Below are 116621 nucleotides of genomic sequence, written 5' to 3'. Positions count from 1 at the left end.
CCATGTAGACTTTCCTATAAGGGAAGACAGTGTTTGCTACCTATTATAAGTTTCTACCCCTTTAATAGTCAAGAGTCTCATTACAAATGAGCAAATTAGTATTCTAGTTTACACATTGGCCTCTTGTGCATTGGATTGAGACAAACCTAGTCCCCTGAGTGTGATCAACCCTGGGCACCTTGACAAAATAAAGTTTCTGGACTTGCAAAACTGAAGAATGAGCCTTGGATAATGTGACTTAACAGGCAATGTCATCCTGAGGCCAGCCTGAGCAGCCCAGCTGGCCTCTCCCCATGACATTTCTAGCTCAGTTGTTTAGAATAGTGACTCTATTTAGATCAATTTCACTTCCTGCAATAAAAATATTTGAGATTATGATGGGGATCATTAGCAAAACGTTGTTGTAATCATAGTTAATGCAAAAGGACTGAGGAATTTATATTAGATCATAGTGAGTTAATAAAATGCACTGGTTGAAAATGTCTCCTAATTCTAGAGTCTAGCATGGAGAGTTACTAATAGTGTACAATTTGTGCCTGTTTGTGGGTGGTGGCCTAGTAACAGACTGTTCCATTTCAAGGCTAAAGCTAGTGAGTACTAAAATGCTTGTGCTGAAACAAAATGAAGCAAAGTAAACTCTGCTTTTTTTTTTTTTCTGTTTTGTTTGTATTACATTATACGTCACTGCTTCTTATGTTATACCAGGGCTTCACATTTCTGAGTGTCTCATTCTTTTTGTTCATAGATAGACTCATAGACTTTTCCCATGATTCTGAAGAGTTAGACATAATAATCAGTAAAAACAGATTTTTGCCAATATGACAAGCATTCTAGTAACGACTGATTATTCCTTTGTTTCTGTTCACCTACAAAAAGAACTGTGCACTAACTTGTTCAACAAAATGTCATTTGTTGCCATATTTTACCGAAGAAAAGGATTTTCTGGCTCTTTAGAATTTAATGGGTTCTTCTTATGATTTGTCAGTTTCTATGGTGGTAAACCAAAGTATATAAAAGAAAAGTCACAGTCTAAACATGACACATCCCTTCATTTTACCCGGTGGTAATTAATCCTTATTTTTATATTAAATCAATAAGGATACACTATGACTTAAAGGCAAAGAACCTTGGCAAGATTTTGAAGAAATCTGGGCTTGCACTGCACTATTTACGTTGCAGCCTGAATGAGATTTTAGGGATGGGAATAGTGGAGGCTTTTTTCAGGTATCTCTAACTTAGTGGAGAAGTTTGAAAAGCTCTGCTTGCCACTGAAATTAGTCCAGAAGGATCTTTGCTTGGCTGTCCGTACTTATCACATCACTGAGAAAGGTCTAAGTGTCTTTTAATGTAGATGGAGAGTGTCCTTGTCCTACCCGGGTCCTAGAACTGGAGGGAGCTGGTAACACAAGAACATGCTGAAGATGAACATTGAAAACACTCCTTCATTAGCAGAAACAGAATGGGCCTTGTCGGAGTTGTGACAGTTACTGACTGGGCAGGGGGTTTGGATCTGGCTAAATATAGCCAGGGGAAAGAAACTAGTAGTATAGCTGGAAAGATGGTAATGATTACACAAATGCATATGTTTTAATTTGAAGGTAAAAGAGGAGAGAATATCAATCAGAGATATTACTGAGGTCCCAGCTTAATATTTTAAATATTTAAGGAGCTCTAAAGAGGAATATCTGATTCTACTGAGAGCATAAAAAAAAAAAAAAAAAAGGAACATGAAGATCAGAATAAGTAAGAATGTGTCCAAGGGAATCTCAGGAGAGAGTAATCAGCAGGAAAAAAACAGAAAGTGAAAAAATGTCTGTAAGATAAGCGAAAATTGTTAAATGTTTCAGCTAGGTGATCTATTAGAATGCCAAAAGGACTATTCATGAGGGGTAGAACTGCCAACCTAATATATAATGGCATTAGCAGGGCTTTTCTCAAAAAAGGAAAAATCTCTAAGAAAATTTTAATTACTATTAACTGTAAAATCATTTTTAACTGCAGACAGGATTATAGAGTGAGAAGTGAAAAGTTATAAACAAGTTGAGAAAAATGAGGACCAAATGTATTGTGTGAGGGCAGATGAGGTCAGGGGAAATGATCTGTGATAGCTTCTGAATAAAAAAGGAGAACATTTCTAAGCATATTTGTAAAACGTGCCAGCTGGGATAGTACCCAATGGATGGCCATAGCAGAGATGCATGTAAACAACACAGCAAGCAAAGGGAGTGCAGGAGATGGGGAAGGCTTTTAGTACAGTTAAAACATGAGCCAAATTATAGCAATACTGAACAAAATCTATTTTTTAACATATTAGAGTTTGTTGAAAAGAAGATATACCAGCAAAGTATTATACCACTTAACTCTAACATACTGTATTTCTATATGATTACAAATGGAAAACTTCCAAAAAATTATGCATAACTACATAATACACAATCAATGGTGCTTGATAATAATATTTGTATTTATTTATATACATCCCTGGGGGTGGTATTTTATAATTTAAAAGAGGTTTTTTTTTTTGAGATGGAGTCTCGCTCTGTCACCCGGGCTGCAGTTCAGTGGCGTGACCTCGGCTCACTGCAACCTCCGCCTCCTGGGTTCAAGCAATTCTCCTGCCTCAGCCTCCCAAGTAGCTGGGACTACAGGCTCCCGCCACCATGCCCGGCTAATTTTTGTATTTTTGGTAGAGGCAGGGTTTCACCTTGTTGGCCAGGCTGGTCTTGAACTCCTGTTGATCCTCCCACCTCGGCTTCCCAAAGTGCTGGGATTATAGGCGTGAGCCACTGCGCCCAGCCTAAAAGAGTCTTATCGCTTTTCAAGAGCTAAATAACAGAGCAGGCATATTAAAGGCCAGATTACCAGATTTCTTTCGAGTTCAACCCTTTGAAAAATACTAGTAGAAACAGGGAGTTCTGATTCAAAGAAACATATGTTCTGCTATTTTTAAGTAATATTTTAACTGTAAAACCAAACAGTTGTTTTAAAAACATCACTGAGCACAATGATAGAGGTGGGTGGATAACAGAAATTCAAACAAAGAAACAAACATAGACATTTTCTGAAAGAGTTTAGGATAGCTGGATTTCACATGTACATAACATTCTAGATCAGGGCTTCCCTGGGCCACACATAAACTACACTAACACCAACGATAGCTGAACTTAAAAAAAAAAAAGATAGCAAAAAAATAAAAATCTCATAATGTTTTAAGAAAGTTCAAAAATTTGTGTTGGGCCACATTCAAAGCCATCCTGGGCCACATGCGGCCCTTAGGCCACAGGTTGGACAAGCTTACTCTAGATTCTCACTTGGACTTCTCCAAACACAACTGAGATTACAGCCTTGCAATTTAAAAGAAATCGACAATTTAGAAGAAGACTGTAGGCTCCTTCTCTGGGAAGAATGACCCAGGGAATAAAATGAGTAAAGTCAGCTTTGCTGAAGACTGACTAAATGGTTATTGGCTTTGGTGAATGACTTTGCTTAGTTACTCTCAGGAAGTACATGCAAACTCTTGTTGTTTTTTGTTTGTTTGTTTTTTTAAAAAGCTAATCTTGAATTTTATAAATTTTGTGTAAATTTGCACACTTTATCTCCCATTAGATTAGTTAAAACAATACAAATACATTTTTCACAGAGCTGATTTCTAGGCAAGTGAGTCTGCAGCTTATCTGTGTTGCTTTTCCCTATCTCTCCTTTACTTCCTGTCTCGCAGCCTCCCTTACCACAGTAGCCAGCCCCAGTGCTGTGTTCTGCATCCTGGCAGTCCCAGCTTCACTGTGCTGTCTCTAAGCTTGTCCTCCAGAGCACAGCCCAAAGCACCAGCCAGGAGTCTCTGAACTTTTTTGACCGAGCACCCCATCAGGAAAAAATGTGAGCACACTCCCAAGGGCTATAAATTACATGCATATGTTACTGAGAATACAATAAAACACAAACAGAAAATTTTTAATAGATGAGATAAAGATCAAATCAATCATAGTTTAATGTATTAATGGTGATACATTATTTGATAACGATACATACATTATGAAATTTTACTCTCAAAAGTTATTGTGAATAAAGCTTTACAGGGAGAAGGATAATTGAATATGTCTCATTTTAAAATCTTGGTTTATACTTTATGACACAGCAATACAGTTATCTGGTTTTATGATTAGTTTATTTAAAGGCTCTCTGAAAAGAACTTAAAAAGATATGTGGAATTTAATGAAGAGCTGCTTCATGATTCTCATTTTTCAGTCCCATTATGCAAAGGTTTTTGTTGATATTTGATGAATATATTTCCCGCTTGCAAAATGTTACTCATCTGTTTCTGAAACTAGTCAGAAGTGTAATACATTTTTACATGTTTAACACATAGTTTCAGAACTGACTGAAATTATATCTGGAAAATGTTTGGGGAGTTAGAAAATTCCATAAGATAGAAGAGTTTTTATAGGTTACATGCATTGTTTTCAATCACAAACATTACATAATGAAGGAGTTAGTTTCAAACACTGGGTAAGGGCACAGACCCGGGAGCCAATTGTCTGAATTGGAATCCCAGCTCCTCTACTCCCTACTTGGGTAGCTGGGATTACAGGCTCCCACCACCACGCCCGGCTAATTTTTGTATTTTTAGTAGAGATGGGGTTTCAACATGTTGGCCAGGCTGGTTTCGAACGCCTGACCACAGGAAATCCACAAGTTTCTTGCCTCTTTTTTCAGGTGGCCAAGTTTCTTAACCACTTTGTGCCTCATTTTCTCTCCAGTAAATTAGGATAATAATAGAACCTACTCCATAGGGTGGCTGTGAGAATTAAATGAGTCAAAATTTGCAAAGCACTTAATGTAATGCCTGGTACATGGTAAGTATACTTAAGTATATAAAGAATTATGGAGCTGGGCATGGTGGCATGCACCTGTAGTCCCAGCTACTTGGGAGGCTGAGGCGAGAGAATCAATTGAGTCTAGCCTAGTCAAAAAAGTGAGACCCCATGTCTTAAAAAAAAAAATTATGTTTAGAACCCTGGACATACACATGCCATGTGACCTAGCACACCCACAAATATATTATATTTTGAAGCAAAAGTGATCCTAGCAGCTTTGTTTATAATAGGCAAAAACCTGGGAATAGCCCACGAGTGTATCTACAATGGGATGGATAAATAAATGGTGGCATATATTTTCATTGGATGCTATTCAGCAATGAAAAGGAGAAAAACAAACCACAGCTACATCATCACCATTGAATCTTACAAATGATGACGAATAAAAGAATCAAGGCACAAATACCTACAGTGTGATCCCACTTAGAAAGAGTTCAGAAGGAAGCAAAACCAAAAGATCTGTTTAGGAATGCACATAGAGGTTGTAAAAATCTAATGAAAAATGAATAATCATTACAAAAGCCAGGCTCATTATTATCTCTGAGGGAAAGAGGAAGAGGGCTGTAGCTGAAGAGGGGTGCCATGTGTGCATACACACAAGCGCACGCCTTTGTGTGAGCCCTGAGAATGTTCTCATTTTTGACCTGAGAGATTTTAGGAATGTTTATTTTATAATTATTTATTAAATCATCTGTATAACTTTTCTGCACTTTTTTTATGTGTGTTGTATTGCACAACAAAAACTTTTTCAAGCTGCTATAAAATTCTTGTTTCCACAAAATTTACTACTTGTATAACCTCTTACAGTGCTGTGTATTCTGGCTCCAACTTCTTTGTTAGAATAAATTGCATAGGAGATAGGCTGTGAATGAATTTCATGTGGTTGCTCTCATTGTAATGTTAGCTTGGAATTCTTCTTTTTTTTTTTTTTTTTAAATGTTTAGTCAAAACAACTAATCCATCAGTGGTTACATGTAAAGAAGTTTTGCATAAAACACAGTTTTTATTTTTAAACAGTCAATTATTGTTTACAGTATTGTCAAAAGATGTAGAAGAGAAAATATGTCTTCTCTACTACAGCTTTTCTTTAGTGGATCACAAAAAAGTTATTTCAAAATGTATTTCATTTATTGGAACACAATGTAGTAAATACTACACTGAAACAGAATTTCTCAAATACCATAAAGTGGGACATATTAAAAACATCTGTGCTTTCAGTTTAACCTTATAGTAAACTTCCCACATTGTTTAACTTGTTCAAATACTTATGACTGGAATTTTAGCAAAACTTCATGTGAATATTCTCAAGGTATTTGCTAACAAAGGAATACAGTTGTTTTTTTCCATTTGCATTCTATGTATTATTTTAGATATTTTTATCTTGGCAAGAAGAAAACTATTTCCCCAAGAGTGTGTTGCTTTTTGACTTTCATTTTTAAGACAGCTCAGAAGAGACTTTGTAGCATTTATTCTTGGTGACTTTTCTTGGAAGTATCGACTTGTATATAGTACACTACTTAAACATGCTAGAAACTTTATTGAGTTCGCCTTCAATACTTTGGTGTTTAGTTTTTAAGTTGCTAGCTAATTGTAATCAGTTCAGAATATCATTGTCTATTAACTATAATATGCACTTAGGGTGAAATCAATGTTAGCAAGAATGGTTGTAAATTCATACTTAAAACAGTGTTCTTTATAATCCATTATTTTGGTCAACTTCTTGGCAAATCTGATTAGTCGTCGGTTTTTTACCTTGCAATGTGGCTCCCAAAGAGTATCAGAAACATCAGCTTGGCTGGGTGTTTTTGCTTGTTCTTGCATTTTTAACACTGTCTCCCTTGGTTCCTGCTGTAACAGTAGTTTACTTAAATATCATTCATAAGTCTCCTTAGAAACAGAAACTGCAACATGTGGCAATATATTGAAAGTGAACAAAGGAGGCATCCCTCCCGCTGCCCCTCACTGTGTATCCTATTGCTGCCATGCCCCCAACACTCCTTGTATCTGCCCACTTACTGGTCAACCTGGGGTACCAGCATCAATCCCAACATTAACTAGTAGTAAAGCTTAATTTCGTTCCCCCCCCCCCTTTTTTTTTTCAGTAAAAAATAATGTGTGTGATTAGAAGTTTATTCTGGAATTTCAGGGATCATCTTCTGTACCCCACCTTGAAGACTCTGGCTCTAGATAAGTGGTCTTAAAAATTGCGTTTGTTTTTAACCTTAGAAAACCCATCTTTTTAATGAAAATGAATACGAAACTTTAATATTTTTTTAAAAGACAGCAATAAGACTGCTCTGATTGGCTTTAAGATGCCGTGTCAGAGTTCAGATCTCACTGCTTACTCTTTTTCTGCCACCTCCTCAAGCTGATTTGAAGATTCTTCTATGGAAGCCTAGTTTTCCTTAAAACATAGTTGGAAAAAATCTTCTGCCAAGCCTAGATCTCTAGGCCTGCCCTCACCAATGCTTACTTCCTCTCCAGCTGTTAAGGAACCAACATGTTTTTCAAAAACTGGTATATGAATATTCACAATTTAGGGACTAGTAATAGCCCACTGAATTACTTTACATGTCCTCACTGTACTTTATGCTACATCTTATTTAGGGATAAAAACATCTAATAGAGTAAATATGAAATGGTGGCATTTCAGCCACTAAAATAGGAAAAAAATATTGTTTGGGTTGGAAGCCCTTCCTGTGTGTTCCCCAGTGACCTTGAGGTTGGAGGACATGTGATATCTGTTCTGTTAACACTGGTAAAATAAAATTTTTTAAATGTGCTAATGAGAGAAACTGCAAATACATAAACCAAATAAAAATTTAAAATACAAGGGAAAGAACTTTAAAAAAGTGGTCATAAGAAAATTATGAAAAGATCTTTAGGATATAAGGAAATGGACCATCTGTGATATTCTTTTAGCCAAGATAAATAACACTAACTGCTGTAATAATTGACCTCAAAATGTCTGGCTCAACTCACTGAAGATCTATTTATCACTCAAATCACAGTACAATGCATGCTGTGAGGAGGCTCTGCTGTAACTAGTCATTCAAGGACTGGTTCCACACTGCAGTGCTAATAGCTTCAAACACCTGGCTTCAAGGCTGACCTGACTTCATGTGGTTGAGACAGGAAGATAAAAGAGAATGGAGAGACACCCTTCTCTACTGCTCAGCAGGGATCATATTCCGTTGATGAGAACTAATCATGTGGCCCTACCTATATGCACAAAATTTGAGAAACGTCATTTAGCTATCTTGGAAGAGAAAACAGGTTTGGTGAGTATGTAGCCAGGCTTTGTACCAGATACTCAATTTGTAGCTTAAGTATCACCAGGTATGACTCCAGAAATCTCTTGGGAAGCCTCCACCACTCTTTTTTCTGCCTGCTTTAATATAGAAACCTTCATGCCAGCACTAACTTCATCTCTTGCTGTTCCTAAGACAAGCCATGATCTTCCATTTCTTTATACCTTTGCATGTGATGTCTGTCCAGTTCTTTGAAATACTCCTTCCCTTCTAACCTCCTCTTCCTCCAAATCTAACAAATTCTTAATCTATTAAGACCTAAGACAATGTTTACTTTCTTTATGAACTTCTGACACAGAAAGCACAGATCTCTTCCTAACATTCACTGAACTTATCTTTTACTTTGTACCTATCTCTTTTACTGACTGCCTAGGCCTGTGGCATGATCACTTAAGGAACTAGAATGTTTTCAAAAGGATTGAGTGTGCTAATATTCACAAACTAATTAATATGTCAGAGGCGTTTGAACCAGAACGACTCCATCTTGAGTAGAGGCTGGGTACACCAAGGCTGAAACCTACTGGGCTGCATTCCTAGGAGGTTAGGCATTCTTAGCCACAGGATGAGATAGAAGGTCAGCACAGGATACAGGTCACAAAGACCTTGCTGATAAAACAGAAGGCGGTAAAGAAGCCGGCCAAAACCCACCAAAACCAAGATGGTGGTGACAGTGACCTCTGGTCAGCCTCACTGCTCATTATATGCTAATTATAATGCACTAGCATGCTAAAAGACACTCCACCAGCACAGTGAGTCTACAAATGTCACGGCAACGTCAGGAAGTTACCCTATATGGTCTAAAAAGCAGAGGAACTCTCAGTTCTGGGAAATGCCCACCCTTTCCAGAAAAACTCATGAATAATCCACCCCTTGTTTAGCATATAATCAAGAAATAACTATAAGTATACTCAGTCGAGCAGCCCATGACACTGCTCTGCCTATGGAGTAGCCATTATTTGATTCCTTTACTTTCTTAAAGTATTATTATTTGATTACTTTACTTTCTTAATAAACTGGCTTTTCACTTTATGGACTTGCTCTGAATTCTTCGCTGGAATTCTTCCAAAACTCTCTTTTGGAGTCAGGATTGGGACCCCTTTCTGGTAACAAATTGCTTTAGCTTCTTAAGGTCAATGACCAAGTCTTATGTACCTTGGGATCTCCTATGCCTACCCAGCACAGGCTTGGCTCACCTATTCAGTAACTAAGGAAAAAATGAATACTTTCGCCCTTTCTGACACTTCCAAGTTGCCAGCAACTTTGGTGTCTATTTTTGTTTCATTTTTGTATTAATATTTTTATATTGTCATAAAATATAACAATAGTTACCATGTTAATCATGTTCTAGTGTTCAGTACACGCTCTAGTGTTTAGTTAACAATGTTCTAGCGTTCAGTTCTATAGTTCAGTATAGTACGAACTATATATGCACCTCATGCAACAGATCTCTATAACTTTTTCTTCCTGCAAACCTGAAACACTATACCTGTTGAACAACGCCCCCTTTTCCCCTCTCCCCAGCCCCTGGTAACCATGATTCTACTTTCTGTTTCTCAGAGTTTGACTACTTTAGATACTTCATATAAATGGAATCACTTTTTGTGATTTGCAACTGGCTGATTCCACTTGGCACAAGGTCCTCAAGGTTCATCCATGTTGTAGTTTATGAAGGAATTTTCTTCTTTTTTAAACGCTAATCGTCCATTACATGTGTATACCACATTTTCTTTATCCATTCATCCATTCTAGTGTCTTTGTTTTTGACTTATGGGTTTCCAGAAAAGACTGATGAGAAAATATATTTTCTATTAACCCAAGAGAAAAAGTGATCTTGCATGCTGGAATTTTAAAGGATGGTTTAGGTTCTAGAGACTCAAAGAGAAATCGTAGAAAATGCAAAGGGAAATTAGATTTTAAAAAAAAACAGTGACCACATAAAGAATGTCTCCCATTATATCCTCTCTGAGCACGAGAAACTATTAAACTACTTTCAACCGAGCAATAAGGGCCCATAATAAAAAGCTGTTGCCCTAGTTTTTTTACTGCCCTACTCAATACCCCCTCTTTCATACCCTCAAAATAGCTCAGCTGAGAAAAGAAACAGTCCAATTTTACAGAAGGGAAAAATAAACAGATAAAAGGATAAGCAAGAACTCTTTTCAACACAGAGTAAGGTACTGGTTAGAATTTTAATACTGTATGGAGGAGTCTAACCCCAGAGTAATCCCTGGCCCATTTTGGTGTTAGTAAGTGGATCCCAGTGTTCGTTTGTATCGAGGTAGTTTGAAGCACGTTAGGGATATTCATAGCCTTTACTTCAGTGCATTATTATGAAAGAATCTAAAGTATCTTTGCATTTACGTGATTATGTTTTCAGTTGGTCTGCGGAGCTATTATTAAATATGTGGCCATAACGTGTACAGAAAAATCTCCAAGTAAACTGGCATTTAACTTACCAACACGTTAAACCCCCATACATAACTTCCTTTAAAAACGATCACACTAAAAATCCCAGCATTTAAAATCCTGAAGTTTTCGGTAAAATACGCTAAATATAGCTTGAAATAGTAAATAATCCCCCCAAGGCGACATTAGCAAATTAATTGGTGTGTGAACAAAGAACTCTTTCTGCAGCAGCATGAATGTTGCCTTTATTTTTTCTCACAAGTATGATTTTAGAAAACAGCTGTAGCGCATGTTGACAAATGACAAAGCGGCAGACGTGGTAAAGCACTTTCGGTCAAGGCCAAGAGTGGGGGAAATCGGGTTGCTGGGGCGGCACTCGGGCTGGAATCCCTAGCTTCCCTAACCTCCTTTTTCCAGTCCGGAGTGAGCGGGGGCCCCATCGCCCCACCCCCCTTTCCTGGCTCTGGTTACGGCCTTGCGAGTTGAACAAACTTGCTGCAGGCGGATTGGCGGCTGGGAGCTCTCGGGCTGGGGCGTTGTATTTATTAATTTATATTCCGCGGCGCCCCGCGCGGGCGGCTCCTTTGTGTCCAGCCGCCGCCACCGGAGCTCCGGGGGCCTCCGCGGGGAGCGCGTCCCCCGCGTCCGCCCGACCCCCGGGGCTGGCACGTGCTGCGCCCGGTCCGCCGAGGGGGAGGAGGCCCCGATCTCCCCGACCCCCCTTCTCTGCTTAGAGGAGGAGGAGCAGCGGCAGCGGCAGCAGGAGGCGACAGCTGCCAGCCGAGGAGGCGCGGCAGAGAGGGGACTGCGGTCAGCTGCGTCCACTTGGGGCTGTGCGGCGGTCCCGCGCCCGGCGATGTTCCCGGGCACTCCCTGAGTAGCGGCAGCTTGTCCCCCGCCCGCTAGCCCGCCCTGGTCCCCGGCTCGCTCGCTGGCTGGCGCGGCCCCGGCCCCGCTCTGCGTCGGCCCCGCCGCGGTGGAGGCGCGCGAGGGGGACGCGGCCGGGGATGAGCGGATTGCGGGTGAACTCGCCGCCCGGGGGCCCCGCGAAGCCGTGAGCCGCTGCTTTTCTCCGAGTCGCCGCCCTGCCCTTGGATTTGAGATCATGTACGTACGCGCCGCCGTCCTGCCATTGTCTCTCTCCAGCGCGTGCCGTGCGCCCCAGGGACAGGGGCTGGTGCCCATCCTCGCCGCGCGCTGTCCCCCGCACTTCCTGTTCCGAGGAGAGACCCGCGCGCTGACCGTGCTTCCCTTCTCCCCTCGCCCCCTCTGTCCGTGCAGGTCCATCCACATCGTGGCGCTGGGGAACGAGGGGGACACATTCCACCAGGACAACCGGCCGTCGGGGCTCATCCGCACTTACCTGGGGAGAAGCCCTCTGGTCTCCGGGGACGAGAGCAGCTTGTTGCTGAACGCGGCCAGCACGGTCGCGCGTCCGGTGTTCACCGAGTATCAGGCCAGTGCGTTTGGGAATGTCAAGCTGGTGGTCCACGACTGTCCCGTCTGGGTAAGGAACAGCAGCTGCTCCGCGCTGAGGCTGAAGAAGCTTTTCTTTCCTTTTTTTCCCCCTCCCCCTTCTGCCCACTTCCGTGAGTGTGGAGTGTCCGCGTTACATGGGTCAAATTTTTAAACATTTTTGAGAAAATCTTTGGTCCTTTGTTTCACTGGGCAGGGAACAGCCCCGTCAGAGAACACTCTTAGGAAGATAGAAGGCCCCAGTGGGAATGTGGAGCACTTAACTGGTACACTTCACGACTGTGGGTTGACCCTTGGTAGGCAGCAGACAGTTGAATGTGCCAACTCCAAGGGACGGGGTCACTAAGTTTCATCAGCAAAAAGCAGTGTTTTTTATGCCTACCCTATGGGTGATAGTGTAATATTGGTGTTCTAAAAATACATCCCTCTCAAAGCTCAACACAGGCAAAAATACTTTTCACTGGGACAGTTCAGAAATAGTTCCTCTGGAAAGCGGAGGAAAAGACAGGGACTGGGAGTTAATTTTAAATGACTCATTTATAGCACTATTAATTGATCTCTGAAAACTTAATTTTAATAATGCAAATACTCTTTATGTGTTAGCCATTTGTCTTAGTGACTCATAAATCAGAAATAATATTACTAATGTTGTTTGGAAAACTTTTAAAAAATTAAAATTTGTAATAATTGAACAAAATAGTAGTGAAGTGGATAAATTATAGTCCGATTCTTGAGTGTTTGATTAAGGGAGAAAGGAACTTACTTTCTGACACATATAAATATTTTCAGCATACAATAACATTATGTTTGAATGTTTTCCTTTAATCTTATTTGAAAATCTTTGATTCTTTACTGATATTGGAGTTACGTATGTTTCAGCTAAATGTTACATTTAATAACAGAAGAAAGTTTAGTGCCTGAAAAAATACAAATTATCGTTGTGTAAGATTTCACATTTAAACAGCAATATTAAAAAAACTGAATTAGGACTATAGGAAAGTATCACGCCATTCTAAAAAATGTGTAGAATATACTTGGAAAAATTTCTTATGCAAAGTTCCACATAACAGAACGAAAAGATCACTCGCTCGTGTAAGTTTTCAGTTAAAAAAGAAAGTTATGTTAATTTGGTAAAATAAAAAACAGGCCTTTTCAATTAAGAGATACTATTAAACCCCCAGTTATGATAGTGATGATGCTGTTCATAAGAAGTATTGATGGAGAACTTACTGGCCAGAGTCTATGCAGGCAAATGAAACACTTCTTTTACTTGGGCTCTTTCGTTGTGAAAGATCTTACAGCCTAAAAACATAACGGTTCAACATGCAGTTGAATAAATGTTTAGCGAATCGAGTAAATGTAGGGAAAATAAAACTAGCTACATTAGGATGTTAGGATTGCTTTCCCTGTATTTAATTTGAGCTGTTAACACTTTCCTGTTTATACTGTTAATTTCGCAAACAGTAATGCTTGTGATCCCATACACTTTGTCTAGTAAAATGAAATCTTCCAAATGGAGAAAATAAGCCTCTATAGTACGGATTTTTGCCATATGCTGGTTGTTATGGTTTATCTTGCTAATAACTTTTTGTTTGGTTAGACTCTGGCCCTATTTAAGGCACCAAGTTTGTAACCAGGTACAATTTTCTAGGTTATAATGATCTTCAGATATGAGATTCCTTTTCTAGAGTTGCTCTTTATAAGGTGCTTTTCTTCACTTGGTGGTAAGTAAAGCCCATCAGAGATTCTAAAGCTGATTGCATTAATCAGCTGTTATTTGACGTATGTACGGAACCAGAATATTAAATATAGCAGAGCAGATAGAGCATAGCCTTTGATATCAAAAGGATCTGATTTCAGATTCCCACATTGCCATTTCAGGTCTGTGTGTCCTTGTTAAATCACTTACCTTCTCTCAGCCTTATTTTCCCTATCTATAAAATAATATGCCTCCTAGAGCTGTGCTGAGAAGTGAATGAGAAACTAGCACGTGTCAAGTTCTAAGTATAGAGGCTGGCATTTAGTAGATGCTCTATAAGTGGTAGCTAATATAAAAATAAAGTGTTATAACTTTAGTATAGTTATGTATCACTTATATTAATACTAAGCAAAAGTAAGATTTTCACAGGTCATTCAAGATTTATACAACTACAGTACCAGTACACTGGGGCAGCGATGTTCATACTTCATACATGCAGCCCCACAATCAAGTAAAATAAAATAGTTTCACTGTAGAAATTCAGATTTTTTTTTTTTAAAGATGAGTTCAATTCTCCAAATGTGGCTCCAAGCCTTGTGTTGCATAACCCCTTAGAGGAAATCCTGGAACTGATTTACAAGGGGTGGGAGCATTTGATTTTCTTCATAATTCTAGAAATCTTTGGAGTATTTTCTCTTTGGCATAGTTTGAGAAGAGATGTGTTGTTGTTGCCTTGAAGTTGAAATGAGGTAGCTGTGTTTCTCTTCCCTAGTTCTCTTCTATAGATCCTTAGCCTTACCCTGGATCCTTGCCTTATATACTTGGCACTTTTAAAACAAATGTGCTGCAGATTCATTAGACGTAGCACATTATTTAGTGTGTCTTTCTCTCTCTTTCCCATCCGTTTTTTTGGTGTGGTACATTATTACTTCATTTCACGTTTCTATATCTTTTACTGTTTATTAAAAATATTCCACAAAAAGCAGTGAGGTAGTTTAATAGATTTACAGTTTGCTTTGCAGGGTTTGAAGCTCTGATTTGGATTACAAATAAAGTATTTATAGTCTTCACATCCTCAATCCCACAGAGTTAAAGATGCCCAGACCCATTTTTCCATAACATTTTCCCTTAAAGGTCCTCCCCTTCCCCGGATACCTCTCCAGTAACTCTGGAATTTTGAACTATTTGGAATTCAAAAAGCGGCTACTTTTGATTTATTCTCTCAGAGTTAAATGGCTGCTTAATATTGGCCCCACTTTTGTTTAGTTTTTTATCTCATTTGTCTTGCTTGTTATACTTACGCACTCTGTTATACTTGTATACTTTGAACTTGAACGCTATAACAGATGCAGTTGGAACTGAATAGGCTGTGTGGTTTGGGATTTGGCAGTTTGAGAGTTCTGCTGGGAAGCTTTCCCATTTTTTTGCACTGTGTCCCACTTCCCTTCTGCCCCCTTGCACCCTCTACCAAGTTCAACCCTTTGCCTTTGTTGTTTATAGTCCATATTTTGCCTTTTTTTTTTTTTTGGTTCTCTTACCTCCCTTCAAAAATACTGTACACATCCCAGTTTTGATAGGGTATTCATGACAAAAAATTCTGCAGTTCTTGTTACTCTGAGTGTACTTGTGGGAAATGAGTGGCTGGGAGGGTATGGGGAACTGGGGGAGGCACTGATGAGAAGAAGCTCTCTCTTCCGAAGGGCATTGCTGTGTGATACTCCTCCAGAATGTGCCATCGTAGGATAAAAGCTCTGTCACATAGACCTTGGTTGGCTGATTCAAACACTGTTAACCCTGTTTTAGACTCATATTTCAAAGTTTGAACTTTCTTAGCTCAACAGCTTTTGGACCTGTTAGTCAGACCTAGCTATTTTCTTAATCTAGCTTTATTACATCCTAGAAATGTGTACCAAAGGCCACATAAAAAGACAAATGATTAATAGTTAACTAGAATGTGAGAAGAAAACTACTTGTACATTATTTGGTAGTGGAGTTAAGATACCTAAAGATATTTTCCTTACATCACTATTCATACAGAAACTGAAAAATTATATTTAAAGTATCAACCCAGGCCAGGCACAGTGGCTCATGCCTGTAATCCTCACACTTTGGGAGACCGAAGTGGGCAGACTGCCTGAGCTCAGAAGCTGGAGACCAACCTGAGCACTGTGGTTGAAACCCCATCTCTGCTAAAGTACAAAAAAATTAGCCGGAATGGTGGTACACACCTGTAGTCCCAGCTACTCGGGAGGCTGAGGCACAGGAATTGCTTGAACTTGGGAGGCGGAGGCTGCAGTGAGCCGAGATCGCACCACTGGACTCCATGCTGGGCGACAGAAAAAAAATCAAAACATTATATTTTTAAGGAGTAGTGTTTGTAATAAATTACTTACTGGCCCCAGTTCTAAATAAATATAAATGTTATTAGCTGTAGCACAAAAGTAAATATTTCAGAACTAGAAGAGTTTATCCTGAATTTTTAATTTATGTAGGCAAAATACGTGAATTGAAAATATATTCCTTACCATGTTAACACCTTGTAATACACAGTATCTCTTTTTTTAATAAAGGAATTTCTCTCTCACCCCACATTCGTACTCTTTATATACAGTACTGTCCAAAGGATGGATAAAGTTGAAAAGTATACATGAATTTTGAAAATATGAATAAAGTATATGGAACTTCACAGAATTTAAAATGTATTGCAGTTCAGAACACTGAAAATCCTGCAGTGTCTAACTGGGTCAGAGGAAAACCTTTGAAGCTTCGTTACTCATACTGTTGCTCTTCCATCTAATGCCATAATGTTACACTTTTGAATTTATGAGGTGATAAAAATATAGTGTAATTTTAAAACAAAGGGCTTATTTTTAAGTGCAAATAGTGAAAGAGGTTGCTTATTTTATCTGACTCTCAAGAATTCTCAGGTTCTCCTGTTTAACCATTACATAATTGTCCAGGCTACATGAGTAAGTAAACATTTTTAAAAAGAGAGTTGGCAGACTGCAACACTTTTAATTTTATGTAGTTACTTATTTTAAAATAATTTTTTATGAATTCCAAAAATTAATGTCATAAATTATTTCAGGATTGATTGGACGATAAGTAGACTAAAGATTGCTATTTGCATTTTGGTTTAGGACATATTTGACAGTGATTGGTACACTTCTCGAAATCTAATTGGGGGCGCTGACATCATTGTGATCAAATACAACGTTAATGACAAGTTTTCATTCCATGAAGTAAAGGATAATTATATTCCAGTGATAAAAAGAGCATTAAATTCAGTTCCAGTAATTATTGCTGCTGTTGGTACCAGACAAAATGGTAAGTATTTAATATTCTTTTTTGTAGTGAGCATGCAAATATTATATATACTTTAAATAGTGCTAAGTTTATTAATGGATAATAGGGTTTGTTTTTGAAAACCAAAATGACTTTGGTTCAATGCCAGCTGCTATCGCTTCATCATTTGATACGATAAAAAAACAACAAAGGAGAGGATCATGAACTTCTGCTGTGATTCCACTGGGTGCAAATCTGTCTTCTAAATGGCTCTTCTACAGTAGTGATGGAAGTCAGCAATTGTATTATTTTGACATATGAGAGGTATTAGGCTGATGCTGAGCCCTAGAAAACTCTTTTTGATGATCTGAAGGTCTACCCAATTGGGAAGGATAGATTGTTCACATGAAGATGTGGGCTTGGGAGCAGGATTTTTAGGTAGATAACAATGAGTGAGCTGGAAACACTGACAGTGCTGCCTAAAAGAAAGGATTGCTTATTCCATGGCTGATAGATTCATTGGGTTCGGGCTGCTTCAGCCATTGCTGCTGTGCATATTATTGTCAGATATCTTAGGGCCAACTCAGGATTCAGTTTGATTTGGTGGTATTTTACGGATCTTCTTAGTGGTATTTCCTAGTAAAGCTATTTTAAAATTTTTATTTTTACACATTATTCTAAAAACTTTTAAATTGAGGTATTGCGAAGTAAAGGACATATGGTTTACTGATCTTAGAGTGCAGCTAAATGCATTTTTACCTATGTATACAGCCGTGCAACCCACATACATCAAGGTATAGAACATTTGCAGCACTTGAGAAGGCTCCCTCATGCTCTTCCCAGTTAATAACACTCCTCCTCAGAGGTAACTGCTATTCTGACTTCTAACAACACAGATTAGTTTTACCTATTTCTGAACTTCATACAAATGAAATTATATGGTATGTAGTAGTGCCTTAGGTTAGGCTAATTTCAGTTAGCATAATACTTTTGAGATTTGTCCATGTTGTATTTATCTGTAGTTTGTTCTTTTTATTACTATATATTAGTCCATTGTATGAATATGCCATAATTTATTTATCCATTCTTCTTCTGAGGATGCTTAGGTCGTTACCCAGGAGCGGGATTGTTGGGTCAGAGGGCAGGTATATATATAGCATTAGTAGATACAAGTAAGGCAGGCATGACCTACCCGTGACCCCATATCCCCTCTACTTCCCTATCTTTCTTTTTATTTCTGGTCATGATTCATAAAAGAGTTATCTGCACTTCCTGAGTCCATTTCCTATTCATTCTTCAGTCCACTACAGTCTGACTTTGACTTTCACAAGTGCACCAAGTTTGTTCTCACTCAGGGTCTCCAGTTGCTGTGGTCTGAATTTGTTCCCCACAGTTCATGTGATGGGCACAGTGTTGGGCAGTGAGACTTTAGGAGATAATTAGGGCAAGAGGACTCTGCCCTCGTAAATGGATTGATGCTATTATCTTTAAAGTGGGTTAATTATCATGGGAGTGGGCTCCTGATAAAAGGATGAGTTTGGCCCCCTTCTGCCCTCTGTCTTGTGAGCTGTCTTGTACTTCTGCCTTCCACCATGGGACGATGCAGCAGGAAGGTCTCACCAGATGCTAGCACCTTGATATTGGACATCTCAGCCTCCAGAACTGTGAGAAATAAATTTCTTTTCTTTATAAATTACCCAGTCTGTGGTGTTCCATTATAGAAGCACAAAACGGACTAAGACACCACTTATGTCCTCGTTAGCCAAATTTAATACACTTTAATAACAATTATCTCTTATTGAAGAGATAAGAGATAATAATACTTATCTCTTATTGAAATTATTGAAACATACCTCTCCCTCCATTTAATAAAGCTACTGGTTCTTTTAACTATCTGTCTCCTTTGCCTTTCTCCCATCCTCCCACACACACACAGCAGAATTGTTTCCCAGGGTTCCGTCCTTTGACCTCACCTGTTCTTACTCTTCAGCCAAACCATTAACCTGCTAATCTGTTGTCCTGGCTTCTCCTATATAAACACCGATAACTGTTTAGTCTGTCTGTCTGGCTTTAGTCTTGCTCCTGGCACATATCACCATAGACATCATCTTCCTCTGGCCAAATTTTCCTGTCTTGGTGAATGATGCCAGTCCTATCCATTCACCCAAACAAGAATCATCCTAGACCCAGCCTGATTCCGCATATCCAGTTGATTAAGAAGCCCTTTTGCGTTTACATTTTAAATAAATCTCAAACTCATTACTTTCTCTTCATCTCCATTGGATTTCGCATTCTAGTCATTTAGTTATTTGTCATGGTGGCCTTCTTTTTGGTCTCTTTAAGGGATGGTTTCAGATTTTGTAGGGCCTCAAACTTACACAATTTGGGAGGTCCTTCATAAGGAAAAAAACCCACAAAATAACAGATACATATATGTACGAAAGTAAATATTTAGAATGACAAGTGAAAGCACAACAAATTACAACTAAAAAGTTGTCAAATACTACAGACATTTTTAAATGTATGTATATATTTTTGAGACAGGGTCTTGCTCTGTTGCCCAGGCTGGAGTGCAGTGGCATGATCATAGCTCACTGCAACCTGGACCTCCTGGGCTTGAACGATGCCCCCCACCTCAGCCTCCTGAGTAGCAAGGACTACAGGCACGTGCCACCACACCCAGCCAGTTTTTTTATAGAAACGAAATTCTGCCGTGTTGCTCAGGCTGGTCTCCATCTCCTAGACTCAAGCCATCTGCCCACCTCAGTCTCCCAAAGTGCTGGGGTTACAGGCGTGAGCCACCACACCTGGCAACAGATCTTTTTAACAGCCTGATACTTCTTCAACTTTTCTTATGTTTTTTGGGTGACCATAGTCTTTGGTCATCTCTTCATATGATAACCACGGATAGGTTATGGCTGTGTCCCCACACAAATCTCACGTTGAATTGTCATAATCCCCATGTGTCATGGGAGGGACCTGGTGGGAGGTGGTTGAATCATGGGAGCGGGTTTTTCCTGTGCTATTCTCATGATAGTGAGTAAGTCTCATGAGATCTGATGGTTTTATAAAAGGGCAGTTCTGGTCATGCTCTCTTGCCTGCTGCCATGTAAGATGTAACTTTGCTCCTCCTTCACCTTCCATCATGATCATGAGGCCTCCCCAGCCATGTGGAACTATGAGTCCATTAAACCTCCTTTTCTTTATAAATTACCCAGTCTCAGGTATGTCTTTGTTAGCAGCATGAGAACTGACTAATACAACCACTTTATGATATTTTCTATAGAGATGAGAATGATAATCAGTTTTTCTTTCAGCATATTTCTTCTCTTTCCACATCTTTCTGGTCCTGGGCACCAGAGTTTGTGTTGTATTCCTATTTCAGCTCAGGATTCTTGTCATGACAACAAGTAAGTGTGCACTGTGGGTGGCAGAAGCATTTCTGAAAGTCATACATGTATTAGGATAGTTATCAAACACTCAACTGTACATGGAAGTGACTATAAACCACAAATAGTTCATTAAGCCTAAGGTTAAATTCCCTTTAGCAGCATCCCCCAAATGCCCATAGTTACTCCAGAGCTGCCTGATACAAGATGAAGTGATTTGGAGTGGAAAGAGACAATAGTCTTGACTAAATATCTTAGTTTGCAAATTTTACAAAATAATATGACCATGTGAGGATATATTGCTCAGGTTCTTCCTGGGGCTTGGAAAGGATCCACAAGAAAAGAGTCTTGAAGCTTCAGCTTCATCAGCTTTATGGAAAATTGGCCTCTAGTGTGCTATTCCTGGTTTGTCTCTTTCTGAAATAAATTCTCTCAGAATAGTCATCCTAGAATACAAGTCAGATCATGGTGCTCAATGCTTTGAATTCTTTAAGAACTTTCTTTGCCTCTTATTTTGCAAAATTTCAAACCTAAGAAAGTTGACAAGAATAAGACATTGAACCCTAGATTTTATAAACACACACACACACACACACACTTTTTTTTGGCTGAACTATTTGAGAGTGAATTGTAAACATTATGAGATTTCTTTATTCCTAATTACTTTAGCATGTATCATCTAAGAACAAGGCCGTTATCTTATTAAGCCTAATACAATCATCAATCAAGAAATCTAACATACTATTACATTTTTACTATTATTTAAGATATAATCCGGCCAGGCGCAGTGGCTCACACCTGTAATCCCAGCACTTTGGGAGGCCGACGCGGGAGGATCACGAGGTCAGGAGATCGAGACCATCTTGGCTAACACGGTGAAACCCGGTCTCTACTAAAAGTATGAAAAATTAGCTGGGCGTGGTGGCAGGTGCCTGTAGTCCCAGCTGTTTGGGAAGCTGAAGCAGGAGAATGGCACGAACCCAGGAGGCGGAGGTTGCAGTGAGCCGAGATCGCACCACTGCACTCCAGCCTGGATGACAGAGCGAGACTCTGACCAAAAAAAAAAAAGAGATAGAATCCATATTTACATTTCCCCGGTTGTTTCCTTATAATGTGCTTTATAGCTGGGGTTTATCATTGTTGTTGTCTTTTAACCAATCCAGGATGCAATTAAATATTACACATTACATTTAGTTGTTATATCTCTCAATTCTCTTTTTTTTTCTTTCTGTTTTTTTTTTTTTTTTTTAGAAACAGGATCTTGCTGTGTTGCCTAGGCTGGTCTGGAACTCAGACTTAAGCAATCCTCCTGCCACAGGCTCCCAAGTAGCTAGGATTATAGGCATGCATTACCACATCTGCCTTCTAATCTCTTTTAATCTGGAGCAGTACGCCCAATGGTTTTTGGGGGGAGGGACCGTGTCTTTCATAATATTAACATTTTTAATGAACCCAGGCCCTTTAGTTTGTGTAATTCCTTCATTTATGATAAATGTGCTTGCAAAATAGTGATGTTTCTATCATTCTTCCTATACTTATTGGTTGATATTCTTCTGTAAATGGAGCTTTCCTTTTTCTCTGCTTCCAAATTTTTCTCTTAGAATTATTATGATTCATGGATTTCCATTTTAAATTCAGTATTTTGTAATCTGTTCTGATTATTCTTTTGGATGCTCACATTGCTCCATATTTGCTTGCAGGGAGTCATTTCAAGCTACCTCTAATCAGTTTTTAGCCCCTTCCTTATTTTCTGGCACAAGATATTCCAGGCTCAGACTTTGCCTATCCCAGTCCTAGAATCAGCCATTTCTTCAGGGAACTCTGGTTCCTTCTAGGGGGCAATGATATTTAGAAACCAAGGTCTGGGCTCTAGGATGCTCATGACTTTAGGTGTCTTTACTTCTGCACCCTTTAATTGGCTAGAGCCAGGGATTATACTTTTTATTTAAATTATGGGCACTGATGCCCTTATTTCAGTGTGGTATTTGTATCTCATTTCAATAACTTTTTCTTGTAAAATCTTTACCTGAAATACAAGATCCTTCATGAGGTAGCCTCTGACTGTTTCTATAATCTTGCAGGGCACAATCCCCTGTCTTATGTATCAGTCACACTGAACTACTTGAAAAACTTAATGTCTTTCTTTAGGTCTAGGAAAGTCTTAACTGTGTGACTTCAGATATCACCATCCATCCATTTTCTCTATTCTCTTCTTTTGGGACTTTTGTTAGACTGATGTTGAAACTTCTGGATCTCTTCTCTGATTATTTTATCTTTCTTTTATATTTCTTATTGCTTTATTTCTTTGTGTTGCATTATGGGAGAGTTCCTTGGCCTTTTCTTCTGGTTCACACATTAGTTCTGCCGGGTCTGTTCTGCTATTCTGCCTTATTAAATTTTTTATTTCAAAAGCTTTTCATACCAGATCTCTAATGGCTGTTTTCATAATTTCTTGTTCCAATCTTAAGGATGCAAACTTTTATTTAAAAAAACTCTTCAGACCAGGCGCAGTGGCTCATGCCTGTAATCCCAGCACTTCGGGAGGCCGAGGTGGGCGGATCACGAGGTCAGGAGATCAAGACCATCCTGGCTAACACAGTGAAACCCTGTCTCTACTAAAAGTACAAAAATTAGCCAGGCGTGGTGGCGGGCGCCTGTAGTCCCAGCTACTCGGGAGGCTGAGGCAGGAGAATGGCGTGAACCTGGGAGGCGGAGGTTGCAGTGAGCCAAGATTGCGCTACTGCGCTCCAGCCTGGGGGACAGAGCGAGACTCCATCTCAAAAAATAAAAAAAAATAAATAAATAAAAAAACTCTCAGGATAATTAATGATGCTTAATAATTCAGTTTTGATTTTTCTATTAAGTTTGGTTTTAAGACAGCATTATAAGTCGTTCTACTTGATGAGATTTTATTTTATGGTATGGATACTTCTTAAACATTGGGGAATTCTTAATTTGCCTACTTTTGCAGTTGACTTTCCTTGTTGGATTGATGCCTTCCTCTTTCTCTGCCCAGCTGCTGTCTGGGGATGGGGGTGTAAGTAGGAAAACACCCAGGACCAACAGGCCTGGCTGCTTCCACTGGGGTTCTCCCACTCATCCCCAGTCATTTGCCTTTGGGCCGCCTCCTCCTTGTTGCTCCCTGCATTGTTGAGCAGGGAGCACTCTGGGTGTGGCTGCAGTGTGAGCCTGTACTCAGAGCTTCAGGAGGCCTCTTCGGTCCTGTGCTGCCTGCCTTCATTCTCTCAGGCACTCCTAGTTTCTGGGCTGATGAGGTTTCCCCTCTAGTTTTTGAGTGTTGCTGTGTATTCAGTCCTTCCTGCCTCCCTCCCTGTCTTTCTCCCTCCCTCTCTTTCTCCTTCCCCCTTCCTTCTTTCCTCCCCTCTTCCCTCCTTCCCTCCCTTCTTCTCCTCCCCCCCCCCCTTTTTTTTTTGAGACAACGTGTCACTCTGTTGCCCAGGCTGGAGTGCAGTGGCACGATCTCAGCTCACTGCAACCTCCACCTCAGGTTCAAGTGATTCTTCTGCCACAGCCTCCTAAGTAGCTGCAATTATAGGTATGAACCACCATGCCTGGGTAATTTTTGTATTTTTAGTAGAGGTGGAGTTTCATCATAGTGGCCAGGCTGGTCTCGAACTCCTGACCTCAAGTTATCCACCTGCCTCAGCCTCCCAAAGTGCTGGGATTACAGGCATGAGACAATGCACCTGGCCCCTCTCCCCCTTCCTTCTTTCCTTCCTTCCTCCCTCCCTCTCTCCTTCCCTCTTCTCTCATTCCCTCTCTTCTTTCTCTCCTCCCCCCTTCCCCCTTTATTTCATCATCTCTGTGATTTGGCAGGGAGGGGAGATCACAGTGTGGGCTTAGCTTTCTATCTTGAAACTGGAAATGAATGTTTTCCTTTCTTCTCACATCCAGTCCCCTGTATATGCTGTATTCTTAACTGTAGTGCCCCTCTACACAGCCCCTATCATATCAGCATAGCAAATTCACACTTATCTTTTAAATCATTACACTTTCTGTGAAGCCTTCCGTAATCCCCCCAGACAGTTAACTTTCTCTCCTCTGTTCTGTGGTGGCTTTGGACATCTTTATTTCAGTGCTTATTATGTTATATTGTAACTGTTTGCAGTCATGTCTATCTTCTCTCAGTTGACTATGAGTTTTTTTATCATTGCATTTTTATATCCCTGGCACTTGATGTGTGGTAGGTACTCACTAAACGTTTATTCAATGAGTGAATGGTTTTATGGATGATCTGAGTAAATGAAAAAATCAATTTCACTAACAAGATGAAATTAATTTGCCATACAAGATGTAATTACAAAGTAATTACAAAGCTAAATCTGGCTATTCAACTCGAGGACCTATATCGGCTTCCCCCCATCCATCCCTTGGAGTACATGAAACTGTGCTGGGTGCTCTCCTGGTAATTCCCTTGGAACTCTTTTTACCTTTTTGTTTGTTTGTTTTTTGTTTTAAATAGAGATGGGGCTGGCCATGGTGACTCACGCCTGTAATCTCAGCACTTTGGGAGACTGAGGTGGGAGGATCACTTGCGATCAGGAGTTCAGGACCAGCCTGGGCAACATGGTGAAACCCCATCTCTAGTAAAAATACAAAAATTCGCCAGGTGTGGTGATGCACACCAGTAGTTCCAGCCACTAGGTAGGCTGAGGTGGGAGGATCACTTGAGCCTGGGGGAGGCAGAGGTTGAAGTGAGCAGAGATCATGCCACTGCACTCCAGCCTGGGCAACAGAGTGAGACCCTGTCTCAAAATAAATAAATAAATACATACAAATTTAAAAAAATAAAATAAATGGAGATGGGATCTCACTATGTCAACCAAGCTGGCCCCCAACTCCTAGGTTCAAGGGATCCTCCCACCTCAGCCTCCCAAGTAGCTGGAATTAAGCACACGCCATCATGCTTAGCTTCTTGAAATTCTTTTTAAAGTTAAAAAGAATTCAGCAAGTATAATCCAGTCTCATTTCTTTCCTTTGTTACACATTTTTGACAACTTTGACCCTATGGATGTCTTCATCATACTTGGCTCTGAATAAATTTTTGGCTTATACTAAATATTGAATCTATCTTGAAAAGAGAATTTTTTTTTCAGAATGTGCTTAGAATGTATTCATAGCTTTAAGCTCCCAAAGACAGGCATCCTTTCAGTTATTTCTGAAGCTCTGGTAGAGCCTGGTCCTTTACTGGGCTAGAATTTTTGAAAAGAATTTCTAAAACTTCCAAGCAGTGGCAATGTTGTAAGAATTAACCTGCAGGTTCCCAAAGCCACTACTTTTCAAAGATGTTATCCATTTGAATGTCAGAGTTACATTGTGCTTGCTTTTAAAAAAAAAAAATAGACAGCATTTTATGATAACATCTTAAGCATATAAGGGAAAAAAAGACTATAATGTTAGCTAGAAGTGTAGCACTCATTCAGAGTCACGTGACCATGCCGCACCACAATTTAAAATTAGTTTGAATCCTCTGCTTGTTCCTGATTAAATGGTTAATGTAAATTAATTTAATTTAGAATCGGTTCTACTGCTATAACCAATAGAAGCCAGACTTCTACTTGGAATCTTAGATCATATAGCTGACTGATATTGAAGAATATAGGAATGGTTCAAAAGAGAACCACAAAGTAACTATTAAGAAACAAAAGCCTCTCAAGAAGGTTTTAAGAAGTAAGATTTTAGAATCCAGACAAAGGGTAGGTAGCTAAGTGGCAACATAGTTACAGCATAATATGGTGTAGAAAGACTAGACATTTTTTCCTTTCTGGTGAGTGAACAAAAACAAATGTCTTCAGTGACATAGAAGAGATACAGGGGCACTTTCTAGGAACGTGTGTAGGTAAATTGCTTACAACCACGCACAGTGGAAAACCACCCTGCTAGCATAAACCTGAAATTAGTTGTATTTTCTCCCTCAAATCAGATTGTTAAAAATTATTTTACATTATGTTCACTTCACTTTTCCACTTGAAACACTCCTGTCTCTGCTTGATTTCTGTCCAGAAATAAAGTTTAATAAGATGATCTGGCTACCCACTCCATTCCATCAACATAAGGAGACCTTTGTAGATATAAGAAGGCCTCTGTTTTCAGAAAATCAAAGGCACTGTTTAGGAAGGCTTTGTGAAGAATGTTAAATACCAACATGTTATTTTTCAAGATAGGCCAAATTCTGTATGAAAACTTTATTTGCTCCAAACTTAAAATGATCTTAGAAAAAGTAAAAGTAAAATCTCAAATTAGAATTTATGGCATAATTTAGAGAACTCAAGTTTAATTTTTAAATCACTGTATCTTTGGAATCAGTAATTCTCTACTAAAACTATATTTTTATTTTTCCTTTTGGTGTCACTTTTATTATCAGGTGGAGCAAGTAGCAGTGTTATGATTGCTTCTCTATCTCTAACCCACAAAGAGACTTGGAAAAGTCACATAACCTCTCTGAGCCTCAGTTTCTTCCTCTGCAAAATGAGAATATGAATATATGGCTTCTGAGCTCCAAAATGCTTTCAGTGAAGCTAAAATTATCTAAGCCATGTGTGTCTGTGTGTATGTGTATGTGCATTTTTACATACATGGTATGCATATGAACTAAATATATTTAGCGTATACCCGATATTTACATATATCTGCTCCATCTGTATGCAATTCATTCACAGGGAAGTTGCTGCATATGCGATGGGGGAGTTGCTCAAATGTCCTTTCAGGGCCAGTGTACTTACTCCCTCAGTTATTGGGGCTTGTTGGCTGCTGCTGATGCACATCTGAGCCCCCTTCCATGCATTACTCTGTGCTGATGGGAGCTGCCTTGCCCAAGTTATCCCTGCTCCAGGGGCTCAGCCCTTGTCTGATTGCTGGTCGATTTAGGGATAGGATACAGCTCAGCTACCTCCTTTCCCCAAATGAGGAACAACTCTAAAAGGCCATCTAAGCTCCAGAGCCCCCTGTAGGATCAGCTTTGGTCCCTGTTCCAACAGTACTGCAATTCCAATTTTCCTTCTACCCAGTCCCGCATTCCTCACCCTTGAGAAGCGTTATTCCCAAGATCACTCCCCAATTAACCTTCTCCACACCACTCTTCATCTTAGAGTCTGCCTCCCCACGGGAAGCCAATCTACAACAACATGCATTTCTAGAAATGAATTTACCCTCTTTTGATCTGGCAGCCTTTTTGAATGGTGACACATCTGATGTTGTGGTCACGATACATAACAAATCTGGCTGACAAATATGGAGTTAAACATATATTTTTAGCCTTACTAGGGATGTTCTTATAGATAGATTGTTCTACCACCTTCCTAGCCATAGATGTATACATGGTACAACTGTGAATTTTGGGACTTTCACTTTTTGAGTTAATCCTTTTTATTTCTTCAGTTTTTAATTTTTTAATCTTAAAGAAAAAGATAAAGAATGATTGAACTTGTTCTCTGAAGTCGAATGCGTTACAGTTTAATGATTGAAATGTCTGAATTAATAGGAATGTACTTCCTATGAAGTTTACAAAGAGAGTGACAATTTTGTTGCCTGGAAAATCAGGTCAAATTGAAGGTTCTGTTACAATAGAAGTGTAAGGTTTACTCAAAGTTTGTAAATAGATTTCAAGTTTATTATATTAAAAAAGCAAATCCACTGTTTTCCATGCTCTCCATGGCAATCAAGTTGTTACATTTATCTTCTTTTCTACTGGCCTAGAAATACTGATATTCAGGATGTCAAGGTTGTGTGAAAAGAAGCAGGCCCACGAGTACTGGTTGTTTGTTAATATCCATTCACCTACTTTTAAATTTTTCTATTTTCTAAAATACTATTTATTATTCTCGCAGTGAATGCTTGTTTATTTAGGGAGTCATTGACACTTTGTATTCAGAGTTTAGTGGGTAGTGGATATACTGAATGCTTTTGAACTGTGGCTCTAGTATGAGCTCTTTGTTGTTTAATGTTCAGATTGTCTGTGTACCTTTTTTTTTCCTGTTTAATTTCGAAACTCTTTGTTTTAAAATTTGTTTTCTCAGAAGAGTTACCTTGTACATGCCCACTATGTACCTCAGACAGAGGGAGCTGTGTTAGTACAACTGAAGGGATCCAACTTGCAAAAGAACTAGGAGCGACCTATCTTGAACTCCACAGCCTTGATGACTTCTACATAGGAAAGTATTTTGGAGGAGTGGTAAGTGGAAATTCCTGTGAAGTATAAAATTATTTGTCAGGTTGCCTCTTTAGGTATTTTGTAGAACATCAGTTAGAACTTCAGCTTTAAAAGCATGGTTTGTCTTACTTAACCTTGAGAAATAAAATGAGAGTGAATGGCAAAGGTTTTATCAGAATAAAATTATAATTTTATTTTTCTCTCCAAATGAAACCTTTTCTATTATCTAATATGATATTTTGGAATTTTTCATTTGGTGATCTTTAGTAGTCTTTGTTGCATGTATCAAAAGCATGTTTACTTAACCAAACCTGTGATGCCACTTTTAATAGTCATCTTTATACAGCTGAATGAGCCTGGCAGCCTGAGCCAGCAGGCCCTGAAAGTTCTCTTTCATTTCCATCTACCAGTTGGAAAGAATAATTTTTCTTCCTCTGTGTGTGCTTTGGCAAAATTTTATATCCTCCCAATCTTGTTGTAGCTCAAACAGATTCAGAGGAACTACTTATACAAATAGCTGCTTGTTGGATATGTGGGAGCAAGTTTGCTTGCTTGCTTGCAGTGGCGCATATTGGGTTCTGCAGTCATTTTGATGCTGATGTTAACACATAGCACCTCCCATATAGTATTAGGACTGTAATGTCCTTGGACAATACTGTGGAGTTGTATCATTTAAGAATTTGCTGACATAGAAACTGCATTTCCAAACCTCTAAGAAGCAACTCCTCTCAACAGACAAATCTGATATACACGGATGAGAAGTTAAAAGCAAAGAAAACCTACTTTAAGCAGGAGCACTTTGGCATCCGCCATCGGTTCCCTAGCTCTTCACCAAGTACTCTTTCCAATACGCCCCAATATTCATTATGTAAATTCATGTTAAAATGTTGAGGTTCCACAGATGACTACAGAAATACTATTTGTGTAAATGGGTAAAATAAAGACCAAATATAAATGCTGCTTATTTCCATCAAATATAAATGGCTTTTATTCACCCAATAATATAAAGAAACGTTAATATTACAATGTTAAGGAAGATATACTCACAATATTGATATTATCGATGACTGTGAGAAACTTTTGTTGCATTCATTTATAGTGATGAGCAGTGAGTAGAAAGGTGGATAAGAGAAATTTAATCTTCCTGTCAAGCAGATTATATTCTAGTGGCTTTTAAAAAAATCTTAATTTGGCGAAGAATGGTGCATTTCCTAAAATACCTGGGAAGCTGGAGAGCAAAAAGATGGTTTGGTTTTGCTTATTGTGAAGGTTCATTTGTCAGATAGTTCTATGCATTAGATTTGGTTTCATTTGTTGAGGGGAGGCCGTTCCCTTGGAAGCCACAGGTCTCCTTGCTCCCTGTTCTAGGATCCTGAACCTGAAATTCCCAGGATCATTCTTCCCACTTTCCCACTCCCACTTTCTCTCCTCTCTTTCTCTTCTTCTGGCTCCTTTTTTCTCTTTCTTCCTAATATCTAATGTTGCAATTAGGGTTAGAGGCATGATGAGGATTGATGTGGCCAAGGTTGGGAGAAAGACATGGCAGTTTCTTTTTACCTTAACTCAAGCCCTGTTGAGAATATGGAAACAAGATCAGAATGGTATCATTTTAGATGCTTTACTTTCTAGTAAAGTACAACTGGGATCTTGAGTGTAAAATAGAATGGCATTGGCAAACATATGGATGGAGATGATAATGTTAGAATGAAAGGAGCATTGAAAATCTGCATTTAAGGGTCAGAGTTGAAGAGCTGTGCAGTACTACCCTCAGACCTAGGCCAGAGAGAAAGCCGCCTGCCTTCCAGCTTTAGAGAGCTCCATCTGTCCGTCCTCCAGTTGCACCTCTCCCCACAGGGCACAAGTCAGTGGAGCCAAGGGTTGTGCCCACCTGGAGCTGGTGGACTTCATTCCTTTCTAGACCTGCGCTGTCCAGTATGGCAGCCACTAGCTACATGTGGCTATTTATATTTAAATGAATTGAAATAAAACCAAGTAAAATTCAGTTCTTCAAGCATATGAACCATATTTTAGGTGCTCTATGGCTACAAGTGGCTAGTGGCTACTGTATTATATAATGCATATATTACAGAACATTTCCATCAACACAGAAAGGTCTGTGGAATAGTGCTAGGACTATGCTCCCAAATCCAGTACCCCAGAATTCTCTGGCCGCTGGTCCTGGGTCTGTTTCGGCCTGTGCAGGCCATTTTCCTGGGACAGTCCTCCTGATGGTGGACCACATTGCTGGTATATGCACCCCTAGGCCTGTGGGGTGGCCAAAGGGTGAGTCTTTATGGGGAATGGGGGAGGGGACAGTGGACAGAGCTTTGATGTCCACTTGTGTGCACAGAGCTCTTTAAAGCATGAGTTAGAGCAGGAGGTGAGAAGAGAATGGGTGGTCTTAGGGCTCAGGAATTAGGGATCAGCTCTCCCTTTGCTGTATGAACCTCTGAAGAATCTGAGAATTTAAATATAAATCTTGCCTGCCAGGCTTTTATGATGATGTATTTGTCAAAACAGAAGTATAGAATATCTTTTATATAACAGTTTGTTTTCTTGATTTACAGCATTTAAATATTTAGGTGTGTGGTGGGTGGGCCTCCATTTGGACTTTTGCCCCAGGCCTTGCAAGCTAGGGCACAGGCCCGAAGCTACGTAAATGCACCTGAGTGAGATTCTTAGTTTGTAAAGGACAGATTTTAAAGAAATTTGTTCAAGAGAAGAAAGTGAAGTTTCCTGGCTCATGGGAACATCTGTAGACATAGAGGCAGCTCTGTTCCTGCTTTAATTTCACTAATATTAACTGTGGTGGTTGCCCACTGAGAAAATTATTACCAGCCACACAATTGTAGTGCTTGGCTTTCTTGAGTATTCAAGAGAGTAGCTGCATGGGATGGCATGCACTTATAATCCCAGAGACTTGGAAGGCTGAGGCAGGAGGATCCCTTGAGTCCAGGAGTTTGAGTCTAGCTTGAGCAACATAGTGATACTCCATTTCTAAAATTAAAAAAAAAAAAGAATATATATATATATATATATATATATATATATATGTTAAATTTGAAAAAGAACCAACAATTCCTTCCTTGAAAAAAGAACTTTTATTTTAGGTTCAGGGGTACATATTTGTTATACGGGTAAATTGCATGTCACAGGGGTTTGGTGTTCAGATTATTTCACTAACCAGGTAATAAACATAGTACATGGTAGGTAGTTTTCTGATCCTCACCCTCCTCCCTCCCACCACCCTCTCAAGTAGGCTCTGGTGTCTGCCGGTCACTTCTTTGTGTCCATATGTACTCAATGTTTAGCTCCCACTTATAAGTGAGAACATGTGGTATTTGGTTTCTTGTTCCTGTTAGTTCGTTTAGGATAATGGCCTCTAGCTCCATCCATTTTGCCGCAAAGGACATAGTTTCATTCTTTTTATGTCTGCATAGTATTCCATCGTGTATATGCGCCACGTTTTCTTTATCCAGTCTATCGGTGATGGACATTTAAGTTGACTCTATGTCATTGCTGTTGTGAATAGTGCATGTTTCTTTGTGGCAGAATGATTAATAACAATTCCTTCTTGAGTGGATAGTTTATTTATGTTCAGAGAAGGCACAATCTGCTCCACTCGATTCATTTTTTAAATAAAAACATTGTTTATATGTGTTTGCTAATGCATACATATAAACGGTACTGACATTTAAAATGTTTGACAATTGTGACTTGGGATACAAATTTTCATGTTGGATATATAGTTTTGTTGGATCTTCAATTAAAATTTGATTCCTGTTTTAGTTGGAGTATTTTATGATTCAAGCCTTAAATCAGAAGACAAGTGAAAAAATGAAGAAAAGAAAAATGAGCAACTCGTTTCATGGAATTAGACCACCTCAACTTGAACAACCAGGTGCATTTCTTAGCCAATGTCTAGACATTCATTAAACATTCATTACAGATCCTTTCTCACAGGTCTTAGAGCAATTATTCTCAAACTTGAGCATGCTCAGAGCTTACCTGACATTCTGATTCAGTCAACCTGGGATAAGGCCTAGAATCTGTGTTAATCAGCCTCCCAGGTGATGCAAAAGCAGATTGGTACTTGAATCACATTTTGAGAAATACTGCTTTAAAAATTGAGCCTATAGAGCCTATGTGTCCTGGGTGGGGAGCTGTTCTAGATTAAAGTCTAATGCTAAGTAACTACTAAATGCAATGCATGAACCTTGATTGGATACTGGTTCAATAAAAACATCTAAAAGATGTTCTTGGGACATGAGTTAAATTTTAATACGGACTGGAAATTAGATTATATCATGTAATTACTGTTAATTTTCTTATGCATCATAATGGTATTGTGATGAATAGGAGAATGTTCCTGTTCCCAGGAGATGAAGGTGAATGTAGAGTCCCGGGCGCGGTGGCTCACACCTGTAATCCCAGCACTTTGGGAGGCCGAGGTGGGAGGATCACGAGGTCAGGAGATGGAGACCATCCTGGCTAACACGGTGAAACCCCGTCTCCACTAAAAATACAAAAAAATTAGCCGGGTGAGGTGGCAGGCGCCTGTAGTCCCAGCTACTCGGGAGGCTGAGGCAGGAGAATGACGTGAACCCAGGAGGCGGAGCTTGCAGTGAGCTGAGATTGTGCCACTGCACTGCACTCTGGCCTGGGCGACAGAGCAAGACTCTGTCTCAAAAAAAAAAAGAAAGTGTTTTAGAGCCAAAGCATCCTGATATCTGCAACTTTTAAATATTTCAGCTGTGTGTATGTGTGTGTGTTGATGTGTGTATGTGTGTGTGTGTGTGTCTTTCTGTCTCTCTAGAGATAAGGGGAAAATAAAAAATGTTAATAATTGCAAAATCCACGTGAGGGATATATGTGAAGGGTATATGTGTGTTCATTGCATCGTTCTTTCAACTTTTTTGACTGTTTGGAAATATTTTTAATACAAAGTTCAGGGCAAATAAACTTTAAAATAAATAAATTATATCAACTGTTATCAGAATTTTCTGCATGATTTTGTAATAGAAATAGTAGAGTAGCACTTTGTTGGATCAATGTCCTTTGGAATTTAAGGGACCTCATCTCTTTAAAAAAGTGCAGGTATATAGACCACATATATATATAAATGATACACACTTGGCTTCGAATTTCCTGGTGTGCAAAGTGAAAGGGGAGACATGGTCTATTAGGTTGCAAACCCTTGGGCCTTAAATCCTTTCTGGATTAGAAAATGGGTGGGAAATGACCACATAAATAATGTAGATAGTTAGTTCTTAGTTCTTATTAATCAAGAAGACAAAATATACCAGATCCTCAGAGAAAGCAAAACATTACATGTCATTTAGCTTTAAAAGAAATATCTTGGCCCAGGTATGGTGGCTCATGCCTATAATCCCAGCACTTTGGGAGGCCAAGGTGGGCAGATCACCAGGGGTCAGGAGTTCGAGACCAGTCTGGCCAACATGGTGAAACCCCATTTCTACTAAAAATACAAAAATTAGCCGGGCATGATGGCGACGCCTGTAGTCCCAGCTACTCGGAAGGCTGAGGCAGAGCTGCATGAACCGGGGTGGCAGAGGTTGCAGTGAGCCAAGATCATACCACTGCACTCCAGTGAGACTCTGTCTCAAAAAAAAAAGAAAAGAAAAGAAAAGAAAAATCTCTTGTGTGGGTCTTCATGTGAGGGCACTAAGTGATATAGTGGACAGGGCTTTCAAAAGTGTCTCTTCAGGAAATGCAGCCTCAACGTTCACAAGGCTGTTTCTTGTACTCTTCTGTTAAGAGAGCTGTGTGTATAGCACTAAAGATATTCCAGGGGTTCAGAATAATACAGTCTGGGTACATATTTGGGGTTGATTTGTTCCAAGGACGGATCCTGGGCTCTGGGGCACATGGCATTTAGGGTTCTGTAAAGGGGCCACAGGCAGTAGAAGGGAGGAGGGTGGACTGGAATACAGTGCAGGGAGAGCCTGGCCTCCAAAGGACTTCGTTATTATCTGTTTTATAGGCTGAGGTTTGCTTTGGAATCAAGCATTTTTATTGCTAAAGAAGTTTGAATTCCACTGATTTAGACGGTTGCATACCCTTCAAACAACACTTCACAAATGTCACTTTCCTCAGCTCCTCTTTGGATAAAAATGAGATGGCAGATGTTTTACAGTTAGGGTCTGTGGTGGGGGCCTGGAGTGTAGGTATTCTGAGTTGACTGAGGGCTCATCTCTCTTTATTGGTGATCAAACTAGTAAACTGAAGGTTATATTCTCTTAGAAATTAGGGAGCTGAGTCAGCACTTTTGCTGAAGTGTTTTACTAGAAGGAAAAAATGCTAGTTTTGGAATCCAAATAAAGGGGTCACAATGTTTTCAAACGATCGAGTTCAAGACTCTGAGCCTTGACTCTGAGAAGTTGCACAATTTTAACAGCTCAGCCCTCTACCTCTACTTCTGGTCCCAGGAGGAAAAGGACTTCAGATGTGAGATTGGGTTCTTCGGAACTTATTCAGTACTTTGAATTTTTAAAATCAAAGGTAAAAGTAAAGAAGGATGACTATGAAATACTAAAGTTCAGTATTTGGCGGATTGTTTTATTTTGGGACACACAAGTAAGAAGAAATGTTATTTTATTGTTCCGTACGTCATTAGTGGGTTTTTCATTTGCTCTATAAAATGTAAATAAACATAGTATTTGTGTGTCTGTGTTATAAAATTCTACAGTTCCTGAATAATTAGTTTATATATGTTTATAAATTAGGTTAAGCAGTAGAAAATCGCTGTTTTTGTGCATCAAAAAAATGGTTAAATATTGGCTGTTTCTTATGCTTTAACCTAATAATATTTTAAAATATTATACAATTATATTTAAAGTAAACATGAAATTGTTGGGTCTGTAAACCTGAAAGGAGTTTATTATTTTTATTTTCTTTTTCAAAACAGAAAAAATGCCTGTCTTAAAGGCTGAAGCGTCACATTATAACTCTGACTTGAATAACTTGCTGTTCTGCTGCCAGTGTGTGGACGTGGTATTTTACAACCCCGATTTAAAGGAAGTTGTAGAGGCCCACAAGATCGTTCTCTGCGCTGTAAGCCATGTTTTCATGCTGCTTTTCAATGTGAAGAGTCCCACTGACATTCAGGATTCCAGTATCATCCGAACTACCCAGGATCTTTTTGCTATAAACAGAGATACTGCATTTCCAGGTGCTAGCCATGAATCTTCAGGCAACCCACCATTACGAGTCATTGTTAAAGACGCCCTCTTCTGTTCTTGTTTATCAGACATCCTTCGCTTCATTTATTCAGGTATCTTGTCAAATGGTTCTGGTTACTTACAATCTCATAAGCTTTGGAAATGAAACGTGCCTGTGACACTCAAGGGTACTGGTTAGTTTTACAGTGATCTTTACCTACCATCTGAGATTAAGATTATACATGAAATATTATTTGCTTTATATATAAGAATTGGTCCAAGCTTTCTGTTTTCCTTACAAATGTACTTGCCTCATCTTTTCCCTATCAATTTCATTTTATTGTGGTAAAATACATAGAACATAAATTTTACCATCTTAACCATTTTTAAGAACACAGTTCAGTGGAATTAAACACATTCATAATGTTGTGTAACTATCACCACCATCCGTGTCCATAATTCTTTGCATCTTATAAAACTGAAACTCTATACCCATTAAACAATGATTCCCCATTCCGACCTCTTTCCAGCCCCTGACAGCCACCATTCTACTTTCTGTCTCTGTGATTTTAACTCTCCTAAGTGCCTCATGTAAGTGGAATCATACAGTATTTGTCATTTTGTGATTGATGTATTTTACTTAGCATAATGTCTTAAAGGTTCATCCAAGTTGTGGCATGTATCAGGATTTTCTTCCTTTTAAGGTTGATAATATTCTGTAGTACATATAGACCACATTTTGTTGACCCATTCATTCATCCATGGACGCTTGGGTTGCTTCCACTGTTTTAGCTATTGTGAGTAATGCTGCTGTGAACATAGTGTACAAATATCTCTTTTGAGACTCTGCTTTTATTTTATTTTTGCATATATACACAGAAGTGGAATTGCTGGATCACATGGTAATTCTATTTTTGATTTTTTACTGCCATACTGTTTTCCACACTAGCTATACCACTTTACGTGCCTACAAACTGCACAAGGGTTCCAGTTTCTCCACATCCTTGCCAACACTTGCTGTTTATTTTTTTTAATAGTAGCCATCTTAATGGGTATGATGTGGTATCTAATTCTGGTATTGATTTGCATTTCCCTAATGATTAGTGATATCAAGCATCTTTTCATATGTTTTTGTATTTGCCTTGGTTTTAAATCTACTTGTAAAAACCATAATCTGCCAAACAGGTATGTTAATATTTTATTTCTTTAAAAAACATCCAAAATATGAAATATGAGAATTTATTGTCCAATTTAGTTTTAAAGGCATAAAATATTCCAAGAGCAAATGAAATCATGTGTCTATACCTTAAAACCTAGCTATTCACTCTTCGGTTCGACTCTTAGGTTTTGTAGGGCGTGAAAGAGAGAATTGCATTCAGCTTACGGACTGGAAATCAACATCCAGTGTTAGTTGAGGTCTAATTAACTTTGGCTATGACTATCATAGACGTTACTTTTTTTTTTCCTTACTGTGCCCTTTCTTTTTAAGATTTAGCTTATCAAGTATTTTTCTCTTTGCCCTTTTAAAAACTCAGTAGCAACTATATTTTAAAGATAGAAGTTCTATCTGAGTCATTTTAGCAAATGAATTGAAGGTCTTACATCTAAGTGTCCCATCTAAGAGTGGAAAAGAACAGATGTAAAATGAATTTTAATGTAAGCATCTAAATATAAGTTTTCTGAGAACTCCTGTCTTTAATTTTCTTTACCCACTTCAAATCATGTAGCGATAACCTGTTAGGCTAAGGTCACTCCTGCTCTGCAGTGTGTCTGGAGAAACATTTATAATTAATTTGTTTTTAGGCTTCAAATAAAGCCTAATTGGGAACAGATAAAAAGTTTAAGGTTTGCAAGGCAAGTATCATTTCATACAGGTAGGGAAATTTGGGGCAGCCTTTATTTAAGTAATTGATGTTAAAAATAAGGTATTACTTTGTTCATGTGGGTTGTGGTCATGTAATTTTATATGTTAAAACTTAAATTATGATTTTGAAAAGTACAATTGCAGCACGCAGATTTATGTGGATAAAAAATACATATTGGAGTAGAATGTGGTGCTAGGTTAGTGAAATATTGGCTTGGAAAAGGCATAAATTAAGCACCTGTACAGCACACACCCAGCACATTGCCTTCAGCGGGTTCTCTGTAAGCTTTAGTTGAATTAAAGAGTAGGCTCCAGTAGCCGGGCATCATCATATCAGTAAGTCAAACTATTTAAAGACTTCATTTAGTACTATAGATTTTGACGTTTAAACTTAGAATGTCACAGTTCAGAATTTAAGATTTTGAAAAACTAACATGTTTACATGTTAAGTTTTTAATCACATGTTTAAGGAACTATGAGGGACGTGACTTTTGTATGATAATTTTCTGTTGAAATTACATGACTTATTCAGTAGGCTTCCACAATTGTTATTGACTACTTTCAAAGGCATATGAGCACTCTGACGTCTTATATCCTTTTTAACATAGTAGCAGTAAAATAGCTAGATGTATCTCCAGTGGCTGATCCTGCCTAGCTTTCTCCTAGGGGGAGTGCTTTATTTAATTGCAAAATTAATACAGGCAGATGGAAAAAAAGGGAAAGAAAAGAAAAAAGTTATCCTTCTACCCTAGACCCTTTCCCCGGAGTCATTTACCTGTTGTAATTTTTTTATGCATTCATTCTGATACTGTTTGAAAGAGATTAATATTCTGGGGACATTTGCATTAATAAAAATGTAATCCTAGGTAGCTGCTGCTTTCCAGGGATCACAGGCCGTTTCCCATGGCTGGAACGTAGAGTGAAAGGCGATGGCTGGTGGGTGATGAGGTGGGCAAGGCCTGTGGAAGCTGTTCCTGCTGCTCTTAGACTTGTGCTAGAGTTTTAAGCATGATCACACTGGGCTTTAGAAAGCTCATCTCTGGTTGTGGTTGCAGGGTGGAACAGTGCAGCCAAGACAGGCATTCAATCAGGAGGTCCCATTACTCTGGCGATCAGCCTCAGGAAGGCCAACATTCAGACAGTGGGTGGCCCTGCCATTGGCCCTTCATTGTCTAGACCAGTGCTTTTCAAACCTTAAAGTGTGTGCAGATCATCTGAGGATCTTGTTCCTGTGGAGATTCTGGTTCAGTTACCTGGAGTGGGGCATGAGATTCTGCGTTTCCAGTAGTCTCCGAGGTGGTGCTGGATCTCTGGACTGCCAGAAGCAGCTGGAATACCTGCTTTTGGAAGAACTGGGAACCAGCCAAAGCCAGCAAACTAGGGCCTAGAATTCAGTGCAGAGGCCTAGGAAGGCTACCAAGTTATCAGCTTAGGATTCAAAGTAAAAATGGGGTGAGCTGTAAGGCTGACTGATGCAGAGCTATTCAGAACTGGGGCTCTCAGTGCCCTGTGTGTCCCCTGCCTGACGCGAGGAAAAGTGGATGCCTAGTGGTTGGGTGGAAATTAAGTAAGCCTGGAATAGGGATCGGAGGGCAGGCAGGCATGATGGTGTGGAGAGCCTGCTGAGCTACAGGTCTTCAACCAGTTCAGAGTCCTGGCTTCTTAACTTGACACTGACCCGTCCCATTTCGGCTGTGATCTCTCCTTGTACGTCACGGCCAAAGCCGGAGGTGCTGTCTGGTCTGAGCAGGGGCACGGGCCATTGACCTGGGGCTGCAGAGATCCAGATGCTGGTTAAGGAAAAGGGAAAATAACTGGTTCTGCAGGTATCTATTTATTATTCTTTAATTATTTACAGATTACAACCTCTGGCTCAAGGAAAAGTTTCATTTACATTATGTTAAAAAGAGATATCAAAGCTGTATTTGCACAGAAAAGACAATTTTGAAAAATGCTGAAAATTAAGAGAAAAAAATTTACCCAGATTCCACTATCAACAGAAAATGTTTAAACATTTATTGCTTTGTTTGATCCTCTAGTCATTTGTTTGTGTATGAATAAGTGACACTGTTTTTGAAAAAATGTATTTTGTAATCAAATCAAACAAAAATTTTAAACCTACGTTTTTCTCAGAGACTTCAGTAAATGGGCCAGGCTTGTTTTGTTTTGTTTTTGTTTTAACATTTTTAAACCTGTGAATAGAATACAAGTGTTAAGGCACAGTTATGCAGTGGTTTTCCCACAGAAGTGCTGTGGTCTGCCCTTGGGTTATGCTAGAGAACCATTGAAGACAGCAGTTGTTTGTTTGTGTTCCCATCAGATGGGTTGGTAAAGCAGAGGTTGAACTCCATCATGTGCTCAGGAATATTTGCCTTGAGCAAACACGGGCTAGAGAATTATAATAAGCCTATCTCCTGTCCTTGTTTTTTTTTTTAAAGAACCAGATTACAAAGAATATCTTAATTCTTTTTAAATAACATGCTTTTTTTAACCTTTAGGAATTTGAAATTTGGTGTGTGTTATGTCACCATGAACATTTGGTTCGTTATTTAGGAGCGACCTGTTTAACAACAGTCCAGTTAACATTTTACACCTATCTATTCCTATTCAAATTTTTGATTCAGTAGACACAGTCAAGGTATATCTGTTTTGTATACGTTAGTTTTCTATTGAATAACAACAAACACTGCATAATGTATAAGTACTTAACTACTAATCCTAAGGAACGAGGAGTAATGTGATAAGTGAAGCCAGCCCTTTCCTGGTCTTCAGGGAGTAATTCTTACATGGCATACAATTGTAACATTCTTATAATACTTGATGCAGTGTTATGGTTGCACATTCTTGAGTCATATGATCTCAGATGGTTAGGAAGTGAAGTATTTGTAAGAACCTCAAGAATTTAGCTTTGAGCTCTTCCTGCCACAGATGGCCCTTAGAGTTTCACATCACTTATTGAAATGCCATCAGAGTAGACAAATATGTGGAAGCAAGCTTTCATCTTCAGTTTACATTCTCCAGTTCTTAGAATCATTCCTTGGCATGCCCTTTTCTGTATTGCATAAAAACACAGCCTAATATACATGAGTATACCACGCGCTCTAAAAGTCTAAGTGGATTCAGTGCTTTAAGAAGTTAACTAAAGAAAATCCCAGTCAGTGATGCAAGATGTCATCCTGCCCTTGTCTGCAGTTGATCAATCAGTAAAGTTATGCAAGATGAATAAGTTCTGGAGACCTGCTGTATGACATTGTGCCTATTGTTAATGATATCGCATTATATACTTAAAGTTTTCTAAGAGGGTAAATCTGATGTTAAATGTTTTTACCACTGGAAAAATAAAAGGAAAGTCCCAGCCTTAGGATTATTGGTTTATTAGGACCTAAAAGTCTCAAAGATGACTTGATTAATGTTTCTAATTATGAAAACAGCCCAATCAGCAGTGTGCTCTTGAGAATTAGTCTTACTTTCATTTTCAGTGAGTGATTCTTCCTGTGTGTGTTCTCAGACAGTTCAGTGGCCTGTGGGGATTTACCTGCTACTAATTCCATCTATTTAGATTATTTGATGCTTGCTTGCTTTTAGATAATCTTCTGAATGGAGATATTTTTTAGGTGTTTTTTAGTTAATATGCTTTTACTCAAATAGCAATGTAACTTTTACATATATAAGTATGTAAAAGAACACAGAGACAGTACTTGTGTTCTTCTTTAGATTGGATGAGCGCAGACAATAAAAAATACTTACATGTTCCCTTTCCTGCATACCACTAACACTGGGTTTGGATAATGGCTGAAATTTCTTTCCATTTTCCTCTTTTTTTTTTTTTTTTTTTTTGAGACAGGGTCTCACTCTGTCGCTCAGGCTGAAGTGCAGTGGCACGATCATGGCTCACTGAAATCTCCGCCTCCTGGGTTCAAGCGATTCTCCTGCCTCAGCCTCCCAGGTAGCTGGCATTACAGGCACATGCCACCATGCCCAGCAAATTTTTGTATTTTTAGTAGAGACAGGGTTTCCCCATGTTGGCCAGGCTGGTCTTGAACTCAATGGTTGAAATTTCTAAAGGGAAAGAAGTGGCCGTCAGCAGCATACAATGCACATTAGGGTCACCAGGGAGAATTTTAAAACACTGATGCCAGGGGCTTCAGGCCCAGAAAGTCTAATTCACTTGATCTGGAGATGAGACCTCCTCTGATGGTATTTTATAAAAGATCCCAGGTATTTATAATACACAGGTATGGTTGATAATCACTGGCATAGAGTAATTTTCTTGATCTGGGATCCATTGGCTTCTAAGGGGTTCTTACACTCTCACATTGTTATACTAACTTTAATGTTTGTGTGCACGTGAAATTTTCTGGTGATACAATCCAAAGAATTTATGAGATGGGAAAAGAGGATGTGGCCACACCGTTAAAAAGCATTCGTGCAGAAAGAGAAAAACAGAAATCATAGAGCTCTTCTATACTACACAGCTTTGAGAATTTGATGAGGAAGGGGAGCAATCAGTGAAAGCATAAAAAGAGCTAGCAAAGGCAGAAAGAAGCAGTGATGTGCTGGAGCTGGCACCAGCTTGTGAGAGCCCAGTTGTGTTTATCATCCCCATTTCCTTGTTCTGTGATGTCATGTTGATAGCATCACAAAAATGGCAAATGCTACATATCATTTGACTCCCTCCCCCAGGAGACACTGTAAGTATTAGGAAGGCCAGGTGGGGAGAAGTTGAAAGGATGTGCATTAGTGCTTAGTGCTGCAGGGCTCAGCTGTAAGAGCCTGAGAGCTTCTGGACTTGCAATCTGCCCCTTCCAATTGGATTTGGTTTTAGTTGGTACAGACTGGCTGCAATTGCCTGATCTCATTGGTTTAATAAGTGTTTATGTGCCTGCCTCATTCCCCAATATCCATGAAGGCATCTGGTGAGTGCTGAATACAGGAATGAAAACATCAGAAGAAATGAACTGAGAGCAGATAAAAAAGGGTCTTTAATTACCCAGAGAGGTGAAGTGACTCGTCACACTAGTAGTTAATAGCTGAGGTAGAACTGGATCCTAGGTCTAACTATACCGCCCACACTAGGCTTCTTGAATTATATTTTTATGAGATAGGACCTTCTGTAAATCATAGGATGGATGCGTGTAATCTCTTGGAATGTCATGATCAGATTCGTGCTTTTGAAAACTCACCAGCTTTGAGTAATAGGATGGATTTGATGGGGAAAAGGCTGTTAGGAAGCAGGGAGGTTGGATAGGAGGTTGCTGCAGACCAAGTAAGAGAAGTCCTTGGGGAAAAGGTCAGCTTTTGCTGACCATAGAATAAGAATTTTGCAAGACATAGAGGGAAAGAGGCTGACAGAGTGGCAGAAGTGAAATGAGCCTAGGAAGAGAGTTTTGAAGTGGGCTAGGGAAAGGCAAAGGACGGTGGGGTGATTTTGCTCCGATGACATGAGCTACGTGGACGATGTAGCCCCCTTCCTCAGGCTGGTTTTGTAGAGTTGGCTCTCAAGCATCCCAGTCTGCCCATGACAATGCTTGAGACCTTCTGAATGCATTCTGTTGCTGCTGCATGTTCCTCTACCTGATGATAGTCACTGCTGCCCATAACTGGTAAGATTTAATTCACCCTTGGGAAAGACCACATCTACCTTTTTACTCAGGGCAAGTAAATAATTTGGGTGCTGGACCACTTGTCATGGGAACTCATATTCTGACCATTGCTGTTATCACTAGCTGCCCACCTATTGCAGAGAGGTAGCAGCAGTCCGGGGAGGAAGACTTCAGATTTTGAGAAATAATTTAGGGGAAGTTAAACTGATTTTTTTGAAATATGAGTGCTGTTTAAATGTTTTAGTATAGTTATAAGGATGTATATCTGGTAAAGAAAAATTAAAGCACTAAAAAAAAGGAATGTTGTATTTAATAAGAGATTTACTTTTGTTACTTCCTCATTTAACAGAAAAATCCAGCATGTACTAATTTGTTTACAGGTGCTTTTCAGTGGGAAGAATTGGAAGAAGATATCAGGAAGAAGTTGAAAGATTCTGGGGATGTTTCAAATGTAATCGAGAAAGTTAAATGCATTTTAAAAACACCAGGAAAGGTAAGTTGATTTGTTGTAAGTTAGTTTACTTTGACCCTCTGAATTATAACTCACATACTATGATGAATATAAAATTGAGTCATTAGAAGAGTCAAATACTGTATAAATGTAAATGTTTTCCTTAAGTATATTTTGCCATTTAAATATTTAAAACACAAACATGGGTTATTTGTATCTTAGATTGTGTGTGTGTGTGTGTGTGTGTGTGTGTGTGTGTGTGTTTGTGACAGGGTCTCACTGTGTTGCCCAGGTGGGAGTGCGGTGGCATGATCTTGGCTCACTGCAGCCTCCACCTCCTGGGCTCAAGTGATATCTCCCACCTCAGCCTCCCAAGGAGCTGGGACTATAGATATGCATCACCATACCTGGCTAATTTTTAAATTTTTTGTAGAGACGTGGTTTTTCCATGTTGCCCAGGCTAGTCTCAAACTCCTGGGCTCAAGCGATCTGCCCACCGTAGCCTCCCAAGGTGCTGGGATTACAGGCATGAGCCACCACACTCGGCCCTATCTTAGACTTTAATTTATGTAAGAATTAAAATACATGTGAGTCATGTCTTTAAAATGCTTGTTTGCAAATTCTGCCTTCTGAAACATTCCCCTGGAGCTCTGGGAATACACAATCTATATCAAGAATAAAAGGCTGTTTAATTTGTCCAGGTACAGTTAAGGTTATTAGAGAGGGTGCCTTCTCACTCCTCACAATTTAAGTCTCAAATAGTTTTTGAGAGGAAGGCAGTTTTGCATGTCCCTTTTTCAAGTGTTCTGAGAAATCTATTCAACGAGGTGGACAGTTAAGGATGATCTCATTAATAGTAGGTTCAAAATTATAAATTAGATTCAAGTTTATAAAAACAGACTTTGTATATTGCCATAGACTGGTGCATATTAAAACTCTAGTAACTTGGTATTGTGTAGTCTGTAAGGGCTTTAAAAAACATTTCAAAACTTTAAGACATTACACAGTTTAGCCAGTGTATTTTTTTTTTCTGATTTTGTGATAAACAAATTGGCTGCAGTAGATAAGTAAGGTAAGTTATATGCAATACTTAGCAGAATAAAGGTATATATTAACTATAAGAAAAATGATGATTCCTTTAATTTTTTAATACAGATGACTTTTCTGTTTTCTAAAACCTGTTAACATTTTAAAGTTAATGTTTTACAAAAATAAAACTGTACTAGCTTTTAGTGAAGATTCTTGATTGTTCTTTAGTTGAGAAAATAGTCTTTTTTGTAAACAAAGTAACGTGGAATTAAGGGGTAAGTTTTTTTTTTTTTTTAGTAACACATTGAAGCAGGTATACAGAAGCTGTCCAGTTTTACAAGTATATGGCAGGATGGTAGCTCTTGCAGTCTAATTCAACTAAATAATCATTTGTAAAAATTTGCACATATGCCTATATTCTCGTTTTCAAAACAGTTCATCTAGTTGTCTTGATTAACTTGTTTACGGACCAGTGAAAATGTACATCACGTACATTTGTGTTCTCTCAAACTTCTGCTCTCCCATTTTTTTCAAATTCAAAACAGAATTGATGAGGGAATCTGTTTATAGATTCTCTCCCTCTCTCTCCAGTTCTCTCATACATTCATGTGTAATATACATCTATAAAATATTCACAATATGCAAATTCATAACCTTTATATGGCTGACAAGTACAGAAATCTTGCCTTTTCTTCTAACCCTAAACCTTTTCTTGAGTCTTGATTCGGAACACATTCCTTTGAATACTGAGAATAAAATGAATTCTTATTGGGGAAAGGGAAGGCTGGGTGATATGATTCCATGGTATTGCGCTGAATTCCCTCCTCTGCACGGGGGGGAAAGAAGAGTTATTTCACACCTTCTTCCTGGGCTTTCCCAGGGTGAGGGGCTGTCTCATTTACTGAATACCACACAGGGATGTAACCCTGAATTGGGACTTGGGAAATGTAGATTACAATTGTGAATCTGCCACAAATCATCTCTGTGGCTTTGAGCAAGTCAGGGCTTCCTATAAAATGAGGGACAAATTGGATGGTTTCTGAAGCCTCTGCGAGCTCTCCAATTCAGTGACGCTTTTTGTTTTTGTTTTTGTTTTTCTTTTTTGAGACAGAGTCTTGCTCTATCGCCCAGGCTGGAATGCAGTGGTGTGATCTCTGCTTACTGCAAGCTCCGCCTCCTGGGTTCATGCCATTCTCCTGCCTCAGCCTCCCGAGTAGTTGGGACTACAGGCGCCCGCCACCACACCCAGCTAATTTTTTTGTATTTTTAGTAGAGACGGGGTTTCACCGTGTTAGCCAGGATGGTCTCGATCTCCTGACCTTGTGATCCTCCCGCCTCAGCCTCCCAAAGTGCTGGGATTACAGGCATGAGCCACCGTGCCCAGCCCGGTGATGCTTTTTGACTGCTACTCTCGTTAAGCGTGGCGGTCACTTGACTCCCATGCCCGAATTCCTTCCATGTGTATGACGGTATGTTGTGTATAGGATCTCAGAATGACTTTATAGGACCAGGATTTGTATGATCCTGTTTTGCCTCTCTGTTTTGCTTATGGATACCATTCTGGAATGTTTTCTTCTGCCTTAGGAGGAAGAATAATATCATTTTTCCCCCCTCACCGAAGATTTTAAACTTCCCACCATAATAGATTAATTTAGAGTAAGAAGTAGATGTCATTTATTCTTATTACTGCTGATGTTATATGTTTATTTCTTAGGGATAAAGCTTTCAGAGTTCCCTAGCTAGCCAAGCAGAGGATTAGCATTCTGACCAGGGCTCTCGGGCTCTGAGATTCAGCAGGGGGAATGGGTGGAGACATCAGAATTTAAAGTGAATAAAATATGATATTTCAATAAAAATCATAACTAAATCTTTCCAAATTAGGGAACAACATAGACTTTAGGCAAGATTGTGGTCCTAATGAATCCTAGTATTTAAAATGACTTATTATTTCATCATCATTTGGGTAACACTACCTGAAAATATTCAGGCTTGTTTTGTTTATCCACTGTAAATAGACTAAAATTTAAAAAAAAAAAAAAGAAAGAAAGAAAGCAAAGCAAAGAAAAAAGGGTGGAGGGTATGGAAAGGGAGGCCGGCCCTTGACTTCCAGGAGGGTTGGCACACAGGGGATGCCTGAAGACCACAGAAAGGATAAAGCACTGAGGCCTGAGTTAGACAGAGAGGCTGCTCCCGGAGCCACTAGCTCCAGCCAGGCGCGACAGGACAGACAAGTTATCAAGGGTGAGAGTCTCCGGAACGCCAGATCAAAAACCCAGGAAACTATAGGTTCTAGTGGGTTCTGCTGTGAGTAGGAAGGACAATTAGGATTATAAGATTGGAGATGAAGATGGAGGTGAACCAGCTGGGCCCGGTGGCTCACACCTGTAATCCTAGCATTTTGGGAAGTCAAGGTAGGCGGATTGCCTGAGGTTAAGAGTTTGAGACCAGCCTGGGAAAAATGGCAATACCCTGTCTCTACAAAAAATCAGCTGGGCGTGGTGGTGCACGCCTGTAGTCCCAGCTTCTCGGGAGGCTGAGGCACGAGAAGCACTTGAGCCTGGGAGGTGGAGGTTGCAGTGAGCCAATATCGCACCATTGCACTCTAGCCTGGGCCACAGAGCAAGACTCCATCTCAAAAAAGATGGAGGTGAACCACTTCATTACTCTAGGTTATTTTTTTAACTGTTCACTCCTTTAAGAGAAAGTGTTAAGCTAGTAAGTAGAAGAAGGATATGGTGTGATAAGGGAAAGTTGTATTTTTCTTTCTTTTTTTTTTTTTGGAGACAGGGTTTCACTCTGTCGCCCAGGCTGGAGTGCAGTGGCATAATCTCAGTTTACTGCAGCCTCTGCCCCCCGGGTTCAAGTGATTCTGCTGCCTAAGCCTCCCGAGTAGCTGGTATTACAGGCACATGCCACCATGTCCAGCTAATTTTTGTATTTTCAGTAGAAACAGGGTTTTGCTATGTTGGCCAGGCTGGTCTCAAACTCCAGACCTCAAGTGCCCACCTTGGCCTCCAAAGTGCTGGGATTATAGGCATGAGCCACTGCACCTGGCCAAAAAATGTATTTTTCTTAATTACAAATCAAGGACTGTCTTAATGAACAAATTAGGTTGTACATGTAAACATATTTTAGTAGGCATTTGTATGGAGTTGGACTACTGTTGTCTGTTTCTCAACAAAGACTCATAGGGTTTCAGGACCTTGCAGCTTCTCAGCCATGGAGCTGAGTTTTCACTTAGGCAATTTGTTTACGGCTGTGAATGCCAAAGAGAGCAGTGTTGTTCACTGACAGGCAGCCCATACAGTTCTTAAAGGTAAGTTCCTTTGAAACCTGTGATCAGAGATGTCATAGAGTAGGGAATCATATTTCTTTTGAGATTTAGCATAATTTTCCAAATTCCTAGCCTAGCCTATATGTTATCAAAGCATGTTAAACAACCTTTCCCCTGTATTTTTGTTTTCCCTTATAGATTAATTGCCTAAGGAATTGCAAAACCTATCAAGCCAGAAAACCTCTGTGGTTTTATAACACTTCCCTCAAGTTTTTCCTTAATAAGCCGATGCTTGCCGATGTTGTCTTCGAAATTCAAGGTACGGATCAACTTTTACAAAGTTTATGATTCATTTTTATTTCTTGTTTTCTTTCCTTGCTTTCTACTTCAGGTTTCAGTGTTTGGTGTGAAGGAATGATTATTCCCTACTGAGGTATGTAGATTAATACTACCTTAATGTCAACAAAATCTTCCAGGTAAATAGGAAGTATTTTATTAAAATGACAAAAGAAATTTATATTTCCCTTAGTATTTTTTCCTTTGCCATATGCTTCATCAACTTTTAGGGCCTAGCAAGGGATGGGATGATCTATAATATTTTATTATATATTTTTGTGTGTATTTCTTTAAGATCCTAGTGTTTGCTGCATCTGGAGCTAACCCCCTTAAAATTATTTTATCTCTAGCTTATTTTATCCAGCTCTCTTCCTTTTTATTTGAGCAAAAGGAATTGACCATTATTTTATTCAGCTGTCTTCTGTTTCTTTTGAGCAAAAGGACTGAGGGTTATGCCTGGCCCTCCTCAGGCACCCCATAGGTATTGCTACATTTATTCCTCCTAGCACTCTGAGAATTTTATCACCAGAGCAACTGAGAGCTGCTGCTTATCTCTCTAAGAAATTAAGACTACCTAATTTTAATGAAGATGAGCTGTTTGAGTGCCCATTATTGATCACTGGCTTGGATAATTTTGTCACTTTAGTAGATTAAGATCTAAAGAATGTGGTGGGAGCTGCCAGCACACAAGGTGCCACCAGGTGGGGGAGAGGCGGAGGGAGGGGACATGGCTCATTGCCGTGTGTGTCTTGCATTCTGTCCCTCACTGGCCGCTGACCTGCCTGACTGCACAAGCTCTGCCGCTGCCCCATAGAAATACTTGGAGTACCCAGTCTTTCTGCAGACGAGACCAGGTTACTGGGATCCTCATCTCACTTGGGCTTATGCCAAACATGTAAAATTTGGTGCAGGTGCCTGAGCCTTAATTCTTCAAGGTGTCGACCTTTTAGCCGATGCCGTAGCTGCTACAGTGGGGCCGAAGGGAAGAACTGTGATTATTGAGTGAAGCTAGGAAAGTCCCAGAGTAACAAAAGATGGTGTGACTGTTACAAAGTCAATTGGCTTCAACGATAAATGTAAAAATATTGGAGCTAAGCTTGTTGCCAGTAACACTAAGATGTTGCCAGTAACACAAATGAAGAGGTTAGGGATGGCACCACCACTGCTACTGTACTTGCACTCCCTATGGTCAAGAAAGTCTTCGAGAAGATTAACAGAGGTGCTAATCCAGTGAAAATCAGGAAGGGTATGATGTTAGCTATTGATGCTCTAATTGCTGAACTTAAGAAGCAGTCTAAACCTGTGACAACCCTTGAAGAAATTATTCAGGTTGCTATAATTTCTGCAAATAGAGACAAAGAAATCAGCAACATCATTTCTGAAGCAATGAAAAGGGTTGTCATCACAGTAAATGGTGGAAAAACACTGAATGGTGCATTAGAATCACCAGATCTAATTTTTGCATACCTTATTAATACATCGAAATTTTTGCATATCTTATTAATGCATCGAATAATTAGGCTAAATTTTTGCATAACTTATTAATGCATCAAAAGGTCAAAAACATGAATTCAAGGATGCCTGTGTTCTGTTGAGTGAAACAGAAATGTCTAGTGCCCAGTCTATTGTACCTACTCTTGAAATTGCCAGTGCTCACTATATGCCTTTGGTTGTCATTGCTGAAGATGTTGATGGAGAAGCTCTACGAAGCTTCCTTTTGAATAGGCTAAAAGTTGGTCCTCAGGTTATAGCAGTAAAAGCTCCAGGTTTGTTGACAATAGAAAGAACCAGCTTAAAGATATGGCTCTTGCTGTTGGTGGTGCAGTGTTTGGAGAAGAGGGGTAGGCCTCATAACACAGGAAAAGTTGGAGGGGTCATTGTGACCAAAGGTGATGCTATGCTCTTTAAAGGAAATGGTGACAAGTCTTGAATTGAAAATTGTATTCAAGAAATCATTGAGCAGTTAGATATCACAGCTAGTGAATATGAAAAGGGAAAAGTGAATGAATGGCAAACTTTAAAATGGAATAGCTGTGCTGAAGGTTGATGTGACAAGTGATGTCAAAACTCATGAAAAGAAAGACAGAGTTACAGATGCCCTTAATGCTATAAGAGCTGCTACTGAAGAAGACATCATTCTGGGATGGGGTTGTGCCTTGCTTCAGTTCATTCCAGCCTTGGACTCATTAACTCCAACTAATAAAAATAAAAAATTGGTATAGAAATTATTAAAAGAATACTCAACATTCTGGCAGTGACCACTGCTAAGAATGCAGGTGTTGAAGGATCTTTGGTAGTTAAAACAATTGTGCAGCGTTCCTCAGAAGTTGGTTATGAGCTATGCTTGGGGGTTTTGTGAATATGGTGGAAGAGGAATCATTGGCCCAACGAAGGATGTGAGAACTCCTTTATTAGATGCTGCTTGGGTGGCTTCTCCATTAATTACAGCAGAAGTCACAGAAATTCCTAAAGAAGAGAAGGACCCTGGAATGGGTGCGGTAGGTGGGATGGGAGGTGGCATTTCTGATTCCTAGAATAGGGCTTGACATTTATTAATGAACGGTGATAGGAAGCTCAAGGCAGTATTTCTCACCAGTAACTACAGAGAAGTCATTTGAAGAAAATGAAGAAAACGCTGGGTGATGTTTTTAAAAAATCGCTACAACCATCAGTTACTGATTTCAGCTGACAATAAATAGCAGTTTACTGCTGTCATTGTCCATGCCTACAAATAATTTATTTTGTATTTTTGAATAAAAAGACATTTTTACATTCCTGATACTGGGTGAAAGAGCCACGTACCAATGTACTGCTTTCAGCTGAAATCACTGAGGCATTTTTACTACTATGCTGTTAAAATCAGGATTTTAGTGCTTGCTAACAGCAGATGAGAAGTTAAGAAGCAGCTTTTCTGTGGAGAGTAAGAATAATTGTGTACAAAGTAGAGGAATACCCAATTATGTGACAACCTTTATGTAATACAGATTTGTTTAAAGTTAAAAAAGAATGAATTGTCAGATACCTTCAGTTATGCAAGAAAGATCGAAGGAGCTGTTTTCCAGTGAAAATCTGAGTAGAACTTTAGATGGGCAATTACTAAAAGGAAGATATAATCTAATTTAATGGTAGAATTGTGTAGCAGCGAACAATAGTCATTTACTTTTAAAAATGTTTCCTCAGAAAGATGCACAATACTTTTAACTTTGGTCATCTGCCAAGACAGGGAAATGGAAACTTTCCAATGTACCTTCCGACAAGCCACGGCCAGCCCCGTGTGCAGTGTGAGCCTGGGACGCTGAAAGTAGGGCAGCAAGAGTGACCTTGAGATACAGAAAAACAACTGGGAAAAAAGCTAACAAGAGGACACAGACTTTATATCATGCTTTCGTCATTTTAGAGAGACCTATAACTGGCTCTAAGCCCCTTATATGATCACACCTTGATTTATTTGTTGCCTAAATAAAGATCCAAAGTGTCTATCTAAAGACAACTTTCATAAATTACTCATTATAGGTAGGGCACGCCTAGTCAGGGATAAAGCTCCTGGTGATTACAGAATTCTCTCATTAGCTTCTAGGAGAAAACTGTCTGTTGATGAAGACATTTACTAAAAGTGTTTGGTACGCTCTATCCATACCAGAGAAACACAGGAATAGATAATTTTGTACAATCATCTAAGAAGCTTCTCATTTCAACAGAAAAGACTACATCCATTGTTAAGAAGAAATATGATTGGTAAATTAAAAAGTATTTCCACCTTTCTAAAATTAGCTTTTAAAAAAAAGTCTAGTTTATGGAGATTGAATCAGTTTCTGCATTTGAAAGGAGAATGATGCCGCTGGAGACGGCTGAATGCTCTCTTCCAGATGACTTCCTGGCACTGGGGTCACCTGTGATTTAGGGTTGATTGGACTCACACTGAGCAGACTCCGCAAGATGGAGATAAGGTGGGGGCAAACCATTCCAGTGACCATTATAACAACCTAGGGCACTGCTTTTCATAACCAGAAAAAGAATTGGTAATCTGAAGGTTATAAGGTGAACATATGAGAGTAGTGTCTAGTGGTGTTTGATCCAGGGCATGGTGAGTTCTGGTGGATGTCTTCTGTCCTATAACATAGTGTTTGTATTAACCAGACCAAGCATCTCTGATCTTCCTGGATGTTCTAGCTACTGGTTCCATGGCCAGGGCTGACCAGTCCCTTAACATTTGCACAGTATTTGATACAAATTAGGTACAGCATACTCGATTAGGTATTTACTTCCTAGGTCATGAGTATGTTTTAGTCTACTGTCTGCTCTTTTTTTTAACCTAGGTCCTCTTGATTGGAGTTTCGGATGTTCCCAAACCCCTCAGTCATCCCCTAAGACTCTGGAATTTTGGGTTATTCTCTAAATGACTAATCTCATTCTTTGTGTGTGTGCTTTAGAAGTTTAACTGTGAGAAGGAAGCCATAATTCCTGGTTGCAGGAGGAAACTTCAAATTTCCACTAATAAAGGATCTATGTTGTTACATTGCTGTGTCTCCTACAGTCCCTAGAACTGTGACTTGCCTTTAATAAATGGCTATTGGTAGTAAGATTAATCATCCTAAACTTGGGAATCCACCACTGAAGCATAAATGCGCTTGAAGAAGACTTTGCCTTGTAATAAACTTGTGAAAGGAAAGAGGGTCCATTTCTTTGCCAGGGATGTTCATTTTGCAGCATAGTTTGAGAGCAATCTTTTTCAAGTAAATTGAATATGAATGCCTGGCCCCATCATACATTATTGAATTAGGGGTTGTCTCCCATCCCCACCTTTTCTCTTTTGCTGTGTTATAAAATAGCTACCAAATTTGCTTATAATTTGCATAGGAGGCATTGGCATCAAACATTATGTTAGCATAACTCACTGAAAAGATTTTCAAAGGGAATATGTAGCACATGAAAATATATGTCATATTAAAAAAGAGAGATAAGCAGTGATGTGGTGAATCCTTGCTCCTCCTAAATCCTTGCGTGCTTTTCTTCCATGATTCTACCTACTGCAGGCACCTGCTCCCCTTTCACCCTTTATGCAGGGCTGGGGTCAGGAAGGGCTGGCTGGATGTCTGTGCTGACGATGTGCAGCAGCTGCTGTGGTGCTCTTCATTGCTTCCCTAGCTCTAAAACCAAGTCTTCTTAGGAGTCAGAAGCAAGGAACAGCAGGAATGGTGGAGGCAGGATCTGGCAGCAGCTTCTCTAAGGCCAGCTGTAGGCGAGGTACACCAGCTCCTGAGAGTTGGGGAGGGGAGCTGTAGACAGCAGCAGCAGTGTCATTTCCTCAGGATGGGCCCCAGTTCCAGCCTTGGCTTTGCGTCCTGACCAGTGTGTCTGTGGGCAAGTCACCTGACATTTCTTGTCTTCAAGTCTCATTTGTGAAGTGAAGAGGGTGACGAACCACACAGATAACAAGAGGTTCTTTTTAGTGTTAAGAGTTATGTAACTAATAGCCATCCTTTGAGTCTTCTTGCACTACTTGCAGAGTAGCAGTGAGAAAACTAAGAAGAAATTTTGAGTTAGAAGTTGAGTGAATTCTTGTTCCTTTCATGGTTAAAATATGTGACCACCAGCCCATTGAATGAAATGGAGCGTGTTTGAATTTGCCTCACTGTGGTCACTCTGGAAGCAGGCTCAGCTTACCAGGGCCATTTCTCTGATGTACCTTTGGAATTCTTCCAAAATGTATAGGGAGAAGTAGAAAACCCAGAGGCATTCTGAGTGAGGAAATAAGCAGATGACTCAGCAAATCACCAATCTACTTCATCTCCTTGAATAGCAAATAGTTGAATTTCATGAAGAAACTTTATTTTTTTCTGATTATGAAAGTCATATACAATTGTTTTAACCAAGTCTGCACAGAATGATCACACTTATAGAAAATGTCTGTTTTGTTCATAAGTGAATTAAAAAGGTCAGGAAAGATATATTCCATATTATGAACATTTTCTTTAGAAAATGAAATGGACATGGTGATTAGAAAAATGTTATAAGTGCTCATTGTAGGACAGTTAGATAATATATAAAGATGCAAAAAATAAAAAATAAAAATCACCCATAATCCTATGCCCTAATAACAATCACAGTTTGATTTTGGCATAATTTCCCTCAAGTCAGTTTTCCTCTGCTTAGAAAAAGGGGCTGGGAAAATAGATACTGTCTACTCAATTGTGTGTCTTTTATTTTTAAACTTATGTCTTAAGCACTTTACACTGGATTAAAAACCCCTTGTTAACATTTTTAATGTCATTATGTGGCTATATCCTATTTTTTTACTATAGGTGTAAATTTAGGTATCTTCTTTATTTTCATTATTAGAAATAACAGCTGCATTGAAGATTTAATGTAAATAACTCACTCTGAAATTAGCATTATGTCCTTGGAATAGATTCCTTGTCAAAGAATAGGAACATCTGTAAGACATCATAAATGCTATGAAATTGTATATGTCCAGAAACATTGTACTAATTTACATTCCCATTGGCAGTGTATGAAAGTGCTTGTTTTCATACAAACAAATCCTTGTCAGCCTTAGGTATGCTTATATCTTAATTTTTCTTGCAAATTTGATACAACTGTGTGTTTTTAATGTTCTATTCTAGAATCAAGAAGTTCAGACTGTGCAAATCAAAATCCAAATCTCTTCTGATCCATTGAATCTTTTAGTATTGAGACATTTGTATTACATATATATATATGATAGCATTGACTCTGGCAGCAACTCTGCTAGAGATTATATATGTAAATCTCAAGTCTTGAAACAGTGTTGTATTTTGGTATTGGTATTCACAGCCCTACTTGCCACATGATGGTGGAGCAGAGATTTGCACTTTAACTCAAAGGCGAGCGTGAGAGTGCTTAAAACACCTGGTTAGTGCACCTAGAAAAATTAGATTGATTTCACAATGGCACAATCATAACTGTTGCTCTATTTAAAGTCAAATTGCATTCTCTCATGTATCCTATTTTACATTCTTGTCATTATCTGAAAACTTATAAAGGTTAAGTACCCTTAATCTAAAAACCCAAAATCCAAAATGCCCTAAAATCCACGATTTTTTGAGTGCTGATGTGGTGCTCAAAGAAAATGCTTGTTGGAGCATTTTGGATTTTGGATTTTTGGATTAGAGTTGCTAAACTATTAAGGAGATTAGAGATCCTAAACTATTAAGAATGTGTGTGTGTGTGTGTGTGTGTGTGTATATATATATATATATACACACATATATATACTATTAAACGTTCTTAATAATATATGTATATACATATCTCTCTCTTTCTCTCAAATATTCCAAAATCTAAAAAAAATGGAAATGTTGAAACATTTCTGGTCCCAAGCATTTCAGATAAGGGCTACTCAACCTCTGCCAGGCATGAAGGTTTGCTTTTTAGATCATGTTAATGCCTCTCAGTGTGACAGCCTTTGGGCTCTATGGTTTTGAATTGTAGCTAAATTATTAACAGACAGCTAAATTTTAATGTCACTCTGAAAAATGAATGTCTAATTTTGGGGGCTGTAAATGGGAATAGCAATTGGAAGTGTGAAAGTACTTCTCACCTTGTCATTGATGTGTAATTTAAATGTTTTACACCAAACCAAAAAAAAAATTGGGAAGGAAAATATTTTTATATTTTAAATTTATGTCAAACTTAAGACAGACCCTCAAAGTAAGGATCAGTAATCAGTCTCAAATCTTAATTATAAACTTTTTTTAAGTTACAGTGAAGTCTTAAGATAAATTTACAATTTTTTTCTATACACTTAAAATATTTATGATGCAAAATACACACTTCAAAAGATTCATAGTTGTGAAATAATTCACATTGGAATGTAACTTTGATATTATCTATACAAATTTATGGGAAGTAATTGGAATAATAATTTAAAAATTAGATGATTATCCATTTAAATGTAATGTTTTGGCTGGGCATGGTGACTCATGGCTGTAATCCCAGCACTTTTGGAGGCCAAGTTGGGTGGATCATCTGAGGTCGGGAGTTCCAGACCAGCCTGGCCAACATGGTGAAACCCCATCCCTATTAAAAATACAAAAATCAGCCAGGCAAGGTGGCACACGCCTATAATCCCAGCTACTCGGAAGGCTGAGGCACAAGAATCGCTTGAACCCAGGAAGCAGAGGAAGCTGTGAGCTAAGATCATACCACTTTACTCTAGCCGGAAGACACAGTGAGACTCTGTCTCAAAGAAAAATAAAAATAAAAAATAAGAAAATAAATTTAAAAAATGTAATTTATTTTATAATTATATTTTGTAATTATTTCACGCAATAATAATAAATTTGAAGTGACACGTAATAAGTCTTTGGCTTCTTTACTCCAGTTTTGAGCGTGAATATTAACCTCATGAGCGGTTTAAGGAAAACTAAATGAGAATGGAATCTATGGAACAATTTAGACCGGAACTGATATACTGAGGCACCTTGATGAGGTGGTAGTGCCATGGGTCAGAAAGGCCTGGTTAAGATCTTTGCTTGGATGCATACTTACTATGTAGGTTTGGCTATGTTACTTTACATTTCTGGTTCTTTTGGTTTTTTGCCTATAAAATAGGGATACTAATTTCTACTTTGTGATGTGGTCACGGGGGTTGAGATAGTGCATACAAAGGACTAGCAGAGGCTTCACCTGCAGACTCCACTCCTCTTCACCTGCAGTGGCAGCTAGTACTGGTGGATCGCTGTACTTTTTCCTGCTGAAGCCGTGTTTGCAGTCAATCTTTCCTTTAAAGTGTCCCAGGCCTTCCCCAAAAACTGGCTGGAATTAGCCTAGGATAGAAAATGGGATACCATCCCCTGTAATAGGTGATCATCAAATATATATATTTTCTCTACCACTCCCAATTTGTTGTTTTGGCGTGTAAAAAAAAAGTTACTATAGCAGTTCCAAAGTCAGTCTTGGTAAATATTGAGAGAGGTACGGATGTCCTTTTGATATGAGTCTGTCACATGAAGAGTTCTTTAGAAAATTACATTCCCTTCTGGTTTACTTAGCTAGTACATATTTTGGATCTCTCTTGAGCTAGGTAGGTATCCTTTTTTAAGAATGAAACCAAAAACAGTTCTAAAAATTTCACTTTTGAAACCTGGAAAATAGTATGAAGAAAGTGTGACAAATGTATTTTCTTTTAGTAAACAGTCAAAACAAAGATTCTTGATAATCTATGTAAAGTGACTGGAAAACTTGGGCTTTTCATTTTTGTTTCACTCTTGTAGTTCTTTTCCTTAGAAAAAAATTCTTAAAATTGTAACATCAAATGAATACTACAAAGAAAAGATAGTTTGGCCTTGACAGTTTCAAGGAACATGATTATCTTTTAACTAGAAAATGCTATCTTCCATTTCCTTGAGTAATTTCTTTACCTGTATCCTATTGCCAGTTAGTACGTAAACCATAAACTGCATTATGTTCCTTCAGCATATTTTTATATAGAGTGTTGAAAGATCTAACCATACTAAGGTATTGTATTACAGTTTCACAACAGAACAATTTATAACATCAAAACAGTAGTTTAAAGAGGTGAAAAACTGAAGTTGATGTTTTCTTAACAGGAAGTGTAATGGTTTTCCAAACTAAATTCCAACCTTGAAATAGGCTTAAAAATGCTTTAAGGTACAGTTGGCTGGGTGCAGTGGCTCACGCCTGTAATGCTGGCACTTTGAGAGGCTGAGGTGGGAGCATCATGTGAAGCCAGGAGTTCAAGACCAGCCTGGCCAACACAGCAAAACCCTGTCCCTAGTAAAAATACCAAAAAAGTTAGCCAGGCATGGTAGTGCATGCCTGTAATCTCAGCTACTCGGGAGGCTGAGGCACGAGAATCATTTGAACCTGGGAGGCGGAGGTTGTGGTGAGTGAGACTGTGCTACTGTACTCCAGCCTGGACGACAAAGCAAGACTCTATCTCAAAAAAAAAAAAAGTACAGTTGTTCCTTAATGTCCATAGGAGATTGGTTCCAAGGACCTCCTGCAGATACCCAGATCCGCTACGCTCAAGTTTGTGATATTAAATGGCTTAGTATTTGCATGTAACCTATGCGTATCCTTCTGCATACTGAAAATCATCTCTAGATTACTTACAATACCTACTACAATGTAAATGTTATATAAATAGTTGTTATACTGTATTGTTTAGGGAATAATGACAATTTTTTAAAAACTTTGTATATGTTCAATACAGTTGCAGGGTTTTTTTTTTTTTCTGAATATTTTCCACTCTCTGTTGGTTCGATCTGTGGATGTGGAACCCATGGATTCGGAGAGCTAACTGTACTGAGTGTTTTGTTGCTGGGTTTTTCAACTCTGTTATAACCACATTATCAACAATTTCTGTTAAAATTTCAAGGTTACTTATCAAATTCTACCCCCATCAACTATCTACTTGGTATTTTTTGGTAGATCTTAAATCCCTGTGCTTAACCCAAGTGATAGATCATCCAGTTTATTTAAGTCATGCTTCTAATTTTTTAAAAAATAGTGCCCTATTTATCTTTAACATTTTAAAACCTTACAATTACAAGTCAAATGGCATGACCTGTTTGTATTCTTTATTAACTGCTGTATACAAATATAGCCAGCTTGCTTTAATTATGGAAACTGGTCCTTCCCGGTGGAGGGACACTGTCACAGTGAGGCGAGGAGGGGAGTGTGCCTGCCAGGAGGTGAGTGTTGACTGGGTGGGAGGGCTTTCCAAGTTACTTCCCTGCTCCTCAGGTAGGTGTGGCTGTGCAAATGGCAGTGCCGAGCAGTAGACTCAGAGCTGGCAGTGCCAGGTGTTGCCTATAGATCCTGAGTGATTATTGGCTTTGGAAAAAAGCCACTGGGCTTAGATGTAACTCTTTTCTTCTTTCCTGAGACAGGAGATGTTGTGCTTGGATTTAAAAGGGATGAAGAACCCAATAATTGTAAATGCTTTAGAGAAGACTATATATCCCTGATGAGTATGAGATTTTAGAGATATGTGGGTAAACTCTTGGGCAGGGCTGAGTGGCTTGGTTTGGTTGGAGAGTTACTTCCTGGAATGCGACAGCTTTGTCACTCACACTGGCTGTGGTGTCTTCTACGAAAGTAAAAACTGCTCCAAAGCAGAGGTAGCTTTGTCTTCCTCCTCTTTGTGTCTTCAATTCCAAATGCAATGATTGGCACATGCTGATTCTCGGTAATAATCTGTTGAAGTGATCCAGGCTGAACTGAAGGCTGGCAGTGTGTATTCGTGGTTTTCTAAGGTGGTGGAAGTAGAGAGCCCTGGCCACTCACGGCCCTATCCAGCGCTGCCTTTGTGTGGTGCAGCAGTAGCTAGAGAGCCTAGCAAGCTTTTCCTAGAGAGTCAATTCAGTTCAGTGAGTTCAGTGAGCAGTATGGGCTGAGAGAGCCCTCAAAATTCAACGTAGCACTGGCTCTCCCAGCAGCAGGCATTGTTCAGGTGAGACAGAATGGTTGCCTGGGGAAGTAGTGTGCTGGGGAGACTGCAGGGATTAAGGTCATCCTCTTCCAGATTTTCATCAAGTCTGAAATGCTCTCCTTGGCTCCACGAGAGATCCTCTTGCTATTCCTACTGTGGTGTACGGACAGCTTATGGTTTACTTCTTACAGTTTCCTGTTTCAGATAAGGGGAAGCATGGCCAAGATGGTTCTGTGAGTCAGGCCCAGAAGGGTAGTGGGGTTGTTTTCTTGGGAGGCACATGGGCACGGGTAGTATTATTAATATTTCAAGCCAATTGGAAAGGATCGATGTTTCATTATAAAAATATGAAGCCAAATATTTCATTTCAGTGTTTCTATTTCTGGAAATACAAACTAAGTAACAAATAGTTGTCTTGACTTGCAAATTGTTGGTTTCAGGGTCAACATCTGAACTTTCTTTATTGCTCCCTTTAAAATTAAGAAGTTTCTGGATTAATGGTAGTTATCACTCCCAAATTCAGATTCTGCGTATCAGCCTAGCTGTCCCTAATGTAGTAGTCTAATTAGAAGGAAAATTGCTGGAATAACCCTGCAGGTTTATCTCACTTATTTCTTGTTTCCCTTTTGAACCTTTTAGGTACGACAGTGCCAGCCCACAGGGCCATCCTGGTGGCCCGTTGTGAAGTGATGGCAGCCATGTTTAATGGTAATTACATGGAAGCAAAGAGTGTCCTGATTCCTGTTTATGGTGTTTCCAAAGAGACTTTCTTGTCATTTTTAGAATACCTGTACACAGACTCCTGCTGCCCAGGTTAGCAATACAAATGTTGATAGTATCTCAGAATTCTTTCTTTCCTTGCCACCCATTTTGTTAAATTGCACTCTGTGGAATCTATTTTCACTTAAGATTTATTAGTTGACATCGCGGAATGTACTAAGCAGTTAGAGGTGGTGCTGGAACAACAATGAATTTTCATTCAGTTCAAGTGGAAGTGCAGTGATTGGGTGCCTTTTATGGGTCTCCGACGCCGGCACAAGTTCACATGTCCCAGCCAGCACCTAGAGCATGGGGATCACTGTAGGCAACTGGAAATGGAGGCATCTTGTGGTACCCATGGCTTCTGTAATTCTAGAGATCGGGGCAGATTGTTACTTGGAGCGCTGTCTCTTCCACAAGAAGAGGAGGGTTGTGCAACTGCTTTGATGTCTGTGACTTCTGATTGGGGCACTTTTAAGGACTTTCAATATTCTGAGACTTTTTTGGTCTTCCTTCTGCCCAGAGGATGTGGGATTTGTAAAGGCCTCCTTCTGACTTCTGCTAAAGTCAGAAACTCCTCAAACTGACTTCTCCGAAAACTTTTCTTGAGATGTTTAGAATACCCAGTGGACTATAGGATTCATTTCCAAATTCACTGACCAAGGACTATCTTTGACCAGGAACCAAACATCTGTGGCAGCTCTAGGTTGGAACAGATCCAGCAGGGTTCTTCTAGCTGGAGGCACTTGAAGAAATAGCAAAATTTTTTCTACAGGCCTGGAGGCTTGCTTGGGATGCTGGCAGGGAAGCCCTCTGTGAGTAGTCTTCAGCCTTTGGCCACCAGATGGCTCCCACCACAAGCACGACTAGATTCAGCCCCGTGGAGCTCAGTTCAGGAGCCTGAGACCTTGATTAGAGAACCTGGTCAGGCACCCTAATAAACATAAAAAGCAAACACACATTTCAAGCCAGACCTCTCTTCAGATTCACTGCTTTAATTTTTAAAATGGAAAGGTTTCTTACATTGGGTATTGAAATAAGTTTTAAACAAGTCGTGAGCCCTCTAGTGAAAGATTTTAGAAGTTCAAAAAGATGCAAATTTATTTGTTTTGATTAAATTAATTCTGGGCTTGCAGCTTGCTGTAGAGTATTTTGGAGCCAGTTGCAGTTGTTTCTGTCAGTGTTAAAGACTGACTTATGGCCAGGTGCCGTAGCTCATGCCTGTAATCCGAGCACTTTGGAAGGCTGAGGCAAGCAGATCACCTGAAGTCAGGAGTTCAAAAACAGCCTGACCAACATGGTGAAACCCCGTCTCTACTAAAAATACAAAAATTAGCTGGGCATGGTGACGTGTGCCTGTAATCCCAGCTACGCGGGAGGCAGAGGCAGGAGAATCGCTTGAACCTGTGAGGCAGAGGTTGCAGTGAGCCAAGATGGCGCCACCACACTCCAGCTTGGGTGAGAGAGTGAGACTCCGTCTCAAAAAAAGACTGACTTAGTATTTTTGCCTAATAAAAATGAAAGCATTTGTTCTTTTTGGAAATAAAGCTTATTGTTTATTATTTCATTGTTGGCAAATCTGTATATTAAATTTACAAATTGACCAGATTTGGAGTAATAGGAAAATTTGATTTTCAGTCATCCTCTCACTCAAGTAATTGAAGCTGCTAATATTAAGTTTTACCTTGCTAATTAGAAAATATTACAGAGGAAAGCAGTAATAATGATAGGATTTTTAAAAATTGGCAAAAGTGTGTTAGGGAAAAATGAGTCAAAATGAATAATCAAAAAGTTAAGCCAGATACTGGAATCTGTGCATTGGGAAGATCACAGAAGACAGGTAATGTTATTATGTTAAGTATTCACCATACACAGTGTTCTTGGTTCCATAGCTACAAAAGAATGTAAGAATGTAAGGAGGGATAAGAACAAGAATTACATGAAAAACGAGATTTCTAGGGAAGTATTGAAAAAACCCCCAGCCAAATTGGGTGGTTGCCAGGGGCTGGGGAAAGGGGGAAACAGGGAGTTAGTGTTTATTGGGTACAGAGTTTCAGTTTGGGAAAAAGAAACATGTTCTGGAGATGGTGGTGGTGATGACTGCACAGCAGTGTGAATGTACTTCATGCCAATGAATCATATACTTAAAAATGGTTAAAATGGGCCGGACGTGGTGGCTCATGCCTGTAATCCCAGCACTTTGGGAGGCCGAGGCAGGTGGATCACAAGGTCAGGAGATCGAGACCATCCTGGCTAACACGGTGAAACCCCGTCTTTATAAAAAATACAAAAAAAATTAGCCGGGCGTGGTGGTGGGCGCCTGTGGTCCCAGCTACTCGGGAGGCTGAGGCAGGAGAATGGCATGAACCCAGGAGGAGAAGCTTGCAGTGAGCCAAGATCGCATCACTGCATTCCAGCCTGGATGACAGAGTGAGATTCCATCTCAAAAAAAAAAAAAAAAAGGTTAAAATGGTAAATTTCATGTTATGTTTATTTTATCACAATAAAAACAAAACAACCAACCAACCAACCTGAAGACTAAAGTCAAGAAAAAAAAATGGCAAGGATCTAGTTTAGCTAACGGAAAGATTTACCGGATAGTCCTGGAATTAATTTTTAAGGGCAATTATAGAATCACCTTTTCTGAAGAATTAAAAAAAAAATAGATTCACTTCTGAGTGTGAAGGCTTAAATGGATTCTTTTTATTTTTACTTTTTTATTTTATTTATTTATTTTTATTTTATTTTATTTTTATTTTTATTTTTTTGAGATGGAGTATCGCTCTATTGCCCAGGCTGCAGTGCAGTGGCACGATCTCTGCTCACTGCAACCTTCGCCTCCCAGGTTCTAGTGATTCTCCTGCCTCAGCCTCCCTAGTAGCTGGGACTACAGGTGCCCGCCACCACACCTGGCTAATTTTTTTGTATTTTTAGTAGAGACGAGGTTTCACCATGTCGGCCAGGATGGTCTTGATCTCTTGACCTTGTGATCCACCCACCTCGGCCTCCCAAAGTGCTGGGATTACAGGTGTGAGCCACTGCGCCTGGCCTTCTTTTTAAAATGGAATAATAGGCCGGGTGTGATAGCTCACATCTGTTATCCCAGCACTTTGGGAGGCCAAGGTAGGAGGATCATTTGAGCTCAGGAGTTCAACACCAGCCTGGACAACATAGTGAGACCTGTCTCTACAAAAAAAAAAAAAAAAAAAAAAAGAAGAAGAAGAAAGGAAAGAAAAAAAAGATAAAATGGAGTAAAAGTGCAGAATGCTGACTCCCTCAAGGCTTTTCCTAAGCATTCTATTCTATGGTGGATGATACGGTCAGCATGTTTATTTAATTGTTGTTTTTTGTTGGTGGGGGGTGTTTAGGTCATTAAAGAAATGGTTTTATCATCCACTTTCTCTCATGTCCCTTTTCTCATCAGCTGGCATATTCCAGGCCATGTGTCTCCTGATCTGTGCCGAGATGTACCAAGTGTCCAGACTGCAGCACATCTGTGAGCTGTTCATCATTACCCAGCTGCAGAGCATGCCAAGCAGGGAACTGGCATCCATGAACCTTGATATAGTTGACCTGCTTAAAAAGGCCAAGGTAATTGACTCTGTGTATCTGATAGCCTAGTTTTTTATAAAATATTTTTCAAATTATACTATTTTAAAATTTATCATTTTTTAACATACGTTAAATACTAGTCTTAGTTTGGAAGTTTGGCTAATGAGGCTAAAGTGCCTTCACAACAGTTTATCTGACTAGATAATTTTGAAGCATTAGGGTTTGTGTGCAGTCCCTTTATAAGGAGGCAAAATGTCCAGATACGGAATTTTTTTAACTAAATAATGGCCCTTAGCAGAGTCATTGGAATGTGGTGCTATACTATGTCACATAGGCATTGTAGGAAATAGAATTTATGTTGAATTGCCCCAAACAATCACATCTTCAGGTTCCTAAAAGGGAAATGACAGAATTGGCCCATATATACTGACAGCGATGGTTAAGCTAAACTAATTTACTTCTTCATTTTTTCATCCATATAATGAACATGTTTTGAAGTTTCAGTTGTATGTAGGAGATATTGGTGTGCCTCATTTATCCTTGCAGAATGCCTTTTGTTTTCATGTCTCACCGTATTAGCAATCACTGCCGTATAGGTACATGCTTCTTCTGGGCCTCTTGTAAGCTCGGAGTCTTTTGTTTTCAATAATTATATCATTACTGATTTTAGAGAACGGGGGTGGGGGAGTTACATAATTAAGTTAATTTTAAGTAACTGCAGTTACAGAGGCCCTAAATTATGAATCGGAGCCAGGTCTGTAAATAAACTAGGACTACTGTGTTGAAATCTACTTCCCAAACCCCCAGATGTGCTCACAGTCAAAAACCTGCCAAATCCTTATTCCCACTTTCTTTCATTCCTGGAAGCAGAAAGCTTATTCAGATGGGCCATCCTACCGTTGGCCATTCTGCCATTCCATCCACTGCCCGAGACAGTTTCAGCACTTGTGGTAGTTATGGCACACTCTTGTGTACTCAACTTGTGGTAAGCGGAGCCCTCTAGGTTTTTTTCACAGGAATATATTTGTTCAATCACTACAGAGTGTCAGTACTTCTTGAAATATTATCTGGCATCCAACATATCTATACCTATCAACTTTGACATCCAGGGTTACAAAAGCATGACAACTTTTATCTCCATCCACATTGCTAAAATGGAGCCACATGATGGGGCAAATTCCAGATCTGTGACAGCTGAATGCTTGCCTCCAAGCTGAAATGAATTCATTCATCAACACTTCTGTTTATAGAAGGGAATTTATTTGAAGCATCTAGGTCTTCTCCTACTATCTCCTTAACTATTTTGGACTTCATTTCTCTGATAATCAAGTCTTACGATCACATGTATTTAATTAGGGCTAAAAACAAATTTAAAAATTGAGTAGGGCCAGGCGTGGTGGCTTTACGCCTGGAATCGCAGCACTTTGGGAGGCCGAGGCTGGCGGATCACAAGGTCAGGAGATCGAGACCATCCTGGCTAACACAGTGAAGCCCAGTCTCTACTAAAAATACAAAAAAAAAATTAGCTGGGTGTAGTGGCGGGCGCCTGTAGTCCCAGCTACTTGGGAGGCTGAGGCAGGAGAATGGCGTGAACCCTGGAGGCGGAGCTTGCAGTGAGCCGAGATCGTGCCACTGCACTCCAGCCTGGGTGACAGAGTGAGACTCCACCTCAAAAAAAAAAAAAAATTGAGTAACACTGATCTCTTTTTGTAATATGTTTACATTCATCTCATGATAAATAGCTCCCCTCCAAATTTAGTTTACAATTTTAAAAATTCTTTCTAGTAGTTTCACAATCTCAGTTCATTTTTGATGTATCATTTTCATACTATTCTAACAAGTTGTTCATACTTTTTAAAAAATTGGACACAAGTTTCTTTTTCCTTATCTTTTAGTATCTTCTTAAATCGTTTATGTATAAGAAAGAGAACTTCCCGTGTGGTCACATCGATTTCTTTAGGTGCCTCCCCTCACTGCCCCCCTACCCTTGGTTCCTCATCAGAATCATTTTTGATTGCACTGTCAGAAATTCTTGACTTGTTTTCCCTGATTCTCTGGTTTCTGACTCTGTGATTATCCTTATCTTTTCCCCTTGAATTTCAAACAATCTAAGATACAAGCTCATTTTGAATTTTGTTTCTGAAGACTTTTTATTTTCTAAGATTAAGCCTAAATTTACCAGTTTTCCTGTATTCTTTTCCTGGTGGTTCCTAATTTTGCAATTGTGAATTCCAGATAACAGAAGTTTTCTTCCCAAGTTTTCTTTGAAATTCCTAGTTTGAGATTTCACTTCACCAGTCAGTTCACCCTGTTGGTCAGAATTTGGTTAACTTTTGCCTTGCCATTTCTCTGACTTTTAGGAGTGAAATTGTCTTCTAGCAGAATTAGACTCCCAGTAGCTCTCCAAATAATCAAAATTTCTGAACACTCTGCCAGTTTTGTACTGTGTGTCAGGAAACATCATTCATACTTTCTTAGATAGATGAGAAGTGTGGGTATTCTCTCACTTCTCTGTCCATTTTCCCCTAACCTCTCTCAGTTCTCTACCATGATTTACCTTCAGGTTTCCATCAAGGAGGACTCTTAAAATACAAGAGTTGAGGTGGAGATTCCTTATCTCTAATCCTGTTTAAACCCTATCTGTTCAAACTTTGGTGATTCCTATGAAGTTGTATTTATTCTTGTATTAAAAATTTTAATGCATCTTCTTATTTATAATCTATATGTTAATATTTGGCTATCTGAGGCACAAGTTGTATTTCTGAGAGTTTCCAGGTACTTTCTTGTGAGTTTATGGGTATTTTCTCCACGTTCTTCTTGTAGCTCTTAAGTTCTATTGCATTTGGTTTATGGTTTTTTAATGCCTTTTTAAAAATTCTGTTGCTTATTTCAGTTTGAACCCATTTTCTTACGTCAACACATATCCTTCTAAAACCTAGTTTTTACAGTGAGACATGTTCCATTCCTGTTACAGAGTCCCTAGACTATGAATCTGGGCCAGGTCTGTACATTAGCTAGAACTGCTCTGTTGAAATCTACTTCCCAAACCCCCACATGTGCTACCAATTCCTCATTCCTCAGTTCTTTCATTCCTGGAAGCGGAAAGCTTATTCAGATGTGTCATCCTACTGTATTTAAGATATTTTGGATAATATCTTAAATCTTGGTCAAAAATAAAATTCTTCATTTTTAAGCATGCTTTGTAGCCACCTGTTTATTTCTGTGACCTCCCTTTTCCTTCTCAGTCACAGCCCTTAAGGCAATGTCCTAACCTCCTGGTGTTTTGTTATCTGCTCTGGGTTAATCACGTAATAGTAGTGGTGGCTTCTCTAAAAAGCTGAAGGTTCTTATTCTTTTCCCTTGAGATTGCACACATTCATCTGCTAAAAGATAAGGGGAGAAAAAAACTGTTAAAATGTTATGTGGGATTAGATAAACTATAGAGTTATTTCCAGTTCAAAAATTGATTTTATATAATGAATATAAGAGGGACCTATGAATTTGTGTTTAAATACTCTCACACTATACAGCTTTTAAAAAAAAAAAAAAGCAAATCCTTGAGTTTTTTTATTAAGGTTTGAGATTACTAATCTTTCTTCAATTTAGCATTACTTGTTGCTTATTTAATATTTTTGCATCTCCTTAGAAGAGCTATACTTAGCCAAAAGGTGGAAACAACACAAACGTCCATTGACAGGTGAAGAGATAAACAAAATGTGGTATATATGTACAATGGGATATTATTCAGCCTTAAGAAGGAGTGAAATTTTGATATCTGCTACAACATGGATGAAACTTGGAAAATATTACCCTAAATGAGCCAAACATAAAAGGACAAATATTTTAGAATTTCACTTATATGAGGTACCTAGAATAGCGAAATTCATAGAGACAGAAAGTAAAACAGTGGGTGCTAGGACCTGATAGGGATAGGGAGAAAACAGATTGTTTAATGGTACAGAGTTTCAGTTTGGGGTGATAGAAAAGGCCTGGAAAGGGATAATGGTGTTGGGTTGCCCCACCATGTGTATGTACTTATTAATGACATTTAACTGTACACTTAAGGATTGTTAAAATGGTAAATTTTATGTTACACATATTGTACCACAATAATAATAATGAAAAAAAGAGTTCTATACTCATGTACCAAAGTTGTCTGCCAGCAAGTTACTGTCATCTGCATTGGTGGTTGGATGGATCAGTGAGTGTCACTGGATGGGCACCAAGGTGATGATGTCAGTGGCCTGCTTGCTTGGAGTTTTCCCTCCATTAGCAGCTATTGGAGCTCAGAATGAGGAGAATGGAGCTGGAAATCCTGCTCAGTTTACTGTACATCTCATTAAAAGCAAATATTTAGCCACAGCTTTCTCTTAGAAACATTTACACATTGAAACCCATGCCTTCGGCCGATGGTGTTTCCTCCTCAAAATATTTTTTGGCTTGCTCCTCAGGTGAACTTGTTTTAACATTGCTCACCATCAGCTACTACACAGATACAGGTGCAGTTAGTGAAGTCCGTGGCTTCAGATTAAAAGCTCAAATTAAATCTTCAAGAACCTCAGATGCAGCCATGCATTGCTTAAAGATGTTTGGCCACTCCGGCAGCCGTAGATTCTGATTCGCTGTTGGCCTGGCTTCTTCCGAGAATGTACTTTCAACGTTATGTGCTAATAGTGCTCCCTCATCCTGTCTGCTGTCACAGTAGACTGAAAGCTGCATCAGGTAAAGGCACATTAAACATGAATATGGGCTCTCCGTGATTGCTCCCAGGCCGTTCTCTTGATCTTATCATACCGGTGGCCATTATGTGCAATATTATTTCACTTTTCATTTTTCTTGCAGTTTCACCACTCTGATTGCCTTTCAACCTGGCTACTTCATTTCATTGCTACTAACTACCTCATCTTCAGTCAAAAGCCTGAATTTCAGGATCTTTCAGGTAGACTGCTAATTTCTGTTTTGAAAAGAAAACTTTATGTTCTTTGTTCTTAGATTTGAGACATAAGTTGTAGAAGTAGTACTTTTAGCAAAATAAGAATAGTCAATGTAATAAATTTCTTGTAAATTATGCAGTGTGGTAATTGAGGAAACAATTTATAGTCACCTGTGTTACATAAGTGCCTTAACCTGTGTTACACAAGAAGTTTTCTAATGATTATTTTATAGCTCCATCCATTTTTAAATGCATTTTCTTTCCCTGAAATAGATAAGGTGACAAAATGTGTCCTCAGGTGGCATTTGGTTGTGAAAAGTGATATCTTAGTTCTAACTACCTAAGTCAGCAGCAAAGTTTAAACAGTACAGATTTAAAAAATTTTTATAAAGGAATTTAACTCTTGTTAACTATATTATATTTAGCTTTATTGTACTGGATATCTGTATTTACTGAGTATACCTATATGGGAGTCCCTTATATTACTTTGGAGTAACAGTTTTTCATATATAAAAAATGTTGTGAAACTTACTGGGAGTGTATGTAATATGCTTTCTAAGGTAAATTATAAAAATTAAAACCAAAGTGTGAACTACTGAGTACTGCATAAAAAGAAAAAAATGAAAATATAAGAGTTGTCAGAATAGACAGTTTAGATGCAGTGGTTTGCTCATGTTATTATCTAGCATAGACTCAAGGAAAATTTGAGCTAAAAAGAAAAGGAAGTGAAAGATTACCTGATCAAGGAGTTTCACACTCTGGACAAATAAATCTCCGTGGAGATAACTGAAGTGTCTTCTAGGGTGGGGGACAGAAAGTAGGGAGTGGGTGAGGAGAAGGAGAGAGAGAGGGAGTAAGGGAAAGGGAAAGGGAAGGCTAAAATTTACAGTTCTTGGACTCTTCCCTCCCTCCTTCAGTCATAGTAGTTCCACTTTATCTGTTTCATATCTTGAGTTCTACCTAAAATTTTACTTCGTAAAAAAGACTCTGCTGGTAAAAGATATAAAAATCATATGATCGAGATGGTGATTCCACCTCGGTGTAATCCCAGCCAACTTGGGAGGCTGAGGCTGAAGGATCACTTGAACCCAGGAGTTTGAGTCCAGCCTGAGCAACATAACGAGACCTCTGTCTCTAAAAGAAAAAAGAGTAAAAATCTCTTGTTTTTATTCAGCTACTTGTGCAGTTAAAGAAAACCCAGGAACACACAATCCGTTTTTGGGAGATGTATTCAGCCGGTCAACAAACATTATATGTCTATTAGGAGCCTCCTTATATAAGTCAACTATTAGTACAGTAGAGAAGCATAATCACATCAAAACAACAGTTATTTATTAGCTATGTACTTTGTGCAAGGAAAAAACAGTCAGTTCATAAAGATAAGGCTTGCGTATGCTTGCTGTCAGAAGGAACATTCTTCTATAGTTATTTAAGTAGCTGCTTCTATAGTTATTTAAGAAGCTTGCTAAAAGTTAAATGAATTGCACTTTGGTCCTGGAGCCAGTTTCATTATGTTACCTGAGGTCACTCTTATTTGTAAGAGAAGAATAAGATTATTTTCTACTTACTATCTTGTATAGATATATGGTATATATGGAGTACTATTACAACCTTGGGAGAAAGATGCTCTATAAATCCTTTTAGTTATGAATTTTCATTATATGGTATTACCCAATTGCCTATAAAGTACGTTATGACACCTGGCATGGTGCAAAGCAGGACTTCCAGTGCGATGTGAGGTGGCAGGCTAAGGAGGAAACGATGTGTCGATGTTGCCTTCTGTTCCTTTGATGGGAATTAAAAGGGAATCATGAGAACTCTCATTCTGCAGTGCCTCTTCCTGTCCAGGGTTCTGCTATGAGGTGTCATCCTCTTGGGCAGAGGAAAAAAGCGCCTTTTGGATAAGGGAGAATTTAATTGTCTAAATCAATAGTTACTAACTGGCCATCTATGGTTTAGGTGTAGCCTGCCAACGTGTTTTATTGGGACCCCACAGTTAAAAATATATAGTACTGGTATTTAAAAATAACCATATTTTGGCTTCTTTTGAAAAATTGGAAGATCTGGCTACCCCAGGCCCATCATCCTAGTGGCAACATGTGGCTTGGCGCTGGCGGCCCACCTAAAGGAGCATGCCCTCTCCAGAGGGTCACAGTCACTTCTCCCCAGTGCTTTACACCTGGCCCACTGCACATGGTCACCTGAAGTTGGGAAAGTTTCTTGTCACGGTCACTCTACAGCTTCCTTATAGAACTGTCCATCTTCAGCTTGAAAAGTTCTCAAATTATTATTGGAATTCTACAACTTGTTTTCTGTTGACTGAGAATTTTTCATTTTTAGAGGTGTTTAGAAATCAAAAAGTGAGACTGGAAAAGATGTCATGTCAGTACAGGCACAGATACATCAGAACCCAGTTAAATAGGTCATGAAGTGTTAGATTTTTATATACTGGACTCATGAACACAAACAGCAGTGCACAGGAATATGTTACCCTTGGCATTTATGGATTCATTATTCTCGCAGTTTAATTTAGCTCGATATTATGTGTTCTGTGTTACGGGGTTTTGTTTGTTTTGTTTTGCTGGCTGCCAGAGCTCATCTCTAATAACCTTTCTCTGGTTTTTAATATTTACTGAGGGAGTAGTCTCATGTCACCTTTGCTTCCTATTGAAACTTAGAGCTGAGCAGCTAGTTTGTATGGTCCTGCAGGCTGAATCAAGACCCTGTTAATCTGACTTATAATAGATGAGGTTAAACAGTAGATGGAGAATCAAGTAATTCTCCTGCCTCATCCTCCTCAGTAGCTGGGATTATAGGCATGTGCCGCCACACCCAGCTAATTTTTCTTTTCTTTTCTTTTTTTTTTTTTTAGTAGAGACGGGGTTTTGCCATGTTGGCCAGGCTGGTCTCAAACTCCTGACCTCAAATAATCCGCCCGCCTCGGCCTCCCAAAGTGGTGGGATTACAGACACGAGCCATCGTGCCTGGCCTCCAGCAAGGTCTTTATGATCTATATCTTGAGTCGACCTCCTATCTCATTCTGTAACCTAGAATGCCTAACTGTCTGGGAATGCAGCCCAGTAGGTTTCAGCCTCATTGTCCCCAGCCCCTATTCAAGATGCGGTTGCTCTAGTTCAAATGCCTCTGACAGTTGTGCTTCACCAAACCTAGAGAATGAACAAAGCGAAGGACCTGGAGTTCAAGAATGGAGGGATCCAACTCCAAGGCAGGAAGCAGGTCCAGAAAGCAGGCAGGGCAGCAGCAACAGGAAAGAACAGCTTATCTGATGACTGGCTGGGTGGGAAGCACAACTGAGAGGACTTGAAAGACTTTGGAAGACTAAGTTAGCTACACAGAAAATTAAGTATTATACCAAAAAAAATTAGCCGGGCGTGGTGGCGGGCGCCTGTAGTCCCTGCTACTCGGGAGGCTGAGGCAGGAGAATGGCGTGAACCCGGAAGGCGGAGCTTGCAGTGAGTCCACATTGCGCCACTGCGCTCCAGCCTGGGCGACAGAGCAAGACTCCGTCTCAGAAAGAAAAAAAAAAAAAAGAAAGAAAACTAAGTATTATAAATGGAAAAAAAAAAAAAAAAAGTCCATTATATCCAGGAAAAACAAAAGCTTTATTGGAAAAGAAAAGGAAGCCAGGCGTGGTGGCTCATGCCTGTAATCCTAGCACTTTGGGAGTCCAAGGCGGGCAGATCACGAGGTCAGGAGATCGAGACCATCCTGGCCAACAAGGTAAAACCCCGTCTCTACTAAAAATACAAAAAATTAGCTGGGCGTGGTGGCACACGCCTGTAGTCCCAACTACTCGGGAGGCTGAGGCGGGAGAATTGCTTGAACTGGGGAGGCAGAGGTTGCAGTGAGCTGAGATCACGCCACTGCACTCCCAGCCTGGGCGACACAGTGAGACTCCCTCTCAAAAAAAAAAAAAGAAAAGAAAAGGAAAATAATGAAATACTACTCGAAGTAGTGGACAAGATATATATAATTGTAAGTCACATAATAACTTAAATCCGGATACTAATTTAACCAAAATGGTAGTAAATTGGGAAAACTTGTGGGAATGGTAGGAGATGTATCACAGAGCTTGGATCTCATCTATTAAAGAGGAACTCAATAGCTGATATCTTAATTGATCCACAATAAAACATATTCGGTTAACATTCTTTTTCTTAAAACTTCAGTGGAAGAACGCAGTTTTGTTGAAAAGCACAGATGGCCGTCGAATATGTACTTGAAGCAGCTTGCGGAATACAGGAAGTATATTCACTCCCGGAAATGTCGTTGCTTAGTAATGTAACCTGGAGCTTTTATACACTACATTTCTTTTTTATTATTGTGAAGAATGGGATACCTCCAGGTTCCAGTAAAATTCTTCTGACCGAAACCAATGTGGGTGTTAGAAAAATTACCATATAGCTTAATATGTTTATTAGTTCTCTTTGGAAAAAAACTACCATTGTGGTCTTAAAAGGGAACAAAATATACCATAGGCTAAAACTAAGGCTTTCACTCTAGAATGCAAAGCTGTTTTGCAGCTGTTTTCCCTTAAAGATGTCCTGTTGCTTTAGTGATATTTAGACCCCTCTCAGTTAAGAAATGCTTAGATTTAAAAAAAAAATTATGTAGGATTAATACAGAAATTTAATCATGGCTGATTAATTGCTCTATTAAAATAAGGGGCATTTAAAGACCCAGCATAACCATTCGTATAATGAGAAATCTAGGGGAAAACCAATCAGTCCAACATGAGATTTTAGGAATAGAAATTTGCCGGCCATTTGGAAAGTGAAATGCCACTTAGTTCTCAATTGGTGACAGTGTTTGAATCATCATAAAAAAATACCTGCTTTTCATCTGGACAACCCAATTGAGCCACTTTATCTCCTTTTGGCAATCTGAGTAGGCGGGGAACCTAGGCAGGGCTGGCTTTCTTAGCATGTAACTTGTGTAGCAGCACAGGGCCCACACTTAGAAGGACCCCGCACTTGGTTCAAGGCTCTGCTATAGCGGAAATTCTTAATAATGTTTGAAGAAGGGCCCCATGATTTCATTTTGTGCTGAGCCCTCAAAATTATGTCTGTTTCGTGGTGGGAAATATCCTATGTTTTCTTGCTCAAACATCTTTCTCTCTGAAAGCAGAAAAAGGCACTGATATAAAGGGAAGAGAAGGAGGCTCACCGGAGGGAAGAGAACATAGTGAAGATTCCCGCCTTTGGGGAGGTCTGAACCACCCAGGGCCTCCACTGCCACCTCGGCTGGCAAGGGAGAAATGTGTTGTGTTGTCTTAGCTTTAAAACAGTCACAGTTCTTGCTCTATCATAGATGAACAAATACTTTCTTGATCATTCTGTAAGACCAGGAGGTTGGTAAGAGTGACTAACCAGCCTAACTTTAATAACACATGTATAAAGATGTTCACAGAGAAAGATGCTCTGTAGAGAATTTGCTACCGAAGTTGGCTCAAGAATTTGTTTTTAGTGTTATTTACCAAGATTAGGACGTCAGTGGCTTAAATTCTTTGAATTCTTTTCAAGGACTGCAAGATTATTTGATAAAGAGTAGCATGAATCTTGTCCTCTAATATTACACAGTAAGTTCAAAGAAAGGATATAAGTCAAAGACTTGTTACGTAGAGGGAGAATGGACTGGGATAGAGGACAGAATGATAGTTTCTTTCTTTCATATCACATGTATAGAGAAATAATTATATCAGAAACTCACAAACCTAGACATAGAAAAACAGATTACTGTCTATTGTCAGCATCATTTTCATCTGTAAGTCACTACTGGAATATATTTTTCTTTTAATTTCCAGTGACTTTAGAATACACACAGTTTTTCCGACTTTTCAAAAATTTGATTAAATGGTTTTATAGTATAATATTGGGACCCCATACCGTTAGCCCTTGTATGTATACCAACACTGCCAAAGTAAAACATTAGGTCAGGCATGGTGGCTCAGGCCTGTAATCCCAGCATTTTGGGAGGCTGAGGCAAGTGGATAACTTGAGGTCACAAGTTCAAAACCAGCCTGGCCAAAACAGTGAAACCCCGTCTCTACTAAAAATACAAAATTAGCCAGGTGTGGTGGCGCACACCTGTAATCCCAGCTACTCAGGAAGCTGAGGCAGGAAAATCGCTTGAACCTGGGAGGTGGAAGTTGCAGTGAGCCGAGATCGCACCACTGCACTCCAGCCTAGGTGACGAGCGAAACTCCATCTCAAAAAAAAAAAAAAACCAAAGTGAAACATTAAAAATTCCCTATAGATATATTCCAGGAAATATTTTAATTGGGCTGATTTTAATTAGGCTGTATCATTGATGATTACTGGAATTGATTTTATGTCTTTTGTATTTTAATCACTTGAGTTAATCAACCACTGGCAAATCCCATTTGACAAGGATTAGCATTGTAAAAAATAGATACTGTGGTAGATTTCTAGAAATTCATTCACATTTAAGACTTTTAAAATGGAATAATAGCCTTTTGTTTTTCATGAGCATATTCGCACCCCTATATGAATTACAGCATTTAAAGTTCAAAATCAGTAACTTTTAATCTAGGAAATTGAAAAATATAAGTTGCAAAGCAAAAAAAGGTATTTTCTTGAAAATACTATTTAATGTTTAACTAGACTATAGGTAGTTCCTTAAGGTTGTTTGACCTGAAGTGGAGTTGGGTTTGGAAGCTGGTGCCCAGTTGGTGTGGAGTGTGTAGTTTTGTTATGAAAGTTCTCTACCACCTACCTGTGTGAGTGACACCAACATCCAGATGTCACAGCTCTCCAGAGCTAGTCAGAAGAGAAATCAAATTAGTGTTTAAACCCATTTGCATATTGACTTGTCAGTACCTTTAACTCAATTTAATATAACAAGAAATCGTAAAATACTTATAACCTATCTTAGAGAAATGAGTGCTGGTTTTGAGAGTTGTTTTTTAACTGAAAGATTATTTCTAGATGGGTAGTGCTTTGTGCTGGTTTCTGCTTCCATATATTTCCCAGTCATTTTAATTAGAGAAGATACTGTATGGTAGAACTAAGGCCTTTCCTTTCTTGGCCAAAGTCTTTACTCTATTTAACCCTTTGTATATTTCTGACTGCTCACTGTTCATATTATAGGAGACCAGATTTGTAATATAGAACTCTCCATAACATGAATGAAATTAATTCTGTCCAAGCCAGCATGGTGGCTTCATATTAAGTAGTAACAGAAGTCTGAACAATTGGATAAATTTGACTTCCAAGACAGCTAAACTTTTCAACTGCAATTTTAAAAACTACACTACACTGTTATAGTTAATCTGACAAAAATGTCCTCAAAGAGTACTTTATTTTATTTAAAGCATCTGTTTAATTCAACCTTTAATAATTTTGCAAAGAAGGGTATGTGCGTATTTTAATATAGCCTGACCTGAATTTATATGTTTTTAGCTTTAGTATTTAACTTTTTGTAACAAATAAACCTTTTTTAAAACAAGTTTAACAAAGTGTCCTGTAATTATTTTACCTTGGATGTTGAAATACTGAAATGATTTGGAGAATGCTGCCTTGTATTTCTCAAGCATAATTATGCTTCATAGATAATTTTCATTATGTGTAAAATATCTAGAATGTTGCTGATACTATAGCTGACTAATATGTGTGGTGAGATAAAGAAATTTATGTTATCTTTAAAAGTCAAGACCAGAATTTATCTCAGCAAAATAACTGCCTTCATTTAGAAAAATGCTTTGATAATTAAACATAGAAGTGAGCCCCTTGTAGGCTTGAGTGTTGTCTGGGACCAAGGCTTGGGAAGTGGAGAAGCTGCTCTGCATAATAGATGGAAAAGAATTTGGAACTTCCCAGGGCTGAGGAGCCCAGGTAGGGAGGGGAAAGAGACAAGGCAGCCATACCATGAGAATGGATGGTGCATGGAATGATGCAGCCCCTCCCCAGCAGGTTCCCAAATTTCTGTAAAGCCTACTAAACTCATGAAGGGCTCCACAGTTCCTTTGGAATTATGTTCCTCACACAGATCTGATCTGGACACACATCTTCATAGAAGAGCCCTATTGCCTTTAGTTACCTCCACAGTCCTCTTTGCCATGAGGCCTTTTATAACTTAGCCCTGTCTTTTCTGCGTGAACACTCCTCCCCCAGGCAGAAAAGGTACTGCCATCTTGACACACTGCACTGTCCATTAAGATTGTGTACTGGCAGACTTTAAACTCTTCCTATGGCTTGGGGTGGGTTGCCATTCCCTGTCTACTTTGCAAACTCCTGCATTTCCTGAAAAGCCCATCTTAAATATAATTTCTCTTGTTTTCTGTGACTTTCCCAAGAAGAATTTGTTGCTTTTGTACGTGTCTTTCCTTAGCTCTTTATTCATACCTTTGTTATGGTGCTTATGGCATTTCTTGGTATTTGGCTATTGGTGGTCTCTACTGGGCTATTACTTGAGGGACAGGGACCATGTCTTGATTTTTCTTCGTGACCTGCTTCCCAACCCTCCATCTAGCATAGGGCCTGGCATAACCTGTGTAATACATGGAACTGAAAAGGCCAGATTGCTTCAGCTGGAACAATAATTGCAAACTCGCAAATGAAAATGAAAAGCATGCTAACACTTAAAACTGTTTGCTCAATGTCAGGAGTAGCCAGTATCAGCCCGCATGTGGGACCAGGGTGATCAGGGAGGCCAAGTGTATGGGGAGTTGATGAACATATAGAATGGAAAAGTGATAAGTGATGGACCACTGAGGAGATGCAGAACATGAACAAAATAGTCCTTGGAGACATCTTTGCCTGGGAGTCTTCACTGGAGTTTGGGCAGTAAGATGAGATGGGGAGACAGAAGAGTTTTTGTTGGGCATAACGAAGTTGGAAATTCTCTTGGTGCTATACACAGTGTTCGACTGTATGCAGATGTTCCTTTAACTGCATGCACTTAATTTTCCATGTCATGAGGCAGGCTGTGTCTCAAAATCTCAGTTGTCCTCTACTGTTATAGCTTAATGTTCAACAGTAAACTAATGATCAGCATTATCATGAAAGTGTCTGGCATTCTCTCACGTGTTCAGAGCAAAGAGCTCTCTTATTTATAATTATTTAAGAAAATAGCATGCAATTTATGTCACAGCCCGACAAGTTCTTCCTGCCTGCTGCCTCCCAAAAAACCAATGCGTTGAGAAGGGGGTCTCAGGACCAGGTGGTATCTCTTGGTCTGCCAAAATGCTAAATCTGAAAAACACCTGAAAAACCAGTTCTTTAGGTTTCAAAATAGTGATATTATCCATAGGAACAGATGGGGAAATTACAAATTTTGCAGCTTTCAGTTGCGTAACCCTGGGGCAGTAAGCAACTTACAGAAAAGCAAGTTAAGCAAACAGTGGATGGTTATTGTTCACCCATGCCTATTCTTTAGCAAAGTTCAGGCCCCTACCATAATTCTAACCTTGTGACCTTGTATGGTTTCAATTTTTGAACAAGGAAGAGATTGGTTCAAGGAGGGAAAGGACTGTTAATGATTTCCACACAAGAATGAGCAAAAGTACTTTAGACTGTTAGAAGCAAGATGGAGTCAGTTATATTAAATTTCCCTTACTACTATAATTTTTGCAAAGGCAGTTTCATTTAGTGGACACAGTATATTATTATTTTTTAATTAAGGAGAAATAAATGGGGATCTCAACCTCTTTTCCTTTGTTGGGCACTTGGAAGATCTGAAGAACTTTTTAACTCTAAAACATATGAACAAAGGCCAAAACATTAACTTGCCTTGAAGGTCAAGCCCAGTCCCTCATCTTTGACTTAGTGCCTATCCTGTTTTGTTCATGCCCAAGCAAGATTCTGTTTCTTCCCCTACTACCTACATCACCACTAAAATGCTTTTGCTTTCAATACTTGTAACCTCTAGGACTCCAAAGGTCCCAGTGGTTTGATCTCTGACATGTCATATTCAAACTCAATGGTTCAACAGTCAGAAATTACTAAAAGGGGTCTCATTCTCTTTATTTTTTGATGGTTAACATTGTGTAAAAGGTAATATATTTGCCTGGCTCAAAGCTCAAAATAATATAAAAAGTCAACTTTGAGAAGAAAGTGCTAGCTCCCATTCCTTCCCCTCATGCCCCGCATCCTTCACAGGTATTCGGATTTATTAGTGTCTTGTGCATGAAAACTGTTTATTTATGTGAATACAAGCAAATGAAAGTGCATATTTCTCATCTTCCTCCCTATAGGAAACAGAATAATGGCCTCCCCAAAAATGTCCATATTCCTAATCCCCAGAACCTGTGAATAGGTTGCCTTTCATGGCAAAAGGGATTTTGCTGATTTGACTAAGTTAAGGATCTTGAGATACAGAGATTGTTCTGAGAGGGTTCATTATAATCATGAGGGCCTTTATAGGAGGCTGGCAGTAGAATGAGCATTAGAGGCGAAGGCAGTGTAATGGCAAGAGATTTGAAGTGGCTGCCCTTTGCCCTCAGAGGCCCTGAGCCAAGGAATAAAGATGGGTTCTAGAAGCTGGAAATGCCAAGGGGATGAAGTCTCCCCTGAGCGCCTCCAGAAGGAACCAACCTTGCTGAGACCTGGATTTTAGTCCAGTCATTCTGATTTTGGACTTCTGACCTCCAAAGATGTAAAGAGAATAAGTCTGTATTGTTTTAAGTCACTGTGTTTGTAATGATTTGTTACAGCAGCTCAGTCAGTCCAGTAAACAGTTGGTTTAATGAATTGCTTTGTGGTGTCTTAATAGCTGAAACACAGCATTTTGTTAATAAACAAGTTGTTCTCAAACTGTAGCAGTCATCAGAATCCCCTGAGGGGCTAATTAAAACAGGGGCTGGGTGTGGTGGAGTGTGCCTGTAGGCCCAGTCACTTTGGAGGCTGAGGTGAAGGATTGCTTGAGCCTGGGAGTTAGAGTACAGCCTGAGCAACACAGCGATACCTTGTCTCCTAAAAAATAAAATTAAGGCCGGGCACGGTGGCTCAAGCCTGTAATCCCAGCACTTTGGGAGGCCGAGGTGGGCGGATCACCTGAGGTCGGGAGTTCAAGACCAGTCTGACCAACATGGAGAAACCCCATCTCTACAAAAAATACAAAATTAGCCAGGTGTGGTGGCGCATGCCTGTAATCCCAGCTACTCGGGAGGCTGAGGCAGGAGAATCGCTTAAACCCAGGAGGCAGAGGTTGCAGTGAGCTGAGATCGCGCCATTGCACTCCAGCCTGGGCAAGAAGAGTGAAACTCCGTCTCAAAAAATAAATAAATAAAAATTAAATTAAAATACAATTTAAAAACCCAGAAACAGAATGCTGGGCCTCAGTTGCAGAGTTCTGATTTTGTCCATCTGGGAAGGGACCTGAGAATTTGCATTTATAAGAAGTTCGCAGGCGATGCTTATGCTGCTGGTCCACAGATTGTGCCTTGAGAACCCATAAGACAATTCATTTCAGTTCTCAGGTCTAGAGCAGCACCTAGCTCCTCGAGGGCCGTTCCTTATCCTCCATTCACTGCCCCAGCCCACAGGGGCTTACAGGGGCTTCCCTTGCCCTTCCGCCACCAGCGTGACTTTTGACTTCTAGACCCCAGGCTCCTTCTTTCTCCTTGATAGTTTTTCCAGTTCCATCACTCGACCCCCATTTTTCTAATTCTGTTTCACAAACATTTGACCAAAAGACCACACTTTTCCCTGAGGCCCAGGGCAGCCTAGCGGCTACCACCTCCCAAAATGATCTCTCTTTGTGAGAGGGTGGGTGGGAGCTGGGGGCTGACCTAGACCTTCTCAGGATCACACATTCAGCCCTGTGCCCTCCCTTCACATTTTGTTGACCTTATAATCTCTCCTGCTCAGGGTTTCTCTGGGCTTATACTGAGCGCTGGGTCCTTGACCCTTTGGACCAATCAATGACCCAGGGCTATGAATTCTCATAGAGTTGATACAGGAGTTATTAAGAAATAATTTTTAGGCAGATAGTAAGGTTCTCGGTGGAATTTTTCCTGTAACAAGAAACAACCCCTGAACCATCTCTTTCCTAACAGAAAATGTGGCTTGAAGGGCCAGGCCAGCAAGCTTTGATATGCCAATGCAGGCCCGTAAAAACTGGGCTCACTTAATATGGCGATTCCTGCCATCTTTTCCTTGTCACCAGGTGTACCAAATGTCATGGCCACCTCCAGATAACACCATGGGTTCAGAACATCATGGCGGCCCGCATTTGCATACTAAAGGGCTAAGGTGGGAGGGCCAGGCTTTTTGCGGGCTAGGTAAATGACACATCTGGTCAAACCAATCCCCTGGGCCCTATGCAAACCAGACACCACCTCCTCCAGCATCGCAATATAAGCAGCCACTTTTCTGTGCACACAGGGTTTTCTCTTTGTTCGAATCCTCCCCTCCCTCTGTGTCTGTACTGGAGAGCCACTTTCTTCTTCCTTCCTTGTTTCTTGCCTATTAAACTTTTTGCTCCTTAAAACCACTCCACGTGTGTTCATGTCATTAATCCTATTGGCTCGAGACCAAGAACCCTGGTGTTCCTCCAGTCATCAGAGCTGTATCAGAGTTAATGTAAAATTAAATTCTGAAAAAACTTAGAAACAGTCTTATATGAATTTTAAAGCATTTTAAACATGAAATTTGAGTCCCTCAATATTTTTTGTTTACAATGATAGAATTTTCTACCATCTCAGAATATATATTTTTACCTGAGTTTTCTACCTTTTTGTTAATTTCTGATTTTTAAAAAAATATTCAGCTGCCTTGTAAGAATGAGAAGAAATACTGGAGCACAATCATAAATAATAATCTTTTTAAGCCTAAGAGCCTTGCAACACCAAATTTGGCTAAGCAAGTTCTAAAGAGAGTTACTGAGTAACCACTGTCCTCAGGCAGGCTGGCCTGGAGCTCGAGAGTGCTTTTTCCTTCCTCCTCCCAAGTGGAAGTATCTTGCTTTTGCCTTTACTTTTCATAAATTTAAGGCTGAGGAAAAATGCAACATCCTCAGTTTCAGTTTCCATAAAATTAAAATTTATGTAGGCAATTTTCATTTTCCTCAAAATCTCTCATCTAATTCTCTCCCCATTGTCAAGCCTGAGTCACTGAACACACCATTGTTTTGGGGGCTTCTGTCCCATTGGTTGGAAGAGGACTAGGGTTGGTTTTCTAAATTTAGTGACTTCCTCTGAGGTGTGGATGGCCTTTGAGGCAATGAAGCCATTCTAGTTTAAAGTAACTACATACCAAAATCCCTGAGAAGCCACCTGGTAGAACCCTGATTGCAATACTGCAGTGCCCAGGCGAGGTTAAAATGCTTTCTTTGACTAGACGGAAAGCAAAAGTTAAGAAAATTCCTTAGCAAGAACTCAGCTATAAAGATTATGTACAAAAGCTAATAGGCGCTATTAAGTATGCCTGGGCATTTTGCTAAGCTGCACATCACCATCACCACCAACAACAACAATAACAACAAAACCTTCTCTTTTATAACCCTCACAACTTTTGTTTGTTTGTTTTGAGATAGAGTCTCACTCCATTGCCCAGGTGATCTCTGTTCACTTCAGCGTCTGCCTCCCAGGTTCAAGGGTTTCTCTTGCCTCAGCCTCCCGAGTAGCTGGGGTTACAGGCACCCGCCATCACACCCGGTTAATTTTTGTGTTTTTAGTAGAGACAGGGTTTCACCATGTTGGCCGGGCTGGTCTTGAACTCCTGGCCTCTAGTGATCCACCTACCTTGGCCTCCCAAAGTGCTAGGATTACAGGTATGAGCCACAGCTCCCAGCCTGGCCCTCACGAGTTTTAATGAATGTGGTAAGAAAGACTGATCTTGTATAGCACCTTAGTAGGCATTGGGTGGCCCTACGCTGCTAGAGGGTGTCCTTGTAAACATATTTGTTGTTTGTAACTTGCTTTTTTGTTGTTGTTCACAAATGTCATTTGCTCAGACATCCAAAGAAGATGGGCTACCATTAGCTCTTACTTTTTGTGTGTCTTCTAACACTCTCTCCAAAATATAATAGTTGCTTAGGAAATGTCTGTTGAATGTAACAGAACACAGCAGGGAACACAAAGTCACTGGTCTCCAAGTGGATGGTATTGACTGTTTAGGCCCAGATACCCATTTGTGCTTGGGGCCCAGGGAACTTGGCCAGAGGGCTCAGGGGAGAGGCCTAGGAGACACCAACATCAGTGGAAGGGTGAGGCACCATCTCAAGGGACTTCACAGGCAGGACCTCAGGGAGGGGCAAGTGTGAAAGGACAGGAGGTCCGTGGGAGGCATCCCAGAAATAACTTCAGGAGACATTGGGGCCTGGTTTGGGAGTAGGCAAGAGGTGTTTGCATGAAGTCCATAAGCTGGTGAGGCCTGAGGAAATGGAAGTATTAGTTATTATTTCAATATCACCATTTATTGTGCTCTTACTGAGGGGCAGACATTCTGCGTACATGACTTCCTTCAGAAGAGCTGATATGGCACAGGAAAGTGGTCTGGTGGGGTGGCTGAGCATGTGATGAAGCCAGACTGCACAGGCAAATTCACATCCCAGCTCCACCCCTTGCTGTGCGACCTCTGACAGGTAAAGTGACCTCTCTCTGGACTTTATCTGCTCATTATAACATGCAGCTAATGGACTATTAGCCCCATAGTGTCACTGGGAGGAGTAAATGAGGTCATACGCATTAAGTGCTGAAACCAGTGCCTTGCACAGAGTTAGCACTCTGCAAGTATAACCACTCTTATTATCTCTATCATTTTATTGTCCCAGCAATCCAGTGACCAGGGGCTTTGCATGTCTATATTCTAAAATGAGTACAGTGAGTAATAGCCTAAGGTCACATGGTTAATAAGTGGCAGAGCTGGGAAGAACTAGGACCTGACTCCAAAGCTCACATACCCTACTGACTAGCAAACAGCTTCCACAAGCATTCTAAGAAAAATGTACAATAATCCAGCAAACACGGAAGTCAATGTCCTCCTTTGAGGATGCTGTTGCATTGATGTCTTTGGGCAATGTGAGGGAGGCTGGGCATGTTGCCGGGAGACACATTCTTTTAGTTGACTTGCAAGGCTGACTCTCCAAGGTCAAGGAGTTATTAAGGTCATCCTCCCTCCCCACTTTCCTTCCCACCTCTGAGGAAACTATTCCAAAGTCTGACCTGATTAGGATTCTTCAAATGTTGTGACTTGTTAACACACCAACCTTGTGTTTAATATTTGACTTAACCCAAAACAGATAATAGGAAAAAACAGCATGCTTGGTAAGAAGTGTTTGGGGAGAATGGAGAGCTGGTTGCATGGCCCATTCAGCCGCAGGGAAGCCAGAGAGTGAGGTTTCTCTGTTAATCATCTTTAATTTTAATTTAATTAGTTAATTTAATTTTCATTGTCCTTAATTCTTATAATAAAAAGCCAGACTACAGAGATTTGCTTACCTACAGTCACACAGTTGGGAAATCACCTAACTGGGATTTGAATTCATTCCACGTGGCTTCTAAACCATGAAAGGAGCAGGAATTTTAGATTCTAGGGCCAGTTCCTGTTAGGAGCTGAGCAGCTTAAACATTCCCTCATTGAAGAAAATATACTTCAGTAAAGTTGTAGAAAAAGGAAGAAAGAAGAGAGAAAAGAAAGGAGGAAGAGAGGGCATGAGAGAAGGAAGGGAGGAAGGAAAGTATAGGTAGCTAGAAAAATGTGTTCTGACTGGTTCTGTAACCACTGTAGACCAGTGATGTGTTCAAGGCAAGGCCAGCAAAACTGGATAAAAATGGAAAAATTTTGTTTCTGGGCAAATGCTTCTCACACCCTCTCGTGATCTTCTTCTGAATTTATTACCCACCGTGACACCCACAATACAGCCTTGTGACACGGAATTCTACAATCCATGAAGAGCAAGTGCACCTTTTTGTGTTTGCTTTTGCTAACTGCTTGCTGCAGTTAGCAGGTCCTAGAATTTATGATTTTCCAGGAGAGTTCAATCTTAACGATGCCATTTATACAGTTGTCATTGCTTGGGACTGTATTGATAAATCAGCTCTAACAGCTCTTAGCACAGACTTTGGTCTATAATGATGCTTGAATTGAACCAGGAGATGAAGACTCTGATGGACTTTGTGTCATTATTGAGAAACTTGGGACTTACGCCAAGTTATCAGCTGAAACCGTAAATAAGTTACAGAATGCTGACAGAAGAAATGCCAGACATTGACATGATGCACCCATTCAGCATCTGTCTTAGGCTGTTGGAGCTGCTATAACAAAATACCATAGACTGGGTAGCTTATAAACAACAGAAATATATTTCCCATAGTTCTGAAGGCTGGGAAGTCCAAGACCAAGTTCCTGGCTGCTTCAGTGTCTGAAGAGAACACATTTCCTGGCTTGTAGATGGTGCCTTCTCACTGTGTCCTCACGTGGTAGAAAGGACAAACTAGCCCTCTGGGTCCTCTTTAAAAGGGCACTAATCCCATTCATGAGGGCTCCACCATTATGACCTAATCACCTCCCACAAGGTCCCACTTCCTAATACCATCACCTTAGGGGTTAGGATTTCAACATATGAATTTAGGAGGGGCACAAACATTCAGGCCATAAGAGCATTCCTTGCATGAAATGGTGTTAACTGTGGAAAAGCAAGTGAGAGCGGCAAAGGGGAGAGAAGTCAAAGCACAAAATATTAGCATTTCCAGTGCTTGTGACCCTTAAAATGAATTGAGAGAGGTGCTTCTTGAAAAAAGGATAGGTAAAATCTTTGATATATAATGGGTACTTAGTCGCTACTTTGGAAATTCACAATGCATGTAACATATTAAAGGCTCTGGCAAGTTCCAAGGTCAAGCTTCCAGCACAGCAGTCTTCACAAGCATGTGTGAATTTCTGCTAAGTAAATTTACCAAGCTTGGGGTCTTTCCAGTGCTACCCCCTCACTCTGCTGCTAGTGTCCTGGACAAATGAAACAGGTACTTCTTTCTTTCTTTCTTTCTTTTTTTTTTGTCTGAGATGAAGTCTTACTTTGCCTGCCAGGCTGCAGTGCAGTGGCGTGATCTCTGCTCTCTGCTCACTGCAACCTCCGCCTCCCAGGTTCAAGCGATTCTCCTGCCTCAGCCTCCCGAGGAGCTGGGACTACAGGCACACACCACCATGCCCGTCTTTTGGCTTTTTTTTTTTGTTTTTGGAGACAGAGTCTCGCTCTGTCATCCAGGCTGGAGTGCAATGGCACGATCTCGGCTCACTGCAACCTACACCTCCCGGGTTCAAGTGATTCTCCTGCCTCTGCCTCCCAAGTAGCTGGAATTACAGGTGCCCACCACCACACCAAGCTAATTTTTGTATTTTTAGTAGAGATGGGGTTTCGCCATGTTGGCCAGGCTGGTTTTGAACTCCTGACCTTAGGTGATCCACCCGCATCGGCCTCCCAAAGTGCTGCGATTAACAGGCGTGAGCCACGGCGCCTGGCCTAATTTTTGTATTTTTAGTAGAGACAGGTTCTCACCATGTCAATCAGCATAGTCTAGAACTCCTGACCTCAAGTGATCTGCCGGTCTCGGCCTCCCAGAGTGCTGGGATTAGAGGCGTGAGCCACCATGCCCAGCTGAAACATCTACTTCTAACATGTTGCAGATACTAATTCCACAGTACTTCCAGAGTGTCTCAAGTGTAAGACTAGATTAGGAGCCCTGATTGAGCTCATCTGCTGCATGACTCCACATGACTGATGCCCTCTTCATCCCTCTAAGCTGGAGGTGCCTCTCAGGGATGCTGTTTTCCATCCATCCTCTGTTACCCTTTCCTATATCTCAGCAAAGGGAAAGAGGTAAATATTTTAAATGCTTTTGGGGTTTAATGAGGCTAAGAGTATCTGTTTTTAAAGTTTATCAGATAAAAGGCATAGACTCTAAAAATGAGCACAAGTCCTGCAGGCCAGCATCGTATAGCCCAGCATTTCCAAACTCATGGAGCCCATTTTTTCATGTAACATTTGCTGATGTGCCATGGACCAGTGTTCTGAGACAGCTACTCTGGAGACTCTGAGCTGGAGTAGCTGGGATTACAGGCATGCGCCACCATGCCGGCCAATTTTTGTATTTTTAGTAGAGATGGGTTTTCACCATGTTAGCCAGGCTGGTCTTGAATTCCTGACCTCAGGCAACCTCAAGCGATCGACCTGCCTTGGCCTCCCAAAGTGCTGTATATAGCCTCTTTAAATGCCTGGGAAACGCTGCTAAAGATTCCTTATACACTGACCTCGGTAGGAGTAGACCATTATTTGGTATTATCCTCACATGGCAGTGATTTGCTAGATTCTCTGTAAGTAGGAAACTTCAGAACTACCAGTGTCAGCCACCTCTTTGGTTCAGGGCAGTAATTTTCAACATTTCCAAGCTTGTAGACCCCCTTTTTTTGCCGTAGTAAAAGATGGGGCCGACCACAGCCTCTCCACATATTCTGGTGTGTTTTTGCCATCAACTGAAAAAGCAGAATTGGTCAAAAGCTACTATGAATGCTGGGATACTTTTTTTAAAAAAGTAAATTAAATATTTTGAATAGATAATTATATGTACATGGCAGTTATCCTTGAACTGAGTTTATATTTTATTCCTTGCTGCTGCCGCCACACAGAAAATAAACCAGGAAAAACTTCTAACTGGGTAAATCAGCTGTTCACCTTTATCAAAATATTGGAAAAGGGCCAGGCATGGTGGCTCATGCCTGTAATTCCAACACTTTGGAAGGCTGAGACAGGCAGATCACTTGAGGTCTGGAGTTCGAGACCAGCCTGACCAATATGGTGAAACCCTGTCTCTATTAAAAATACAAAAAATTAGTTGGGTGCCATGGCACACACCAGTAGTCCCAGCTGCTTGGGAGGCTGAGGCAGGAGAATTGCTTGAACCAGAGAGGCGGAGGTTGCAGTAAGCTGAGATGGTGCCATTGCACTCGAGCCTGGATGGCAGAGCAAGACTCCATCTCAGAAAAAAAAGGAAAAAATAGATGCAGTTGAAGCTTTGTAGACTCGTACCTCTTTATGTATACACAATGGAAAACAGGATATGTGTATTCTCTGATCCTTTCAATAGGCCTGAGGACCGCTCCTCACCAGAGTTCTGCAGTGCACAGCGGCTCAATCAGAGGAGAAAAAGTCCTTGTACTAAAGCTCATGCTCCTTAGTGGGGATCACTTATCCCTCACTTACCAAATTCCTATAAAGGAGGAGAGATTTTTCTTCTCCTTCCAGCTCAGGGAGTGTTGAAGGGGCGCTTTGCATCCTTTGCTCCTTTTCTCACTTGGAGGAGGAGGATTCCTCTGGTTAGATTAAGGACAGTCTATCTGCCACTGGGCCACACCTTCACACAGGGGTGGGGAAACGGACTCAAAAATAACCTAAGGTGTGGCCGCCCCTCCCTTGTGCTGCCAACTAAAGGCTTCCTGGATGGAGAGGAGAACTAGGGCTCCTTGGTTTTCCTGTGGTTTACCTGTCTGGAGATGCCCACACTGTTCCCTTTCTGGGGGCAGCTGTCCCTGCCACCCCCTGAACTTTTTAATCGCACAGTGACTGATTTGATGAGGCTAAAGGAGATCTTCTACGCAGGGGGCTGGATGAAGGCACCCAGAGTCAGCTCTACACAAGGGTCGCATTCTGGATGTCGGGGGACAGCCCCCGTGGCCACAGGTTCCAGCCGTGCTCTTTAATTCTGTCTTCCCAGGAGTTGCTGGTCCTCCATTCCCAGAGTGGGTCCTTTGGTCCCCATTTAACACATCTGGCTAGAACCCTGGGCAGACTGTGTTAAAGATCATCCACACTCAGTTCTCAAGCATGACTTAATAATGGGAGGAAGCGCAAAATCTCCACCCCATAAACAGCTTGTAATTTTACATATGAAATGTTTTAAGTTTCACAAGGCACACAAGAGAATAGGAAGGAGGCATCTCTTCTTGCTTCTGAGAAAGCTCAGCTGCAGGTCCCCAGAGGCTTGAGCCCCGCCAACTAGGAGGGGGGAGTTGAGTGCGCTGGAAGAGTCCGTAAAAAACCCCAGAGCCCCAGCTTGCACGATGTTCTGTGCCGTCATTGGCTCTCCTAGTTCCCCTCTCTCTCCTACCTTCAGCTCTGCACAGCTCACCAGAAAAGTCGCCTGGAGACAGGAAGTATAAACTTGTGCATAAATATAGACCCATTTTAAAATATCCCTTGTGCTTAAAGGGACCAGGCCAGAATTCTCTTCCCCTAATGAGCAGGATTAAATTCTTCCCCTTCAAACATTCGGTGTATTTGGTAAGAAGACCCCTATTAATATAAGAAAGGAACTCTAAGTAAAATATCTCAGGATCCCAGTTCTTTACAATATTTCCCACGACCTGTGAACAATTATTATGGTGTAGTAAATTAGGGAACATGGCTTTCTCTGGCAACCAAATGTCAAGATAACGACCTAATAATACTCACTGGGGATATAAATAGTGTGGTCTGGGCCACATAGATCCATTTACCACCAGTTTAGGAATTTACCATCAGTTTAAGAATTTACCAGTTCTTTCTCCTTAAGGGGCCTCTTTGGACAGCCTTGAATTGGAAGAAATGGCTGTCTGGAGTCTAGCCCAAAGGGCCAGGTTGGAGGAAGCAGAGAAGGTGGTTATTAAAATCAACAACATTCACAGGAGATTGGATCACTTGCTTTCTTCAGTAAACAGAAAGAGTAGAGCTTTGGCTGTGAATTTTTTGGTGGTTAATTTTTGCTGTTTTTTTCTGCCAGCACCTAGTGCCAATCTCTCTCCATGTTCTTTGAAAGATCATTCTTTCTATCCTTGCAGATCACACAGAATTACTCAGCAAGGAGCAGGGCAGAAAACAGGAGGTTACATGAGAGTCTACACACTGGCCAGGAAGCTGCCAAGTCCCTTTTCCCTGCTTGGCAGCCAGAACCCTGAGGATGAGGCCCAACCCCCAGCTGTGAAGCTGGAGAGACTGAATGGCTCAAAAGAAAAGGTGTCCAGGAACCAATAATTGGGGGATCTCCCAGTGAGGCAACCAGATCTGTACCTGTTCATTTATTCTTTAATTTGTTCACTCAAGAAAGAGCCTACTATCTGCCAAGCAGTCTTGATGCTGCAGATACAGCGGTAAATAGACACCAATCCCTGACCTCAAGGCACTTATATTCTAATAGTGAAGAGACAGTAAACTAAATAAATCATACCATATATTAAAAGATAGACTGGGTGTGGTGGCTCACGCCTGTAATCTCAGCACTTTGGGAGGCCAAAGCAGGCGGATCACTTGAGCTCAGGAGTGTTGACCAGCCTGGGCAACAAGATGAAACCCTGTCTCTACCAAAAATACAAAAAATTAGGTGAGCCTCCATGGAGGCGTGCATCTGTGGTCCCAGCTACTCAGGAGGCTGAGGTGGGAGAATTGCTTGAACGTGGGAGGATTGCTTGAGCCCAGGAGGCAGAGGTTGCAGTGAGCTGAGATTGTGCCACTGCACTCCAGCCTGGATGACAGAGTAAGACCCCATCTCAAAAAAAAGATAAATGCTATAGAAAAAAATAAATTGAAAAAGAGGGATAGGGAATGCTAAGTGAAAGTGAAAGGGAGAGTGTTAGATAGGGGGATGGGGGAGCCCTTGCTGAGAAGGTGACATTTGAACAAAGACGCTCTCTATGGTGAAGCTATCAGTTGGCAAGCCTAATCTATGCACACAAGTCTTCCAGTCAGTTTTTTAGTGCCTCATTCTTTAAATATTTACAGATAGTCAGATCTCCAGACATTTGAGGAAGGCTTTCAAATGTAAAACAGAGAAAGAAAATTGGGGCTCAGAGGAAAAACAATAAAAAAGAGAAAGATGCAGTTTGCTAACTTTCTTTCTATAGCCATTCTCCCCTTCTTTTGATATAGATCTCCTCGAGTTTTAGTGAGTTTTAGTTAGGTGAGAGGCTTCCCAGGCAGGGGCCCCTCTGCCTAGCCTACCCCGCAGCTGGTGGGGCTATGGCATTAAGTTCTGGCTAATGGGATGTGAGCAGAAGTGGTACATAGGACCCCTGGGTCAGTCATGACCCCTTGGAGCAAATGCCACCTGCCTGCCTCTGGAATTTTTTTGATAAAGAAGCTTCTATCAGGCATTATATCTTTGTTATAGCAGCCTAGCATGTTGTGGGGGAAAGAAAGATAGACTGTTACTGTGTCTGTGTAGAAAAAGGAAGACATAAGAAACTCCATTTTGATCTGTACTAAGAAAAATTCTTCTGCCTTGAGATGCTGTTAATCTGTAACCCTAACCCCAACCGTGTGCTCGCAGAAACATGTGCTGTGGTGACTCAAGGTTTAATGGATTTAGGGCTGTGCAGGATGTGCTTTGTTAAAAACGTGTTTGCAGACAGTATGCTTGGTAAAAGTCATCACCATTCTCCAGTCTCCAGTACCCAGGGACACAGTGCACTGCGGAAGGCCGCAGGGACCTCTGCCCAAGAAAGCCTGGGTATTGTCCAAGGTTTCCCCCCACTGAGACAGCCTGAGATATGGCCTCGTGGGAAGGGAAAGACCTGACTGTCCCCCAGCCCGACACCTGTAAAGGGTCTGTGCTGAGGAGGATTAGTGAAAGAGGAAGGCCTCTTTGCAGTTGAGATAAGAGGAAGGCATCTGTCTCCTGCTCATCCCTGGGAATGGAATGTCTCCGTGTAAAACCCGATCGTACATTCTATTTACTGAGATAGGGGAAAACCGCCTTATGGCTGGAGGTGAGACATGCTGGCGGCAATACTGCTCCTTACTGCACTAAGATGTTTGCGTAAAGTCAAACATAAATCTGGCCTACGTGCACATCGAGGCACAGCATCTTTCCTTAAACTTATTTATGACACAGAGTCCTTTGCTCACATGTTTTCCTGCTGACCCTCTCCCCACCATTACCCTATAGTCCTGCCACATCTCCCTCGTCGAGATGGTAGAGATAGTGATCAATAAATACTGAGGGAATTCAGAGACCAGTGCAGGCGTGTGTCCTCCGTATGCTGAGCGCCGGTCCCTTGGGCCCACTTTTCTTCCTCTATACTTTGTCTCTGTGTCTTATTTCTTTTCTCAGTCTCTCATCCCACCTGACGAGAAATACCCACAGGTGTGGAGGGGCTGGCCCCCTTCACATGTATTCTAACTCATACATGTGGGTCACAGGAAAGAGGAGATCCAACATAGGAGAGAAAAGGGAATCCGCAGAATGACAGTGAAGGGAGATCCCAGATAGAGAACTCTGCCTGCCTCAGGACAGAGGGCAGCAGTCCAGATCGGAGCAGTGTAATTTTCCATGTTGAGGGTTCTCTGTAGTTGTATAGTTTTTAACTTGAGGACAGAAAGCTGAAATGGGCCTGAAGCAGATCCTTATCTGTACTTAGCTTGCCTGGTGCCGATGACATTTCCGTTCTCCCTGCTACACAGCTGGCCAGCTGACGAGGTGTGGGTGTGCTTTGATCTCCTCCTGAAAGCTGGGGGCAGGGACGTGCTGAGCTTAGAAGCAGAAAATGCAGAGCAGCCCTCTGCCATTACCATATTTCTGGGGGACACCCCGTGCTTGGCTCACACAATAGCCTCCCTGATTGTGGGGTGCCGTGTTTCCAAGGACTCACTCAGCACCACTTCTGCTTCCCCAGAAGAGGCTCTGGAAAACTTCCAAGGGATGCTGAAGCCAGTCTATAACTCAGAGTCAATGTTCAGTTTACCTGTTCTTGGGATTGTTCATCTAATTGTGATATCACCTTTTTCTTACACAGCTAGGTCGTTATTGTTTTTCAAAAGTAAAATGTATTGCTTAGAGATATTATAAGGAGTAAAACTATAAAGTGTCAGAATGATTACAAGAAAAACGAACTAGTGGTTACCTCTATGGAGGGATGGAGAGAGGGAATACCCTTGGGGAGGGGCACACGGCCCTGTAAGGTACTTTACCAGAACCTGGGTTTGAGGCGGATAGAGCAGGAAAGACTTTTAGTACTATTTGGCTTTTTAAACCGTATGCATACATTGCTTTGATAAAATAGCTCTTCTATGCTGAGAACTGGGTTTCCATTGTTAAGTCTAGGTTCTTGCCTTTGGGTACTTTTTTTTTTTTTGAGACAGAGTCTCGCTCTGTTACCCAGGCTGGAGTGCAGTGGCACAATCTCAGCTCACTGCAACCTCTACCTCCCAGGTTCTAGCAATTCATCTGCCTCAGCTTCCTGAGTAGCTGGGACTACAGGCACGTGCCACACCCGGCTAATTTTTGTACTTTTGGTAGAAATGGGGTTTCACCATATTGGCCAGGCTGGTCTTGAATTCCTGACCTCATGATCCACCCGCCTGAGCCTCCCAAAGTGCTGGGATTACAGGTGTGAGCCACCGCGCCCAGTCGCCTTCAGGTACTGCTGAATTTGGCAAGAAACCAATACAGATGATTAACTACAACATAGCCTGATAAGAGCTGTAGAGTATCTACATGCACAGTGTTTTTGAATTCCAGAAGAGGGAACGATGATTTTTCAGTCAAAAGGCCATGAGAGGAGAGAGAAAATATAGGGGAAACGATCTGTAAATCAGGCCTTGAATGAGGTGGAATTTCAAAATAAAACAAAGAAGAAAAGGCACCTCAGGAGAAAGAAACACAATGAACATGGACAAAGAAGTGTGAAAGTGCATGCAAGTGGTCCAGAGTGGATCAGATACTATAACCTCCGGTGGGGGGGCTTTCATATTGTGCAGTGTGTAAACTGAACAATTATCCATAGCAATCCTGGTGTAAACTGAACAATTATCCATAGCAATCCTGGTGTAAACTGAACAATTATCATAGCAATCCTGGTTGAAGGGAGTGGTTAGGGCCCACAAAAGAAAGAAGTGAGAAGTACAAGGGCCTTAAGTGGGAAATGGCAAAAAGGAATATGAAATGAAAAAGACTATTATTAAGCCCTAAGCATTATTCAGTAAGCCAGGTCTGGCATTTATTTCAATATGAAATTTCAAAATTATATCAACCATTTGTACTCAGTGAGTGACAGCAGCACGTGTCTTTATTTATAATGGCAGGGCCAAATATAAACACAGTTTTAAGTTAGTGTATTTTGCATAACATTCCTTAATGTCTTGAGAACATGGAAATGAATTGGACAAAAATCACTGAATCATCTATAGGTATTTTTTTATTAGAAAAGAAATTAAGTGTTGTCACTAGAGATTGAAGGAAATTAACAATCTTACAATTCTAGAACAGGCAAACTTCATGATAAGGGATTCTTAAGTTTTCAAAGTGTAGGAGCTCTTTCACAGATACACTCTTGGTGTAGGGGGCTGTAAGTTTTCTCAGATGTTTTACATTTCATGCTTTAATCTTTGCTGGTAGTCTAAATAAAATAAATACACAGTGTTCAGGATTATCTGGATAGCCATCTTAAATAACAGAGTGTTCCGCATGACCACAGCCTCTGCACTTGTGCCTCTGATCCATATGACACCAAGACCAACTATGCTTTTCATATGATTTCTCCAATTGGGTCCTGTGACCTTTCACAGAATTGTTGAACATTTCCTATGAGATCTGTGGAGGACAAGGTGGAGAACACTGGTTCAGAGCAGTGATTTTCAAGGTGGGATGGGATGGGGTGGGGTGGAGTTGAGTGGAGAGATGCATGTAGTTAGAAAGAACACATTCAAAATACCCACTGATTTCATAATACAAACTCCATAAAGTCAAGCAGCAAAATGATTTTAGCTAATGGGCAGTAGCAGATAACCAACTGTGGATTCATCATTGTGGAGAAGGAGTCTGGATAAACATAGTTGAAAAACACTGGCTTAGAGGTAGAGACATGCCGACACATGGAGAACAGTAAGAAACGCGTGCCAAAGAGGACAATTGAGGGCCAGTGAGCGAATCCTGGGCCAGAACTTGTCACAGTCTTCTGAAAACCAAAGAGCACATCCAGAAGAAAACCAAGATGGCCCGTCAACCTTCTTGGCCCTGTGATTAAGAGCAAGTTGGTCCACTTTTAAATACTGAGCCAAAAGAGGAAAAAAGCTGTTTGTGCCCCCAAATTCATCCACCAGAAGTGCTGTCATCATTTGCAATGCCATCCAGCTCTTGAGGAGGGACGTCAGCATGGGGCCTGCTCTGCCAGGAAAGAAAGAAGGGATCTCCTTGTAAGGCAAAATCCTTCCTTTCTCTCATTACCAGAACACTTACACCTGCCATTTAAACACACTCTGTTGCAGATGGCCTTGAGATGCAGCTGCCAGTAAAATACTGACAGCATAGAACACTGAAGGAAAAGGCCAAATGCAAATAAGGAGACTTTCTGAATATGGGGGACTCTAATGCCCACACCAAAATAGAAGCAGTTGGAGAAATAACATTTCCCATCTTCTCTCATTCTTAATCTAAGCCTAAATTGCTAAACATGTCCCAGAATAGGAAATATTTGGTGCCACCATTAATTGGGTTTGAGTGCTTTTAGTACCAGTGGTAAGGCCAGGAAGTGAACTCAGACAGACATAGGGTGCACCTGCTGTGATGATATCGTAGAATTCTGATTAGAAGATTTATAGCATTGACTATTTCATTTCAGAGAAATCAGTGGTATTTTTTCAGACCTTTTTCCCCCTTCTGTTGCTATGCTGAGTAACCATCACAAATAATGTATACTCATTGCCCAAGAAATGAGTTATTAATTAGCAGGCAATAGATACCCCTCCAAGAACATTTTGGTTAAAGAACCATTCATTTCTCCCTCAACTAAAGTAGCATTTACATCTCTCTGGGTACAGGTCTCTGAATTGGCCTGCTTGGGAGCTAGCTAGTGCTAGCTGTGCTGGGGAACTGGGGGAGGGAGGAGCTCAGACTCCAAAACCATCACGGTTCCTTTCTGAAATGTTCATCGCCCTGTGGTTTTCCACAGAGCCAAAGATCTCCTTTAGGTTACTGATTTTAGAAAACTTTGTTTTGGCTTTTGGGAAGCCAATTAAATAGAGTTGATTTGCCAAGTGAACACAGGTAAAGCCAAAATGACCTGAGTTTCACATTGCGTTTTGAATAAATCCAAATTGTTTACCATGGCCTGGGTGCTCTGGCCCCTGCCCACCTTTCTCGCTATTCTTCCTTTTCACTGCACTTCATTCACTCTATTCCTGCTTTCTTTCTGTTCCACGAACATCCCTTACCTGTTGCCACCTCAGAGCCTTTGCACTTGCTATTCCCTCTGCCTGAAAAGCTCTTCTGCTTCATCTCTGCATAGCAGTCCCCTTGTTAACCAGGTCTCAGCTCAACCCTTCCTGAGAAAGGCCCTCCCTTACCATGTTAGCTCAATTTTCTCCCCACCCCCTGACATATTCTGTCACATTATTCTATTCTATTTCAGGATTTGCTTGTTTTTGATCTGTCTACCTCTCTAAAATATAAGTTCCAGGTTATCATTTCATGCATCATTATATTCTCATGTGTCTGGCACATGCTTAATAAATATTTGTTAAATGAAGCTTGAGTGAAAGGATTTCTCTCATTGACATGATCTCTTTGTAAAGTGTGAAATTCATAAGTGATTGACATCACCGTTCCTCAACTCACCCCAAATCATTTCTTCCCCCAACCAGAATGCTGTCATACAGTATAACAAACCACGACAGAAGAATTCCACGGTCTCCCATGTTCCTGGCCCAGCACCTCACCTGCCACTCACCTGTGGTTACTGCAGAGCTCCAATCTGCTTTAGCCGCGTCAGCAGTTCCCCACTCTGTTGCAAAGAGACTAGATCACTGCATCCGCCTATACAATCTTTACCGATAAAGACTCGAGGCACCTAAAAAAGCACACGACCCAGGACATTACTACATTACTAGATTAGACAGAACATTTCTATCCTACCACTAAATATTTCCCGTGATTCCAAACTTTTCAAATCACTTTAAAACCTCCTTATGTATATGCTCACAGGACAGGACTTCCTTTCTGTTATAAGGGGTAACATTATTAACTCAAGAATGTTTTTACGCCAGAAGAGTTTTCAAGTTGTGTGCTATGCATGAGCTTGTCCAACTTGTCAAAGGGATTTAAAAATTTCACTCTACAGAAACATGTTTCAGAAGGAGAATTCTGATTGGCTGCAGTCAGACCACCTAGATTGAACTCTGCTTTCTCTGCATCAGGGACCACACCTAAGATTGTAAACTGGGTCACAGCAATCAGGAAGGAAGGAGTTCGTTTCTAAATACAGCTGGAAAAGTATTTGCATTACATCTCTGATTTTTCAGGTCCATGGTTTATTAAGTACAATCATCTCTCTGCGTTGTTAAAACACAGGTGAGGGCCAGGCACAGTGGCTCATGAATGTAATCCTACTACTTTTGTGAGGCTGAGGTGGGAGGGTCGCTTGAGCCCAGGAGTTCAAGACTAGCCTAGGTAACATCGTGAGACCCCGTCTCTACAAAAAATACAAAAATTAGCCAGGCATGGCGGTGCATGCCTGTAGTCCCAGCTACTCAGGAGGCTGAAGTGGAAGGATTGCTTTGGCCCGGGAGGTCGAGGCTGCAGTAAGCTGTGATGGTGCCATTGCACTCACACCTGGACGACAGAGCAAAACAAAGAAAGCAAAACAAAACAACACAAGTGAGCTCTGTCCTCAACCAGGGGGGTGTAGTGGTGTTTGAGTCTCCTTTAATCGCTGGTCCATCATAAGATGGTTAACTCACCCCGGATGAGGGTGCGTCACCCACGCCAAGCCACAGTCATGACACCTGCTGAATAGGCTCCTCTCTAGTTACACACTTCCTCCCTGCTGCTAGGAGCAGACACATTCCAGAATTCCAGAGGGCTTTTAGAATCGCGAGGGAGGAGGAAATACCCTCAACGTGGCTGAATTTATAGGCCAGGAGTGTTCCACCAAGGCTGCCTGGCAGTGAAGAAAAAAGCCCCATGGAGGTCACCGCGTCATCAGAGCCAGCAGGCCTCTCCCCGAGTACCAGGAACGCACTGGAGGGGAGGGAGAGGTGGAGGCAGAAAGCAATGAGACTATTTTTCAAAGCTTTGGGCTTTCCTCAGAAAGCATAATAATTGGAGCAAATTGTCCAAAAAGTGAGAAAGGTGAGAAAAGGGGCTTAATTATTGTGGATAAGTTCTTACAGCACTTTTATTAAAAAGGGGGTCTGGGTGAAGGTAGGCATTAAAAATAAAGTCTAAAAATTAAAAACAAATCTTGCACATTTCCATGGCTATTCCCTGTGCTCTCACAGGATAACTGAGGCTTTGAAAACCCACAGCCCTGGAGCTGCCCCCCAGCCTCCTGAGATGACCCTGAAATGTGACCAGGCTGCTCCCAGCGTGGAGTTTTGTGCTCAGTGTCTGGCAAAGAAGCGAAAGGCTCCTTTACCCTCACACCCATCCTCTAGTCTGGACAACTGCAAAACTGCCTTAAATCGTATCAGTGAATGGTACCCCTAACGGGAGCTGAATGGCAGGCTGTACAGACGGCACGGGGGAGCTGTGGCAGTGAAACCAAAGCAAGAAGTACTGTTGATAAAGCTGAGCAAAGAAGAGGAAATAGCCTATGCTGCTTCCCCTCCTGTCCCTTCCCGTCCCAGCCTCCTCTTTAGAGGAACTTGAGAGTCCGCTACTGTCAAGGAGAGGAAAGAACTGCCACCCCAAAACGAGTTTGGTAATCCTGTGGTTCTTATTCTCCTGCAGTAGGTTTCCCCAGCCTCAGCCAGGCAACATCTCCTGTACGCTAGCTAGGGTTACACAAATGCAACTACTCAAAAGCAATTTCTCAACACTCCTCGGCTACCTCCCTGGTATAAGCCACCTTCATCTGTCACCGGAATAACTGCTATAGCCTCCCAATGTCTCCCAGCTTCAACCTTCACCTTTGCCCTACTGTCTCTTCTCCCCACAGCTGCCAGAGTGGTCCTTTCAAAATGGGGTCAGATCAAGTGACTCGTCTGCTCAGCACCCACCAGGGGCATCTCATCTCACACCGAGTACCAGTCACAGTTCTTCCAAGCTCCTATTAGCTCTCAGACCTCACCTCCACTAACTCTCCTACTGGCTCACAGTGCTGCAACCATACTGGCTTCCTTACTATTCCACAAACCTGCCAGGCAAACGTCTACCCCAGGACCTTTGCATTCACTCTACCTGTAAATTGTGTACACCCATCTCCCTCAGCTCCTATAGATATCTGCTCGAATGTTCCCTTCTCAGTGAGACCCAATGGCTCCATTTAAAACTGGACCCTGCTGCTTCCTCCCTACCTTTCCTACTTTTCCTCATAGCACGTGCCACTTACCAACTCCCAACATACTGTTTTATTACTGTATTTGTTTGTCTCCCCCACTAGAATATAGGTTCAACAAAGGCAGAAGGGTTTTTTTCATGGCAGAAAAGGCAGAATTTTTTCACCAATGTACATAAAAGTGTCTGGTACATAGTAGGTGCTTAAAAATATTTGTTGCATCCAGTAAAATCATCATTCAAATGTGAAGGAGAAATACTTTCTAAGGTAAACAAAACTTGAGGGAATGTGTTACCAATGGAATCCCCTTGCAAGAAATGCCCAAAGAAGTTCTTCAGAGATAAGGGAAACGATATAGTTCAGAAACTCAGATCTATGTAAAGAAAAGTGCATTAGAGGAGAAATAAATGAAGGCACTAATTTAGGAGCTGTGACTATAGCAAAACAAAAACAGGTTTTACCAAGTACATGGCTTGATTGAAGCCACTAACTTTCCATAATCATGTCCTGCTGATTACCTACTAGATACAGCTACTTTATAGAATAATTAAGACTGCAGGTTCAGGCTGGGCGCCGTGGCTCACGCCTGTAATCCCAGCACTTTGGGAGGCTGAGGCGGGTGGATCACGAGGTCAGGAGATCAAGACCATCCTGGCTAACACAGTGAAAACCCGTCTCTACTAAACATACAAAAAATTAGCCAGGCGTGGTGGCAGACGCCTGTAGTCCCAGCTACTCGAGAGGCTGAGACAGGAGAATAGCGTGAACCCAGGAGGTGGAGCTTACAGTGAGCTGAGATTGCGCCGTTGCACTCCAGCCTGGGCACAGAGGGAGACTCCGTCTCAAAAAAAAAAAAAAAAAAAAACCCTCAGGAGCTTTCAGACCCTTTGAATACAAACACTTCCCTGTTGGCGATCAAACGTGCAGCTTTAAAAGACTTGTTCTTCCCCTAGGAGGAATGCACTCAGAATTCAAGAATCTGTGAAAAACATTTTTCTAAAAATGAAAAACAGGCTTGTTGAGGTGGATTACGTCTGTAATCCCAGCACTTTGGGAAGCTGAGGTGGGAGGATAGCTTGAGGCCAGGAGTTCAAGACCAGCCTGGGTAACATAACAAGACCCCCATCTGTACAAAAACTTAAAAAATTAGCTGGGTATGATGGCTCATGCCTGTAGTCCCAGCCACGGGAGGCTGAGGTGGGAGGGTCACTTAAGCCCAGGAGTTCGAGGCTGCAGTCAGCTATCATTGCACCACTGCACTCTAGCCTGGGTGACAGAGCAAGACTCTGTCTCTTAAAAAAAAAAAAAAAAAAACCTTAAAAGATTACTACAAGAAATATTGTTGTTCTACAAAGAAATGAAAAAGCAATTGTTGACCAGGTGTGGTGGCTCACACCTGCACTTTGGGAGGCTGAGGTGGGTGGATCACCTGAGGTCAGGAGTTCGAGACCAGGTTGGCCAGCATGGTGAAACCCCGTCTCTAATAAAAATACAAAAATTAGCTAGGTGTGGTGGCAGGTGCCCGTAATCCCAGCTACTTGATTGCTTGAACCTGGGCGGTGGAGGTTGCAGTAAGCCAAAATCACACCACTGCACTCCAGCCTGGGCGACAAGAGCGAAATTCCATCTCAAAAAAAAAAAAAAAGCAATTGTTAAATGAACACATGAAGAGGTTTGCTTTACCTCCTGGAGAATAGATGCTGTTGGGCTGAGAACAATAATCCCAATTGTGTTGCACATTGGAATCCCCAAGGGATTTTTCCAAATAGTAATGCTGGCCAGGTGTGGTGGCTCACCCGTGTAATCCCAGCACTTTGGGAGGCCGAGGTAGGTGGATCGCCTGAGGTCAGGAGTTCGACACCAGCCTGCCCAACATGGTGAAACCCCGTCTCTACTAAAAATACAAAAATTAGCTGGGCATGGTGGTGGGCGCCTGTAATCCCAGCTACTTGGGAGGTTGAGGAGAACCCAGGAGGCAGAGGTTGCAGTGAGCCAAGATTGCACCATTGCACTCCAGCCTGGGTGACAAGAATGAAACTGTCTCAAAACAAGCAAACAAACAAAACTAATGCTTGGCTCCCACCTCTGACATTGTGATTTAGTTATTGAGGGGCATAATTTGGGCATAAGGATTGTTTTAAAAGCTCTCTAGGTGATCCTAATGTGCAGCAAAGTTTGGGAACCAGTGGCTAAAAGGTCCTCAGGGTGGCAGCCACAGTGGGGCCAGTAGTAGTGTTTGCACTGCCCTTTACACCTCTCAGGGCCTGGGCAACCTATGCAGCTGGTGGTCCCACTAGGCAGCAAGAGCCTCTCTCGTCATTGTGTATACTCCAGGACCTCAGCACACAGCAGTAGGGTAACACACTAAGCCCCCTTTCTGCACCAAAATGCTGACTTATTAGAGAGAAGGGGAGAAACAACCTCCAATGCTTTATACTCAGAACCCAGAGACAACCTTGTAAGTCAAACTAAAACTGAAATAGGATATGTGCTTGGCCCAACACTGTGCTGTAGAATTCGTGCATCGTAAAAGAGAACTTAGCTGAGCTGGTGGGACATTTCTCATCCCACCTCACAGCAGAACTGATACAGGTGATGTGGTTGGCATCCCTCCTGAAGCCCAGGACGCAAAGCCAAGGATGCTGAAGAGAGGGAAGTCTTTCAGATGGAGGAGAGCAATTTTTAGAGGGTCCCACAGTCTATTCGTAGCAAATGGGACTCTGAGGTCACCTAATCTGGTCTTGCAGCTGGGATCTTTGAGGACTACTGGGGTGGTGACTTGCCCAGGATCACACAGCCAGCCATTATAAGAGCCAGGCCAGAACTCCAGGCTATGATTCCCTACAATGTGGGGCCTGGAAACATCCATAATTAATTTAGAACAAGGGGCAGATAATGGTACATTAGATTTTTCCAGTGGGAGGAATTAGATAAGGAAGAATGAGCAAATTAGAAAAAGAAAGCCTAGAGAAAAGAATGAAGAACATGAATCTCATGTTAAATAACAAACACATCACACCCGGCCCTCCACCCCAGCTTCCACCTCCAGCCCTGCCAGCTGAAAACTGTCATTTCCTGGCAGTGCTTAAAACAAAGACTCTAGATAATTCCCCAGGGACTCACCGGCAAGCTGCTGGTCCCACTTACCCTGCCGCACAGCAGACATCAGCTGTACTCCCTCTTCTGCTCCGTGAAGACCTTTGGCTGCAGTGCCGCCGCTCATTCAAGTCACCGAGATCCTCTCTAAGGCGCCCTCCCCCACACCCCCCGCCCCGCACAGCCCTCTGGACGCCTTGAAGTACGGAGCCGCAGCCTTATCCTAAAGAAAGGCACAGCTCTGACAAGAAAAGGCAATCCGGGAGCATTTCCCTAGCCGTTTAAAATGAAACTCACCGTTCTTGCTCCCGTGAGCTGTTGCAGATAATCTTGAATCTCGTTAGTGTGGTTGGTGGCTGTGATATCGACAAATTCCAGAAGCCCTTGTTTGATGGGCAATTGACTGAGGATCTCTTGGGCCCTCCTGCAGTACGGGCAGGTGGGCTTGATGAACACAACCACCTTCCCAGGCTGGATTTTGCAGTTCACAAACTCTTGAGCCATGCCGATGGGCTGCGGTCTCCCCGGGAAGAATCCTCAGTTGCAGGTATTGCTTGGGGTATTGAGCCCCGACCCAGCCAGTTGGCTCCTATTTAATAAGGAACCTCCCTGGAGGCGGAGTTTGCCTGGTAGCTTGCTCGAGTTTTAAAGGGACAGCTTCAAAGACATTTCCATCTGGTATACTTCACTAGTTAGCAATGCCTAGGAATGCAATACTTGCTATTTAATCATTGGTAGCTATGAAAGACACTCTGGGTATCTTTGTTGTCCTTGGACATTTGGGGAGTGCCTGCCCATTGGCAATGATCAGAGTTTAGTCACCTCTGGGGAAGCATAAAGTGCTTACTCACAAAGGGGCTGAGGAGGCAGTGACTTCTTAGAGCAAATTCTTGTTTTCCCTCTAAGAGATACAGTTGTATTTTAAAATGCAAACAGAATCACTTAAGAAACAGAACACTTTGAAATCTCTTTAGAGGAAGTGAAATTGAAACTGTGACTTTGCACTCCTCATGAAGGTTGCTCTCACAGCGTTTTGCTTGGACTGTATGGTGGGTGTTTGTTATTGTGATCTTTTTAATGGAATTCATTCTCAGTATTTAAAAATCTGGAGGTCTCACAAAACAATTCGGACTTAAAACTTCTCTCTGAAAAGTCAGGTCGGGCAATACAGAGCTTGCACCTTTTAGTGGAAGCTGCTGGGGCTGACAGCTGTTGCCCGCTTTGTATAGGGCAAGTAGTGGCTTTGGTTTGCCACAGGTCCCAACGACAGGCCCATGCCTGAGACACCGGCTTCACCCCATAACCATTTGAGTTGGTAACCCTTGAACAGCAGTTTAATATGGAGGCAAATTCCAACACAATCCTTGATACAAAACTACAGATGAAATGAGAATCTTTTTTTCTGGTTGAGCCTATGTTCGTGACCCTCTGCTTTTAAGTGTTTGTGAGGGGAAGTAGTGTTGTAACTCAGACACCACATTCACTTCAAGTGTTATAAGACACGGGTTGTAACAGTAGGAAATCTTTCGCTCTTCCCCAGGGTGCCCATTCTCCTTATCCCGCAAAGCAAAGTCTTCTACTCCTGGGTCTAGTTCTGGCCCCCTCTAGTGTATGGTAGCTTAAATAAACAAATCAAGGAAAAACTATGTCCTTTAAATGTGAATCATCCTTTCCCCAGGAAGTTTTATGGTGAAACCAGAGTATCTTCAAAGAGGCGGGGCCAAGGCCAGAGCTGGACACCACCTCTGCCACATAAGAGGAATCCCAAGCATACTGCGATCAAGGGAAGGGAAGAATATCCACTCCCAGAAGCAGCTTTTTACTGTGACTCTCATCGTTACTAGAATTAAAATGGCAAAATGAGAAAGCCAGATTCTGAGTCACGGAGGGGGAGCTAAGTGACAGCTCTGTCCAGAGAAAAGGATGTGGCAGGGCTGGGAGGCCCCTCACGTGGTCAGGGCTCCGGACTTCCCACTTCCCTCCAAAGTAGGCTCTGCCACAGAGTCTGAGCCGCCTCTCTTTTTTCATTCTTTTACCTCAGAACCCTGTGGCCAGGCTCCTTCCAGAGGCCCCTGCCAGGAGGTCCAGGGTCTGTTTCAGGGCCCTCAGGCTGTTGCCTTAGGTTCCCTCAGCCTGAGGTTTATCCACACGACTTGCACCTGCTACTCACTCAGAGCCTTTCTCTTCTCTGGTCTGTTGTTGGCTCCTCCCTTCCTGCTGCCTCTTCCTCAGCCTGCCACTGTGTTCAAGTTAAAAGCCACCACCACCACCACTCCCCATTTCCTGCTTTCCTGCCTCTGCCCTTTCATGAAATTTACTGTCTGTACCTTTCTCACCTCCATTCTCTCATTTTGTTGTCATCTGACCTTGTCAACCATTCTGCTGAATTGTTGGTAGACACTAATCATGGCCTCTATGTCACCAAATAACCATTTAACTAGGTATCCTGACCTTTTGCAAATTAGTCACCTGCCCCAAGAGGCTGGGATCCAGGGAGACTATTGTCTGCCTCTCACTCAGTCCCGGGGACTGCCTGGTGTCTGAAGCCTTAGGACAGATGGCCATAAGGCACAAGCTAAAGGCAATTTTTTTGTGAGGCACCATGTGGAAAATGGGAGACAAAGAGATGGCAAAGAGCGGGTGTCCTCTCCATTTCTCAGAAAATGCTGTGGCTTCAACTCAGTGAAAAATGACAAGCATAGAAGCCTCTGCTGCATTGTACAGCAGGAGCTGAAACCCAGCATGGACCTCAGGGTATCTCAATGGGAAGCCGCCATGGGGACTGCAGATACGTCAAGTGCTGTGGATGGAAAGAGGGTGTGCGTGTGGACTAACTCGTGTGGACTCTCCTTTGGTTTGCGTGAGACACTCCCAGGCACTCTCAGAAAATACACCTTGGAGGGTGGGAAGTGAGGGCATTTTTTAGGGGAGAATCAGTCCTGCTTTACAGATGGTTGGCAACAAGCTAGTGAAATATGTGTGGTTACTCTTTTTTTTTTTTTGAGACGGAGTCTCACTCTGTCGCCCAGGCTGGAGTGCAGTGGCACAATCTCTGCTCACTGCAAGCTCCGCCTCCCGGGTTCACGCCATTCTCCTGCCTCAGCCTCCTGAGTAGCTGAGACTACAGGCGCCCGCCACCATACCCGGCTAATTTTTTGTATTTTTAGTAGAGACGGGGTTTCACCGTGTTAGCCAGGATGGTCTCGATCTCCTGACCTTGTGATCCGCCCGCCTCAGCCTCCCAAAGTGCTGGGATTATAGGCATGAGCCACCGTGCCCGGCCAATGTGACTTCATTTGTACTCACAGGCTGATGAGGGCTGCAAAATATGTGGCCACAAACGAACATTCTTCAGGGTTTTTCCTTACTTACCCACTGTGCAGGGTTTGACCTTGTAGATCACTGCAGGCCTCCGGAAGTTCTCTTCCCAATGCCCATTGCAGCATGATCTTTTTGCTCTTTCTATTGGATATTGTCTCAGTCTCTTTGTTAAGAATTTTGCCTACACATATGGTCTATCTTGGGGCTTGATCTTCTCATTATGTACACACCCACTCCTTGAGAGGTCATAGCTCCACACATGACTCCAGCTGTCAGCTTTTTACTGATGAGCATCACATGTTTTTCCTTATCTGGACCTCTCTCCTAAGCTTCAGGGAAGGCTATCTCATTGCCTACTGAAAAGACCCACTTGGGGATTCCTTAGGCCTCTCAGCCTCTAGGCAGCCAAAACTGAATCTCCCCTGAAGCCACCCTCTTTCCTCCATACCTGCTCATTGAGCCTGCATGCAACTTCATGTACCTTTTCAGCCAGGGCGGAAACCTGGCAGGCATCTGTGCTGGCCTCTGCTTTCACTTATGCATAGTGGCCAAACCCTACCAAGTTTGCCCCCTGAGTGCCTCCCTGGTCTGAACACCTGCCTGCTCCTGCTGGTCCAGCCCTCATTAGTTCTTCACTCCCTCTTGTAGCACCTCCACCCTCGCCTCACTGCCTACTCCACACTGCTGCTGGGGCAATCTTTAAAAATACAGAACCTATCTTGTTCCCTCTTAAAACTGGTCCATGGGCTGGGCGTGGTGGCTCATGCCTGTAATCCCAGCACTTTGGGAGGCTGAGACGAGCAGATCATGAGGTCAGGAGTTTGAGACCAGCCTGGCCAATATGGTGAAACCCCATCTCTACTAAAAATTAAAAAATTAGCTGGGCGTGGTGGCGTGTGCCTGTAGTCCCAGCTCTTTGGGAGGCTGAAACAGGAGAATCTCTTGAACCCAGGAGGCAGTGGTTGCAGTGAGCAGAGATTGTGCCACTGCACTCCAGCCTGGGTGACAGAGCAAGACTCCATCTCAAAAAACAAACAAACAAACAAACAAACAAACAAACAAAAAACTAGTCCATGTTTCCCCAGGACAAAATCCAGATTTCCCTGTGGGGATGTGGCCATGTGTGATGGGTCCTCCCTGCCTTTTTCATTGTATCCCAGCCTCCCCGCCAACATTTTAGAGACAGGAGGCAGCCAAGGGTCCCTGGTGAAACCCTGCCTCCAAGTCTAAAACAACCTGAAGGCTGAAAAACTGGACTGCTGTCCTAGTACTTTGGGAGGCCAAGGCAGGTGGATCACCTGAGGTCAGGAGTTCAAGACCAGCCTGGCCAACATCGTGAAACCCTATCTCTACTAAAAATACAAAAAAAATTAGCTGGGCATGGTAACAGGTGCCTGTAATCCCAGCTACTTGGGAGGCTGAGGCAGGAGAATCGCTTGAACCCAGGAGGCGAAGGTTGCAGTGAGCCGAGATCGTGCCATTGCACTCCAGCCTGGGCAACAAGAGCAAAATTCTGTCTCAAAAAATACCAGAAACAAAGACAAAATTGGACTGCTGGTCCTGGATGAGGCCCGCCTTTTCCTGACTGATTCTTTCTGAATAATGCCCACCTGTGCACTGGGAAAGCGGAATGAAACTTTGGGAAGTTTGCACCGTTTGCAGCGAGGAGCCTGGCCTCTCCTGTTCCTGTCTGCTGACCTGGAACTCAATCTGTGAGCCGGGAAACCTGCTATCAGGACTCCCTCTTGCTTTGCTGAGAATTATTATTCCTTTTTCCTTTTCATCCAATAAATTCCATTTTCCTCACCCTTCTATGTGTCCGCAAGCCTAATCTTTCCTGGTCGTGTGAAAAGAGCCCAGTTTTACCGGAACTAAGGGGAAAGTTCTGCAACAATTTCTCCTTTGCTCCAACTGTGTGGACTCTGAGCCATTTCGTCATTGCTGCCACTCACACTTTGGACCTGCTGCTCCCTGTGCCCAGGGTGCCCTTCCTCTTATTTCTGTGTGGCTGACTCCTGCTGGCCCAAAGGGACTCAGATCAGGATGGTGTGTTAGCACCTCTAGGAAGTACCCCAAAACACACACCTCTTTCCCCCATGGGATGGGTGCCTCTCCATGGAGCTCACATGTCATACTGTGCCCTGACTCATCACATGTCATTGTTCCTTTGTGTTAATTTTCTGTCATCTACAGTGAGTTCCTTGAGGGCAGGGAAAGGGCTTTTTATCTCTGCATTACCAGAGCCCAACGGATACACACTGGTTCTTATCCATCCACCCATTCATCCAACAAACATTTATTAATCAACTACTCTCAGCCAAACACAAACATCCATCATACAGCCCCAGGTCTTAGGAGTTTATAGTTTAGTGGGCAATATAAACAAGGAAAATGGACACAAGTGTTAGAAAGTGTTCTAGTTAACAGAAGTGTGTATGGGCATTAGGTTAACCAAAGGGAGTAGTCACTCCCACCTGGAGGGTGACTGGGGAAAGGGCCCATATCAAAGGAGAGCTAGGCTGAATCTTGAGGGATAAGGAGAAACTTCTGAATGTACAAGGAAGGGAAGGGCATTGCAGGCAGAAGGAGTAGGAAAAGGAAGAACAACATAAACGGTGCTTGACATTGAACATGGATAGAGCATTGGGGGTTTGCGTGGGGAGAGGAGAGACAACTGGAGAGCAGGCAGAGAATAGGGGAACTTTACCACACTGCAGAGGGAGGAGTTCACACACAGGCACCGAGGAGCTGGAACAGGTATACTTTATACATGGATAGATTTGTAGTCAAACGTTTGATGTATTAATGATGGTGTCACATCTCCCAAGTCACACAATGAGTACCTAAATGCAGTTTGATCACAGAAGGGCTCTAATGAGTGACAGGAATGCTTTGGAGCTGGCAAAACTTTCAGGGTCCCTCTGTGTTCACCCTGGGACCAGTCCTGGCTTCCACATGGCTTGAAGTGGTACGAAGGGGCGGCTCAGGGGGTGGTGGGCTGCCATTGCTCCAGCTGCCCTCAAGGCTGCTACACTAAGCATGGCTGCCCATGTGGCCCCTTAGGCATGCTGCTGTGGGGGCTCAGGTGAGAGAGCCTTGGTACCAGCTGCCCTTTTCAACCACAGACAATGAAGGTTCTGGTTTGGGGCTGTGCCTTGTTTTCAGAGTCTAATTCTTTAGGAAGCTCTCTCTGGCCCTCTCCAGATTTGACTGCGGGGGGCACTGACTCTGGCTCTAACTGCAGTCTCTCTGGACAGATGTTTCCTTGCCTTCTACCTCTATGCAGGGCTGTGTGATACTGAACTCAGTAACACTGACAGCTACCATTTACTATGTACCTACTGTGTGCTGGGCTCAGTGCTAAGAGCTTTATATGCATGATCTCTAATCATCACAGCAACTTTGAAAAGTTGATATTTTGGATCCCAAACTGACTAGAAGAATAAGGAAAATCTTCCTAACTTGAGGGACTTGAAGTTCAGCCAAGGTCAGGAGTATGGGCTGCCTCCCTACAGGCTGCCTCCCTACAGGCTCTGCCTTACATTTGGAAAAGCTCTCTTGTTGCCCCGTGTCTGCAAACAACCATTCCAGAGGAAATGGGAAAGCGTTAATCTAAAGTTTTCCCACACCAAACCTCCCCTTGTGTTATTGGTTAAATTGCATCACAGGCTCATTCCTAACCCAGAGACTAGCAAAAGGAATGGAGTGACCACCACTTTTGGAGAAAATGAGGCCCATTGCTAGATTAGAAATGGTTTGACTTCTTTTTTTTTTTATTATTATACTTTAAGTTTTAGGGTACGTGTGCACAATGTGCAGGTTAGTTACATATGTATACATGTGCCATGCTGGTGTGCTGCACCCACTAACTCGTTATTTAGCATTAGGTATATCTCCTAAAGCTATCCCTCCCCCCTCCCCCCACCCCACAACAGTTCCCAGAGTGTGATGTTCCCCTTCCTGTGTCCATGTGTTCTCATTGTTCAATTCCCACCTATGAGTGAGAATATGTGGTGTTTGGTTTTTTGTTCTTGCGATAGTTTACTGAGAATGATGGTTTCCAATTTCATCCACGTCCCTACAAAGGACATGAACTCATCATTTTTTATGGCTGCATAGTATTCCATGGTGTATATGTGCCACATTTTCTTAATCCAGTCTATCCTTGTTGGACATTTGGGTTGGTTCCAAGTCTTTGCTATTGTGAATAGTGCTGCAATAAACATATGTGTGCATGTGTCTTTATAGCAGCATGATTTATGGTCCTTTGGGTATATACCCAGTAATGGGATGGCTGGGTCAAATGGTATTTCTAGTTCTAGATCCCTGAGGAATCGCCACACTGATTTCCACAAGGGTTGAACTAGTTTACAGTCCCACCAACAGTGTAAAAGTGTTCCTATTTCTCCACATCCTCTCCAGCACCTGTTGTTTCCTGACTTTTTAATGATTGCCATTCTAACTGGTGTGAGATGCTATCTCATTGTGGTTTTGATTTACATTTCTCTGATGGCCAGTGATGGTGAGCATTTTTTCATGTGTCTGTTGGCTGCATAAATGTCTTCTTTTGAGAAGTGTCTGTTCATGTCCTTTGCCCACTTTTTGATGGGGTTGTTTTTTTCTTGTAAATTTGTTTGAGTTCATTGTAGATTCTGGATATTAGCCCTTTGTCAGATGAGTAGGTTGCAAAAATTTTCTCCCATGTTGTAGGTTGCCTGTTCACTCTGATGGTAGTTTCTTTTGCTGTGCAGAAGCTCTTTAGTTTAAAGGGAGAGCTCTGATGGGGAGAAGTAGATTCCTTAGCAAACAGGAATTCCCTAGGAAGGAAGAAGAGAAAAATGGTTGTGGGGTAGGCAACCAACAGTGTTCATTGCCAACCCTAGCACAAACTCCTTAGAACCAGTGAGCCACCAATAGGAACTTTATCTTGCTTAGACAGACAAAACTGAAAACACTGAAATAAAAGGTGGGGCTTGTGCTGTTGGGAAGAAGGTTTTATCTACTCCAGGCCTAAATGTTTTTCAGTGAGCTTATCGAAATGATATTTATTTAACAAATAAATATCCCATTACAGTAGGTATCAGTACCTGCCATTTGCAGGTAAGAAAACAGACCCAGGAAGGTTAGGAGACTTTGTCCCGGGCTTCCCAGCAAGGAAGCAGCAGATGTGGGATTCAAGCTCAGGTGTTGGGTCCAAAGCAGATGCTCTCTCTGCTGCTCTACAGAGCAAATTCCAAGGTCTTAAAGGAAGGATAACACAAGCCTGAAAGGGGTCCTGAAGACCATCTATTCTAACCCCCTCGTGAGCTTGCCTCCATGCCATGGCATTTTTCCCACTGGGCACTTGTCCAGCCTCCCCTTGAACCCCTCCATGGAACAGGCAGGAATTCACATCTATGAAAAGAATGCTGAGTGTCCCTCATGGAGCAGGAGCCCACTCTTCAGGGAAACTGAGTGCCTGCACCCAAGGCACACACAACTTTCAAGTAAGAGGGAACATGTCATAGTGTCGTTCAGGATCTCAGATCCAGGATCAGGGAGAGGCAGCACCTGTGTACATGACATCATATGAGAGAATCACAGCCTTGCTTGTGAGAAAGAAAGAGTGGTCCCAAACAGAAGTGAATTTAAATTCACATGGCAAGGCTTTTCTGAAAACACACCTGAGCACATTTCTGCTTGAAATCTATTCATGATGTTTCTACCAGCTGGTGGTCTATCTGAGCACCAGCTCCATCCTAAGCTAGGCTTACTCCACACAGCTGATAGAGGCTCAGCAAAGCTTAACTAGGCCTGTCATAAACTCACCCCACAACTAAAATGAGACATTCCTGTTATCTTATTCCTAGTCTAACTTTTATCTGGATAATTCTTTTTGTCTTTACACATCCAACTCCCAAACAATCTATGAACTGGATATCTTTTTGTTGTAAATAAAAAAATAAAACATTGACAAGTGTTCAACTTAAATACTCCTTAAAGGGGCACTAATTTAGAAATATATCAATATAATGAAATACTTAAAAATTTTTTTTAAAGAGGCAGAATTAAGTCAGTTGATATGAAATAATCTCTAAGATATTAAGATGCAGCACAGTGGCATCAGTATGCTAGCTACCATTTATGTTTAAAAAATGGTATATTGAGTGGGACTTTCTTGTTTGTTAGAGTAGAATTGGAAGGGGAAAGCTGAGGATTATGAAGGATAAATAACGCACCTTGTATAGAAAGCCACCAACAACAGGCCAGAATTCCTTTCTAGGGCTTTCTTAAAGATGAAACAACTGACCTTACAGCTATCAGCACATACTCCCCACCTTCCCACCCTAGTTGGCCTAGTAAGGAGTGTTGGAGTTTTTCCTTTCCCACCACGCCCCCCTGCAAGCCACATGAAATGGGCCCCAAGAGAAACATCATTAAAGATTGGAGTTTACTTGCAAGAAGAGGAGGCTGGTGCCTCATTTACCAGTTGGTCAGCTGCTTAGATATAGTTGATGCATTGATCTGCCCTGTGCCTGCTGAGCAGGGGCAAAGAGCCTTGGGAGAAATCACAGAGTCTGGCTTGAAAGGGACATGTGAGTCTCCCATGGGCAAGTGCACATGGAAGGTGACAGCCTTGAGTTGTCTTGTTTCCTATCACTGGGCAAGGAGAGCCCAGCATAAGAGGCTGTGGGGTGTACACAGAGGCAGAGGCTGAAGGGGCTGGAGGAGGTCAACCTGCAGCTTGATCTGCCACATTGGGGAAGCCATGTATGTGAGAGAGCCTCTTTGAAGAACTTACCTGGCAGCCTCAAAGAGCCTGTTTTAGGGTGCCAGCTATTAAGATGGTTAGTGTTGGCCAGTGAGGCCATGAGCATTCACAGAGAAAGAACCATAACATAGGAAGTTCAGTAAGGAAACAGTTACCCTCCCTCTCCATTGCCTCTCCCAGTCCCCAACTTTGATAAAGGAGGGGCAGGAGCTGTCATTGAACCTGATCATGATCCATCCCTCTCTACTCCAAGAGGAAAAAGTGAAGGGACAGGAGTAAAAGACAGATATGCCCTCTGCCCACTGCAGGTGCCCCCAGGTCATGATGGGGGTGGGTGGTTTGAATAGATATGATTGTAATTTTAGACTCGATTAGACCAGAATTTTTAACAGCTAAAAGTGAGAAGAAAGCTATGGGACCCCTCCATTTCTGCCTCCCTCATAGGGATGGGAGATTGGACAGAGCACAGTTGTAAGTTGTGATCAGTTAAACCCCCCCCACCGCCCCACATTTTAGGTTAGTTTCCCACAGCTCCATATATGTGATATGGGCCGACTATCTCTGGAAGGATAGAGAAGAAACGAGGAAATGCCTCTTGAAGAATGACTTGCAGACTGACCCCAGGCCAGGTATACTTCCTGCATATCTTTTGTGCTGGTTTTTGTTTGCTTGTTATCACATGCAAATATTACACAAAATAGGCAGAAGGCATGCCAAAGCAGTGAGAGGGAACAGGGAGGATGGAAGAATGGAGACAGGACCCTTATATCTCAGAAAAAATCAACCAAATTTATCTCTTTAAGGTAACAGGTTCACACTGAGGTGCAAAACTCATATCTATTATTTGCCCCAGAAGGAATGGGTGCCGGGGTGATGGAAGCTACTCTGCACACGGTTTGGTCCTGAGGGGCAGAGGAAGTGAGGATAAATGAGGATACTCACAGACAAGTTGCATGCTAGAATTGGCTTATCCGGGTGGCAGGAGACAGAAGAGACACTGGGATGCACACAGCCCTCCACCTGCCTGTCCTCTGCCTAAAGGAGTCTCTTAACCACGTCCTGGGTCATGAGAACATTCCAGAAAGTGGAACCTGACCCTGGCCTTCCCCACCAGACTGCCTGCAAAGGAAAAATCACTTCATTCAAGGATGAGTAGTCAGAAAGCGCCATCACGAGATCTGTGTACAGATAATAACAGAGAAAAGGGGTGTGGGACAGGGAGAGAAGAAACATCACCACGGTATTACAGATATATGTACAGGATTCTCCCTGTGACGCTGTTTGTAATAATGATAATAATAATAGTAACTTTAAAACTTCAGAATGGCCTAAATATCCATGAATAAGGAACTAATTATACAAATCATGGTACATCTATATAACTAGTTCTTTTGAAGCCTATTTTGTGTAATATTTGTATGTGATAACAAGCAAACAAAAACCAGCACAAAAGGTATGCCGGAAGTATACCTGACCTGGGGTCAGTCTGCAAGTCATTCCTCAAGAGGCTTTTCCTCATTTCTTCTGTATCCTTCCAGAGATAGTCTGCCCGTATCCACAAAATCATGAGTTCTGTCTGTACATGCTAATATGGAAAGATATTCAAGATATATAACTTTAAGTGATTTATTAAATAGGCAACATATAAACACAGTATAAAATCCTAATAATACAAAAGGGTATACAGTGCAAAGGAAGTTGCTCTTTTTTTTAAAACCACAAATACGTTTATTCCTCTAAAAACAGTATACCATCTTTCCAGTTTTCAAAACGTTATTATCAATTATCTGCAGATTACTCTCATTAATCTGATTTTTAAAAATCTCAGAGCAGAGCAATTCACCAGCACCATCATCAAGCGAGCTACAAATCTATCCTTTACCAAAGCAAGGAGACACTTAAGATCAAGTCAAGAGAAGAGCTTTCAGTGTTTACAGAAGGAGTACTCACATTCGTCACACACTTTAGGGCCCATATCCCCCTTTTAAACTGTCTAACTCCTAACCCGGTCTATTTTTACAGTCTGAAAACAAGGAGTCACCCAAGTGAGATATTCCTTCAGAGCACTGTTGAAAATGGATCAAACATGGAGATCCTCCAGATCCCTGTTCTCAAGTGTTAACAATATTTTATATTAGCACATAGAATATCCTTAGATATATTCTGTTATGTTCTAAAGAGTTTGTGTTTCTCCCTTTTTGATGATGTCTTCAATTTCTTCTGAGACCTTTCCTGTATAATCATTTGGTTCTATTGCTTTTAACTTCTCTTGATACTCCAGTGGCAAACCATTTTTATTTTTGCACCCATGCAAATTATCTTTTTATACTGTGAAGACGGAGGAGCACTTTCATAATTTGTCATCAGATATCTTTGACAGGTTATTTCTCTTCCTTCTTGAGTTGAAACTTTAACTTCTATTACAACATATGTTCCTTTTTTTTTTTTTTTTTTTTTTTGAGACGGAGTCTCGCTCTGTCGCCAGGCTGGAGTGCAGTGGCGCAATTTCGGCTCACTGCAAGCTCCGCCTTCCGGGTTCAAGCAATTCTCCTGCCTCAGCCTCCTGGGTGGCTGGGACTACAGGCGCCCGCCACCACGCCCAGCTGTTTTGTGTTTAGTAGAGACGGGGTTTCACCATGTTGGCCAGGACGGTCTCGATCTGCATGCGGGCCACACAGAAGCCCGCCGCCGAGGGGTTTCGGAGGTGGATACTCTCGTCAGCCGGTTGCTACCGTAGGCGAAGTACAGAAAAATGTCCTCATCCGGGCCCGGGACGTCCCTGCAGCCCAAGTTCGCCATGTCCCACTGCTGCCTGCACGGGAGCCTGGAGCAGAGCTGTGAGGAGCCGCCAGAGAGCGCAGCGCGGCGGCCCAGGACCCCGGCCCAGTGACTGCCTCGCCGCCGCCTCCAGGAAGTTGCACTTTTACCTCATCCCTCAACAGTTCAGATCCTCTCACCAGGGGCAACCCCTATTTTTGGATTCTTGTGCTAGGATATGTTATCAAATTTTTTTAAAAAGGTCAGACAACCGTATGATTCCATATGTGTAAAATTTAGAAGATTACATATATATTTGCAGGTGTGGGTATGTGTACAATATATATATGTTATACATATACACAATACAATATATAAAATCAATATATATTATTTTTTCTAAAACGGGACTGATGACTCAATTAATTAATTAATAATTTCCCCATCAGTCAGATGGGGAAGGGGCTTTTTATTTTCCATCTTTCTTCATTGAATATTTACCATATGCACTTTCACTTGTATGTTTAATCTTTTTATTTATTTAAAGTAGGTACTGGGATGTAGGGAGGTGGAGAAACCCGTTTGGACTAGACTTTAAAGAACTGTGGCAGAAGGGTATGAGATACAATAACAGCTTGAGGGAATAGCAGGATTGAGAAAAAGCATCTTTCATTTAAGGGAACCTCGACTATGTTTGTTTTATTTTTTTCCTTTTGCAGAGGAAGCAACTAGTTGAAGGGGGAAAATATGAGAGAGAGAGACAGAGAGAGAGAAAGACGATGCTTGATGGAGCAAAGTCACCAACAGCACTGGAGGAGGGGACAGAGGGCCAGGCAGTGGGGCTGACCTCAGAGAAGAGGGGTGCACCTTTGGAGGGTGCACCGGGAAGGGAGGGGACAAACAAGGAGGGTGCCGAGGCTGAGGATGGGCAAGCTAACTGGCCACAGTGGAAGCCCAAGGGGACGAGGGATTCCAGACTCTGGACACACGGCCGAAATAGCCAACTGTGGGCTCCTGGCTACAGAGGAGGTGAGTGGAGCCAGGAGAAGAAGATGAGAGAAGAGAATGGAGAGGCATTAAGTCAAGATGAAGAATAAAAACTGGTTCAGTGCCAGGGTTTAAAAAAACAATAATATTTTTAAAACGTTATGCCCCAGGAAATTCAGGCTCTGGGTGACAGGAAATTCAGTAGGCACTCGGTGGCTGCTGGGCTGCATGACTCAATTTGTGTAGCAATGTCGAATGCTGAAACAAAAAATAAAAGTTTTTTAAAAAATACTTTCAAGGTTTTGGGAAATATAATTTTGGTTAACATGACCCCACAATTAAATGAGGTCTATTTAATTAGGGAGGCAGTACTTCTGGAGGAAAACAAATTGCCTGGGCTGTCAATTTAGCAATGCAACAAAACATGAAATCAATAGTTTATTAATATCAGGTGTATGGGTA

General features: G+C 41.2%; 2 protein-coding genes and 1 pseudogene across 4 annotated transcripts; 2 read left to right on the top strand and 1 right to left on the bottom strand.

Moving 5' to 3' along the window:
- Positions 1 to 10917: 10917 nt before the first annotated feature.
- Positions 10918 to 76527, top strand: RHOBTB3 (Rho related BTB domain containing 3). Its single transcript, XM_016952988.4, has 12 exons — positions 10918 to 11698; positions 11873 to 12098; positions 16907 to 17093; positions 28477 to 28631; positions 32400 to 32511; positions 35539 to 35904; positions 43639 to 43751; positions 48211 to 48331; positions 60425 to 60598; positions 63969 to 64135; positions 68939 to 69035; positions 73220 to 76527. Coding segments are annotated over exons 1-12 (1836 nt in total). The 5' UTR covers positions 10918 to 11696; the 3' UTR covers positions 73336 to 76527.
- On the top strand, positions 49534 to 52058 carry LOC134810034 (60 kDa heat shock protein, mitochondrial-like; annotated as a pseudogene).
- A 17626-nt stretch (positions 76528 to 94153) lies between the features above and the next one.
- On the bottom strand, positions 94154 to 104565 carry GLRX (glutaredoxin). 3 transcript variants are annotated; one of them, XM_009448823.5, is made up of 3 exons: positions 102641 to 104565; positions 96701 to 96820; positions 94154 to 94566 (listed from the first exon to the last, which is right to left on the bottom strand). In XM_009448823.5, the coding sequence occupies exons 1-2, from the start codon at positions 102845 to 102847 to the stop codon at positions 96707 to 96709; spliced, it is 321 nt and encodes a 106-aa protein (XP_009447098.1). In that variant the 5' UTR covers positions 102848 to 104565; the 3' UTR covers positions 94154 to 94566; positions 96701 to 96706. The 3 variants fall into 3 exon arrangements, with proteins under 3 accessions (XP_009447098.1, XP_009447099.1, NP_001182153.1); XM_009448824.4 differs by having other exon boundaries at positions 94154 to 95139; positions 102641 to 103283; NM_001195224.1 differs by lacking the exon at positions 94154 to 94566 and having other exon boundaries at positions 102641 to 102861.
- Between the last annotated feature and the right edge of the window lie 12056 nt (positions 104566 to 116621).

The sequence above is a fragment of the Pan troglodytes genome, chromosome 4 (genome assembly GCF_028858775.2).
Source record: "Pan troglodytes isolate AG18354 chromosome 4, NHGRI_mPanTro3-v2.0_pri, whole genome shotgun sequence".
NCBI classification, from domain to species: Eukaryota; Metazoa; Chordata; class Mammalia; order Primates; family Hominidae; genus Pan; species Pan troglodytes.
Note: the sequence above shows the minus strand (reverse complement) of the source record. Positions and strands in the feature narration are given on the sequence as shown.

What these genes read in the sequence shown, in the direction of transcription:
- RHOBTB3 (XM_016952988.4), top strand. An exon ending in TGTTGGTACCAGACAAAATG is followed by an intron (nt 17,094 to 28,476) that starts GTAAGTATTTAA and finishes TTGTTTTCTCAG; the next exon opens with AAGAGTTACCTTGTACATGC. An exon ending in CCTTCGCTTCATTTATTCAG is followed by an intron (nt 35,905 to 43,638) that starts GTATCTTGTCAA and finishes ATTTGTTTACAG; the next exon opens with GTGCTTTTCAGTGGGAAGAA.
- GLRX (XM_009448823.5), bottom strand. Translation starts at nt 102,847, where the DNA reads ATGGCTCAAGAGTTTGTGAACTGCAAAATCCAGCCTGGGAAGGTGGTT. An exon ending in AGCTCACGGGAGCAAGAACG is followed by an intron (nt 96,821 to 102,640) that starts GTGAGTTTCATT and finishes GTGCTTTTTTAG; the next exon opens with GTGCCTCGAGTCTTTATCGG.